Source organism: Amborella trichopoda, chromosome 11 (assembly GCF_054954075.1).
Source record: "Amborella trichopoda isolate Santa Cruz 75 chromosome 11, AtrichopodaSantaCruz75HAP2 v2.0, whole genome shotgun sequence".
Lineage (NCBI taxonomy): Eukaryota > Viridiplantae > Streptophyta > Magnoliopsida > Amborellales > Amborellaceae > Amborella > Amborella trichopoda.
Genome location: NC_142346.1, coordinates 33972629 through 34093209, shown reverse-complemented (window position 1 = coordinate 34093209; position 120581 = coordinate 33972629). Strand labels below are relative to the sequence as shown.

Genomic DNA, 120581 nt, shown 5'->3' with positions numbered 1-120581 from the left:
GGTCAAGATCTATGCAAAATCTGGGGTTCGAAAATCGCAGCTTTCTTTCACCATTATGGCGGTGAAAAACACTTTTTAGCCGTTTTGATCCATGAAAATGGATTACTTCTAAAAATCTATTTTCATTCAAATATAAATTTTTTTTCATATAGATCTCTAATTCCTCGTATTATTCAAGGTAGACATTCTTTCTGTTTTTTTTTTTACGCAGCATAAGTAGACCTTCCGTTTTTCTTTGATGCTGCATAAGTAGACCTTTAAAAATTTTACCTTACCCCGTATCTCTTATTTCCTTTTTTGGTTAACTTTTTTACTATAAAAATTACCCCCGCCAAATCTTTTCATATCATTTCAACCCAAAAAATTTTTAACTTCTTTTTCTCCTTCAACCCATTAAAAGAGTTTTTGAGTTAAAAGAATATTTATTGGGGCTGATTTTTATGGTAAAAAAGTCGGGTACGATCAAATCCTTAAAGATTTCCTTATGGTACTTAAAAGAAAAACGGAATGATGGTCTACCATGAAATAACATAAAAAATAAGGACTTGTCTGAATTTTTTCCTAAAATATATTTGGAGAAAAGTATTTTCTTTTACAAAATAAATTTTAGCGGTTTGGATGCTATATTAATGCATAATATTTTCATGTTTTTACTTTTTAATTTTTGTTAAATAGTTTTATTGTATTATTCATGATAATATTTTTTTAAAGGAAATTATTAAAAGGGGAAAGTATAGAATGAGAATATTTATCTTTACTACAAAGTGAAACATTAATCTTGACCATTGTATGTGAAATTGAGTGGCTGCAATTATTCCATTGACCAAGCTCAAACTTTAAAAGAATTTTTTTCGAACTTTGTGACATATCTAAGCTATCACACTTCACATCGGATGGTTGTAAATAATTATGACCACTTTGTATCAAAGGTAAATAGTTTCATTGTATACAATCCTTTATTAGAAATATACCTTAATTTTTGACAAATTAAAAAAAAAAAACTCTTAACTTTCATGAACCTCGTACACACCATTTTTTTTCAGTTTTGGTATTTAAAAATATTCGAGTTATATGCCGTATAACATGGTGTAGTCATTATGTCGTATACAATGGGGTAGTCATTATAGTACTTAAAGTACTATAACGTTAGGGCTTCATAATAATAAGGCTACTGTGAAGACTATTTTATGAAAAACATAAAAACCAGCGTTTTAAAAAACGTCGAGTGGAACCGGACTCGCCCGGTTCGACTCGAAAATCGTGAAAAGGGACCGGATTGTTAAAAAATCGGAAATCGTCCGGTTCTAGAGAGAACCGGACGATTCCGCACAGTGACTCGCCGATTCACTGTGCGGAATCGGCGAGTCCGTGAAGAACACAGGTTGCACAGTGTTCTTCACGGCATTCTTTGAAATTTGTCATTTTTTGATCATTTTTCTTGTTTTTTTGGCATGTGATCTGATTAGCAGGCTGTAAACAACTTTATTCAGCTTTTTCAAGGATTAAATGGTGGAAAAATTTGTTGTTTTTGGATCATGAAAAATTTGGTGTTTAGGGTTTCCGCCTTTTCTGAAAGTTTCATGCCAAATAGGGCATGAATCTTTCAAAATTTGTAGGCATTTTGATCTTAAAGCTGTGAATCAAAACCTTTTGTTACTAATTTGTGATAATCGTTGAGAAAAACTGAGTTTTTTGGAGATTGAAGGCTTCGGTTCACAAAATCAGGTAAGAAGTTTGGGTTTTTTTTTTTTTCCGCCATTTGATTTATTTCAAGGCATATTTTGAACATAATGAGTTCAATAATTAGGGTTTTTAATCTTTATTGTGTCTAGTATGATTTAAAATTTTCAATTTTACGTAATCTGGTCAATTACAGCAAGAAATTTGAGATGAACACTGAGATGTCTGCAGAACCAAAATTCCGCTGTTTTTTTTTTTTTTTTTTCCGCCTTTTGATTTTGTTTTCATGATATATTAGAAATAATGTGTTAAAAATTTAGGGTTTTGATTCCTTATATTGTTGTTTATCAGAAAATATACTCAATTGGATGTAATTTATTCACTTAGAGGTGAATTTTTGAGTTAAATCGCTTATGTAAAACGACCTTGTGAAGAACAGAATTTTTTTTTTTTTTTTTTTTTTGTAACCCATGATAGAATTTTTTGTAATCCATGATCGAATTTTTTGTAATCCATGATCGAAATGTTTGTTTTTTTTTCTTGTAATCCATGATCGAGTTTATTTTTTATTTTTTATTTTTGTAACCCATGGTAGAATTTTTTGTAATCCATGATCGAATCTTTTGTAATCCATGATCGAAATGTTTGTTTGTTTTTGTAATCCATGATCGAATTTTTTGTTTTTTGTTTTTTATGTAACCCATGATAGAGTTTTTTGTAATCCATGATTTAATTTTTTGTTATCCATGATGTAATTGTTTTTTTCTTTTTTTGTAATCCACGATCAAATTTTTGTTTTTTTTTGTTTTTGTTTTTTGTAATCCATGATCGAATTTTATGTAATCCATAATCGAATTTTTTGTAATCCATGATAGAATTTTCTGTAATCCATGATCGACTTTTTTGTAATCCATGATCGAAATGTTTGTTTTTTTTACTTGTAATCCATGATCGAATTTTTTTTTTTTTTTGTAACCCATGATTGAATTTTTTGTAATCCATGATCGAATTGTTTTTTTCTGTTCTTGTAATCCACAATCGAATTTTTTGTTTTTTTATGTTTTTTTTTTTTTTGTAATCCATGATCGAATTTTATGTAATCCATGATCGAATTTTATGTAATCCATGATTGAATTTTTTGTAATCCATGATCGAATTTTTTGTAATCCATGATCGAATTTTTTGTAATCCATGATCGAATTTTTTGTAATCCATGATCGAATTTTTAGTAATCCATGATTGAATTTTTTGAAAATTTGTGATTTTTTTTTTTAATCCATGATCGAATTTTTTTTTGTAATCCATGATCGAATTTTTAGAAAATTTGTGATATTTTTTTTTTAATCCATGATCGAACTTTTTGAAAATTTGTTAATTTTTTTTTTTAATCCATGATCGAATTTTTTGAAAATTTGCTGTACTTTTTTTTTTAATTTCTTTTTATCCATGATCGAATTTTTTGAAAAATGATGATTTTCCGAAAAGATGTGAAAATCGTGATAAAGTTTTGATTATCATGATGTATTAAACCCAATTTTTAATTTTTATTGTTTGAGTTTGCTGTAATTTTTTTTTTTTTTTCCATGATCGAATTTTTTGAAAAATGATGATTTTCCGAAAAGATGTGAAAATCGTGACAAGGTTTTAATTATCATGAGGTATTAAACCATATTTTAAATTTTTATTGTTAAATTTTTTGTTGAAAAAATTGTATGTTGATGGATTATTTATGCAAAAAAATGCATGTTATTATATTTTTAATACAAAACTGTATTTTTTTTATCTGTTGTTCATGGATTTTTTAGTTGGAATGACTGATGTTAGCCGGCTCTTTGAAGAATTGTTTTTATTATTAATTTTTTAATGCAAAAAATGTATGTTCTTGATAATTGAGTTGTAGCCATGTTTGGAGCTTGCATTTTCTATTATTCTAAATGTTTGTAATTGATATATACGAAAATATTATTGTCAAAAAAGGTATTTTGCAATAACAAATAACAACGAATATGACTACATGAACTACCACAACATATTATCACTACACATGATGATTATTTTTCTTTTTGAACTGTCAGGTTAATTTAAACTTTTTACATCTTAAAACAGTTGAATCATGTCAAGATCTACAGAAGACCCTGCATGGCAACATGGGGTCAGACTTAATCCCAACAAGAAAGACAAAATTATTTGTAATTACTGTCAAAGAGTGATAAGTAGTGGGGTGCATAGGTTCAAGCAACACTTGGCAGGGGTTAAGGGAGAAGTTTCTGCATGCACTAGTGTCCCTAGTAATGTAAAAAAACAGATGGTGGCAATTCTTAATACTAGCAAAGGTAAAAAAATTGTCAAACATAGGATGAATGAGGAGATAGATAGTTTATATACACCATCAAACAGGAATGATACAGAAGAGCAATATAATTATGACCTAGAAGAGCAATATAATAATGAGCTGGACATGGCCACAAGATTGAGTTTACATGAACAATATCAGAGCGAACGTGGGTTTAGAATGCCCGGTGGGTCTAGTTCAGACATGCATGGTGGGCCTAGCTCCGATATGCATGGTGGGCCTAGTTCAGATATGCATGGCGGGCCCAGCTCGAGCATGTATGGCGGGCCCAGCTTAAATATGTATGGAGGGGTTGGTGGCAATATGTATCAAGGAGAATCAGTTGTTGAAGAAATTGTTTCTAAGTTACCTAGGAGTGCCAGTATTGCAGGTCATGGTCGTAAAGACCCATTTCTCTCAAAGCCTAAGTCACAACAGATGACCCTAAAAGGCATGGTTAAAGGTACAAGAAACATGTTAGGGAGATATGTTGGTAAATAGTTCTACGATAAAGGGATTCCCTTTGATGCAGCCAATAGTCCATATTTTCCACCTATGATTAGTGCAATCCAGAGAGTCGGGCCCGGGGTAAAACCCCCGACGGCATATGAGCTCAGTGGGCCAATATTAGATGAAGAGGTAGAGGAAGTTAAAAAGTGGATTGAAGAATATAAACAGAGTTGGCCAAGGACAGGCATTACTCGCATGAGTGATGGTTGGTTGAATAAAGTTAGCAAAAAGGAGTTTTTAAACTTCTTGGCCTATTCCCCAAAAAGTACAGCTTTTTTGTTTAGCAAAGACGTATCAGGGACGAAGAAGGATGCAAACTTCTACGTATGACTATATGATCAGATAGTGGAGGAGGTGGGCGATAAGCATGTAGTCCAGTTTATTACGGACAATGCGCGTGCATGTGTTTCTGCAGGCAGCAAGTTGATGGATAAGATGAAGCATTTAGTATGGACCCCGTGTGCTGCACACAGCATCGATCTTATGTTAGAGGAAATCGGTGAGATCGAAATTGTGAAGGAGACTCTAGATGAAGCAAGGTTGGTGTCGAGATTTATATACAACCACTCTAAAATATTATTTCTGTTTAGAGAACACTCTAAGAAAAAAGAGATAATCAGGCCTGCCATAACCCGCTTTGCGACCGATTACTTAGCTGTGGACTCCATTCGACAATCTGAAGGTGCATTAAAGAGATTGTTTACTTGTGAAGAGTGGTTAAATGACCGTCTCTCGAAGTCCAGTACCGGTATAAAAGTGGACAACATAATCTTAAATAGGCTGTTATGGTCTCGATGGTCCAGTGTTGTAGAGGCCACTGCCCCTTTGGTCACGGTGTTAAGAATGGTGGATGCTGACAAGAAAGCTACCATGGGTATCCTTTATGAAGGTATTGAGAGGGCGAAATCAGCTATTGGGGAGAAGTGTAATTTTGCTAGCAAAGTGATCGAGATTATAGAAAAGAGGTGGAACACCAAATTTGGACATCCAATTCATTATGCTGGTAAATATATATTTATATCATTACAATGTTTCAGTTTAAATCATTTTTTTATGAAATTGTAAATGACATTTTTCTACCTATATATTATTTAGGTTACTACTTCAACCCAAAATTTTTCTATTTGACACCTGAACAACCCCACAAGATTATGGAAGGGATCAGATACATTATTGTAAGGTTGGAGAGAAGCCATCGAAACCAAGTAGCAGCAATACAAGAGGTATTATTTAATGTTTGGGTAAGAACTTCATTGAGTTGTTATATTTGTGAGGAATAATGCACTAAAACGTAATATATTTGTTTTAGCTTGCTATGTATAGGGATGCTATAGGATCCTTCGGAACTAGACTTGCCAGAAATTCTCGAACTATGATGGATCCAGGTTATCCCCTCGCTAATATTTTGTTTATTCATATATTTAATCTTATGAATTGTTTTTGCCCTTACAATGCTTTTTACATTTTAATCTAGTTGAATGGTGGGAGATATATGGTACTGATGCACCTCACTAAAAGAGGATAGCAATCAAGGTGCTCTCCCAGACATGTTCTGCTACTGGCTGTGAGCGCAACTGGAGTACGTTCCAATGGTTGCAAACTACTAGGAGGAATTGAGTCGCTTCTGAGAAGCTTCATAAACTAGTCTACGTTCATTATAATTTAAACCTCCGAGAGCGACAAATAAGAAGGAAGCTTGAAGACTATGGGCTGATAGACTTAGACACAATATTTGTCACAGACACAGCAGACCAATAAGTAGTAGAAGAGGAAGAGCCAGTGTTGCACAATAGAGCGTTCCTTGAGGCTATCGGTGATGAAGATATTGAAAAAAGTGATGAGCAGCATGAAAGAGGAAGCAGCCAGCCAATGTATCCACAATATGTCGGTGATATTGCACCTAATGAGGGAGAGTGGGAAGGGGGTCTAAGAGAAAATGAGAGAGATGATGATTCTGAGGCCACCCTATCCCAGCCATATTATTCACATATCGAGTCCCAACAGCAACAGTGTAGAGATGAGCACGACAGTGCAGGTGAGCATGAAGGATGGACAAGCTTCAGGGATTTTGGATTGGGAACACAACAAAACACTAACACTCAGGGATTTAGAAATAGTCAGACGCCCGCTAATATCGATGATTCGTTTTTAGATCGAATCAATGAATTGTCAAACGAATTCAATCAATGGCACCAGCATGACCAAGAAGAACAACAACGTCGTCTATCATTTTATTTTTAGATCGTATGTTACTAATTTTATGCTTTATTGTAGTCCATGTATATTGATATACTTATTCCATGATAATTCTATGTTTATCCTTTTGTGTGATGTAAATTAAATGCTGAATGGCGGTTCATGCAGGGAAAGAACATATCAATATTCGCATATTCATTCAAAAACATGAAAATTCTCAATGGAGTACCCTCATTTCTTATTGAATTCCTAAAAAACAATATTTATAATGAATTTTAATAATTTTTTCGGATTTTTTTGAAGCTTTATTCTGACCGATTCACCCGATTCCCGATCCGGATCGCCGATTCGCCGATCCGGATCGGTTTTTTGGGAGCCCGATCCCGGTCACCGATCCGTTTTTTAAACCGTTGATAAAAACAGAAAAAAAAAAAAAGTGTGGATGAGGTTTATGATACTCTAGGGTTTTTTTCCAATTAGGTAAAAATAAAAGTATATTTCTGATAATTTCTCTTTTTTATTAAATTTAAGATAGTATCTCTCTAAATATTTTGAGATAATTTCTCTATAAAAAAATTTGAAATAGTTTCTCTCTCTAAAATTTGAAGATATTTTCTCTACCTAAACTTAAAATTTGATATAGTTTCTTTCTCTAAAATTTTTTAGATAGTTTCTTTCTAAAATTTGAAATTTGAAATAGTTTCTCTCTTTAAAATTTTTAGGAAAATTGCGTAAATATCTATCATACTTTGCATTATTACGGATGTATTAAATAGTTTCTGTTATTACATATATATCCGTTTTTTACCTTTTATAACGTAATTTTTAAAAAAATACAACTTTACTCTTTTTCGGATGTTCAACATCCGAAAATAACCCGAAAGTTTAACGTTCACATTCCTATTATCGGTTGTTCGAAAATAGCTCGAAACCTTCTGAAATTTCTTTGTCATATTTTCGGATATTGAACATTCGAAAATGGTTTCGGATATTGGACATCCAAAAATGGTTTTGGATGTTGGACTCACATTTTCGGATGTTTGGATGCTCGGATGTTGAACATCCGAAAATGAGAATGTAAATGTTAAACTTTCAGGCTACTTTCGGATGTTGAACATCCGAAAAACCTTTCAATTCGGTTATTCAACACCCGAAAAAGGGTAAAGTTATCTTTTTTAAAAAATTACATTATAAAAGGTAAAAAACGGACAGACATGTAATAACGGAAACTATTTGGTATGTCCCTAATAACGTAAAAATATAACATATATGTATCTAATTTTCTCAAAATTTTAAGTACTTTCTCTCTCTAAAATTTGATATAGTTTGTCTCTCTAATATTTTAAGATATTTTTCTTTCTAAAACTTAAAATACGAGTTAGTTTCTCTTTCTAAAAAATTTGAGACTCTGTCTATAAAACTTAAAATTTGATATAGTTTCATTCTCTAAAAAATTCAAGTACGTTCTCTGTCTCTAAAACTTAAAATATGAGATAGCATATATCTTTAAAATTTTGATATAGTTTCTCTCTATAAAATTTTTGAGACATTTTCTCTCTCTAAATTTTTTAAGTACTTACTCTTTCTAAAACTTAAAATTTGAGATAGTTTATTTCTCTAAAAATTTTGATACGTTCTCTCTTTAAAAATTTTCGAGTACTTACTCTCTCTAAAAACTTAATTTTGAGATAGTTTCTCTATTTAAAATTTGATATTGTTTCTCTCTCTAAAATTTGATATAGTTTCTCTCTTTAAAATTTTAAGATACTTCATCTCTATAAAACTTAAAATTTGAGATAGTTTCTTTTTCTAAAATTTTTGAGATAATTTTTCTCTCTAAACTTAAAATTTGAGATTGCTTCTTTCTCTAAGAATTTTCGGGTACTTTATCTTTATAAAATTTAAAATTTGAAACAAGTTCTCTCTAAAAAAATTGAGATAGTTTCTCTCTCTAAAAATTTTCAAGTACTTTCTCTGTCAAAAACTTAAAATTTGAGATAGTTTTTCTTTGCAAAATTTTTGAGATAGTTTCTTTCTCTGAAATTTGATATAGTTTTTCTATCTAAAATTTTAAGTTATTTTCTTTCTAAAACTTAAAATTTGAAATAGTTTCTCTCTATAAAAACTTTGAGATAATTTTTCTTTCTAAAAAATTTCGATAATGTCCTTCTCTAAAATTAGAAATAGTTTCTCTATCCAAAATTTCAAGATATTTTCTCTTTCTAAAACGTAAAATTTGATATAGTTTATCTCCCTAATTCATGGGGGTGTTTTTGTGAAATTAAATATATTTTATAAAGTGGATGTCTCTATAACAGGGAAACCTAGCTGAAAATCATTTTTTTAGTTTTGGCTTGAAATGGAGAAAATATTTACGGGTAGAAATACATTTCTGTCTCAAAATTTGGATCCAAACACCAAAAATGTGCCATTTTCAATACATTTTTGAAAATGGATTTCCAAGTATCCAAACGCCCCTTTAAGATTTCAAGCCCTAAAAATAGTTATATGGTAATACATTATCTAAATGGTCTATTTCGCCTGAAGATAAATATTATGGATTATTTCGCCCTAAGATAAGTATTATGGATTTTTTTTAGCTTCAAAATTTAAAGTAGATGTTGCCCCGTCTATTTCGTCTTAAGATAAGTATTATGGATTTGCAACATCTATACTATTTTTTGAGCTTCAAAATTTATAGTCGATGTTAAAAATTGATTTTAGAGCCAACATGGGATCATCGATGCCGAGAGTGCGGGATGCCCAAAGTGCTTTTAGGACGAGGATTCAAGGTGAGGCATCACTTTATAGGGAAATGTTTCTATACTTCCCCTACTGCATAGAAGATCTATGCTTCCTCTACCACCTAGCCGTCCAATTTTGATCAAGTGAGCCACTCACTATTTGATCATAGATCTGACACTTCAAAGTATTTTATTTTAATATTTTTTACACAAATTGTATGAATATGAAATTTGTTACGATCATCTTCTCATTGGGGCATACCTTTAAAAAATATTAAAATAATTTTTCTATAAAAATATAATAACCAAAATACCCCTTGAAACTTTCAGAGGTATTTTGGTTATTTTATTTTATTGGGAATATTTTTTAGAAGTGCAAGTTTAATAGAGGATTGGACGACCAAAAATTGGTATCAAAATATTTTATAGAAAAAATTTAAAATAAAATGGTGTAGAGACGTACGTGATATTGTGATAGGGGACATCTTGGCCCTCCATTCAAAGGGGACAGTTGGATAAAGGGAAGTATATAAGTTTTATGTTGTAGGGAAAGCATAAGAAAACTTCCCCACTTTGCAAGTCTTTTAGAAACTGCACCCTATAATTTATTACTTGTAATTCCTTTCCTTTTGTTTTTTAAATCAACTCATAATCAAGTTGACTCGGAATGGGTGGGTGGGCGGATCGAGTTAGTTGTGCTCCGGGATCACCTAATGCCACCCATTTTCGAGATAGTTGTTTTTTTTATTGTATTTATTTTGACCTAGAAATTACACCTATTCATTTGATTGATTCAAAATTTGTCCAAGCAATTCGGGTCCAATTCCCACTTTTTAAGGGAAAAGTTTACATTTGATGCAAGGAGAAATAAAAATAAAAAATAAAAATAAAAGGTTGGGAGATTATACCATCTCTTTGGATTCGCAATGGAATCCACCTCAAGATTTTTCACATATCAAAACTCTTTCTTTATTCTCTAATTCACCATCTTTTTTCTAAATCAATAGTTACCTAGAAGAAATAAACCTAAACCTAACTTGCTCCTTCAGAAACCCTAATCAAATCCTACCTCCTCATTCTTTTTATAAAAAAAATGAACTTTTACTTTTATCTCTCAAATCTCTACAACTAAAAAAGAAAAAAATAACCCTAATTTTTTTTTAAATTCAATATAACCCCAAATCTAAATTTTAATCTTCTAAAAAATAATGAAATAAGAATAACAAAAGAATTAATTGTATCAACATTTGACCTGATCTATATATGAAGTATATGTGACCCTTGCTCTCAGCCGTCAGATCTGAGTAGATGGTTGGATTGGCTTGATCACAATGTCACAAATTGACTCGATCATCAAATATTGATTTGATCGCTTAGAGTGTTTTATTTTTAATCTTTATTCTATAAATCATTTTGCATTGAAATTTGGGGCACACATACATCTGATAGAGGCACCCATGATAAAAAATAATAAAAAATAGTAAAAAATAGTTCCTGAAAAATTATCATAATACCCCTGAAATTTTTAGGGCATTTTGATCATTTATTTTCAAGAAATATATATATATATATATATATATATAGTGCTAGATGTGTGCCTATAAAAAGATGGGACACCCCAAATTTCACTAAAAACCGTTTCATAGAAGAAAAATAAAAACTTAAAAATATGACATTGTGACATGAACAATCCTAGCCGTCCATTCGAATCGAATGACTGGGAAATGTTGTGAGTGTGGGTGGGATCACATAGAAAGCTTTCCATTTTTTAAGACCCTGTTCTTGCAATTAAGGAAATTTGATCTTTTCTTATAATTAAGGAAACATTGACCTTTATGTTTTATGTGATGTGGAAAACTGCTAGTGGATTCTCATTTATCTTTGTTTAGTTTGTAGGAACCAAACAAAAGACTTTGGGCTTTTCTTTATGTGGAGAAGATTCGAGATATATCAGCTTTTGATCTTTTTATAATAATACTTTGATTAGAAAAATACCTGCACTAATGATCTATCTTGATTCATTTGGAAGTGCTTGGAGATTAATTATTAAAAGACATGCAAACAATTTTAATAGAGCAAGGAACTTTGGCGTCGGTTTTTGTCCACGTGTTATGGCTAAAAGTGTTGCCAAATGATGTTAATGTTAACATTTACTTATTAATAATTGATTAAGTTAATATATCTCGGCCATGTCCCCTCGGAGTCAACTGAATAACTCGGCCCCTGATTAAAATGATTAAGGAACAATCTTTTTGTTAAAAATCTTAATTAAATGATTAAGAAATATATTTTTAAATCATTTATATGATTTTTGTGATGATTCGGGAAATTTTCTCTCAACATGCTCTAATTTTTGGGTTTTCATTTTTTTTGTTTTTTTTTTGAAGATTTAAGGTATAGCTCAAAATATTCAATAATCCATTACTTCTAATTAACTGTATTATCCATTTTACTTTTTCTAGATCTTTAATGATTTTAACAAATTCTTATATACATTTTTAAATTTTTTAACAGTTTTTTAAAGTCAAATCCTGTGTGAGCCATGACTTAGTCAATGGCTCAAGTGGAGTTTAATACTTGGATGCTCAGGTTGTTGGGACTTGAGCTTCCAAGGCCTAATCCTAACCTATTTGTAAAACCAAAGCAAATGAGAAATCTCATTTGCAATTAGTATGTTTGGTGTCATCAGGAGTCCTAATGATATTTCAGCTAATTTCTTTTCATGGGCGATCGGAATATGAAGAGTTTTATTTATTTATTTTAAGAAAAAGTTTATGATGTACTCTAAGAACCATTTATTTAAATGCAATCTTCTCCTAAAGGTCTGAGAGAGACGATTTAAAACAAATTTTAAGTCTTATATGCATTTTCCTCCTTGTCTCCATGATTTTACAATGCAAAAAATAGTGCAGATCTGATGGTTTGTAGCAAACTAAAATAGAAGGTTTAAAAACAAAAAAGTCTTAAATAATATACTTTTAATATTTGAATCCCATTTTTCAATAACCATGATTGGAATGATACAAATTACTAACTTGTAAATTTATAAGTTGAAAATTCATTTTTAAGATGAATTTTTAAAATGAGATCACATTTGAATAGATGCATCCAGAGTTTGAAAAATCAAACCAACCTCGAAAACCAGCCAAGTGTCAGGTCTAAGTAACCGATAAACCGGTCTGTTCAAGCGGTCTTAACCAAGGAGATCCTAGCCTGTCCAAAAAATGTTAAAAAACAATTTCAAAAAAATATGAAAAGTATATTTAAAGAATGATTAAACAAATTACATCCAAATAAATTTGAAGAGTAGTGAAATAAATGGATTTTGAATTTGTGTCTAAGGGTATTTTTTGAAATTTTCCAAAAAATAGATGGGAAAAATGTAAATATAAGTATTCATGGCCAAAATACCTTCTAATCTTTGCTAAAATGATAGGAAAACATTCAAAAACACATTACAAACAAATCCCTTATTTTTGGGTTTTGAGTTTTGGATTAAGTTTCTTAGTTAAGGAAAATGAGAGAGAGAGAAAGAGGTATTTCTTTAGCTTCGAAGTTTTGGGTTTTAGATTAAGGTTCTTAATCCATCAGTCTCCAAGATGATTTGCATCATCGCTACTAGTCATCAAATTATAAGATTAATTTTGTTTTTTTGGGTGTCGAGAGACTATCGTCATCTTTAGCTGTCAAATGTGAATCCGAAAACATTCAAAACTATGAATGGGCACTTTCCTTAATTAAATAATTCTTTGTCGTCAATTTGCAACGACAAGTTAACGGATTTGAACTTCTCTCAAGGGCTCCCTGTGTATAGGTCGAAAAGAAAATCGACAACAATGCAAAACAATATTTCGATTCTAGGCCCGCATAACAACCGTTTGTTATTCTCATGATTGTGTGGTTTATAGATTTGATCCTTTATCATTGGCTTCCAATCGGGAATAAACCGGTCTCTCATGCCTAAACCAACTAATTTAGCCTAAAGAGCTCTAGGGTTGGCAATGGACCCTGATCCAACCTGAGACCCGAGGGGTAGACCGAATCTGGGTCCTGGCATGTATCTAAAATTGAACCTGGTAGGACGGGTCTAGTCCAAGAATACTATTCAGGTCCTGGTCCCACACTATATTTTGAGTCCGGGTCCGGCCCGACTCGACCCGTTGCCGCCCCTTAAGGGCCGCCAGTTTTGACAATAGCTCTCGATCCACCAACTCCACCAACTACTACGCTATCACTAAGTCTCGTCTTCTTTCATCTTTTGAAAAGATGGTGTTTAATAGTCAAATAAAAAGTCATACTTGCATCTCAAATGGTCCCAATGCCTGAAATAAAACTTTTCAATTCCAAGTGGCAACTTACCTATATGATCTATTTTGATGGTTAGTTTTTTATTTATTTATTTTTATTATTATTATTTAATTATGTGAAATTGGGCCACACTTTGCAATCTCAATCTTCCATCCTCTAAAATGGCTGATAATCCCAACCTATTCCTTAGCATCCAAAGTGTGCATACTTTGAAGTAGAAATAAGAATCTTTGGAGAGAGATTTCCAAATCTGATGACCTCTACTATAAGGCATGTACTACTATGACTCTGCTGACTTGACTAAGGGGACAAGGCTAGTAAATGTGTGACTCCAAATGGCTACTAAGGGGACAAGGCTAGTAAATGTGTGACTCCAAATGACTAAGGGGACAAGGCTAGTAAATGTGTGACTCCAAGTGTGAGAGTTGAACTTGGTTTTGTCAGAGAACTAGCTTTTAGTGAGTCTAGCTTTTAGTACGTCTGTTTGTGTCATGAGACTTTAGTGAGTCTTCTCCGACCCTTCTAAATGGCCGAGTCAGCCACCTGGTGATCTGAATTGGTTTGTTGATTTTTGAGTCCGCTTGTTGATTTTTGGTCGATTTAAAACGACGGGAAAAAAATCCAAAAAATGTGGTTATTTAAATATGTGAAGACTTGTAATATGATGTGTATTTGAGCTAATTTTTAAAAACTTCTGGAAACTAAAATCTTTTTGTATGAGTCTGAAATATGAATACATCACTTTCATTCCCTAATCCATAATGGTGTACATAACAACAATGAGCTCCATAGGAGCAGTCAAATATAGAAAAGTATAAATAAATACACCGAATTATACAATGAAAAGCTAATAAGACAAATGATGTGGCTCTAAGCCATCCTTGAAACCACAATCTCGATCATTCCCACCCTGGGTATATCCAAATTGTTCGATTAATGAGGTTGTACGTTGGGAATTTTGATATCCCCCCAACCCATGATCTTGACCATCATCATCGTCATCCTTGTAGTATCTATTTTGATTGAGGAAGGAGTTCATTAGTTGGGGAACAATATACCTTCTTGTTGAGCTCACCCGTTCGAGCCTTTATTTTTTTTCTTGCTTGTTGCTTGCTCTATTTTTTTCGTACTTTATTTGCCAAAAAATCACTTTCGGGTTTAGAGCTTCCGTGCACAACACCAACATCTCTTACACTAAGAACCCATTGCTATTCCACCTGTCGTGCTCTCCCTCGTCTTGTTGCTTCGGCTCAATCTCAAGCAGCCCTTTGTCACCATCATCATATATATTAATGGCAACAGATTCATCGTCATCATCATTATCTCATCTCCTCCTACATCTACCTCTATATCTCCTTGTACATTTCCTGCCCGAACTCCTCAAATAACCTCTTACTCATCAACTTCCACCAACTAATCCTTTGCTTGAACTTCCATAAATACAAGATCTAGATTGATTGGTTCATAGTCTACAACTTCCCTCCTTAGTTGCTGCTTCTGGAGAAAATAGGACCTCATGCATGAAATGCTCAGTAAATTGTCCCACTTCAGTGACCTCATACATGAAATGCTCACTAAGCTCATATGTAGTGGAGGAGGGCTTGACTCTGGGCCCTGCCCTGCATTAGTAATAGTAAGATCAACTGCACGTAGTATCGCTAGTGATTGCGTTGAAGGGGATCATAACACTGCAAAATCACTTTGCTATAGCCTCAAGCATGCACTTTCTTATTATTTTGTTGAAGTTCATCTTGATGATCATGTTCTGATGTGAATACCTATAAAGGTATATGTCAATTGGACCTTAAGATAGGTGTGAGGGTTGGTGGATTGAGTGGGCAAAGGAGGTCCACCCTGACCCCTGTGATGCTTAACCTCCTTACAACCTCAAGTTTGGCCTCAAAATCCTCTTCCTCTTTCCACCCTCCCCTTGAATGGCTGCATAGAATGGTTTCTCAATCTCCTCAACCGTCTATTTCCTAATGTTTTTGTCCTTATTGGATTTAATAGGTGCCAAAATTTGTTCCTTCACAGTTTGTGGCACCTTAGGACATGCTATAGCCTCACTCACCCTCGACTCCTAAAAAATTGATGAAAAATAAAGAAAAAAGAGGTGTAATAATGATATCAGAAAAAAATACCATAGAGAAAAATAGAAAAATATAAAATGCAATATAAATAAACTTGGAAAATAACAAAACCTCCTTAAAACTGTGAAAATTTTGTGAAGAATAAGAATGAACAAGGTAACTAATAATGATAAAAAAAAAACTATAATTAGAAAAATCCATGCTGAAATAGAAAAATATTTTCTCAATTTTACATAGGATAAAAACGTATTTTTTAAAATAAAAGTTGAAATCGAATGGAAATGCATGACCTAGCTATTGATCAGCAAATAACAACTAGGTCTGGCTAAAATAAGGTCTACATTCATCTGAATCTACATTATTTTGAAAAAATTGAGACACTCGAAAAATTTTTTTTTTAAAAAATAACAAAAATGAACTATACACAAAGCAAAGGTGGAATGAGCAGATTGAATCTAAGACTGATATGAGTGAAATACTTAACGATCTATTGGACTAAAATCTCAAATTTGAGAGATCAGGGTGGAAATATGTCAAACCCCAATTTCTGGATTTTTCATTTTTAAAAAATGTGGTTTTTTTTTTTTTATTATTCAAAAGAGAAAAAAATAGCTTATGATCTTGTAGGTCTTAGAAAAACGAGTACATCTTATAAATTTGGAGCTGAAATGGTCCAAAATAAGCTAATGGTTGATAAAAAGGTGATTCTTCAACCTTTTTGTAGTAAAAGGGCCACATGTTGGACTAGGGCAAATTTTCAGAAATTCATTAAAACTCAGGAATGGTAGAGTCCAATATTGAAGTCGCCCAGTTCACTACATTGAAGTTACGATTTAGGATGAATTGGGGTGAGCCTCATGTTCCTGAGCGGCTTATTTGGTTAGCGCTTGACGATTTGCAACGCTATGTCCTAAGCTCAATTCTTACCAAAATAATTTCATGGCTTAGTTTTTATCACCGCCCATCTTCAGACTACATTAAACGGCGGTAAACCCATTGGTCATGATTCACATTACTGTATGTAGCATGCTATATTTTCCTTTTCCTTTAAAAAACTCTGTTGCATCGAAAAAACTGTTATTACATGTACTCAGAGCTTGTAGGCATGACACTGGGCATAAGGGAGCTTGTAGATGATTGCACAGGAAGCTGGCATATGTTTCCCACGACACCTAAAGAATCCATGTAAAAGTCCATGTCAGGTAAAGAGGCATTAGGTTGGAGCATGGCCAAAGCCATAGCAGACACTGTGTCTGCAAGACATTGTTCAACCAAAAAAATAAAATTGGACAACACCTGAAGGAAATTCATAACTTTATGTCTCAGCATATTTTAAGGATCAGGAATTCGAATAACCGAATAGAAACATCAAGCTTCAACATAAGCAAACTTAAGGGACTTAGAAGATATACATAAGCAGGGTTTGAAATATTGAAGTGGGGGACATTCTTTCTAGCCGGTTAACCACATGATCATGGTGAGTTTTTGATATTTAAATTTTTGTTTTCACATCTAAGAGGGTCTTAGAGACTGAACATAAAAAACACTTGTTCAAACTAGCACTGGTTGGGTGGGTTTTTTTAGGGGTAGGTGCCACGGGCCGGTTGGTTTTTTTGGTTTTTTTTTGGGGCGAATCAGATTCTAAGAAACATTGGCACTAACTAATTCCCCCACTCTCTTTCCCTCTCTCTGTCGCTCATTTATTTTTTAATTGTACATACAATGGTCTCACTGGAGAAACGCCTGAGTTGGACCAAGTGAATTGGAAACGATCCCATAGCAATCATGTTAATTTTTAAACCCATAAAGTCAGTGTGGGTACGTATAAACCAATCTATAAACTATGCAGAGTATATTTTGATGTAGTGTGCCACTATATGGTGGCCACTTTTAAGACATTGTGGTGGAGGCACCTTACAAAGGCACAAATATTCTCACAAAAAGTAAAAAGAAGCAACAAGTGTGTGGTACCCTTATGTAAATGAAGGATGACCTTGTGAAGTGGATGTGCACCATTGATGGATACTAGACTGGAGGTAAATTTCAGGTTGGAATAAGAATATCTTTGTTGTGGCAAATCTATTACCATAGGCTGAATGAATGGCCACAAACTAGAGACCAAAATTACAAGAAAACCCATCATGGTACAATCTAGCTTTATTCATATGCTCTTTTTTCTTTTCTTTGAACATTATCTTGATCCGTATGCTCTTGGTAATGGTGAAAATGTTCAGAAATCGCCCTTGGGTTCGATTAGTTACTTTCCGATGATTATGTCGCGAGTTCGAGTCCGGCTAACTACCCAAAAATATGAAATGTAAATAAAACAATGAAAATTGCCAAATTTGTCTGATAGATCATGCATCCTTATACAACACTTGGCATTCCAATATACTGTTTGGAATAACTCAAACCACTCCCCAAACTACAAAAAAATAGACCATGGCATGCTGGAATATACTGTTTGGAATAACTAGGGCCACTCCCCAAACTACAAAAAAATCGACCAAGGTTGCAGTCAAATGAACAAAATGTTCATGTTTTTCTTGTATTTCTACTGCTCTATTCAGCACGATAATACTAAGCTCGAAACTGTTGTGTTCATTACAATCCTAAATTCCTAATTCACGGTATGAATTATGTTCTCAATCGTATTGCATTCGTAGAAGAAACTTTTTCCAAAGCGCCAAATATTCATGACTCTTCACTTGGAATTTATGCCCAATATGCTGAAAGCTTCTTACACAATTTGAAGTTCTACTACTGTTTAATTCTATTGTTATTGCTTTGCTAAAACAACATCAAATGGTTGAGCTCACTCGATCGAGCCCTCTTGCAAAACTATAGATGTATGTAGTGGAACCCAGATACGAGACAAAATACATCAAAATGCACGTGTGCGTATGAGTGAAAATAAAAAAACAATAATAAATATATACTGAGATTAAATTTACGTAGTTCACCTTTTCAAGATACGACCACAGGAAAAAGAGATCAAATCCACTAATAAAAATAATAGTTACAATTTTTTTTTCAAAAAACAAACTCTCTTAAATTCTCTTACTTCTTCTTGACTCTCTCTCTCTCTATGTTTGCACTTCTATGAGGTTCATCTCTCTTTCAAAGGTTTTTCTTTTTTTTCTCTTAGTTTCTCTCTCCTAATTTTTCTCTATCTAAGAGGAACTAAAACCCACAAGAGCTCTTCTCTTTCTCTTTCTAACAAGTTTCTCTCTCTCCTTCTTCTTCTTTCTAAAAGGAGGGATCACTTTCTCTTAAAGTATATTGCATCTAAGAGGCTTCACTCTCTTCTTCTTTTTCTAAAGAACGCTTATTTTTCTCAGTTTACTGTGACAGGGAGAGAGACACACTAAGCAAAAAGAACACCAATGAGAGGAACTCACAAGATGAGGCATGCCACACTAACTTCATCCCATCTCACAAATAAATGGTCTTATTGTATTACATTTTCTTTTCTAAAAGCTGAACAACATTTAGCCTGGGATTCATTCAAGTGATACTTCTACCATCACAATAGTAATTGTGTCCCAAGTTAATCTTTGCATTTGATAATTTGGATGGGATGCAACTGTAAGGAGCCTTCTTTTGCTTGGTAAAAAGGCAAGGGATACATGCCTGCCTTAGTTGAAATGTGAAGACAATCCATCCCATCCATTGTTGTTGTTTAGATTTAACATTTAACAGCAGTTACTTATCAGTACGGCGATTTCATAATGTTCGTCTGTTTTTTAGTGTTATTGCTATTCATGTTCAATGAAAACTGCAAAGAAGCTCTGTGTTTCAAGAAAGCATAAGGAACAGTGCATTGAATATGCTATACTTGCAAAAGAGACGAGGATTCAAGTATCACTTGTAGTACAAATACTGTCCTCAGATCAATTAAAAGCATGGCATCAGTTTTAACCTCTTCCCCAAAATGCAAGGCAGATAGCGGCCTAACCCCTCTCTCTCTCTCTCTCTCTCTCTCTGCAACCCACAAATGGCATTTACTTGATAAGCCACACATGCACACAGTGAAGGTCCCCTGATCACAGTAATGTAATGTAACTAAAAGAGTTTAAGATATTCAATTTTGGAAAGCCAAAGGCACTTGCTTCCAATGGGAAAAATAGTTTACCCCAAATAGGTTGCCAAATTATCAGATAATCAGTTCCCCTGCTTTATTAGGGATAATGAACCAATAGCGAGGCACAAGGACCAAGTAAAAAACACTTAAATAAGTGAGAGACATGACAAACTCAAAACACGTCCAAAAATTTCAAATCAGAGGAAAAAAATAATAATAATGAATTCATTCTTGAGTAATTGTCGTATTCATGTTTCTTCAAAGCTCCTCAAACTGGAAAAAAGGCAAGAAGAGGAAAGATAAATCCTCATTTATGTGGAGGAAAAAAGGAACTCCAGGAGCTGATGGACTTGAGAATCAGAAAACATTTTCAGTGATGGCCCTTAGCTTCTGCCTTCGTTTGTGACTTAGATTTTGACTGAAAATCAAAACGTAAAACCAATCAATAAACCATTATCCAGAAAAACCAAAACAAGACCAGGTTGCATTTTATGAAAATTGATTCAACAGCATGACAGTAGCTATGTTATTGAGAAAATAAACAAAGGATAATACCCAAAAAAGTAAACAGATGTACAAACATGTATGTATAAGCTAGCTACTGCCATGTGCTTCTCATTAATATGCACTAATAAAATTTGTTGAGAGACAAATGAACAAAAAAACACGCAAATTTACAGAAAAAGATCAGAGACAACAATATTTGAAATGTCATCATGAATCCATTCTAGAAGAAAAGCTTTGCTTGTTCCCCAACAGGAGAGAGGGTGGTTTGAGTATGAAGACTTGACAAGAATGGTAGCCATTTTGTGGGTGAGTGGGATGATTAGCCTTGCAATTCACAAGAAACTGAAAACAAGAAAGCAGCAGAAATATGTTATAGGAGAGGTTATCCAATTTTATGGGAATTCAAGCTTTTGATTTTGTTAGAGGTGTATGGGAGTGGACAGCTATTTAAAAGTTAGATCTTACGGAAGAAACATGTCTGGAAATTAAGTATTTATACGAGGAAAGGAATCTCATCAAAGTCAGTCCTAATTTTTAGAACATTTATACAGGGCAAGGATTTGGATGGCCCAAGGGCATACACTGTAGAAACAGGATGAGGGGTAAAACACCTAAATAAAGGGGTTTGTTTAACACCAACTCTCAAATCATCTTTAGTCATCTCTAAGATCAATCTGAAAAATCTAAGAAAATGATTTGGAGCTAAGGAAATGTTTCAAATCAAACCCCACTCCAAAAATGACTCTCCGACAATGATCTAGAATTCATGGAACCCAAAATCATTTTTATTTTTTATTTTTGGAAATTTATCACAAAGTGAAGGATTAATGTTGAAACATTTCAGATCCTAAACACCCACTACTCCACCCCCTTCCCACCCAAAATTTCTACTGTATTGGCTATTGGGCTTAGAAAATTTGTTTCCACATATGTATTGATGTGCCTATTTGATTGCATGCGAGAACATATAGAGCTAAAGAAATTTATAAGAACAAATTTCTACGATGTTAGTTCAAAACCCCAAAACTCCTAAGAGAACCCATCCAGGAGGATTCGTTTGACCTCAAATTTTGTAGCTGACCCATATATTGTCAATATTAGGTTCTCCAGTTTAAGGGGCAAAAAATATGTTAGATTGAGGAATTGGGGGGGTTTTGACCACAAATTTTGCTGAAGTAATGAGCATCATCACCAGATGTATTTTTTTACCTCAAAATGGAAGGTCAGGATCACAAAATTTTCTCTCCCCTAAAAATATATTTTCTATATTTTTTTTGTTTTCCTTCTTTTTTGTGTGTGTTTTGATGAGATTGTTCATCGGGTTCTGTGAGTGAAAATGCAAAACTTGGGGTCAAAGAAATCGACAAGATAAATTTTTTTAAGAGCTTTTAGGTGGGGAGTTAAATCTTGTAGAAATTAGCTCATTCCTATATGTGTGTGTGTGTGTGTGCACGTGGGCGCATGTGTGTGCATGTGTGCCTCTGTGTGGGGAAAAATGTTAGGTTAGAAGCCAGCTGCCACATCTATCTCATGAATCCTAAAGATGTCAACCTTATACTATAGAAGCAGGGTGCACCTTAAAAAACCAACTAGAAAAGCGTGTTTGAACATTTGAAAACCCATCTTGACTTCGAGATGTACAGATATGAGAAAGAAAGGATTTCAAAACATAATAGTGCATCTTGTAGCTTATCCAGATCGCCTATTTTTAAAATTACCAAGTGCTTATATGCTCGATCTGCACCAGGTTTGGAGCTTTAAATTTCATATTTAGCAGTTAAAATAGAATTTTAGGCTACGATGTGGCTTAGAGGTGTGCCTAACTTTGATTTTAAGGGTGAGACGCTATATAAACCACACACACACACACACACACATACACACTTCTATGATTGCACATCAATGCAAAATCTATAGTTCATTTATAGTCAAAGGTATAACTATTCTTCATAGTTGAATAGTATGGAAACTCCCTTATAAGGCCAACATAATACACAAATGATTCATGCTTTAATATTGATTTCTGAAGAAGTAATTTCATAGATTATGAATCACAAGGGGTTGATCTAATAGCATAAAGCCCTCATTTATTCAACTTCTGCAGATTAATGTGCTGACAATTAATACACATTCCCGTAAATTAGAGCTATAGCTTTGTCCGCTTTCTCAAGGAAGCAAATCTGATCAAGTATTTTAACTTCTATCTTTCAGAAGTATAATAATTATGAACCCCATATACAACTCTAACTTCAATCAAGTGTATTGGCCCTATCCAATACTGGTCTAAATGTTGATGGCCCATCAACCGAAATTGGAGGACATAGTGAAAACCTTTTCTTTGTCAACAATCTCAGACATTTATTGAAGATGAGAATTGTTCAAATCATGCGCAGAGCAATTATTCCCATTCTAAATTTGAATCCTTCTAGAAAATGTTGGTGAGTGATAGTTTGACATACTAGACTTCTAAGTTTGATATATTCATTGCAAAATTTCTTTTATTTTCTTGTATGGAGAACCCCAAATTACTACTAGTATTACTTTCCTCTTCTTCTTCATCGTCATGATCTTCTTTTTCCTCTTCTTCTTCTTTTTTATTATTATGGGATTGTCGACAAAGAGACCTTTTATCTTTTGTACATGGAGGTCACAATCATTCTTGTCCTTTAAATTTCAAAATGGGTGGTTGTAAGAGTGTCATTGGATAAACATAAAATTAAAAAAAAAGCTGACTCCGTGACTCACCCCAAGCCATCCAATTTGACATCTAATGAGTGAGAATGATTGTGGCCTCCATGTACAAACGATAAATGGTCTCTTTGTAGACAATCCCTATTATTATAACGTTATGTTTTTCTTATTATGATGAGCATTAGAAATATTGGTGCTATGATCAGTCTATGATCACACTCTCATCTCCCACCATATAAACTTCCAAAAAACTTTCCAATCTTCAGACACCCTATACTCCAAAAACACCAACCCAAGCCTCCCATACGTCCTTTGCCTGACTTCTCTTGGGAATAGGGAATAACTCTGAATCTTTCACTTGTTCCATCAGTTGTAATGCAGCTGCAGAAGACATGACTCAAGAAACAAAATCCAGGTTGGTGCCAAATCATCCATGTATGTCACCACTTATATGTCCTTCCCTCCCCCCCTCATTGTCCTCTCTGTTTTTTGTTCTGGAATGTTAACTTGGGACCTGATAGGAATAAGACTCTAGATATCATGGCGTGGCACTGACCACCCTGACCACCATTGCCTGAGTCCATTCCCGTCTCAACAACTTATATATTCCTCTTCTTGATTAGCATGCCATACTGTGCCCACCCAGCAAGTCACAGTTGCTCGTTCAAACTAGCTACTCAAGTTCACCACAAATTGCTGAATGCAAATTTACTAACCCCATCTCATAATCTGGACAAATGATAGAGAGCACATTGTAAAAGGATTGCTCACGAAAAAAGTGAAGGGAAAAAGGACATGAACTGGAATTGTGTTTATCTAAAAAGGCACAAAATATCCACCGTTGGCTACCATTAGATATAAAGGACCAAATTCATACCAGAGGCTCTTTTTTTTTTTTTTTTGGTGCTCAAGGTCTTCTCAATAATGCAAACCGAAACATTTGAGTCTAAGTTGAGATTTTGCTGTATGTCACCATATCTTCATGAAATGGATGTTAATGACAACTAGTTCATGGTGATCTCAAAAAAGAATAGATACTCCTACCTTTTCCTTTCCACTTTAACAATTGGATACTACATATCACTCAAAAATTTTCTTTGTATCATTTTATTTTATTTAAATGTCAACTAAGGACTTGGCTGAGCCCATTCCCATCACTCATAATTTGTTCCAGTGACACATTCTGCAGATTATCACATGCTTGGTTAGATGAACATAGATCATCTGGAAATCGAAGATGAAAATCTTCTTTACTACAAGGACTTGTATATAGCTATTGAGGGGGCAGAACATAAGCTTGAAGGTAATTCAGATGAAGAGTGGAAAAGGCTGGATAGAAAAGCAATTGGGACTATTTGACAATGGTTGGGTGAAGTTGATTTCCACCACGTGAGACATTGGACAAGTCATTGCAGAAGAAGTTACATGATATGTATGGGAGAAAATTTGTCAGACAATGAATTTTTGATACCAAAGTTGGTGAATTTCAGGTTTAGGGATGGAGGATCCATCACAGAGCATTTAATGTGATGTAAAGCACTGTCAACTAGATGATGAGCTACAAGCAATGTTGTTGCTTAATTCAGCCTCGGATGGCTAGGAGATTTTTGGGGATCTCCTTAAGTGACTTAGCTCTAGAAGGGAAAGTGACCATGATTCAGATCACAAATAGCTTGCTGAATAAAGATCCTTTGACTCATCCACCTCACAAGCTCTTGTTACAGATTAAGGAGGGTCCAAGAATCAAGACCAAAGTAACCGACCTCAGTAAAAAGAAAGATTGAAGTCCAGGAAGGGGATTACATGCTTTCATTGTAGCAAGAATGGGAACATGACGAAAGAGTGCTAAAAACTCAAAAGGGAATAGAAAGAGGACAATGACAAGAATGGTGGCAAGGAAAACCCTGCAGTAGTTGTTGAAAGTGATGCTGGCATGTTGGAGTGGTCGGCAACTGCGGTGACGATTCCATAAGTGTTGGATCGACCTCACGCAACTCTAATTGGGTTGTAGATACTGAAGAACCACATTCTTCCTAGCATCAAGAATAATCTTTGACCACATGCGACAAGCAAGCTCTTCAAGTGCCTCCGTTCAAATATTTGGGAAAGTATACCTCAAATGCTTTCAAAAGCTACTATGTTAAGCACGACATAAGGCACAAGAAGATAGTTTCATGCACTCTTAGCATAATGGTGTAGGAGAAAGAATGAATCCCACAAATATGGAAAGAGTCACAAACATGTTATCCACTGGAAGTTGCCAAAGCCGTACCAAGGTGAAGTTGTCCTCACCATATGGTTGATAAATAGATCCTATCATTTCCTCTGGACGGTGATATCCCAGATCGAGTTTGGACCAAAAAAGGTATTCTTACCCACACTTGAAGGTGTTCGGGGCCAAGCCAAAGTTCCAAGTTGGATGAGAGGGAGCATTACGTGCATCTTCTTGGGGCATCCAGATGAAGAGTTCAGCTATGAGCTATAGGACCTTGAAAACAAGAAGTTGATTAGAAGTAAAGATGTGGTCTTCCAATGAGACCTAGCCATCGAATACTAGAAGAAGCCAAAGAAGCCACAATATTTCAATGATGTTCTCCATGACACTATTACAGTCCTTCCTATTGTGGCACACCATAGTGCAAGAAGAAGAAGATGACTCACACGGGATTGTTGTTCTAGTGTCAGGTGATTGGGAGCAAGGGGAGAAAATTGTTCGAGAAGAGCCACTTGGTCTGCCCATCGCCTAGGCTGGCTAAGGGGGCCTGTGCCCATCGCCTAGGTCTGGGTGCCTGCCTAGGGACCCTACGTGTCCGCCTAGTACCCCCACCTAGGTGGGGGCCCAGGGGACCGCACCCACCTAAGTGCAAAAGTACCTATCAGGTGAGGTATTTTTGTTTTTTGGATTATAAAAAATGTATGCATATGCTAATTTTTTACAAAATCGGGACCTAAAACAAGATTACTGGAGACCCCTTCCCAAGGCACCCTCCTAGGCGCTGGGCGGCCTAGACCTCCGGAGAGCCTAGGCGCAGCCCGAATTTTTTTTGGAACATTAAGAGGCACTTGCAGTTGAATTGAGCCCTCAAACAAGTTCCCTACATCAAACTATGTCCTACTTACCGATGGAGGTGAAACAAAAAGCTAACAAGATGCTTAAGCCAATAAACACAAAGAGGAATGGGGAAAAACTATGCAAGAGGAGATGGATTCCTTGTATAAGATCCACACCTATGACGTACGTATTTGGGTTGAAGGTTGAATAAAAGAGATCGTAACCAAGGTATAACGCAAGGCGTGTTGTGGAAAGTCTCAGGCAAAAACAGGCATTGATTTTTTTTCTTGATAATAAAAAAACATGCATCAATTTTGATGAGAAAATTTCTCCTATAGTGAAGATGTCTTCCACCTATGGGGTCTTGGGCTTGGCTGCAAGCACGAATGTAGAAGTTGAGAAATTAGTTGTCAAAATTGCCTTTCTCCATTGTGATTTGGAGGAAGAAATATATATGGAGCAGCCAGAAGGATTCAAAATAAAAGGCACATAGCACATGATTTGGAGCTACATAAGAGCATATATGGGTAGAAATAGGCCCCAAGGCAATGGTACAAGAAGTTCCTTCCTTCATGCGGGATAATGGATAAAACGTTTTTGAAGGTCATTACAGTATCCTTTTACTTTACATTGATGTCATGTAGATTGTTGTAAATGATATTGACAAAATTGACAAGTTCAGTCATCTAATTTGAAGGACTTAGTACAAGAACAACAAATCTTGGGCATAAAGATCTCTTATGATAGGAGGGTCGGGAAGCTATGACCATCACAAGAAAGATACATCGAGAAAGTGACTAAATAAAAGGTTCAATTTGGACAAAGGAAACCTATCAGTTGCCCCCTTAATGATCACTTTAAGCAAAGTGCCACAAGAAGGCCTTCAAATGAGGAGAAAAAAGAAATAGAGAGAAATCCCTATGCATGAGGTTGGACATTGCTGGTGCAGTTGGTCTGGTAAGCAAAAAACATTGCCAATCCAAGCAAGGAGCATTGGCAGCAGAGGAGCGGATCCTAAGATATCTCAAGGGATCATACAAAGCGTGTTTGAGCTTTGGAGGACAAAAACTTGTGCTAAAAGGTCACACAGATGCACGAATGGCTTAAGATGTTAATTCCAAAAAAATCAACCTCGGGATACATATTCACTTTTGCAGGGGGGAGCCATATCATGGGAATCGAAGTTGCAGAACTGTGCAGTCTGTTAACTTCAGAGCCCGACTACAATGCAGTCAGAGAAGCTAGCAAGGAGATGCTGTGGATGAAAAGATTCCTCCAAGAGTTAGGCTTGAAACATAACAAGTATATTACACACTATGCGAGTCAAAGTACAGTCCACTTGAGCAAGAATGCAAGCTTCCATTACAGGACAAAGCACATTGTCGTGCATTACCAGTGGATTCAGGATGTCCTAGAAAATAAGTTACTACAGCTTGAGAAGATCTATATTGACAAGCATGCATCAAATATGACGAGAAAGACGCTAAGGATGAGCAAGAGCTGTGTAAAAGCACGGTTAGAATGGGTGCCATATGAGAACTGAGGTAATCTGCTACTCAAGAGACAAGAGGGAGAGATTTTTGAGGTTCCTTTCTCATGAGGAGATAGGACCCCAGCCATTCCAATAAAGATAAGGACATCGGACCCCCACAATATTATGTTAATGAGGTGGGACATAAATTGGAACCACAGATTTTGGGGTTGATAACCTAGTGTATAGATAAGATAATGGACAAGTCAATGCTATCCTAATCAAAGTAGAGAAACCAAGAGAGTAGAGAGCCTCTTGAAGAGAGAGAGAGAGAGAGAGAGAGAGAGAGAGACACCTAGATTGAGACCCAAGAGGAGATTGAATAGACTCTTACAGAGAGCTCCAAATTGCCTGTATCTCTCCTCACACTTAGATCCTTGGTTAAGAGAGAAAGGAGAAGAAATTGGATGTTTAGGAGATTAGGCATTTGTTTTGGTCAAGCATAGTACCATTAGATTTACATAGAGGATTTGACTATCTCTCTCCCTTGGACATAGTCCATAAGGGCGAACCACATTAAATTTCGTGTATTCGGTTATGGGTTTCTTGTTTTTATTGTGTTTATTGTTTCCACTTCTTCATAGACACACACATACATATATGTTGGGGAAAATGGTTAGTCCACGCCTAGAGTGCTCCCGAAGTGTTTCATACTCAGTCACAAAGGCAAACAAAATCCACTTTAGAGATTCTGTATTATAGTGAGAGGGCGTTTGGAGCCCAACAAAACTACTAATATCCCCATAAGAGATAAATGTGAACCTTATCCAATCTATAGATTACTAGCAAGTTGTACACCTCTGCATGACTTGATCAAATATCACCATGCCATCCATAAATATGAACTGGTTCATTCCACTCCCCTGGAGTCCATCCCGATCACAGCTTATCAATTAGCCAGTACTAAACGAGGCTACATTTGTCGCGCTTGGTCACTCACTTTCTACAAGAACCAAACATAAAATATGGTTAACTTGGATGTGATGCTCTAACTCAAAAGATTGTGTGGGTTGCTCACTCTTTAATTGTGACAATATAAGAACGATTTCTAAGACAATTCCAGCCTTTTACAAGTACAAAGAGTCCACTCTAGAGAAGTTAGTTGTCGATAACACCGGTCCTCATGACCTTTTCCTGAGCCAAACATTGCAAAATTATTCGCTTAGCCTCATATCGTTGGCTACATAAGATTGTCCAAAAATTTGAACCTCCCTGTAACTTGAGTTTACAGTTCTATTCTTTTAACATACTTTTCTTAGCATTTGAAGAGATTTTTGAGCATTTATCCATCTTTAAGGGCACTTACACTACACCATTTATATCTGTTATTACATATTATGGGCTTTTCAGTTCATTAAGGAGAACCATTATATTCTTTTATTGCTAAATTATCACCATATTCTTCAAAACACGTTCAAAACAAAATTGAGAACAAAAAAAAATTCACCAACTTATTACATTGAGAAGTCGATCAAGAAAAAATAAGATATCACATCTAGCAATCATGAGAATTCAGAATGGATTCTTTGTCAAATGACGCAGTTCCCAAGCATATGTACAACCAGTAAAATTGCTACATATAGTATTGAAAAATATCAGCATGATGGGGGACCAAATAAAAGAGCTAAACAAATCAATCTAAAATTTTAAAATCAAAGAGTATAGAAATTGAAAAACATCGAACAAAGCTTGAATTAAAAGCACAAGCAATGAATAGCAATAAAAGGTAGGAAACCAAAAAAGAATGAATTTTAATCTATGGTTGCAGTGAAATCACAAGAAAGAGAATTATAAACTTGACGAGGCTGTGTAGATTCATCTGAGTCTTATTTTCGCTTTTTGGAATGACAGGATTCAGCACTAGCATGTCATTGACTCAGATGAGCCTCAGGACCAATGTTTGAAACAATCCCACCCCCCCCCCCCCCCCCCCCTTCCCTCGGAAAAAAAAAAATTCCACTTTCTATAGTTAGCTTGATCTATCCTATTTATTTTTTGATATTTAATTTGAAAATTTTGGGGAGTACTATTTAGGAAGAATGATATTGGGATTTGGGAGAAGTAATATTTCTTCTGCAAGTAATATTTATCCTACTAATATATTTACTTTTCATTTTAAAAAGGAAATAAGATGATTTGCATCATAATGCTTGAAAAAGGAAACATTCCTGTCTTCAGAAGGACAACAAAGATTTTGCATAGTAATGCTGAAAAATGAATGAAGAAGATCATAACTCAAGGATCATAAAGTTTCTTCTAGAACTTGTTTAAGAAGAATCATATGGGCAGGCGTGAATTCTTTTTCATAAAATACTTTTCCGGAGTAATTTTCCCAAGCATGTGAACTTTTATCAAGTTCTTGGAAACAATTGCATTCAATGGATCTCATGAGAAACAAATCTTTTAAGATTGATCTACCTTATCTCCATTACTATGGACCAAAAGCCTATCTGAGTGTACAGAAAGCACTTGTAGGTATGCTGATATACCTGAATAGTCCTCAAAGGAGATGGGTATTCTTTTATATTTGTAACTAAAGTTGAATAGGTCTTCCACAAATCAATACCCCGAACAAATAATTGGAATGTAGTAGATTGAATGTGAGAATAGGCTCAACAAAATCCTTTATGGCTAGAAGTCCATCAATGAAAAAATATACCCCATATAGCAATATAGCACAAAAATATTGAATTTTGGCCAGAATCGGATTGAACAATCATCAAAACCATATGACACTGCCAAAACAAAATAGATCTGAATTATATACACAACCAAAAAAAATTGGTGGATTTCCAACAATCTGCAATTCTTTTACATATAAAACGATCTACATATTAAAAAAATTTGATGGATAAAAAGTTCAGTAACTCAAGAAAGAAGTTGTATGGATTGTCTGATGTCCAAGCTACATCTAATTGTTCAATTCCCAAGTTTCATTCAAAAGTGGATGGACAAGGAAGATTATTTCTAGCAATATGTGTGAATAATTTAGTAAGATGAAACTCATGTATTCCCCTAAAGTCATGCCACAAAAGTAACACAGTGGAAGAAACTGTATACTAGTCAAATCAACATTAAATTATAGAAACAGAAATTTCGAACGCATCTTGAGTTTTTCATTTATAAAACTTGCTATTGTCGAAACAGGTTGACTTCTGACATTTCCAGAAGCTTTCCAGCATGCGCTTTCTATTAACCAACAAAATCAACGCCCCATAAACCTCAATGAGATTAATCTATCTAAAATCAGTTTAGCGTTCATCAAGTCCTGAATAGGTTAACAAGGAGCAGAAGGAGAAGAAGAAACGCCGAAAAGTACACCACAATCTTCACAATTTACCACAATTAAACTTCAAGAGTTCAACCCCAAAATCTAGTTAGTCCAGAACATTAGGCAACAAACATTCAAAAAATACACAGAAACCAGAATAAGAACCACACCAAGACAACAATCAAATCAAATAAGAATACATATCAGAAGCATAACACAGAGGTCCTTTTCCTACCATCATTTCCAAAGAAGCACACCCACCATTCTCATAAACAAAACAATAGAAAATCCAAAGTAAAAGCAGGGGAACAAAATAGAGAATTGTGGTAAAAGAAAGGGGATTACCTTGAGATAAGAGAGCTTAAGGCTTCCATAAACCAGCCCAACAGTGAAGACTGAGAAACGAGCTGCCTGAAAACCCAAAATAGCATTCAAATGCGATCAGATCCCACATAGTCCACAAAAGAAGAGAAGCCGAATAAAAGTTGAGAGCGAGAATGCCTAATAGAGAAATTTTTTCTAAAAGAAAAAAAGAAGAAGAAGAAAACCCTTATAGAGTGAGGCCAAAAGGGTCACAAAAGAGATGGTTAGAGAGAGGAAATGGATGGTAATGCGATAAAAGCCAGAAAATTGAAGCCAAATTGCTTAAAGAATAGCAGATTAGAGAGAGAAAGTAGATGGTAAAGAAACGCAAAACCAGAGAGAGATAGAGAGGTGCAGTACCAGGGCGAGAGTGCTGGTGCCAGAGTAAGGGCCTGGAAGTGCCATGGTTTATGGGTCGCTCCTCTCTTTCACGATCGGCGCTAAATATAACGCCTGTTTCTTCAGATCTTATACGCAATGCGAAAAGTTTCAAAGGCACCCTACTCAATACGTGACCTTGGATCTCAACCGTTAGATCTGAGCATATGGTAGAGATGGCTTGAGTCATAATATCATAGCTCTTAAAAATCTTGATTGGACGGTTTATAATTTTTATGATTAATTTTTATTCTATAATTGTTTTAAAATCAAAATGTAGGACAGAGGACTGACAAGAGCACACGTGATAAAAAATTAAAAATAATATTTTTATAAAAAAATACCAAAATACCTATAAAAATTTTAGAGGTATTTTAATCCTTCATTTTTATGAGAAATATTTTTTTTTTTTCAAGTTCACCCTACTATAAGTTTATAATGGGACGTCCAAAATTTTATCCAAAATTATTTTATAAAAAAATGAAAAATAAAATAGTATTTGACGTGATATTGTTGTATGAATGATCATCGTGTTTCGGTTCAAATCGAACGGCTAAGTAATGGACGTTGGGTCCCCGTATTTGATGCGAGATTGGGAGCAACGCATCAAAGTCTTTGTTACTCACCAGTGTATAATGTGCTCCCGTGGGAGCACACTGTATACTTACTCACTCGAGCAAAAGACTTCTCAAGATTTTTTTTTTTGCCCTTTTTTGATCATTCTTCTGGAGGTTTTATTTCCATCCGAAGATACACTTCTGGATCACGACACAAGCATTGCAAGAAGAAGAAAAAAAAATGAGGTTTTGGATTTTGAGTTGATAAATGGTTAGGGCCAGTTTAAGTGATAATTAATTTAGGATGCAATTTCTATAGGGCCTAGGCTTATTGAAACAAAGTAAAACCTCACCTTGACTCCTCATATGGAAAGCACTTTGGATATAAAAAATCTTCGTGGTGGCTCTAAAATTAATTTCCAACATTGCCTATGAAATTTGAAGATTAGAAAGTGGTACATATCTGTGAACACTTATTTTTAGGGTGAAATGAATGCTTTAGATAATATGCTATAATATGTATTATTTTTAGAGCTTGAAATCCTATTGTTTTTTCACAATCATAATGGTCAAGGTTGAGATGATCGATTTGAATGTTTTCTAACCCTAGAACTGCAATTTTCAGTGGGTGAGGTGAGGCTTTACTTATTTTGATAGGCCTGCAGCCCTATCAAAAACATTTTCCTTAATTTTGATCTAGAATATATTATCTTATATGGAATATATGCTCTGGGTAAGAATACTTCATTAGTTATTTAGTATGTATCTTATATTTTATATAATATTATTTCAAGGGTATGGTTTCTATAAGGTTACAACATTAAACAATCCAATTCAGGCACACGTCCAAATTTTATCATAACATATAATTTTGGTGTTAAAATTTCTTAGGATCATTTGAAAATCTATTTTGGTATCTAATTATAAAATTTAAACTCCAAAAATGGTTAAAATCAAGTAAATCTATAAACATATGAAAATCTTGAAAATGAATGTTCTAGATAATGTGTTGCAAGATGCACTATTTATAGGACTCAAAATCTTTTTTTTATATACTCATACATCTCCATGTTGAGATGATCAATTAGAGGGTTTTTCATTATTAAAAGAACATTTTCCAATGGATTTTTGAGGTGTATCTTTATTTCTACATTTTAAGGTTGCAATCTTGTATAAACTTTCCCCTTATTTAAATATTTAACTTTTCACATGATTTCCTATTATTTTTTACCAAGGAAATGTGATGTTCAACAAGTTATTATGAATAAAGTAGTAACAACTTTTCATAAAGATAAACTTATATGTAAAAGTGCATATAAATTAATATTGTATTGCTTTATGATGGATACAATCAAACAACTAACTTGTTATCAAGGATCAACTTTATTGAAACAATGAATTATTAGTAACAAAAAATGCATCCAAATAGCCATTCATATCTCCAAACACTTATTATCTAATTATCCAAATATTGGATGATCTTTTGTTAAACTAAGGACATTAGTTATTCTGGTACATGCATATGAGATTTTATTTCGGTTCTAGGTTGGTCCTTGTGCTAGCTGCTAAGGAGGTTATCTACTAAAATGGGGTCTTAAAAGTATTCCTAAATTGGGTTTTACTGATGGAGTGAATGGATGATAGAAGTATATGTTCATGTAGTTGTACTAAGTTTTTAAAATGGGAAAGGTTTTTATATTTCCCCGACAGCATAAAAGATCTATGCTTCCTCTATCATCCAGCCGTCCAATTTTGATCAAGATAGTCATTCACCTTTTGATCTTGATCTTAAAGTTTTTTTAGTTTTTTTATACAAATTGTATAAATATGAAATTTTGTACAAGCCATATTCTCGCACCTATTAAAAATATTAAATTTTTTTTTTTGATAAAATATAGTGACCAAAATACCCCTTAAATCTTTCAAGGGTGTTTTGGTACTTTTATTTTATTGAAAATATTATTTTTATATTTTTCACTTGTGCTAGTTTGGTGTCAAAATAGTTTATAAAAAAAATTAAAAATAAAATAGTGTAGAGAGGTGACATTGTGATTGGGGCAATATTAGCCCTCCATTCAGAATGGACGGTTGGATAAGGGGAAGTATATAAGTTTTATGTTGTAGGGGAAGCATAGAAAGCTTGCCCTTTTAAAATTACAAAATCGAGAGTTTCCACTCTAGATCAGATGATAGGCACTACTAAAGAAGTCAGATATGCACAATTAGGTAGGTGCTTAATTCTTTAGGTGGCCAGTCTAATGACCCGTGTGTGCTTGGTTCTAAGAATGATGTTTGGAGGATACCAAACTCTTTAGAATGACCTTACAAAACCATATTTTCAAAAAAAATAGAAAAAATATTTTAAGTTTTTTTGGATAATTCAGTAGGGAAGATAGGCCCCTATATTTTTTTCAAATAGATTAGGAGTCACCATTTTGAAAGTGTTTGTGGGAATGAAAACCACAATGTGATAGCTAGGTATGTGGATATTACCACTACGACGCAGCCCCTTTCCCAAAATATTTCGCATTACTCATACTCTTTTACGCATGAGTTTGAAATTAAAATTTGATTAGACTTGATTGAAATTTGATTACTTAAGTCTAAAACTAAAGAAGATCAAAAGATGCCCATATTCTCAATCAACATTCTGGATCATCAATTCAACGTTACCAGAAACAAAAAGTCACAAATCACAGTTCACAACTTACATAACCAACAAAACCCACAAGTCTAACTATCTATAAAAACAAATACATCAAATATAATATATTTAAATTGGCAATTGAGATTAATCATAACTACCAACAAGGTTTACATGTTGACTAACACCAATAGATCCATCCAATTGATGATGCCATTCCATCATCATCACAGTCTCCTCACCCATCCACATATTCTCATCCTTCCTTGGTCTCTTTTAAATATATTTCCTCCTCCTCATCCTCCTCCCTGGATATCTTGTGGCTCTCACAAGGCTTAATTGGCTTCCAATTGTTCCTCAAACTTAGGTCCAAGTCAATTCCTCTCCAAAAAATAGAGGATCATCTCCAGTATCAATTAACCACTTGCATATATCATCCATATGTTGACAGTAATGATCAAATACATCCTGAACCAGACAATGTTTGTTAAATTTCTAATTAAATTGAAAAAAAAAATGAGATATTTCAATCTTTTTTTACTAAATCATACTTCTCTTCTATGTATTTATCTGTGGGTCAAGCATGGTGCATGATTAGAACTAGAAAAATAAAAAAATTGTTGGGTTTATGTGGCCTTTAAAGGCCTTATGAGTGTGTATTGAAATATTTTTATTATAATAAAACATAAACTCAATGGGAGTGTGGTCCCTCGAGAACCATATCCTTATGGAATATGTGATATGATCATGCTATTTTTATAAAATGCATGATATCTATTTTATCTAAATATATTGATGGAAAATGGTTTAAGGAAAGGGGGATAATGGTTCATGCACCTTCCATAATGTTGATGACCCATCTATAGAATGAATGGCTCAGATCTCTCACCCCACAAGTCACCTTGATTAATGGTACATATTCAATCTTATGAAAGAGGCAAACTATGGAAAACTCTAGGAAGCCTTAAACTTAAATATTCACTATAAATAGGGGTGATATTCCGTACATCTCTCTCTCCCATAACCTTTCTCTCACCTCTCTCTCTCCTAGAGGGGCACGCCCCACTCTCTCTCCTCTGAGTTTCTCTCTCTAACCCTCTCTATCCTAAAGTTTCAAAGGAGGGGCCACGCCCCAACTTTAGCTACTACTCTTTTTCTCCCTAGACCTAAAAAGAAACTAAGGGTTCTAGAAATTAGAGGGAAGCCTAAGTTATTTTTGGAGGTTTGGGTTTTGTGAAGAATTAAGGGTGGTTACATAGGTTGGCTGAAATCAGCTTTCCCGATTTGAGATTGAAGCTAGACCGCAAATCCCGCACTATTAGATGTGATGTCTCGGTGTGGGGTGTAAGAAGCCCGGTTGAGGTAATCACCGGCATCTTTATCTTATACTTACTTGTTCTTTGTTGTATCAATGACATCAAGTAGTTGAGATTTATTTTATTGATGTGTTATTTATTTTGAAATTTCTATGGTTTGTAATAATGCCATCTATGAGTTATCTTGTTGCCAAAAATAAAAAGAGTTATTATTATTATTAAAAAAAAAAGTTTGTATTTTTTCAGCAAAAGATCACATAGGTCTTTCTTTCAAAAATATAATAAAATTATGAATTAAAAGGATAATTATTAAATAGGTTAAGCAGTTACCATCCCAAAAGAAACTAAAGTTGCGTTCACAACTAGATGAATTGTATGTCAAGCTCAATATGTGTGTAGCCAGCCTTTGCAAGTGACGAGCACTTTGCCCGTGATTGATCCATCATAAACCTCCATTATTATATTACATAAAAATAAATATAATAGTATGTAACTATATTTAAAAATCAAAATAAATCTTCGAAGTTAGAGCTAGAAGTAATTATTTAAATCACATATTCAGAATGAAGTAGTAATTTTTAAAATTACAGGGAAAGAGTGCTTTCCTCTTCCTTATTGTAAATTTTGTGCCATTGATAATATATACTTATTTTGCTCCCTTGGCACTTGGTCTTGTTTCTCAATGATAGGAATGAGTCTTGTGAAGCACTTAATGATTGCCAAAATAAAACATCCACGGTATCAATATGAGGAATATTATAGAAACAAGCAGGAGTGAGATAATACCCTGCTAAGGGAAGGAGCCTCTCTAACTTTTGAGTTCCATTCTAACTTTTGAGTTCCATTTTACTGCAACAATATTCAAAATAGGAGAATTATGCTGTTTGTTATATCCAAAATTCTTCCCGATTTCCTCCTTGGCAACCTCCATTGCATGGTAAATATGACACATCCGGATCCATCTCACCCTCCAAATTGTGCAAAACCTTGACTAAAAGTACGACGGCATTGGGAGCTTGGACGACCCCCATTCCAAAACTTTGGTCACAAAACCATGTTAACCATTCTCTTCCCACTTATTCGATGTCAACTCTTTGCCCACTTGTAGTGAACCCATGCTTGAGCTATAAACATAGCCTAGAGTTTATCTTTTAGGGTTAAAATAAGCTGCAAAGACATAAAAAGAGGTGGCAAATCCAGTTACCTTGGGTCTCACTAGTCCTTGTTATTTGTGAAGCTCACCATAAAGATATGGTTATACATAAGTACCTTGTTGTCTCTTGCTTTCTTATGAGTTGAGGCAACTACTTTCATCTTTCTAATTGCCTCAAGAATGAGGCCATAAAAATTTCAACTTCCTCATCTCCAGCATTACAGTAGCTGCCATATTTTTTACAGCCCCTTCTTGAGCATATACTTCTTGCTCTTCTCTTTCTCCCCAAATATCAACAGGATCTAGTGAGATCATCGATTTTTTTTTTTTAGGTTGTTTCTTTTCTTCTTTTGGACCCTTTGCAAATGGTCCAACATCTCTCTCACATGGGACTTCCCTCTAATGTTGGCTAAACGTTTCTTCAATCTATTAATACTTATATTGCAATGTGCCGTACAAAATTTGTAGCCCAACGCCATTTTCATCATTTGAATTTGGGCATGGTATATGTTTTAACCCCAAATCAAGTTGTTTATTAGAACTAGAAGACATCTTCATCTACTGCAATTGTGAAAACTAGAATGAAAACTTTATTTAAAAAATTCACTATTGTTGAATATCAAGAAGATAATATGAAATATTTATTAATGTAAAAGTTAAAAGTATTGACCTAAAACTAAAAAGATTACTATTTACTTATATAGTGTTTAATAATTGGGTGTGGTTTGTATAGAGCCTAGACTCTAAACAATCCAATTCGAGCTTACCTTTAAATAGTGTCGAGAAATGTGGTTTCAATATTGGAAATCTTTGTTAGCTTTAAAATATATTTTCATCTTTATTTATAAAGTTTAAAGCTTCGAAAATAGTGTGGATCGAAAGATCTATGAAAACTTAAAAATCTTCAAAATTGATGGTCCAAAAATGCGATACAAAATACACTATTTTCAAATTTTGAAATCTATTTTTTTTTCTCATATCCAATCATCTTGATGTCGAGATGATCAATTTGAGGATATTTGGTCATCAACACAACCTCTTCTAGTAAAAGTTTTGAGGTAAGCTCGAATTTGATTGTTTAGAGCATCAGCTCCATATAAATTCATCTCTTTATAATTAGTCTAGGATGAAACACTAAAGTAAATATTGAAATTTGAAGCGCTAAAGTTACCCAACTTAGATAAAAATTTCAAAATAAAAGAGATCCAGTATAAAAAAATTATAAAATGATAACCCACTTATTCAAATAATTAAAAAAGTCACCAACGCTTAAAAATGGGGATCCCTCTCCGGCATTTCCTAATCATAACTTGCTTGCCTTTGTCTTGAGGTATTTTGAGATTCTTATGATGAAGAGAAGGATTTCCAAGAAAAAATGCCATTGTTGTTTTCTACCCTTACACTAACAACAGTAGAAGAGAGAAAGTGCTATAATCCAATATGATGGAAAGCTTTAACAGTAGAATATTATGCTTCAAGACGAACCCAAAATTCTATATCCGAAGAAATCTTCAGAAGTAGCTTTTCACCCAGGGAGCATCATAGGTACTATTACACGGTTCACTTCTTAGTAGAAGATACATCTACCGAAGAAGATGACCAAATCCACTAGTCACTATATGATATCTTGAATGCAGGTTCTTTATAAAATTTCCCTCCTCAACAAAAAATACAAAAAAAAAAAAAAAAAAAAAAAAAAAAGGAAATATTTTCACCCACTGTTTTACCTTTAAAGGAATCCAAATTTTCTCCTCTCTACAAAAACATAGCCCTATGCTTATCATAGTGGATTTGCATACCCAGTAAAAAAAAAAGATTCTTTTTTTTTTATTTGTTAACAAGTAACTTCATTAGACAGAGGAACATAGCTCCATAATGACAATAGAAAAATAAAGAGGACGAAATAGAAAAATACATACAATATTCCCCACTTCTAGGGAGGATCCAAATGGCTCACAACACAACATTAACCCCTACCTCTAAGGCTCCTAACTGTCTAAGACCCCAACTAAACCCACAAAACACTTCTAAGACCTGCACCATTTGACATCAATTACCCACCCAAACTTCTCACTTAGATACCCCATATGCGCCTTCCCCATTACAATGACCTCAAGGGCCTGGGTTGGGTCGGTGTAAAGCCTATGTTGAAATGGCACCCAAATGAATAACAAGAGAAGCATGGTAGAATACAGGAGGATACGGAGACATACAACCAATGATCGGATTAGAGATTGGTCAAAGGAAAAACATGAGAGAAAGAGAAAAAATGGGAGATAGTCGAGGGACAAGCTAACGTGAAGAGAAGAGGGAACAAAGAAAGAGGGAGAGAAAGACACCAGCTCTAGCTTCTCCTAAGGACTTGCATATGACCACTACTGAATTTGAAGCCCCACAAAAGAGAACATGAAAAACAATGACTTCCATAAAGCTGCCTTATGGGCCAAGTCTCTTCTTATGTGCTAACCTAAATAATCAAATACAAGGATCCGCGAGTCCTCCAAAGGATCCCTAGAGGCTAGAGGACCAATATAGGATACAGACACTCAAAAAGAAAGGAAAAACTCATTTTAGGCATTAAACTCAACGGCTAAAAATCAAGAAGAGATCATCGGCCTAGAAGAGGTGGTGTGTGGAAGGGGTAAAAATGAAGAGATGAAAAAGAAGAAGAGGAGGGGGTATGGGTGGGAATATCCCCCTACAAAACATAATGCCTTTCTGGGAGAAAAATAAGGATTGAACAAGGGGAAAAGATAAGGAAGAGGGGTGTTCTAGGAAAGAGTAAGAGAGAGAGATGGAAGAAAAGGGGTAGAAGAGGACAAGGAAAAAGGAAACACATATAGTAGAAAAAAAAAAAAAAAAACCAGGACAAGGTTTAGAGAGAGGGAGAGAGAGAGAGAAAGTGATTGAGAAATGAGAAAGAGGAATGAAAATAGCATAGAGATAAAGAGAAACATATGGTTGTTGACCGCAGCTTGTTCATTCTTCATTTAAATAAGAAAGCTGATAATAAAATTTCAACTTATTATAGTTATGTTGATTGTGTAATGGTTGTTGATGCTTGTACTTGGCATCTTAGACTTGACTACATAAGAAAAGATAAAATAAATAGATTAATAAAGAAATATCTTATTCCAAATATAAACGATGTCGAATTTCCAACCTATCAGCTCTGCTTATCGGAAAAAATGGCTAAAAAATCATTCAATAAAGGGGAGAGAGCTAATGAGTTATTGAATATAGTCCACTCAGACATTTATGGGCCCTTCAACGTTAAAACTCATAGAAGGATGTCATACTTCATCACTTTTATTGATGATTTTTCTAGATTTGGATATGTTTATCTAATCCACTATAAATCAGAAGCTTTAGAAAATTTAAAATATATAAAAAAGAAGTAGAAAATCAATTGAGTATAAACATCAAAGTTCTTAAAACTAACAGGGGAGGTGAGTACACATCTGAAACTTTCAATACTTATTTCCAAGAATATGGTATTAAAAGACATATCACTATACCTTATACGCCACAACAAAATGGAATAGCTGTAAGACGTAAGAGAACCCTCTTAGAAATGACTAGATCCATGATGACTCATGTTAATCTGCCTAAGACCTTTTGGAGAGAAGGAATAAACACATCTAGACTTAAGTGGTCAAAAGAGGTCTAGAGCTCCTCCATCATACCTTGATGATTTCTATGTCTGTATGAGTGGGAAATCATAGATTTGAGCGCATATCCAAGACAAAGGAGGCTAGATTTGAAGCAAAAACCTCAGATCTAAGACAAAAAGAGATGCTTGATCAAGGCCAAGAGAAGAGGACAAGGAATAAAATTGAGATGGGAGGCTTGGGTTTCACTGGAAAAAGGAAGAACAGGAGGTGATGGTGTGCTTGCTGGATGGACTCGGATGAATTATTCAGACTTGTCTTGTGGGTGACGCCAAGTAGCCCCAAGATGTATGTACTATTTAGGGTACATAAAAAATTTAAACAAATTTGGTGAGTACTTTTTGCCGTGATCTCCTTTTTATATATTTTTAAATTTTTTAAAAACTTATTTGGATTTTTTAAGGTTGATTATTTTACTTTTATTATATTTATTTTATTTTTTATTTTTCTAGGGCACTTTTGCCTTGTGCATGACTTGACGAGTCACTTTGACTCCCCAAGTAACTCACCTTGGCCAAAGGCTGAGTAACTTGGCTGAGGTGAGTCCCATAACATTCAATTGATGTAAACTCCCATACAACTATCCCTCTAACCTAAATCACATGTAAAGGAGATGGAGAAATACATCTCATTGCAAATAAAACACTTTCATATGAATAGAAAATTAAAGTCACCATGAGGATATTGCTTGTAAGTGATAATATTTTTATTTATAACATTCTCCCTTTCTCATTTTTTTCTACATTTATCACTATATCATATAAGATAACTTAAGGTAGCTCCAATAGGAGATAAAATGAGGGAATGTAGAATTGGGTGGTCTGGTTATATACAACATCAACCTAGAACAACAATAGTTAGGAGATTGAGTTCAAGTGGAAAACTCTAATAGAATATGGATAGAAGTAATGAGAAAAGATATGGTGATTTATAGTCTGACTAAAGGTATGACCCTTGATAGAGTAGAATTATATAACTGATTTGTATAGCCAAACTCAAGTAGTTGAGATAAGGCTCGGGATGATGATGATTTACTACTACATATCAATACTTCGGTATGGGAATGATAATCGAGCATATAACAATAATAACTTATATATGTCTTTATTTTTGTAAAACTTGATTTTTCATGAGTAGAAGTCTCCTTCCCATCTCACCCTTCAAAATGCAATAGGTATGACAATAAACGGATGTATTGTCCATTAACAAGATATAAACATCCCCCACATAGAGACAACCATATATTTCTCCTGCAAAAATTGAGAAAATATCATTAAACAAAAAATTCTACCAATAAAAATATTTCCCCTCTAGTTTCAAGAAAGAAAATTATTTCTGGAGTTTATTTGAAACTTAAAAATCAAAATTTTAGGTAATTGTAGACAAGGTTAGGGACAAAGATACTTTAAAAAGCTTATAGAAATTTTGATTCATAAAAATATATAGAAATATATTTTATTTTCCTTAAAACATTTTCCAAGTCTTCAACACTTCTTTCTATTATATGTATTCCATTATATTTAGATCTTTTGAGAAAAAATGAAATTAAAAAAAGAACCTAACTAAACTCTTGTTCCTTGGAAGGAGAGATGGCTAAGCTTGCATAGCTCAATGAGAACATGCTTGTTATTGCAAACTTATGGTTGTGGGAATATAGCTCAATTGCCTAACAAGAAAAAAAGGGAAATTTGTTGCTATAGACCTAATATGAGGCCAAGTACTTCACATTGTGTGTGCTACTTATATCATTTTGCATGTGAGTTGTGCTCCTTGTGTTGATAAAAAAGACTCAAGTACAATTGTAGCTTTATTTTGCTTTCAGTTAGGCTACCTCAAGTATTTTCCTAATTTAAGCTTATCAAGAATATGGGGAGGTACACCTACACTCCACCAAATTCATCAAAACAATAGCAGCAATAGTATCTTCCTATCTACCTTCTCCACTACCTTGAAAATGTTTTTTTGTTTTCGGGTAGATCAATAGGGAATATAGGCCCCTACCTGTTTTGGAATTGACCAAAAAGTGTCAATGTTTTTAAAGTGTTAGTGAAAATGGAGGTCATGATGTTTAACTAGGGCTCAGGTGGAATTGCCACTAGAAACCAACCCCATTCTCAATAATTTAAGTGTTTTGTTGACTGCTAATTAATTTTTAAGAAATTGTAGCAATTCCCATGGTTGAACCTTAACTAACTAGTTATTACGGTATTAGTTCTTGGTCTTTAGTTTATTCTTGGTGTCTCTCGTCAAATTTGGTGAGAAAGAGGTTACCTTTATTTTATTTTCACTACTTTGGTGGTAGGATTTGAATTTGGTACATAGTATAGCAATTGTTAATACCTTAATGAGCTAAAGATTATTTAAGCCAAATCCTCAAAAGCATATGGGTAGGTCGGCTTTGTTGGGTTTTGGACAAATTTTGTGGCTTTGAATCCTTGACCTGCCTCACAAAAACTAGGTCCGCGAGCGGTTAGCTCCCTGGTTCGAGTTATGTTCCTAACCAGTCAGACATAGAGATGCAAAGTTCAACATATGTAAACAGGAAATGCCACCATAGTACATGTACTATTCTGTTTCCATATTACATGTAGTCCTTCATTGATAACAAACCTTGGAGATGAGCTCACCGTCCCTTCAACAAACGAAACATCTCATTGGTAGTATTGAGGTAGATAGTGAAAATATGTGGCACACAAACGGTAAAGTCCATGTACTATTGGAACCTTAAATGAGATATACAATCGTGATTATCTACAAAGAACCATTTATCTTTTGTACATTAAAGTCATAATCATTTTCGTCTCTTAAATTTCAAAATGGGTAATTTTAATATTGTCATTGATAGATACACAGTTCCAAAAAAAAATTCTCGGATTTCGTAACTCACCCCAAAGCATCCAATTGACATCTAATGAGTGAATAATTGTGACCCCCATGTCCAAAAGATAAATGATCTATTTATAGACAATCCCAATCACTTAATAATGAAATTATGTGCTTCTTTTTAAAGTTTTCAAACTGCCCCTTATGTTCAAAACTCAAACTTGGTGGTTTTCATTTTTATTTTACTTTCTCTCTTTCAAAGAGGAAAAAAGAAAAAAAATATAATTGACACCATGGTGCATTGTAGTTTACAAATAATATATTAAACACCATCTTAACCATCAATCGTCAATAACGGACGATATGAACTCTTCCTCCACTCAATGACCGATTTGGTAGATAAACATTTATCTTCCATTTGTTAATTTACAGTATGTAAACTTCAATGCACCACAGTTCTCATTGTCTCTCTCTCTCTCTCATGTTCTTGATGCATACATTTTTTTGAGTCGAGAACTTGATTTACACAAGGGAGGCTCCAACATTCGACCTGTGTCCTTGCAATTGGAGTGTTTCATCACTGAAGCAACCGGCTTCTTAACTTCTTCTATGTCTCACTCATCAGACGCTCATCTACTCTTGTACTTATGGGATGTTTTCTCTTTTCGTATTCTGTTCTCGTCACAGATACTTAAGAAATTTTTACAATGGGGATTATATACTATGAAACCATTTATTTTTGATACAAGGAGTTCACAATTACTTATACAAACCATTTATCTTTGGCACAAGGAGTTCACAATTACTTATAGCCATCCGATTTGTAATCTGATAGCTTGGATGTGTCACAAAGTTCTAGAAAGTATCTTTTGAACTTTAAGCTTGTTCCATGGAATAAATGCATCCACCCAATTTTATATCCAATGGCCAAGTTTAATTGTGACCACCTGTACCAAAGGTAAATGGTCTCATTTTATATTTTCCCTTTATAGTAACCTTGTAATTATTTAAAGTATGTTAGATCCAGAAAATGCAGTGTATAGTGCATTTGGTGTAACATTTTGTGCACCCTCTAGAAAAAACAATTGATGCTTATTGTGTAGCACAACCAATAATACTTTTTCCTTTGTCTTAATTTTCCTACTTGACTGTCCATCCCTTGTATATGTAGGGCCAATCCTGCTCTCATAACTATTTATATCTTTGATGGTTCCCATCATTTGATCCCACTCATGTGCTTTTTCAACTACAATGAACAAAGTATTTGTGTTACTATCCCTTGAGTAGCAAGGCACAAAATGTAAAAATTCTTTTTTGAAATAATGGTAGTATTATTAGTAGTTAGGTAGCACCATTTGTAGCAGAACTGGAAGTAGCAGTAGTAGCTGTAGTAGCACTTATATTCAAGAGGAAATGAACAAACAGATTCAAAAGTCAGAGGAAACATACTAATAAACCAGACATTTATATGCAGGATAGGAAATACATTGAAATGGACTATGTTTCCTTGTGGTGCTCCATGGCTATTCACACATGGAGAAGCTAGAACATGATTTTGTGCATTCTTCTATTTACATGAGCTCCATCCAATTTATTTACCACAAGGCATCTTCCAACTACAAATGAACCCCATGGGTTGTGTGCTTGCTTAAGTGCAAAGCACTCTTCTAGCATGTGCACTGCTCATACTAATAATAGTGTTCTTTTGATAAATCCTTTAGGCGAATGCATCAGTGGGGCCCTCTTTTTACTCTCTCTAATGGCGAGGAGTCTCAGATGCTCTTAGTACTGTCTAGCCTGACTGATCTAAAACTTGGGGTAGCGCATTGCAGAGCAAGCATGTTTCTCTAACATGCTCATGGCTGATAACACGTCTCTCGCTCTGTCAGTGACACGTACTCTCTCTTAGAGGGCTAAAAACTCCCTCAACCTAGCTTAGCATCTCAAGGAAGAGATTAGGGCCAAGAAGTGCTCCTCTTTGCATGGTATAGTGATGCCCATATCATGTTCAAAGCCAAATTCCTCCTCTGCTCTTTGAAGCAAGCTTTGAAAGAGTGAAGTTTTTAAGTACGAGGTCGGTATGACAAAACGCCTTCTATTCTCACCTACATAAACTGCAAAGTGACCCTTTGGAACATCAGGAGCTGCTTGTGCAGTACTAAACCAATTCACAATTTGCTTCTTTACTGTTGCAAACTCACCCTTCTTCATACCCATCTTTCCTCGAGTTATATTCCGGAAAGAAAAGAGAAATCTCAAAGCTACAGTGAGAAACAGAGGACTGAGGTTTGAATTTTGGTTGAGAGAAACACTTGAGTGACGGCATACTTATACTGAAAAGGGCAGGTGGAAGTTCCCTTATGACATATTTTGATCCCATCTCTTGGAGAGAGAGGGGCATAACCACATGGGCTTCTTGTTTGGACATTGTCCTATGGTTTTTCTTGCACAAGACAGGATCACATGGAGAGTTAGGAGTTTGGTTCCATGCTCCACTTATGCAAAAGACCCACGGCAATTGAATGGTGGATGTGGAGTTTTCCTGTTTTCACCACGGTGCACATGCGAATGGTATAAAAGTGCTTCATGAATGACATGCACTTGGCTGTTCAGTCACTGTCACATGGTTTTTTTGGCTCGTCGGCTGCTAGTGAACAACCATTCGATGGACCCTACCTCATGTGCATCATTTTCCTGCATATCCACGACCTCATCATTACATTATAAATAAGCATGTGGTAAATGAGCTTTCATGAAGTTATGGGCCATCATCTCTTCTAAGGATATAACCTGCAGTGAGTTATGGTGACAATATTTAGTCCTATCTATGAAACTCAAAGGAATAGTGTTTGGCAGACAGCGCTAAAAATGGAGAAAAATCCTTCTTGAAAGATGAGTTGGCTGGATGGTGCATTTACAAAATAATATAAATTTGGATTAGTATCAATAACAATATTCAAAACCAAATATTAACTTGGAATTAATACTCTAGACTTTGCATTGATTCATGATCAAGTTCACTAATAAAACAATTAGGTGAATAACTAAAAGCACAGTGATGGCTCAATCAAATTATGTGGTCTCAGATTGCTGTCGATCCCCAGACCAGAAATAATCACATGGAGCCAATCAAATTATGTGGTCTCAGATTGCTGTCGATCCCCAGACCAGAAATCATCACATGGAGCTCTGTAGACCAGAAATAATCAAGATTAACAAAACTTCTATTCATGTAGTTTGCTTCCCTCTTCACGTTGCTGTTTTTCTATTCCAAAAGTAGATACTCAAGGTCCCTTAATTCAGACAAATACAGGGTACCTATGAGTCACTTTCTTAATGTCCCACCATACTACGATAGTGGTCCTTATAGATGGGGATCCCGCATTGTTGCAAATAATGAGGCCTTAGTACAAGCTGGGCAAAGGATGGAAGGTGAGTTAACTCTCAATGTATCTACCTTTTCCGACATCACAAGCAATGATGGCATTTCCACAATCCAAAGAGGAATTGAACAGTTGTAAGGATCCTCATTTTGGAGTTTCACGTGCTTTTGGAGTCACCGTGTCTATTTTACAGCTTCACATGCTGTTAGAGCCACAATCCATTGTTTAGGGTTATCGACAATCTTAAGTACTCTGATTTGTTTCCAATCTTTGTTAGAGCCATCAAGGCATTTACAAATTTACATAGGATTATGCATAAAATTAGAAAAGTTAAGTGTGGATTTCACATGTTTTCAGAGAATAGAAATGAATTTGTAGGTTTCTTCAAGTGTTCTCATGTAATTCCTTCAATGTCTGGATGTTGAGAAAAATATCAGATAAATTTTTTGATGTGCTTTATGGTCCCCTTCCAATGGAACTCAGGTACATAGTTCATCATCATTATAATCATCATCCGAGCCTTATTTTACTATTTGGGATCGGCTATAAGAATCATGTTCCACCATTCTGATCTATTAAGGGCCATACCTTCAGTAAAAAGCATACAGAAAATGCCCTAGCATGAGCATATAATATAGTTTTAGGATTCATAAAAAGATTGGACAAAGTTTTATGTTGGATGCCTACCTAATACAACCCTCCTCTACCCAGGCTTGGAACTGGCATAACGTGCTTGGGGCCGGCCAAGGTGGAGTTAGCTTAATTATATAGTTAAGGAGGCAAATTAGATGGCTAAATATGTTCATATTATAGTCTTCTCTTGTCTAACTGTTTTCGCTGAACTAGGCATCATTAATACCACCACTTATTGAAAATTGCAAACAAATGATCATTCTACAAGCATCCCTACCCATAAACTACTTTTATGGTAGATTAAACCAAAGAGATAGGGGGTTATGCTATCGCATCTAACAAGCTGTAGATGCCACCTGGTTACCTCAGAACTGTGCTCAAATTTAGCCATGGAAGCTTTCCTTCCATATTATGTTGGACTACCAACAAGAAAAATATCATAAAATATGCAAAAGGTCAAGTATTTTTCCTTTTATTTTGGAAAAGGGATTAATAATTCCTAGATTAGGGAAAGGTTACAAATTTAGGAAACCTAAACAAAATAAGACACCCCAATAGCCAATATATAATCTGAACCATTCCCATAAGACAAAAAAAATTTCATAGAAATCAAGAGACTTCCATAGGTAGCTCAACTATTGATGAATTGGAATATACTTGCAACATCTGGTGTAGCCTTGACCCCTTGTAGAATCACATACATAATATCCACTGGCTCCATGAAATGTTAAAAAAATTCCCTGAAAGAAAAAGTTGTTTAGGTGTCAATGTCATTTATGTAGGGATCTCGTGAACCCCTTAGCTTGTGGAACGAGGAATCCCAAATTCTAGGATTCCACCCAAGATCGTGTACATGATTGACTAAATGCAAAGTAAATAAATACAACTATAAATCAAGTGCGAGACATAAAGCAAACATAAAAACAACACATGATTTACATAGTTCACCCCGTAGGGTAACATTCATGGCCACAACAACTAGAAATCCATTATCACATTGAAGATTACAGTTTTGGGTTACAAGAGATAATACCTATCTCTAAACTTCGGTAAAAGACCATTGCTGATCTTCTCTTTTAAACCCACTCTCTAAACCGAGTAACACCGTAGATCAACATCATCTTTGCCACCACTACCGGAAAGATAACTTTAAGAGCAACCGAGAGACTTTCTCTCTCCAGAAGTGAAAGTTAACCAACCCAAAATTCATAAGAATACTGCCTCTCTCGTGGAGGTGGCCATGTCTCTCTCTCTTGGAGATCCATTTCTATATTGGAGATCTATTCCCATACTCCCCAAAGGGGTGACCCTCAAAAGATGGGTATTATGTCCTCCTTCACTCTCTTATAAAGATATCACTTTCTTGCTTCTCAAGAAAGTCAATTTTTTATTTTTCATAATACCCTAATCTTTAGAATAAAATATGGGTATGGTGATTTAGTTATTATCAAACCATTATTCACAAAATCGAACCGGAACGGTTAACCAGACATGGGTTTGAAAGCGGTTTAACCGGCCTAACTGGTAAACCAGCCGATTCAACTGCTTTAACCGGGCAAGTCTTGGGTGATAAAAAAAGTGTTAAAAAAAATACAAAAAATACAAAAACAAATCTACGAAAATATAAAAACTATATAAAGAATGATTCAAGCAAAACACATTCAAGTGAAGTTGAAAATTAATGAAAAAAAAGGATTTTAGCCCATTTTATATTTTCCATGGGCTATTTTTAAAACTTTCTAAAAAAGATGGGAAAATATAATAGTGAATTAATGACCAACACAATTTTTAATCTTTACCATACTATAAAAAATATTTAAAAATGCATCACAAATCAAATTCCTTATTTTTGAGAATTTATATATATTTTTTTGAAATTCTTTTTAAAAATACCGGTTGATCACCTTAACTACCCAAAACAGGAGCCGGTCACTGGCCGTTTCCGATTTAACTGAGAGATTAGCAGTTAGATCGGGCGATTTTGTGAACAATGCACCAAACCCAACAATCTATTCAGTTCAAAACTATTAAGATATGGATATCTCAGATTCATATTGACATACATCATTATGGATGTATGGATATATATTTCTTGATAAGGTTAGGTATCTAGAAGATAGAGATCCAGTTACTTGGTCATCAAGTTATCATACCATAGTTATCTCATGTAATTGTGTGATTGTCCTTTATATATAGAGGAACTTATTAATGTAAATATTTATTCAAAATAGCGAAGATGTAGCCTGTTGGGCTTTGGATTCATGGATATAAGGCTTCGGCCTGAATCACGTAAATGTTATGTTCTCTCTTCTTCTCTCTCCATTCTTCATTGTATGCTCCCTTGAATTTGAACATGGTATCAGCACATTCTTCTTGTTGACTTTGTGCCTTCGTCTTCTGCTCATGTGCCTGTGAGTGTGCCTCCTGCACCTGTCCCATCCCGGTTAGTTCATTTGTGCCTGCCACGAGAGCACCGATCACCCTACTAAAAAAAACCCCTTGCTCAATCTCATCTCGCTATGAGTCAAGGCAACCAGTCTGCTTTTCAATGGGCATACACATTCCAAGTTACAAAAGTGCAGAGAGGGAGATATAATTGGGTTGCTCTTTTATGAGAGAGAGAGTGTGGCTTGCACATGGAGAGAGAGATTTGTTTGGTTCATGTTGTGGGCTTCCAAATTCTCTGGTTTTTTCCTCGCATATATAATATCTCTGGTATCTTTTCGTATAAATTTGTTGAAACCGATGGCATTTTGGTCGCTTTCCGTATTTATCTATATTTGGAGAAAGAGCTCCACACTCTGCTTTCTCGCTTTATCGATCAATATATGTGCGCCATGGTATCGTTGGAAAAGTATTCGAAAACGAGAAAAACCCTCAGGGGAACAAGATCCATGGGCTTGAAGATTTGCATAAGTTTAGAGTTGTAGAGCTCAGGCGAGAGGCTGAGCGTTGCGATGTCTCCATGCGCATACTTGTCCTAAGCTCGGTGAGTTTGCAAGGAAGAGGCTTCGGAAAAATTTCCCAGCAAGCAGCGGCGAAGAGCTATGTAAGGATGAGATTTTCCCGGCAAATAAAGTTGCCGAAAAGTTGCTGCCTTTGTGTCGGTCTTTGAAGAATATATGATGTTCTGCACCATGTGCGCAGCGCAAAGTCCTGTCTTCCCCTTTGCAAACCTATCGCATCCTCCTTGTTGATCTTGGGAATAGGTCCCCCCAAGATCGCTTGCCATCACCATGGGCCTTGCAAAAGTTGGTGCTGCCCTGTGCGCTTTTCCCATAGCCATCGTACTTTTAGTGATATCTTTGAATGGAGAGAGAAACAACTTCTTTCATGCTTTATGTCATGACTCATGAGCTTATCCATTTCCATTTGTGGTGTGTTTTTTAGAGATAGAGAGAGATTGATTTGGGATTTTATGGTTAAAAAGAAGAAGAAGATATTTTGCAAGTTGGGTGTTTTTCTATTTTGCAAATTGGGAAGTTTCTTTAGCAACTTTTTGGTTTTAAGACTCCAATTCCAGTTTCACTTTAGTGATCGAATTTCTCGATCCTGGTTGATGATCAAGTTTTTTATTACTTGATTATGTATGATGAAGGAGTTTTCCATTGCTCCATTGTGTGTGATGATCGTCGAGTTTTTTGTTACTCGATCCCGGATATTCTAAAGAAGAAAGAAAGAAAGGTCATTTTCTTTTAGAGAGAGAAAACCTCTAGAAAGAAAAGAAGCCTCTGAGAGAGTAGATAAAAGTAGAGAGCCCAAGAAAGGTTGTTTCTTTGAAGATCATAGTAACTTGTGAAATTTACCACGGATTTGATTACTATATCTCTTGATAAGGTTAGGTATCTAGAAGATAGAGACCCAGTTACTTAGTCATCAAGTTATCATACCATATTTATCTCATGTAATTGTGTGATTGTCCTCTATATATAGAAGAATTTATTGATGTAAACATTTATCCAAAATAGCGAAAATGTAGCCTGTTGGGCTTTGGATCTGTAGACGTAAGGCTTCGGCTTGAACCACATAAATGTTATATTGTCTCTTCTTTTCTCTCCATTCTTCATTGTATGCTCCATCGAATTCTAACAAGAACTGAGTATGGGACCTTTGAAGTCCATTACGTTGCTTCTTTTGCAAGGGCTTAACAAAGTTGCCCATTTATTTGCCAATCAATAGCTAGATCATGGATTTTTTTCCCTCGATTTCAAAATTTATTTTTGAAAATTTGCACTTTTCCTTGAGAGAAAGGTCATTCATTATATTAGCATGAATTTTCTATAGGAAATTTTTTTATGTAATTGCGACACTCTAAACAATCAAATTAGGGCACACCTCAAAAATTTCACTAGAAGAGGTCGTTTTGATGCCCAAATTTTTTCAAATTGATCATCTCGACCTTAAGATGCATGGACATGAGAAAAAATGGATTTCAAGTTTTTGAAATATAGCAACTTGTAATGCATTTTTGGATCGTCGATTTTCAAGATTTTCAAGTTTACACAGACCTGCTCGAACTACACTATTTTTGATGCTTTAAATTTTATAATTAGAGATGAAAGCATATTTTAAGGCTATCACAAAAATTTTTAGTAATGAAACCACACTTCTTGACACTATTTGTAGGTGTGTTTTACTTTAATTGTTTAGAGCCTTGGCTTTATACAAACGGCACCGTTTCTACAATAGGTTTTTTTTACGTACATTTTCTTTTCCGATGTATTCTTGATCATTTACACATTTCTTACAATTTTTCAAAAACTATTTGACGATTTTCTGGTTTATTTACTTTACATTCAATATTTTTATATTTTTCCATAGCTTAAGTTTCTTTATCTTTTATTTTTAATTGGACTATGGTGTTTAATGTGAATCGTCACCCAAACTCATTTAGTTTGGATTGAAACGATGTTTTCCTTTAAAAAATGAAAACGTTTTTATAAGGGTGAGGCCCTAATCAATCAAATTAAGACTTATCCAAAAATTCATTAGAAGAGGTTATTTTGATGCTAAAAAATCCTCAAATCAATCATCTCAAACTCAATATGTATAGACATGAGAAAAATGAATTTCAAGTCTTAGAAATAGTGCATCTTGTAACACATTTTCTATACCATCAATTTTCAATATTTTCAAGTTTTCATAGATCTACTCAATGTACACTTTTTTTGAAGCTTTAAATTTTATAATTAGTGATAAAAATAAATTTTTAGGCCATCACTATTTGAAGATGTACTTCACTTTTGATTGTTTAGAGCCTCAATCTTATACAAACCACATCCTTAGAAAAAAGGATTTCCCCAATTCTCGGGGTATTGAAATGTTTTCTCATATTATTTTCAAAACAAATAATGTTTTTCTATCAAAAAGATGGAAATGAACAATTCTTTGACATTGTGAAGCTCTCCAGTTATTTTTCTTTTTTTTTGCCTGTGTATGCTCAGCCTTCCATGAGAGTTTAAAGGAGCATATCACAACCCAGAGATGACCCTAAATGGAAGAATGGATCAAAATACTTAAGGAAAGGGATAGATTAGGTGTATTTTGCTAACACAATGAGTTGAGTGGTTTAACTTTAACCATCACGTAGCGAGGGTGTGAGGTGAGGGTGTGACATATAGAAATGCGACGCGAGCTTTGAGGGAATGAATGCTGTTGTGACTTATGAAAACCATGAAGAAAAGGTTATCTTAGTAAAAGACTGACCTTAAGCATGCGGTTTGGACCTTAAGCATGTGGTTTGGGTCTAAAATGTGCGGTTTGGACCTTAAGCATGCGGTTTGGGTCCAAAACATGCGGTTTTGACCTTTTGCATGCGGTTTGAGGTTCATGCATTTCATCATTTTTCATGCTTCTAAAGAGATTGACTACCTATTCTATATAACCAGTGAGGAGGGACTTTGGGGGTTCGAAGGAAGAGGATGGGTTGTTTGAGGTCAAGCTCACCTTTGCAAGAAGGGCAAGTTATGTATTTCCAGAAGAGTAGTATGCGTTAAGAGGGCTATTTATCATTTCATTTTTGTATAGTCATTTATTCATTCTTTTTCTTTACCCTTTTATATCTTATTATAAATATATATATATGTTGTTGCGTAAATGAAATGAAGTTAAAGCGATTTGTATGAATTTGGGTTCTCTCTCCTCTCTAAAGCTCCCAATCTAGAGTTTTCAATTCTCACACGGTATAGAGCAGGTTGAAAGTTTCTGTCACTCTCTCCCAAAAGGCGTGATCTATAAGTCCATTCTCTCTCTCTTATTTGAGATGATCCTGTGAGTGCATTGCTTCATACTACCCGAGTCTATTGTCCCTCTAAATCTTTCAAGTTGCATTTAGAATCTAGTTAGTGGCTTCGTACACTTGTAGTGCTCTGTCTTATTTTCCCTCTCTAACTGAGATACCTCAAAATTCTAGTTAAGAGAATTTCTAAAACTTTAATTCTAAACTTGATGGACCACATAAACCCTAGACCCTAGTACACCTAAAACCTTGCTTAATTCTCTCAAAACCATTTGAAACATATCCCATATCGTAGAACATCCCGAGAGACTTTCAATGGTCCAAGAATCACCTGAATCGGACATATTGAGCCAAAGTTGGAAGTCTCAGAAAGCAAGAGAACAAGGTTACCAATTTGCCCCTGCCTGGACCCTGCACACCGTGCGACAAGTCGGCCCCACGAGGTGGCCCGACTCTCACAGACGTGCACAACACAGGCCACATCGTGCAGCGTGAGCCTCATGCGGCCCGAAGGGCTTGGGACGGTGGGGAGATTTCCATAATATTTTTACTTTGTCAATAAGTCGGTTGATTCTAGAAAGTAGAACTATTTTGATTGAATCTAAACCCGAACAGATCTAATTTCCACTATAATTCCATTTCAACCTATAAATGCCTCATCCAAAAATCTCAGAAAATACATTGAAATCCGTAGAAAATCATATGAAAATAGATTGAAAACACCTAAGGAAATTCATTAGGAAATTCCTAGAAATTACCTATAAATCCCATAAAATAGGATAAGCCTTTGGAACCCTAGGTCTAGATGAAAAAGCCTTAGATCTACCAATTTTCAACAAATAAGAGGCATCCAAAAGTGGATATGGTTGCACCAGAAGAGTGGTAAGTATTTTTTCCTCCTTTAATTTATTTTATTTTTCTTAAATTAGTTCATATTTCTCTACAATTTCTATTATTATTAGATTTTATAAAATTTTAGGAGAATTTTAATGTCATACAGATAAATTTTGAAGCTAACGCTGCTAGTAGACTAAAAAAAAAACCAGATTTGTATGGATCTGCAACGTTTTTTAGCCCATAATTTAAATGATCCCACTCTCTCTGTTTATTCAAAATTATAACTCGGCATGGTATTTTAGTTGATGACTCTTTGAAGTAGGCAAAAATCTGAGAACAAACACTAATCTTATACTTTAAGCTACCTTCTTTCTTTACAAGCCTCTTTCTCATAAGTTTCTCTCTCTCTTTCTCAATCTTCTTCTCTTCCTCTTTTTGTTTCTTTCCCACAAAGTATTTTCTCATCTACTAAATCTAGTGTTTTTTTTCTCATCTTGTCTCATTCTCCGCTAGGTAACATCTCACTCAACCTTTCATGTCTTTCTCTTCCTCTTGTAAAAGGTGCTTCCTAATGGTTACTAACTCTTTACTCTCTCTCATTCTTGACTTAAAAAAAAAAGTGTCCAGCAGTAGTTCGACTTCTTAAGTGTTGGAGACCTCATACAATACATATCAAAGAGAAATATTTGCCAATGTTATTCAACTCAAGACTAAATTAATCAACTTACAAAGAGGTTCCCAGTCAACGATTGAATATTTAAACAAGTTTAAGACCATATGTGGGCATTGTTGGATTTTTGTGGCCATTTAAAGACCTTATGAGAGCAAGTAATCAATTTTATTATAGTGGAACAATGAACTCCAATGGGAGTATGGTTCAAAGGGACTGAAGTTTGGTAATATTAATGCCGAGACTCAAACTAGACTTAATGAGCTTGGTTGTTTGTCTTCTAAAACCCTAAGATACCTGGGTATAGAGCACAACCGAAAAGGGTTAGCAGGGTTATACCTTGATGAGGTTGGAGAGATGCCTAGGGTAGTTTGCTAAGGACTGTGCAATCCTTGTGTGTGAATGGTAGGACTGAAGAGATAAGGGCAAAACACTCATAATAGACCATCACACGACATGTGTATATGATAGCCATATTGGGAAGCAAATACTATTGGAGGTGTTGCATATACATGTGCGAAAGATAGCCCCCATGCACTAATTGTGACATGTGTGCGTATGCATGTGTGATCTAAGCTCGCCCCTAAAGGGAACTTGTAGTCCATAGACTAGGATTATATTTCCATCACTTATTGGCTGGTTTTGGTTGCTGAATCATAAACCCTTGTGATGGATTGTGGGTTATAAAAACTATTAGGTCAGTTTGAGAAAGTGAATGTGATTTATTGAGTAGAGATGGAGTAACTTAGTATTTTCGCATTTTCTTTAATGAAGTTTGATTTGATTCCCATCAAATTACTTTTGAAATAATTAATTTGATAATACATAATTTTTTGATTATTAAAATAAAATTTTAAAAGTATCTAGATATTTTATTTTATGAAAACAAATTTATAAATAGGCTTAAATTGCATTTTCTTGCATTTAATAGGTTAGAGAGAAAAAAAAAAATACATGTTTTTTAAAAATCATTTCATTGTTTTTAAAATTACAAATACATATGGGCACCCATTATTCTCTATGGGCCCCACCTATAAAGATCATGTGGGGTGGTGTGTGGGGCCCATTAGTGCCCTTGAGTGGCACGTCCCACTTCTAGCACCCTTTCTTTCTATTTCAAAAAGCTTGTATCATGAGCTAATATGTGATTGAATCAAGATAGGAAACTTTTTTGAAAGTGGCTAACTGAATTTTGAAAAGAGGCATATGAAGACAATAAATGGAAATAAAAGAAAAGATTATTATATTTTTTATGTATTAAATATTTGATGGGATTAGGTTAAGAAAACTAAGGGATGTGCCTTCATATGATCATGATGGCTAATCTATAGATTGTAAAGTTAATATATCTCACCCCACAGGTTTTCTTTGATCAATGTTCTAGATCAAATCTCATAAAGATTGTTAAATCCTAGAAACCCTCAAGTTTATAAAAGGCCTCCAAGGGTTTTTTTTTTTTTTTTTACACACCATAAGTCACATCCATCTCTCTCTCTCTCCCCCCAAAAGTGGCATACCACTCACTCTCATCTATCTAGCCTCATCTCATCCTCTCTCCCATACTTAGAAAAATATTGAGAAAGAAAAGAGGGGGACACACCCCATACACTTTAGATTTGGAACCAATGCCCTAGCTTATTCCACTGCTCTCATATCTCTCAAGGGTTTCTAGCCGAGGCTTCCCATAGTTGTGAGATCTAAAAAAGACCTCGATTCTGTACGCCATCAAGGGAGGAGACATGGAGTGGGGTCTATTAAGTCCAATTGAAGAAATCTTTTGGCATCTACTTTTACTTTACTGCAGTTTATGTTTTTTATTCCCAAGTCAAAGATTATATAATTTTTGTTCTTGAAATAAAGAATTGTTAAAGGGGTAGCACATAAGAATTTAAATTTGTATTTTTATTTTATTTATTTGAATTTATATTGTAATCTTTGGATCTTTGTAAGTCCTCTAGCTGATTTAGAAAAAAAAAAATTTCAAACCAATCCGTGCTAGTTTATGTTGTTCACTTTCATTAGTATCGGAGCTAGATTTCTTGTTGTCACTATTTTATTTTGTTATTTTAGGTATTTATTGTTCTTGAGACAAGAATACATGACTGCAATAAGCTTCATTGCTGAAATTTTAAGGATCGAAATATTTGATGGCACAAACTATGCCTCATGGAAGTGCAAAATAAGCTATGTGCTTTATGAGGAGGCTTTACATATTATCCTTACCAAGACTCCACCATCTCAGCCTAGAGAAAATGCATCTCAGGCATGAGAGATGCATATGCCACTTGGAAGTGTAAAAAAATGCTCGCAAGGCATATCAGGCATATCCTACTCGGGGCCATGCATGACATGTATGCATTTGAGTATGAGCCAATAAAAACCACAAAAGGGATACATGAATGACTTGAGAAGTAATTTGCTGATCCTTTTCTTGCAAGGAATGGATTGGCCATGAAGAAGTATAGTGATCTAAAGATGGCCGAAGGTAGAAAGATAGCCGAACACATGTGCACCCTAGTTCGAGAATTGGAGGTAATCAAGATGTGTCTGGTGAACCCATGCAAGTGGTTCACATACTAAATACTCTCCCCAACTCTTTGGAGGTTTTTGTATCTTTCCTTACTACTAGGAAAACTGCTCCTAGGCTAGAGGAGCTCATCACTTTGCTTAACGTCAAGGAGGAGAGAAATAATAATACTTGCAATGCACAGGCACCTAAAGATGAAATGCACTCGGTAAATTCTAAAGCTTACTTCAAGGCAAATAAGGGGAAGGGGAGATTCAAAAATAAGAAAACGAGTAATGAAACGAAAAAAAGAGAGAGAGAAATAGAAAATAGTTATTAGGGAAAGAGAGATAAGAGGCAATGCTATGTATGCACAAAAGTTGGGCATATTGCTAAGAATTGTAGGTCCAATAGGAATCCTGAGGGAAATAGGGAATATGCTTGTATTGTGTTTGAAAGCATGTTAGCTGACCCTAAGGGCACAAATTGGTGTCTTGATTCGGGAGCTACATTCCACATGTCAAACAAAGATGGTTTTTGCAACTTTAAACTCATGGGGCCCAACGATTTATAGGTGAAACCCAAAAGGTCTATGTGTTTAGAATTGAAGACTATGTACCTGAAATGAAGAATGAGAAGACCGGGGTCTTAAAACAAACACTTTATGCTCCTGATATGAGGAAGTGTTTGGTTTCGATCTCAAAACTGACTTAGGTTGGATTTGTCACCTTCTTTGCAAATAAGGTGACAATAAAGAGCTACAGTGAAGTTGTTATGAATGTTCTTCTTAAAGACGGGTTTTATTCTATTGAAATAAAGGAAGAAGTTACTTATGTCTCATTTCCAACTCATGAGATTGATGCTTTCCTATGGCACATGTGATTAGGGCACACAAGTTACAAAAGAAGGGAGAGATTAAGACAAAAAAATGATATTTTGAAAAAATACAAAGGCGTTTTATCAAAAGTGTGTGAATCCTATGTACAAAGAAAAGTGATCAGGAAAAATTCCACCAGGGCACATAAAGCTTTTAATATTTTAGGAATCATCCATTGCAATATATGAGGTCCTATAAATGTGGCAACCAAAAGCGATAAAAGATATTTCATCATTATTATTGATGACCACTCGCGATAATGGCCATGTTGACCTTATGCAGTCAAAATCTGAAGCCTTAGAGCGTTTCAAAGAATATAATACCAAGGTAGAGAATCAAAAAAACCAAAAGATAAAAATCCTAATAGTCAATAAGGGCAGCGAGTGTCTCCTCATATCTCTTTGGGGACTTGTGCAAAGAGCATTCTATTATTCATGAATAAACCATACCTTATATAAACCAGCAAAATGGAGTTGTTAAGAGATGAAATAAGACCTTAGTAGAGATGGTGAGAAGTATGATGGGCCATGCAAATCTCTCCCTTGACTTTTGGGAGAAGCAATATTGGTGGCAGAATATATCTTGAACCGTGCGCTCATTAAGGCTACTCTTCATAAGATTTTCACTGGTCCTACTCCGTCCCTTGACCACTTAAGAGTGTGAGGCTGTTATGCCAATGTCCTAATCCCATACCAAAATAAGATCAAACTTGATTCCAAGACTAAATGCATCTTCATTAGTTATCCTAACCTAAGTAAAAGGTATCGATTCTACAACTTTAAAAACATGACAGTCATAGCAATTCTTAAGCAAGTTGATCACTATGAGATGGCTAGTGACAAGGTTGAGTCTTGAGAACCTGAACCAGAACTTAAGATGAATATACATGGAAAAACACAAAGAGGAAACCATTCAAACTGAAAACAAAATCAGTCACTAACGCATAAGCACTACCAACAAGGAGAGAGAAAGCAGAGAAAAAAAAAAGAAACTAAATAAATTAGACATCAAGAAAACCCATTAACCAAAAACTACAAGAAATACACCTAACGCATGCAAAATAAAGAAAAACCTAGAGATATGCAAAGTGGAAAGAACACAACTACCTTTAGCTGGTGAAAGAGAAGCGCATTACTCTGAAAATTTGAAGTTGCTCTTAGAGAAAATGAAAAAACCCCAAAGAAATTGACGGTGTGTTTTTAGAGAGAGAATGAGAGAATGAAAAATGATGGATAGAGTGTACGAGAGAGAGAGAGAGAACCCCAAACCTGTTATTTCTTTTCTTTCTCTCGATCTTCTCAACCAAAATTCACAAAATTTGTGTGAAAAAACCGTTGGAGCCCTCTACCATATTTGTAACACAATTTCTTCATTAAAAAACTGTGGTCAAAGAGATCTAGCATCAAAAGTTTTGGCAGTTTTTGAAAAAGGCTTGGAGTTTCAAGAAAACATATATTTTGTTTGCTTTTTTAAGATTCCATTACATTTCTTTCTGTAAAGAGTGCTATCTTCAATCTACAAAGGTTGCTATCTTCAATCTATAAAGGTAATGTATGATTTAAAATATCAGTTTTGTGTATTTTCAAATTTTTTGATCGTATGTTATTCTTCTAAAGAAATCAATATTTGCAAAAAAACAAAGTATATTTCAATTTTCTGCCATATTTCATCAGGGTTTTTGTTTTAGAGTGTTGTCTTCAATCTAGAACAGTTAATGCATGATTTAAAACAATATTCCAGTGTATTGTTGTAGGGTTTTTTTTCGTCTCCATTTACTTCTTTTTTAGGGGGGCCTCATGAGGACATCTCAGGACTTCCCAATCTGCCTCGCTGAAATGCATTTTGCGTGGTTCTGGAAGGGCACAATGACTTTCGTTAATTAATACAACTTTGTTCTTGGAGCGAGTAATTCTTGTAACAAGAGTACACAGAAAATGCCAGAATCACAATGGCCTGTAGCTCTACCTAATTCCAAGTTTCAAACCACCATGCCGAGAACCCCGATCCCCTAGCTTGTTGATTCCCTACTATGATGATACGGGTTGCACATCATGGAAGTCTAGAAGTAGCTTTACCTATAGAATGACTTTGGTAATCAATTCAATGGAGGGTTAAAATTATCAAGAATGCATTCATAGAGGATTATGGACTCTAGATATTCAGGTGTTGCTGAAACATTACATTAGTATATGCTTATTACTAAAAAATATAAGCACACATATATGTTTACGCACTCTAGTTTCACGTTTTACAACACTTCAAGATACTGCTGATCACTATTAGAAACAATAGAAGGGAAATTGATCCACCAACTTTTACATGTCCATCTAGAATTTCATTGGCAAAAGACAAGATGTCACAAGGTAGAGAGGCTGAGGTTTTGTCATATTAATCAAAACAACATATTTTTATCAAAATAAATAATTTTATCAAAAGATATTATTTTATTTAAAAAAATAGAAAAAGTTTTCTATATTCATAAAAAATAATAAATTTATTTACAAAATAAATTTTTTTTTGAAAAATCAATTTCTCAAAAACTTCTAAAATCGAGTAACATTTCAAGCAAAAAACGATCCTCAATATTAAGATAATCGAACAAATCAACACACAAGAATTGTAAAGGCTTCGATCACCCTTTAACAGAAAATCATAAAAAGTTATTTGGTATTTTTTTTAATTGAAAAAATCATGAAAAATTCAAATCTACGAAATCGAGCAAGAAAAAAAATTTATATAAAAAATTTTACTTAATAATAAATAAACATACATATTTTATGTGACAGATGAAGCCTTGACGATCAAAATATACAAATCAATTTGATAAAAAAACGACCAAAAAAATCAATCCAAAATCTGTCTTTTTGCATCGAACAAAGGTTATTCGAGCAGCAGCTTTTGGGGCCAAAATCAACCCCCAATATTTTGTTTTTTGAACAAATTGAAAGAGGTATATGTTAGATGATTCGATTAGGATTAAAAACCCTCAAATTTTAGCAAAACCCATATACTATTGAAGATGACATTGATGAAATGGTGGAAATTTCAAAAGGAGTGAAAATCTATCATTTCAATCCACAAAGTCTCGTGATTTTTCAATAAATAGTGTTTTACAGCTATAAAGCATGAAAAACGCAAAAACATGGCAAGAAAAAGAATAAAAAAAAGCTTGAAAAAATCAACATGTGAATTCCTGTATCAAATAACGACTGCAATTGAAAATAACGGGCGTTATTTTAATTGTACCGTTATTTATTCATAAAACCCGTTATATTCTCTAACCAATCGGGTTAGCATAAAAATTGGCTGGTTTGACCAAAACATGGCCGGTTCGACCCCTAACTAGTCGGTTTTGGGCCTGAAATTTCAAAACCAACTGGTTAGGGGTCGAACCGGCCATGTTTTGGGGGATCCCCAAAACCACCCCTAACTATACTCCGAACCCTAGCGGTTCCAAGCTAACCACCGGTTTTCCTAATAATGCTTCTCTTTATGTGAAGGCCTTGCCTCGTAATGTGGGAGACCATCCCTCTCTATCTAGAAGAAGTCATCTTTCCCATAGGGTGGCCCCACATAGGGCACAAATATTATTTTCGCTTTTATTCCATATATATCTAACATTATGCATCCTACAACAGATAGGAATCCTAAAGATGTCACGTATATCTTAAATCCTAAGAGATATAACCAAGAGTTCTAATTTAATTGGACTTCTAATTTCTTTTATCCACTTTTAACTCTATTGTGGTAGGATTTCTACAAGGTCGCAATTTAGCCTTGGATGCTCTGAAATGTTAATTGCCGTATGAAAAAAGGGTATTTGATGTTTTAAAAAGGCAATATAATTTAAAAACATGCCGAGACTCCAATTAAATGCTTTACCAGATGACAATACATTTGGGGCCAAATTCACCCATGCATTCCATATCATAGAAAACGTAGGTTTTTTCATATTATATATTGGGAACGGACTAGATCCAGGAGTTTAATCCCTTGTTACAATTTACATTGACCAAATAATGCTACCAACTACCCTTGATTATAGCCTTAAGACTTGTACATTCGTTTTAGACACAAGATGTACAAACATACAAAAGGAGATAACATCGGATGAGATATCAGCCTATGTAACTGATCTATAGCAGCGATACTAATCCTACATCCTTGTCGCTTTTAGAAAAAGGGCCTCAAGAGGGTTTCTCAGAGCACAAAATCGATTTCTTTCTCTTTTCTCCCACTCTATCTCAGTACTTGCTCAACCTATGAGATATATTCTCTCAAAAAGTACCTATCTCCGGGAAAAATATTTGAACCATGTTCTCATCGATTCACTTGGCTTTTATAACCTTCTTTAAATGATAACATTCAATCTTTATTTGATAACCACCAGATATCATCCCCATCGTTGATTTCTTGATGATGCTTATCCTCTTCCTCACCTTCATGTTGGATCATCATTTTGTTCTTATCTTCTACGTGAATTCGAATTTGTGAGTTGACCTTTTAATTCAAATGAACAGATTTCATGGATTTGAATTTAAAACCGTGGGTAAATCTCTTAACCCCAATCTTAATCACGCCCAAACTTTGAATTTGTATTTATCCAATGTGGTCGACCCTTAACCCATTCACGAATTCAAATTCATGCCTCTCTGGTGTGGCTAACCATCTCTCTTTTGAATTTTAAATATGCAATCTAGTGGATCAGTAGAGCTGTCTGATGAGAAAGACCTAAACATATCCTCCCTTTTTATAACTCGTTAGTTCACCTTTGTGTTCATCCCGTTGAATATATTTTCTTCTTCTTCGTATAACATTTCCAAACCTTTTAAGGGTGATCTGATAGAGGATCCAACGGTCCTATTTTTTGGGAAATTCCTCACATTAAAGGAGAAATTACTATATCAGTAGTCGAATATTATCATGCTTAGAACGCATGAGACATGGGGCCTTCAAGCTCCAACCGTTGAGCTATCCAAACTTCGACTAATACGAAACTTCAACAAAAATGGTTATAGCACTCCGATATGGTTTCCTGAGAGTCTCAATTTGTCCTGAAGGCATCGACCTTTGGGGTGTCAATTAGAGCATATCGAAACTGACAATGAATACGGACATGGGTTAAGCCAAGTCCAAATATTGTCCAAGTCATATCACCCTTAGACCTTAAGGCATGAAGCCTTAATATATATATTTTGAAATTCACCTCAATATATCATGACGAGGTTTCATTTAAGCTCCATCAGTCAAAACCCCATTATTTCAAACTACAATGGATCTTTTTAAATAGTCATATCACATCTAACCAGAACTCCTCCTGTAACTAGTGGAGAGACATGTTTGTGCTAGGGAATATAGCATTCCGGAGTTTCGTCTCTAATAGAAACATCTTCATGATCTTTTATCACCGATCGTAAGTCATAGTATATGTGCATAACCAGCAATGGATGTCAATATTAAGCCGTATCTGTTCCTCCACATATCATATGGATAGGCGTACATAGAACCTTAGGTGTATATGTATTTGCATTATATGGGGTATTTCATTAAGCCTCATATGAAGCTTGGCTGTCATAATGCATCTAGTCCTTGTATATGATTGAAAACACACCCAACAAACCTATCACACTTTCTAACAATACCAGTGGGTATGGTCTTGAACTTTCAAAGCCTTTATCAATTTGACGATTTAATTCTAATATGGAGATTTTTCAAGAGATTAAAATTCTAGGTAAAATATATTCATGAGTAGAGGATCTACATTTCTCTATCAAATAATTGAGGTGAGTTTTTGTCAGCATTTGTTTTAGAAGCAAAAATTTCCATCCCATATCTCACATATGCACAAAACACCTGGTGTCTAAGAAAGACACTATTGAGTCTTGGAATAACTTTAGGCCAATAGGCCTGCTTTGAGTACATACAAAATCGTGGTTAAGGTGCTGGCCACTTGCCTGATAGCACTTTTGAATCTGATTATTTCTAAATCCCATTGGAAATGCGTTAATACTGACAAATAGTGGATACTTTCATTTTCTCTCAGAAGTGTATGCACCCCATAGAGATCGAAAACAAGCCTCAAATTGTGTTAAAGAATGTTTTAAGAAAGGAATATTGTAGGGTAAACTAGGGTTATTTGTCTGAATAATGGGTTGTATGGCGTTTGGGCCATAATTGGCTCTACGGATCTTGTGTTGCTTATTGTTAGCCCATTCCTCTGTTCTCGAACTGGATTGCCTGGACCGACTATGACCACCAATTAGTGCCTTGGCATATCTGATCCAAAACAAAAATTGAGTTTCATTGAAACATATCAAAGCTAATGTTTGTCTGCTTTTGGCCTGTCGGATTGGCCAATTTTGACCTATCAAACTGAATAAACAAAATTGGGCTTTTTGATATGGAAAATTGTTTCATGCGGGCTAGGCCGAATTTCTACATGTGGTCCAAAAAGTGTAAAACATCCATCTTAAAGATAGATGCAAGTAGGTGCTCCATCTAAAAACAATGGAAACCAACGATCGAAATGTTTTCTTATTAGAATTATTATTTCTAGTTGTTAAAATTTATTTAATGATCTCCATGTTAGATATTACATGTCGTAAAAGTTAAGTCTTAAAATCCATCTCAAAAATAGATTTATTAAGAGGTCGGCATTTCTACATATGTGGGCTTGGCTACATAGAAACTAGATCCTTTTGATATATATATATATATATATAGGAAAAAGATGGGATTAGCCCACTAGCTCATATGAACATATGAGCCCAACGTCCCAGATTGAATCTGGGCCGATCTGAAGATCACGGATGTCCGACAGTGTTTGAATTTTAGTTTTTTTTCTACAAATTCAAATTATTTGAAATTTTAGACGTGTGCTCATTAAAAATAGATAAATCTTCAAAAATATCAAAAAAAATATTTTATAAGAAATACATTGACTAAAATACCCCCGAAATGCTTCGTGGGGTATTTTGATCATTTTTTTATCACAACTATTTTTTTTTATATTTTTATTAAGTACATCTTGATAAGAAGAACACACACCTAAAATTTTAAGTGATTTAAATCTGTAGAAAAATAAATAAAATTTAAGTACTACCAAACATCCGTGATTGTCAGATCGGCCCAGATTCAATCTGTGCCGTTTGGCTCATATATTCATATGTGTTAGTGGGCTAATCTCATCTTTTTCCATATATATATATATATATATATATATGGGAAATTATGGTGTAGGCCCATTAGCCTACAGCTACATCAAAGCTCAACAATCCAGATTTAATCTAGGTTGATCTGACGGTCACAAACTCATTTCATATTTTAATTTAAATTTTTTTCCATATATCAAAATTACATGAATTTTTAAGTATACATTCTTCTCATCAAGACGCAGCTAATAAAAATTTTAAAAATAATTTATAAAATAAAATTTGACTACTTTATATTTGGTCAGTTTATTTTACAAAAAATATTTTTTTGATATTTTTATTGGATTCTTCTACTTTTAACGAATGCATGTCCAAAATTTTAAGTGATTTGGATTTATAGAAAAAAAAACTAAAATTCAAACATGAAATTTGTGATCATTAATCTGGGCCGTTGAGCTCATATATAGTTGTAGGCTAGTGGGCAAATATATATATATATATATATATATATATATATATATATATATATATATATATATATATATATATATATATATATTCTACTTTTTATCTATTTCAACCTACAATCGAACTAGTTTCAAGTGGACAAGACTGCTCACTGATTTTTTGAGTGGGTAGATCTTGATAATAAATGTGTCTGCATTGACTAGACTACTCAAAGTCCAATCTATTTGACGTCATTTCTAAACTTAAATTCTAAAAGTCAGAGGTGGTGGGTTCCGTCAAATTCAGATATATAAAGAAATCAGCCTAAAAAAACTCTCTACAACTGAATCGTCTTAGGTTTGTGTAAAATCACAAATAAAGACAAAAAATAAAGGGGTAAGAAAGCACGATCGATTTAGAAGGAATTTTTAGACAAAGATGAATGAAAATGGAGAAGATAATAAAGAACTATAAAACAAAGGGAAGAAAGAACCTGGAAGTTGTGGCTGATGGAAACTTGAAAAGCCTAGAACCAAATGGTGAGAGGATGGTGGTCCCACTTGAGCGTTCGACACATTGACTGCCATCCACTCAATCGCCATGGGAGTTTGCACCTTAGGGCTTAGACATAGCACTCTTGGGAACGTTCTTACCAATGAATGTGTCGGGTTTGCTGCATAAGTTCTATCTTAACACCGATTTTAGGTTTAAAAATCCGAATGAAATAAAATGAATTGAATCCAAATTTAGCTCTATCTCAAAATTCCTTATCCTTTTTGCACCTAACGCTTCCTATGGATAAAAAATTTTAAAGTCGTAGAAAATTGGTTTTACTAAGAATTTGTTGGAAGATTTATGAAGGTTTCTAATTTCTCGATAACATTAAGAAAGGTTTTGTTGTTCCTAGATTGGAAGGCTTTAAGAAATGTTTTCTTATTCCTAAATTTCATTATTCCCCGTTGCACGATTGATATCTTGGATCAGTCCCTTAGATCATGGATTTAAATTTTAAAATGACGGGACAATGTCATCATTTCTAGGTCTAATCTAACTTTTTTGTTTTCGAAAATATTTTTAGAAAATGTTTTATAATAGGGAGTATATTGGTGCAATTATGATTTATGCAAAGAATTTAAAGTTTTTGAAATGACTAGACACATAAATTTCGAAATCATCCAACTAAGAATCACCCCGGCATTTAGAGTTTGAAAAATGAAAATTAAGAAGCAGAAATTAAAAAAATTGATATTAAGAATTTATAAATTAAGAAATTGGATTCAAGAAATTAAAAAGAAGTTTTTGAAGAATGGGAGATTTTTTTGAAAAATTACTCAATCAGCACTTTAAGTTTATTTAACGATGGTAAATATTTTAACATTATGAAGTGGTAGACATAAAATGGTATTTGCCATTGAGAGGCTTATTTTGAGAACTTTGAATTTGTTTTTTAAAATGTTTGAAAAGTTTTTATTTTGAAAATTTAGGCATGGGACCCATTTAGTGGACTTTTTTTAAGGAAAAAGTTTATATAAAGTTGCAACCTAAAAATGTAGAATCAAAGACGCACCTCGAAAATTTATCGGAAAAGGTTGTTTTAATGTTGAAAAACCAAATCATCTTGATATCAAGAAATATGAATACGAAAAAAAGAAAGATTTTGAGTCCCAAAAATAGTGCATCTTGCACCATAGTATCTAGACCATCCATTTCAAGATTTTCTTATGTTTAAATATCTACTTGGTTTTAACCATTTTTGGAGTTTAAAAGTTTATAATTATATATGAAAATAGATTTTCAGATAATGATAATAATTTTTTTATACAAAATTACATGTTATGATAAAATTTGGAGGTCACCATAATTAGATTGTTTAAGGTTGCAACCTTATAGAAACCACACCTTTTTTTGAATTTATTTTTTAAAATTTTATTTTTTCAATGATAATTTGCTATTCAAAATATGACTCCTACAAGCTAAATTTGGGAAAACAATTTTTCCGTACTATTTACTTTATGGCTGTGAGTTTTGAGTTAATTAATTTTCAAGAGCTAAGCTGACATTGGCTGAGACTTTCTGGACTGAAAATCATCAAGTAGCCCTTTGCCCTTCAAATCCTTAGCCCTCATGTCGCAGTCCAAAGAAAGGCTACTTATGGTTCTCAAACAAACTATTTCAAGGAAGACGCAAGAACTGCCCTTAGTGTTTGGGATCTCTTCCGATTTCAAATTTCGTTTCTCCTCTATCTGACCATGAATTTCAAATGGTCGAGGTCCTTCAGGTCTACTTGGAGATACCCTTAGTCATACACCCTCAAGCGCCTCTAGTTTGATCTGGCACCAGTCTGACTTAGAAAGAATGGGGAGAGAGAAAAAGGAGAAAGAGTAAGCGAATTCCTTATTTTATCACCTTGGGTTCTTTTCGGGTTTTCAGCCTAATGGCCTATTTTCTTTTTTCGTCACATTTTTTTTTTTTTTTTATCACAAGGGTTTTCATTATGGATTTTCAGCATGAAAGTATTTTTTTTTCCTTTTTTTATTTTTGGTGGTAGAAAATGAAGAAGAGGAAAAAGAAGGCAAAGCAGAAGAGTCAGTGGTGCTTTCTTTCTTTCGGCATGTCTCCCTAAGATCATGTAAAGGCTTCCTCATATTTCCTTGGGAATGCGATCATCTTTCTCGATCTTCAAGTGCCAGGGATGCCCTAATTTCAGTTATGCTCGAAAACCCTTGCAATTCAATTGGTGTTCGACATTTCTATGATGATGGTTGATGAGTTCCTTATGAACCCACTTTGAAATACTTCACTTGAACCTTAGACTCTTCAGACTCAGGATGACTTTTAGTTTCAAGGTCCTATACTTCACTTGAACCTTAGACTCTTCAGACTCAGGATTACTTTTAGTTTCAAGGTCCTTTGATCTGTCTTGCGGGTTGCAAAGTTCAAATAGCTTTTACCTTTTAAAAGAGTTATGTTAATCTACCCCAATGTATTTATTTTTTTAAGTATGTTTTAAGTACAATTGGGGTTTTAACAAAATTTATATTTTATTCTTAAAATTTAAGTTGCTCCATTGTAGGGGAGTCAAGGCCATAGTTAGCAAGTTGGGGACTAGGTATGCAAAGGATGCTGTTTAGCAGGTATCATTGCATTAACATGTTGATGACTCCATGACCTGGTGGTCCCCGGAAAGGTTTCTATACTTTCCCATACAACATAAAAGATCTATGCTTTCTCTACCATCTAGCCGTTCAAGTTTGATCAAGAGAGTCACTGTTTGATCTTAGATCCAACGTCTCAAAGTATTTTATTTTTAGTTTTTTTTATAACAATTTTATGAATATGAAATTTGGTATGTATCATCTTCTCATTGGGGCGCAGCTTTAAAAAATATTAAAACTAAATTTTTCAATAAAATATAATAACCAAAATACCACTTCAATCTTTCAAGGGTATTTTGATAATTTTATTTTATTGGAAATATTGTATTTATATTTTTCTCTAGTGTGAGTTTACTAGAGGATTAGACGTCCAAAAATTGGTGTCAAAATAGTTTGTAGAAAAAAAATAGAAATAAAATAGTGTAGAGACATGACATTGTGATTGTGGCAATCTTAGCCCTCCTTTCAGAATGGGCGATTGGATAAGGGGAAGTATATAAGTTTTATGTTGTAGGGAAAGCATAAAAAACTTGCCAAGTGATGGCTGTTGGTACTTGGACCAGCAATTCTCTAAGGATCCTTGATCTTGGTGAACTTCTGAATCTTTTAAATGACGAACTTTAGAAAAATGTGTCCTAACTTGGGCACTAATGCCGCAGGAGCATTAAGTCTAAGTGGGCATAAAGCCCTCACTTAGCTATTAAAAGGGATGGCTGATCATCATATTCCCCTCTTATGGTCCTCTATAGTAACAACCTCGGGCTGTTGTTCTTCTTTGGGAATTAATTCTGCATTGAGCTCATCCTCAGTGCTCAAGTCTTGAAGGTACTTTCGGATAAAGAAACATGCTAGTTTGATCACTGTAAGGCATGCCGAGTTCGCTGGCTGAGGCTACGACCTCACATACTTGTTGGACTCAAACGAATGCGGATTGTGCAATGGAAATCATATTTATATGACACAAAATACAGTAAAAATAATGCGTGTGTGTATGAGTAAAAATTGTACAATAAAGCAAATAAAATTAATAATAATTGTTGGGTGAGTGTGGCCATTAAGGGCCCTATGAGTGCTTGTAAAATGAAATGATATAGTGGAACATGAACTCAGTGAGAGTGTGGTCCCTCGTGGACCATACTAAGTAAACGATATTTGCTGATACCAGACTAAGTTTGACGAGCTAGGCCAGTTGGTAGGGAAAAACCTATGTTCCCTGGGAATAGAAAACTATCCGATAAGGGTTCTAATAGGTTATCCCTTGATGAGATCGGAGGATGCTTGGATTAGTAAGCCGAGGGACTGTGTGACCCTTGTGTGTGATGGTGGTTTTCAGAAACGGGGGCCAAAGCCTCATCCGCGAGTCATCACACGAAAAAGCGAACCACCATTTAAGGTGAAGCTTATGAATGTGCGAGACATATCCTTATGCGTCATAGGAGTTGTAGTCGCATCAGGTCTAGGTGACCTTGGTACGTCTCAAAGGGAGAGCCTGAAATCCACAAACTATGATTACGACCACTTGGCTCATCGACCAGACTTTGGTGACCCACTAATGAGCCCCTGCATGAACTGTGGATCATGAAAAATACTGGGTGGGTTTGATAAAGCAAGTATGGACTGTAGTCTTCAGTTGAAGGTGGAGTGCCCCAACGTTTATTTATTTAATTCTTAGACCATTTGGATCATTTTCCCATCTAATGAATTTAATTATATTTTTTTTAATTATATATGATTTTTAGAATTATTATTTGAATTTCCCTTGATCTCTGGATTTTTATTTATCAAATTTAGATTTATAAAAACATAAATATTGATTTTAGATTAATTTAAATATTCAAATTTGATTTTATAGATTTCTAAAAATCATAGAATTAATTTTAATAATTTTAATATTGCATGGGAGGCCCAATATGTTAATTGTCCCACCATTGCATGTGGGTGGGGCCCATGAAGTACCACCTAGGGTGGCACACCCCACCCTAATGAAACTTTTCTTGTGTTAGTTCAAGCTTTGGCTTGAAGAGAAAGCTTTGAAGTATTTTGAAAAGATTTTACGTTGAGGAAGCTTTCAAATGATTTTTGGAAAACATGATAAGGCTTGTGCATAATTTTGATAAGCATTATATTATGAAGGAAATTATTTTATTTAATTTCTATTGATGGGGAAATGGTTTAGGAATGGGGGATAAATGTTCTGGCACCTTCTATAATGTTGATGCCCATTTATGGAATGGATAACTCAAATCTCTCACCCCACAAGTCACCTAAGATCAATGGTCTATATTCAATCTCATAGGAAGATGCACATAAAGGAAAACCCTAAAAAACCCTAATCGTGTTCAAAGCCCATAAAAATGGATTACCTCTACCCAAAATCTTTACACATTATCTTTCTATCTCTCTGTCTTAAGAAAAATTTCTCTCTCTCTCTAATGACAGCCCAAAGGGACACACCGCACTATCTCATCTTTGAGATCTCTCTCTCTCACATTGTGAAAGAACTTAAATGGTTTAGGCTATTGAGAGTTGTCATCTCTCTCATGGTGTCTCTTATGATCTCTCATCTCTCATCTCTCATTGTTTTTTTTTTTTTTAGACGATAGGGTTATGGTAGAAAAAATAAGTATTTCTCTCAAACTAGGTTACTAAAGGGATTCACCTAAGGGTTTGAGATTTGTGATAAAGGAGTTCATAGTTCCATTAGAAGTTAAACCTAAACTTGCTTTCCCGGTTGAGATTGAAGGTTGATCGTTGGTCCCGCACCATTAGATAGAGGTGACTCGGTGTGGAGTATAATATGCCCGGTTGAGGTAATCTCCAGTAATCTCTTTTTGTTTTTTGCCATATTTAATTATATTGTCTTTATATTCCTAAGCATAAGAATTGTGGATATATTCTTTGTTTAAAAAAAATTGGTTTAGTGGCATCAAGGTCTTTAAGATCTTGGATTTGTTGATTTTATTTTCTTTGAAGGAAGAGTTATTGTAATAAGACTACTTGTAAGTGATCTTTTGCCGAAAGAAAAGAAAAAGAAAAGTAAAAGGGGGGTGAAAAGAAGAAAAATAAAATATGTTTCCCCCAGTAAGATCACATATAAGTCTTTCTTTCAATAACTTATTGGTATCGATGTTTTACGTGGTCCACCTTTTCAGGCTACATCTACGGGAGAAAGAGATAAGATCTACTACTAAAAATAATGGTTACAAAATTCTTCTAAGAAGTAATATTTATTGGGCTCACTGGCTTCTTCTAGAGAGTTTTCTCTCTAGGTTTTTTTTTCTCTTAAGTTCTTTATCTCTCATAGGCTTTCTGCATGTCTAGGTTTATCTCTCTCCTATTTTCTCTCTCTACAAGGCACAATGATAAACCCCATAAAAACTCTCTCTCTCTCTCTCTCTTATTGTTCTCTCTAAGAGAAGGCTTTCTGTATCTATATTTTTCATCTCCTCCCAGGCTTTCTATGACTCTCTGTGTAAGTGAAGAGGCATGCCCTGAAGAAGAGGATCATGTTTTTGGCAAAAGAGAGACACAATATCTCAACGTGGGGCCTTCTTTTAGGGAAAATTACAAAAAAACCCAAAATGAACTATATGCAACTTACCCCCACCCCTATTTTTTTCTCACACTTTTTTCCCGCAAATAACCTTTCCTCATAAACACCCCCCAAGGTAAAAAGTTCTTATTCTTTGGATGGAAATGCCCTTCCCATACAAACCAAATCAATTAGCAGATCCCAAGTAGAGTAGTGCCACAATGCCGGAGCACGGTGTTACATTGCCAAAGCGCTGTAGCTCTAGAGATGTCATTGCTGGAGCGAACTGTCGGAGCGTGTATTTTCACTACGGGAGCATATTCTCAAAATGCCGGAGCACTGTGGGTTAGACAAATGACTATCGGAGAACACACTAGGACTGCCGGAGCGTGCATTCAGAATGCTGGAGTGCGGTCCTCCATTGCCGGAGCGCTGTGGCTCCAAAGGCTTCATTGCTGGAGTGGACTATTGGAGAGTGTAGTAGAACTGCTAGAGCGTAGTTCTTAGTATGCCGGAGCGCACACATTGTGACTGTCGGAGTGCAGTCCTCCATTGCCGGAGCGCTATGGCTTCTGAGGCTAGAGCGGACTGTCAGAGTGTATAGTAGCACTGACGGAGCTAGTTATCGGTATGCCGGAGCACTGTGGGTCAGACAAAGCACTGCCAGAGCCTGCATTGTGACTGTTGGTACTTCCTGCGACTCGATGCGCTTCTTTTTAGGTCGTCCAGGGGGGCGTCTTAAGTGAGGTGTAAGTACTCTTATTTCATCTGGAGGAAGTTGTCCACGCATACGTCCAGATAGATCGATTAAGGTAATTGGCACAATAGGTTCGAAATATGTTTTATGAAACTTTGCAACCGTGAAATAGTTTTCATAATAGTCAACGGGATCCCTATTCATCCATTGAAGGCATTTACAAGCATGCTTGTACGGTAAGCTCGTTATTTGGCAACCCCGACATTCTCATTCTCGTGTAATTATATTTACCTTATAATTCATGTGATCACCCCTTACTTCAAACATTGCTCCACTTGATACAGTGACCCTAATGGAAAGGGATTATTTTATGATATTTCTCAGTTCGTTTTGCGTGTGCGGAGTAAGTGTTGTAGTTCAGGTTTCAGCTTCCAAGTTGTGGGTGGCCATTAGTTTCATGATTTTTCTTGTAATCAAGTCAACGCACTAGAAAATTAACATGTCTCGTGCTTCTAGGATCCACTTGTTATATGACTCAGCAACATTGGTTGTTACTTGATTATATTGTTTACCCCTGAAGAGTGATGTAACCCAACGGTCTGGCGATGCTTCCATGAACCACTTGAATGCGTCCTTAGAAAGTGACCTAATTTCACTCGTATTCTCAAAATACTCTTGCGGCCTGTATGCTCTACATGCTCTGACAAAGTATTTTACAATTGCCTTCTTAATATCATTAGATATGTCTTTTACTTCCTTCTTGAAATTCTCCGCAAAATGATGCTCACAGAAGGCATGATGGCCATTTTCAAAAACTTGACAGACATCAACTAGACTTTCTATCAGACAAAAAAGTGATTTCACGATTTGTCCCATTAACAATCTTTACTGATTCTATAAACCATAACCAGTTGTCGGTAGTTTTGGCATCCACAATAGCGAATGCAATAGGAAACATTTGTTTTTCCCCATCGAGTGAGTTGGCAGCAAGTAAAGTTCCAAGGTATCGTGCCTTCAATGATGTTCCATCGAGAAATAGAAGTGGACGACCTCCACTTTTGAAGCTACATATTGAGCCATAAAAGCTTAAAAACATTCGACGAAATCTGCCATTTTGTCATACTTGTCATGTCACATAACTACCAAGATTTGTCTCCATCATACGGTTTACATATGCGGGAAACTGGTTGTGTGCCTCCTCTTGTGAACTATGTATGTCTTTGATAACCGTTTCTTTCCCTCGCTAAGCCTTGCAATAGGGTATTTCTAGCTCATAATCTCGAGACATATCATTCATGATTTTTTTAGCCTTGTAATGCGTAGTGTCGGTTAATTTATCCTTGATTAGTGATACAATAAATTTTTGTGACGCTCTTCTCTGTACATCATTGCTTGTCCCAATATTACATAAGTGTTCTATTTTTCATGTTTTGATGCTAAAAACATTCGTCCTGCCAAACTTCGAAACATATATCTCCTATTTGCATCCATCACCTTTGCATTTCGCCCTTATGCGATACCCTTCATTTTTAACAAAACGGTATGTGAAATAGTGTGCTGTGGCAAATTTGCTAAGGGCTTCTCGGAAGTCATCTGTAGACTCAAATTGTTGCCCTATACCGGTAAGTGCATCCTCCCAAGAACTTGAATAAAGGATAAATATCCAAAGGTAGCAGATAACAATAAACCAGAAAATTTAGCAGGTTAAAGTATAAAAAACACAACAATAAAATTTAAAAATAAATGAACAATGCTACCTTACAATAAATCAATAACACGATGATTTGGACATAACATGTACAATAGAAAGAAATTTTCATTTCCAAATGGATGAAGATTTTAGGTTCCAACATTGACATGCCTCTGCATAATTCAGATTTCAAGGCCTCCATTTAAATAAAATTTGTAGATATATCAATCTGCAACTATAAAATAGCCCAGAAAATGTAAGTAATTTGACCTATATCATTTTGATGAATATGAAATGCTAGAACATATAATAACAGAAACACCAAACCCATTAAAAAATGCTTAGATTGGTGAACATGAACAAAAGGAGGTCAATCAAAATAATACATCAACATATGAGAGAAATAGAGAGTGTAACAAGAATTCGAAGCCCATAACATGCTGCAATTTCACATGTAGAATGCAGTAAAGCATATGGAGATAATAACTAATTGTACTCGACAAATCCCAACAAAAAAGAAGAAATTGAACAAAATCATGGAAATATCCATAGTGATAGGTAGATGTTTAGATAGAAAGTCCAAACTGAGCTACATTCATCATACAAGAAATCAAGAAATCATTCTGATTTTTTTTTTCTTTTTTGAAGATGTTGAGGTGATACTGATATGGGATTGTACAAAATAATAAGATCAAAAAAAAAACTCAAGAGAGAGAACGAGGAACAGTCATGTACCTGAAAGAGGCCAAACCCCACGCATTGGGCCTTTACAGAGAGCCTAGGGTTTCGTGGTCTCTTTTGTAGAGAGAGAGAGGGAGAGAGCTCGAGCCTTCTCTGTGTGGTAGAGACGTTAGCCCAAACTTCCTTTGAAGAGAGAGAGGGACAGAGCTTCAACCACGAGAGAGAGCGTGAGAGGTGGGAGCTCTGGCCAGAGAGAGACCGAGAAATGGAGAGGAAGCTCGGGCCGGAGAGAGAACGAGAGATGGAGAGCAAGCTCGAGCTGTTAGGTGAGAGAGCCAGAGAGAGACTCCAAAACGAGCTTTTTCCTAGTGTGGGTAAAAAAATAGGGGAAATAGGAGAGAGAAACTGGGTAAATAAAAAAGTGGAAAACAGGAGAGAGAAGGCCGTGTGAAAAGAAACGAGTGTATTTTAGTTTTATTTCATGTTACTTTTTGGGTTGGTGGGGTTTTTGCGAGGAAAGGTTATTTGGGGGAAAAAAGTGTGACAAAAAATTGTGGTGGGGGTAATAGATAATTCATTTTATGGTGTTTTTTGTAATTTTCCCTTTCTTTTATGTGGGCTTAGGTTTATTCATTCTCTCTCTAAGAGAGAGATGGATGAAATATTTGATCATCTATATTTCACATGAGGATTTCTCTTTTGAAAAACCCCCAACCTCCTCACCTGACGTTTATCTTTGCAAGTGGGATGAGATTTTGTTTTTAAAATACCTAATCATCTCACATGTTATTTAGAAATTTATAACAACTAAATAATTTGTTGGATGTGGTTTGCATAAGATTGCAATCTTAAACAATCCAATTAAGGCTCACCTCTAAATTTTATCATAAATTTAAGTTTGATATAAAAAAATTCTTAGGATGGCCTGAGAATCTATTTTCATCTCTAATTATAAAATTTTAAACTCTAAAAATGGTTCAAATCAAGTAGATCTATAAACACATGAAAATCTTAAAAATGGACAATCCTGGTAATGTGTTATAAGATACACTATTTCGTGGACTCAAAATCTTTTTTTTGTTTTTCATATTCAAACATCTCGATGTCGAGATGGTCAATTAGAGGGTTTTCCAACATTTCTTCAATTCTATATTTTAAAGTTGCAACCTCATTCAAACTTTTTTCTAATTTGTATTCCCAAATTTGCCTTTTTCGACTCAACATACTTAAACTCGAAGAACATCCCTATGACACTTTAGTATAGCTGAAGATGGTTTCTTAGGAACTCAACTCAAATGCATGATGGTGAAAATGCTACGAATGTTCAACAATGAACGAGCACTTCTCTCTCTCTCTCTCATGTTCCTAGTGCAAGGCATACTGGGCCACATGCTCAATGAGTGGGAGACTAGTTCGTCCTTTGGTGACGAGAGTGGCATGACCACATGGGATGGTTGTTTATGGTCTTGTTTTATGTCTTAGTGCATAAAGACATGATACATGGTCCATGAAGTTTAATTGTGCATGTCCTACGACTTACACAATATGTCCTCTTTCTACATATATTCATTAAAAAAAAAAAATGTCGGGCTTGTATTAGCTTTTAATGGAATTGTGCAACGCCGCGTGATTAACATTTTTTTTGTCCCTTCTTTATTTTGGTTTTTTGCATTAAATGAGAGTATAAAATAATTACCATTTTTTTCCTTTTTTTCCCTGTTGAATACGTGGGGATGAGGACCCCACCATAAAGAGGTGCAGCACAAGGACTTCCTCACATATCACCTAATTGTTGCAAGACTTTTAAATAGTTGGTTTTTATTTAGAATAAGTACACAATGAGACTATTTATCTTTGATATAAAGTCGTCACAATTAATTCTGAACATTAGATATGAAACTGGGTGGGTGCATTTATTTTATTAATCAAGCTCAAACTTCAAAAAGAGATAAATGTATCAAAAGAGGAATCTTGCTAAATAATAATGTCCACCCCATTATCTCCTCTTCTAGATAAAAGACCAAAATTCTATGGATGAGCGGATACACTAAAAGTAAAAGATGTAGGTTTGGATTATTTATTGGACTTCATTCACCTTTGAGCACATATACTATGCTCCTTCAGGAGGATAGTATGCTTCTACTCCTTTGGTCAGATGATCTACTTAGGAGAAGTTTTTCAATGTGAAAGTTTGGGAACCACCTTAGAATCACCAAATGATTATTTTCAAAGCAAATTTGAAATTTAATTTTTTTAATATTTAGATGTCCCTCCGCTAAAAATTGAACATTTTCTATTCATTCTTGATGCATTGATTTCTTAAGTAATTAGAGGGTGCAATAAGGAATTTTTTTTATTGAGGGTAATCTATGTATTAAGGAGGTTAATCTATGTATTAAACCCTTGGTGGGTCTTACCTGAAGGAGTAAATAGACTGTAAACTCCCGAGGGAGTAGAATATCTTTTGTCATACTATATAATATAATAAAGCCACACTTGAGAATGGAATAAGTGTGAGAAGAATAAAAGGAAACAAGATCTTTTGAGTGCATATAGGGTAATAACCTTTAAAGAGAGGAGTTTAGGACAACTATTTCTCTTTTCTATTTCCTTATCTCTCTTTCTTAATTTTTTAAAGTTTTTTTTACAAGAAATTTATAGGCTAAGAGTTGAATATCGTTTCAATTTCTCCTTCCACATTTTGATGAGAGCTTTTAGATTAGAGAGAGATTTTAGGAACTCTTTTAGATTAGAGATTTTAGGAGTTCCTTTAGAAATTTTTATAGGAAGAGACATCAGACATGGAGTAAAAGAGAGACTTTCCAAGTGGTTTCTCTATTTCTAAACCAATCATCCTTTGCATTGGGGGTTTCTCCTTATTGGAATACTTAGAAAGATAAACTTCCCATATGGTTTCTCTCTCTAAACCGTCATCTTTTATACTGGTTTAGGTGTAGTGGTTAGAGGCTGGAATGGGTCTTCTTTCTTCTTCTCGTTTCTTTATTTTATTTTATTTTTATTTTTTTCTTATCAAGACTATCATTCTTTATACTGGTTTGGGTGGAGCGGTTAGGGATTGGAATGAATTGTTTTTTTCTTATACATGACTGTGTGGAGCAGTTTCGGCTAATATGACTGAAATGGTTTTACTTCTCTAGGGCCCGAAATTGGTTCATGAAAAATTAAGGGGCATATAGTTGAGAGTGATTCTCTAAATGCTATATAATGGTGTAAGAAAGAACCTAGAGTCTCTTGACAGATACGTTATTACTTGTTGCACTTTGTGGATTTGGCCCATAGGATGGGTTCTTTTCAACATATTTATAGAGAAGATAATGATCTTGCGGATGCTTTTGCTAAAAAAGGGGCTTCTCTGGATTCTTTGGTTGTTGCGGATGAGGTAATTTTCATCTTGTAATTGTCGTAATATTTGATTTAATATAGTACTAAAATTATCGAATATTGTTAAAAAAAAAAGATTCATGTACAAGAGTATCTCCTTGTAAATAAGGGAAAGGTTTATATAGAGCCTACGCTCTAAACAATCAAATTAGAGCTTACCTCAAAACTTTCACTAGAAGAGGTTGTTTTGATGCTAAAATATCATCAAATTGATCATCTCGACATCAAGATGCATGAACATGAGAAAAAAATGGATTTCAAGTTTTGAAAATAATGCATCTTATAATGCATTTTTGGACCATCATTTTTTAAGATTTTCATAGATCTGCTCGATTTGCCTTAGTTTTGAAGCTTTAAATTTTTATACCTAAAGATGAAAATATAATTTAAGGCTATCACCAAACTTTCCAGTGTTAAAACCATACTTCTCGACACTATTTGAAGGTAGGCTCTAAGTTGATTGTTTAGAGCCTCGGCTCTATACAAACCGCACCCTATAAATAAACATTGAGTAAATTCAACTTGAAGATCGAAAGTGTGCTACTCTCAAAGTACTCTCAAAGTCCTGTACAGGTTACATTTCCCAATATCTTGCACATATTTTTTTTCCAAAATTAGGCATGTGGTTTGTTATAGTTCTTTTCCAAATTCAGGTAAGTGATTTTGTTGTACTTCCTTCTTTGTTTGCTTACTTTTGTGTACAAAAGCCAGAATTAATTTCATTTCTCTTCAAAAAGTAATATTTCTCTCTCTGTTCAAACAAAAGGAGGCTTTAAATTGCATTTATAACTATTTTTATTTTTAATTATTTCAAAACAACTATAAAATTTAATGAATACCAATTACAATGTCACATTTGCATTCTTAGTTACATTGCTTGATATGTGTTTTTTCTAATATGGTGATTTACAACTAAATTTTTCTCCAAGGATTTTGAAATGTCAAAAATAAATTATGCTATCTTTATTTTCTTAATTTTGGCTTATAATGGTTTTGAATTAAATTTACGACTAATTTCTCTATTTTTAAGAACTTTAAAAATTATAAAATTTTAAGTCATCATTTCACTGAATTTCATCATAAAATTTATATATGAGCAATTTCTTGATTTTCTACAATGAGTTATTACATACCTATTCATTCTACAAACCAATAAATAAGTACTTTAAATAAGAAAATAAGAGCTATTGTGCCATAATTAATAATTGTATACATTAGTATGCATGCGCTCAAATGTATTATATTGGCTACAATTTCAATTGTTTATGCATTACTGAAGTTCACGAGGAAATTAACTAATTATATAATTTTTTATTTTAATTGATTATATCTATCATGTTTGTTAATTATCTTTTTTATGTTCAGATTAATATTTTTATTAGCATTACATTTATTTGTTAGTTGCATGTAAATCTTTTTCTAGCTATTATATATTACACACGAGGAATACTCTCTCCATTTTTATGAATCGTGTACTATTTTTTCTCTTCGTTAATAAATCTCTCCTTACCTATAAGATTTCATCTTCTCTCCCTCTATTTTTGTACTATGTGTCTCATTTTTTCTCTTAGTAAATCTCTTCTCCCACCAGCATGATTTGCTCTATTCACTCTCTCCCTATTACACTTTTTTTAAAATATCTTTCTCATGTTTTGTACCACATGTAGCTTATTTCACCTCAGCCCCTACCATTTTTTCTTTCTATCTCCCTCTTATACCTTCCCCTCACCTACAAGATCATCTTCTCTCTCCCCTCTATTTTTGTGCTGCTTGTCTCAATTTTCTTCTTCCTTAATAAATTGCCCATACGATTTTCTCTATTCTCTCTCTCCCTATCATACAGTTTTTTTAAATATCTTCCCCATGTTTTGTACCACATGTCTCATCTTTCCTCTTTTCTAATAAATTACCGAGGACTTTTTCCCTTTTTTATCTCTCTTCCTCTTAGACCTTTATTTAAAAAATCTTTTACATCTTTTTAAATTCTCTCTTATTTATATCATCTACAATTACCCTTTCCACCATTTCTATCTCTCCCTCTTTCCTAAAATCTCTCTCCTATTTATTTTTCTAAAATATCTCATCTCTCCCTTATTGATATCATCATGGTTTCTCTCTATCGTTTCTATCTTTCTCTCAATCTTTAATAAAATCTCTCTCCCCAATTTATTTTCCTAAACTTTCTCCTCTCAAATTCTCTCTTTCAACCGTTTCTCTCACTCTCTCTAATTTTTTATCTTGCAGTAACTTCCAATAACGTATAATAAATAAACTCATTATTTCTCTCTCCCTATCACGTTAGCTATTTTTTACATACTCCTTTTTTTTATTCTCTAACTTATACTACTTGCTATTAATTGCAATTAATGTCTCTATGGAATAACTCCCATCTTAATTCTCAGCAAAAGCATTTCCGGTATTTCACCCATCTACTTCTCCTTTAAATCTCTCTCTCAATCTCTCCTTCCTAAAAATATCTTTTAAGAAAAACTTATTCCATCCTCTCTTACCATAAACCCTCGAGCCTTACCCGAAAAGCCTATCACACCCCACCTAATCTCTCTCTCAAGTTTATTTCCTTACTGATCTCTCACAAGGCGTTTTTAGCTCTAAAATATTTTCTTAAAAGAAAAGTAAAAATTAAAATGTCTGTCTCTATCTCTGTGTAGTATAGTTTTCACATTATAATATGAATTTTATACATATAGAAAATACGAATAAAAAAACTAAGGATTTAGATTCTTGAATGATTAATTATTTTATTATCAACATGAATATAGTAATAAAATAGTAGTATATTTTTCAAATTGTAATATGATTTTTTTACATGTAGAAAATAAGTGGTTTGAGCTCTCTCTCACAGGTCGTGAAACTCAATTAGATTGAAAAAACTAAGGATTTAGATTCTTGAATAGTTCAAATTTTTTTTATTATAAATTTGAACATACTAATAAAATAATACTTATTATTAATAATATTGTTATTTTATTTTTACTATTTTTTATTTTGATTGCCTATAAGTTATTTATTTATGTTATTGTCTCTTCTAGCTTCTCTTGCAATTTTCCAATTGTATTATGCATCTATAATGAAATGATATTTTAATTTTAATTTTATAAGTTATGTTTATCGTATTAGGTGAAACATAGGGACCTTAAATGCTAATCGAGAAAAAGATATTTTCCCTTCTTGATTCTTATGTTAGATTATATCAATTTTGTTTCTATCTCAATTTAACCATTTATAATTTGAACTGTATTTTGTTATATTTTATTGTTTTATGAATATTTTAACATTATAATAGTTTTTTGATGACTATAATAACTTTCTATTGCTATTTTCTAGGTGTATTATTGCCTCTTTTGAACTCTTTATTATGAAACAAAATTAAAAGGCAAAATTGAGATAGAAACAAAGTTGATTTATCACTTAACATAAGAATCAAAAAGAAAAATAATCTTTTTTTTTTAGTATTCAAGATCAATGGACCTTACCTTATAAGATAATAATAATAATAATAATAATAATAATAATAATAATAATAATAATAATAATAATAATAATAATAATAATAATAATAATAATAATAATAATTTAATATTAATAATTTAATATTAATATTAATATTAATAATAGAAACAAAATAAAATAGTAATTTTGTTTCTATCTCATTTTTTGGCTGGTGCGTATTTTAACTGCAATTTTTATGTTTTAATAGGTTTTATGACTATTTTAACTTACATTAGTTTTTTATTGACTATACTATATTATTTTTAATGTGATTAAGTGTATATGAAATTTAATTCTTTGTTTTTTGAGATACTTGAATATCTTTTATTTTTTAATTATAAATTTTGAATTATTAAAAATTATTCAAAAGTGATATATTGTGATCACATCTCCTCTAAATTTTTCTTATTAGTTTTCATTTGCACTATGTCCCTCTTGACTCTTCTATTTAAAATAATATTGAAAATCTTTTGGTGGCATTTAGTCTTTTTTTATGACAAATATTATATCTGAATTATTTCCTTTGTTCATACTTTTAAAATAAATTTTATACTACTTAAGTTAATGCAATAGGAAAAATACAAGTTATTGAAAACAATCATCCCTCATTAATAAGCATGCATTTTTTATTAAACATAATTTATGTCTTTCACATTCAAGTCATTATTTTCTTTGCACAACAAAAAACCCAACCCAATAAAAAATATACATATTTTTATTTATGGTAATTTATCCTTCTCACTCAAGTTAGTATTTTTCATGTCCATTTTTAATGGGAAACATATGGGTTTAAGAAAGAAATAAGTGTTAATCTCACCTCTCACACCTAAATCTCTCAGTCACTCTTTCTTTCCTTATCTATTGGCCGTCTCTTTTCCTTAATTCTCTGTCCCCTCTCTTATTCTTGATCAATATATATAAATTGTTGTTACTCTTTTCTTTATAATAAGGTTTTAATGCTTCTTGAGTATGCCTTAAGGGACTAATATATTAGATATAGATATTAATAGGATCTAATGTCTTAAACTAATATATTGGATATTAGCATTAGTAAGACCCTGTATAAATTTATTTATTAGTTTTATTTATTTATTTTAAATTGTTTATTTAAGTCATCTTCATTATTTTAATTGTATGTTAAATGGATCCATGTTAATTAATAATATATTAAAAATAATTTTTACTATCTCATTTATTATTAATTAATAAAATATTCAATTGTAAAGGTAAATGCATTAAATTCTCTCTCTCTAATAAATCATATTTATTAAAAAAATTAATGATAAATATATTTCAATGATTAATATTAAATATCACGTACAACGCAGAGAAACACATTGTACACTTAGTCCATTATGTAAAGGGTGCAGTTTGCATGCGGACGCATCTGTAGGTTTAGAGGTAAGGTGCACCTTCAAATTTTATCATGATATATAGATTTGATGTAAAATGTTCTTAGGATTATCTCAAAATCTATTTTTATATCTAATTTAAAATTTTAAATTTCAAAAATGGTTAAAATCAAGTAGATCTACTTGAAAATGGACGGTGTAGATAATATGTTGTAAAATGCACTATTTTTTAGACTTAAAATCTTTTTATTTTTCATAGTCATACATCTCGATGTCGAGATGATCAATCAAAGGGTTTTTCAACGTTAAAACTACCTTTTCAGATGGATTTTTAGGAGCATCCGTAGTTCTACATTATAAGGTAGGTTGATGATGAACCTGGTAAGGGAGTATTAGAGGAGGGGGAATTCGTCCCGGATGGTCTTCTTCAAGACCATGAAGTTTCTTCGGAGGAGGCTTCTCTTACTTCTGAATTGGCATTGGTAGAGATGGAGGCTTCTAGTCCATTATCTGTCATTCATCAAGAAGAGAGACCTTTGCTATTGTGCTTCTCTTCCTTTGCTCGTACTCAGGCGGAAGTTCCGTCCTCTCCTCCATCTCAGGCCTTCCCGCCTGCTCCTGTGAAGACGGCTGACCTGAGTCAGAGGCTTCTGCACAAGATTATTCTTCTGTGGCTGCTATTCTCAATGCCCCTTCCAAGGAGGCTGCGCTGGTCTTTTCTTTAATCATCGATAGTGGAATGGACTTCAATCTCCCCATTAGTGTAGTCTTTAAGGAGATTATCGAAAAAAAGAAGAAGCTTAATGAAAAAATTCCTTTGCAGAAGACTTGTGTTGCTGATGCCTCGAAGATAGATGGTTATAGCTCTGAAAATGATGGGGGTGGTGGTATGCGAATACTGGCTGCTGCTGGTATAGCTAAGGCCAAAGGCAAAGCGGTGGCTCAAGGTACCAGAACTTCGGTAAGGTTGCAGGCTCGTGGGGAGTCTAGACCTATTCGAGCAGGAAGGGGGATAGTCATTGCAGATTCGCAAATGGTGGAAGTTAGTTATGGGCGCACTATGAACGATGACAAGGACTCGGAGGATAGTTCGGTTCCTGCGAACACCTTCCCTCACCCTATCTAGGACGGGCCAGGTTCGTCTTTTGCTAATCCTTTGCCATGAATATAATTTCTTGGAACGTGCATGGTTTGGGTGATCCAAAACGCAAAAAAGATGTTCCTTTTTTAGTTTCTCATTACAAGCCTATGATCCTCATTTTGCAGGAAACCAAACTTCCTAAGCCCATTGTGGTGAGTGCCTAGGAAGTTTGGGGTCCGGGTGCTGTTGACTTCTTGGGTATAGACTTTGTGGGGTCCTCTGATGGTCTTTGGATTTTGTGGGACCCTCTGTGTGTGCAGTCTTTTTGTTCTGTTTTTTGAGATAATTTTCTTATGGTTGGTTTTGTTGGTCCTGATTCTGCTTTTCGTTGGGGTTTATTAAATGTTTATGGACCACAGGCTTGGCGTCAAAAGCAAGTTTTTATCAGTGATATGTCTGCTCGTATTTCTTCTTTTGATTTTCCACTTTGTTTGGGAGGGGATTTTAATTTTCTAGATGGCCGGATGAAAGTTCTAATGGCGGTGCTATTGCTTCGGCTATGCATCTTTTTAATTCTTTTATTGAGACAAATGCTCTGGTGGACTTTCTTATTTCTGGTGCATCTTATACTTGGTCTAATGGGAGTTTGTCTTGTTTATCGATGTCTAAACTTGATTGATTTTTGGTCTCAGGCAAGGTTTGAAAACTCGGCGGGTCGAACCGTACTCTCCCAGTTCGACTTGGGAATCGGCAGACCCCGTGTCGTTTCCATTACAATACCGAGAATCACCCGTGTCTAAAGAGAACCGGGTGATTCCCAATAGTGAATCGCCGAGTCACTGTTGAGACTCGTCCAAGAACACGGGCTGCACAGTGTTTTTCACGATTTTCATGGTTTTTTTTTCATTTTCTTATCAGTTTTCATCTTTTTTAGCTTTATAATCGAATCTTGCAGGCTTTATTTTAAAATTTTCAGCCATTTCAGTCAATAAAAGGTAGTAAAAATCATCAATTTTGATAAAAAAAATTGGATATGTGAAGAACCCTAAAAACGTTTTAGGGTTCCACCATTTCTTTGATTTCAAGTAAAAGAGGCCATCATTTTTTGTAAAATCTAAGTGTGATTGATTGTAAGAGTATTGTTCAGAAGTTTCTGTTTATAATTTGTGAGTATTTTGCACGAATACATATCAAATTTGAATTTGAAGCCACGAGTGCACGAAAAACAGGTAAGAACTGCGTTTTTTTTTTTTTTTATTCACTCAATATTTTACAAATAATATGTTAAATTTATAGGCTTTTGATTCGTTATAGTGTTGTTTATCATCACATGTATTCAATTTGAATTTATTTCTTCAATTTGAGTTTGATTTTTGAGAAAAAAGACTGATGTCTGTGAAGAAAAAATGGATTGCATTTTTTTTTTTTTTTCCCCCATTTTATCAATTTCATTCAATATTTTGCAAATGCTATGTTAAATTTATAGGGTTTTGATTGTTATAGTGTTTTTTATCATCACATGTATTCAATTTGATTTTATTTATTCAATTTGAGCTTGATTTTTTAAAAAAAAGACTGATGTCTGTGAAGAAAAAATGGACTGCGGTTTTTTTTTTTCCCTCCATTCTATCAATTTTACTCAATATTTTACAAAGAATGTGTTAAATTTGTAGGGTTTTGATTCGTTATAGTGTTGTTTATCATCACATGTATTCAATTTGATTTGATTTATTCAATTTGAGTTTAATTTTTGAGATTGAATGACTGATGTCTGTGAAGAACTGCGTTTTTTATTTTTTTCCTCAATTCAATCGATTTTATTTAATATTTTGATAATAATGTGTTAATATTATAGGGTTTTGATTCCTTATAGTGTTGTTTATCAAAACATGTATTTAATTTGATGTAATTTATTTGATTTGAGGCGGATTTTTGAGTTGGAATGACTGATGTTAGATGGGTCTATGAAGAACTGCGTTTTCTTTTTTCTTAATTCATGATCAATTTTTTTGAAAAATTGTGATTTTCCAAAAAATGGTGACCAGTTTTTGATTATCATGAGGAAGTAAACAAAAGTTTTAATTTTTATTGTTAAATTTTTTGTTCAAAAAATTGCATGTTGATAGATTATTTATGAAAAAAAATACATGTTATTATATTTTTAATGCAAAAATGTATTTTTTAATTTGTTGTTAATACAAAAAAATACATTAACAAATACATGTTGTTAAACTTTATTATATTTTTAATGCAGTTTTGCATTAAAAATGTATTTTTAATTTTTTAAATTTTTTATGCAAAAAATACATATTGATAAATTGTATTATCATGATGAATTAAAGTGAATATCATTGTAAAAAAATCGTGGCATGTATGATAATTATATTATCTTATATTTTTCAATTTTATTATTAAATTTTTAATACAAAAAATGTATGTTCTTGATAATTGATATTAAATACATGCTTGGGGCTTGTATTTTTTATTATATTAACTTGCATATTTGTAATTGAGATGTATGACTATTTGTGATCATTTCAATTGAGTTGGGATTGTGCCCACTATATCATTGTAAATTTTATTGTGGCATTGTGAATGACTATATCACTGTAAATGTTTTTTGTATCAAATATACGTATAGTGGCATTATGGATGACTATATTATTGGAATTTTTTTCTTGATTCTAAGTGTGACTTATACAGACTTTTTGTTATCTATAATGTTGCATAAATATTTTTTTTTCTCAGTACGAACTAATTCATGTTTGTCGAAATGAAGATTTGTGACAAGTCCATATGTATTGGCATTGTGAATTACTATACCATTGTAAATATATTTTTTATTGATACTATATCAATGTAAATTTTTTGTTCTATTTGTAGTGGCTGATATAGGTTATTTTTATCTATAATGTTGCATAAATAAATTAATTTTCCCAGTAGGAACTAAAATATTTTTGTCAATAGAAATATTTTGCATTAACAACAAATATAACTTCATGAACCCCCTACATATTATCACTACACATGGTGATTATTTTTCATGTTGAACTGTCAGGTTAATTTTTACCTTTTTACATATTAAAATAGTTGAACTATGACAAGATCTGCGGAAGACCCTGCATGGCAACATGGGGTCAGACTTGATCCCAACAAAAAAGAGAAAATTATTTGTAATTACTGCCAAAGAATGATAAGTAGTGGGGTACATAGGTTCAAGCAACACTTGACAGGGGTTAAGGGAGATGTTTCTGCATGCAATAGTGTCCCTAATAATATAAGAAAGCAGATGACGACATTTCTCAAAGCTGCCAAAGGTAAAAAAATTGCAAAGTAGAGGATGGATGAGGAGATAGCTAGTTTATATACTCCATCAAACGAGAATGATCTAGAAGAGCAATATAATAATGACTTGGAGATGACCACAAGAATGAGTTTATAGAAAACATACCAGAGGTGACGCAGGTTTAGAATTCCTAGTGGTTATGACATGGGCATGCATGGCGGGCCTAGCTCAGACATACATGGCAGGCCCAGCTCGAGCATGTATGGTGGGCCCAACTCAAATATGTATGGAGGAGTTGGTCGCAATCTGTATCAAGAGGAATCAGACGTTGAAGAAATTGTTTCTAGCTTATCTAGGAGTGCCAGTATTGCAGGTCATGGTCGTATAGACCCATTTCTCTCAAAGCCTAAGTAAGAATAGATGACCCTCAAAGGCATGGTGAAAGGTACGAGAAACATGTTGGGCAGATATGTTGGTAAATAGTTCTACGATAAAGGGAACCCCTTTGATGCAGCCAATAGCCCATATTTTCCACCTATGGTCAATGCAATCCAGAGAGTCGGGCCCAGGGAAAAACCCCCGACGGCATATGAGCTCAGTGGGCCAATATTGGATGAAGAGGTGGAGGAAGTTAGAAAGTGGATTGAAGAATATAAACAGTGTTGGCTAAGAACAAGCATTACTCTCATGAGTGATGGTTGGTTGAATAAAGTTAACAAAAAGGAGTTTTTAAACTTCTTGGCCTATTCTCCAAAAGGTATAGCTTTTGTGTCTAGCAAAGACGTATCAAACACGAAGAAGGATATAAACTTCTACGTATGACTATATGATCAGATAGTGGAGAAGGTGGGAGATAAGCATGTAGTCCAGTTTATTACGGACAATGCACGTGCATTTGTTTTTGTGGGCAGCAAGTTGATGGATAAGAGGAAGCATCTAGTATGGACCCCGTGTGCTGCACACATCATCGATCTTATGTTAGAGGAGATCGGTGAGATCAAAATTGTAAAGGAGACTCTATAGGAAGCGAGGTTTGTGTCAAGATTTATATATAACCATTCTAAAATTTTATTTTTGTTCAGAGAACAGTCTAAGAAAAAAGAGATAATCAAGCCTGCCATAACCTGCTTTGCGACAGATTATTTGACTGTGGACTCCATTCGAGAATCTGAAGGTGCAATAAAGAGATTGTTTACTAGTGAAGAGTGGTTAAATGACTTCCTCTCGAAGTCCAGTACCGGGCTAAAAGTGGACGGCATAGTCTCAAATAGGAAGTTTTAGTCTGGATGTTCCAGTATCGTAGAGGCCACTGCCCCTTTGGTCACGGTGTTAAGAATGGTGGATGCTGACAAGAAAGCTACCATGGGCATTCTTTATGAAGGTATCGAGAGGGCCAAATCAGCGATTGGGGACAAATGCAGTTTTGGTAATAAAGTGATTGAGATTATAGAAAGAAGGTGGAACGCCAAATTTGGACGTCCAATTCATTATGCAGGTAAATATATATTTATATCATTAGAATGTTTCATTCTAAATTATTTTTTATGAAATTTTAAATGACATTTCTCTATCTATATATTTGCTAGGTTACTACTTCAACCCAAAATTTTTCTATTTGACACCTGAATTTTCCCCACAAGATTATGCAGAGGTCAGATACATTATTGTCAAGTTGGAGAGAAGCCATCGAAACCAGGTAGCAGCAATACAAGATGTATTATTTAATATTTGGGTAAGAACTTCATTGAGTTGTTATATTTGAGAGGAATAATGCACTAAAACGAAATATTTTGTTTTAGCTTGCTATGTATAAGGATGCTATAGGATCCTTCGAAACTAGACTTGTTAAGAATTCTCGAACTAAGATGGATCCAGGTTATCCTCTAACTAATATTTTGTTCATTCATATATTTAATTTTATGAATTGTTCTTGCCCTTACAATGTTTTTTGCATTTTAATCCACCTGAATGGTGGGAGATATATGGTAGTGATGCACCTGACCTAAAGAGGATAACAATCAAGGTGCTCTTGCAGACATGTTATGTTGCTGACTGTGAGCGAAACTGAAGTACGTTCCAATGGTTGCACACTACTAGGAGGAATCGACTAGTTTCGAAAAAGCTTCATAAACTAGTCTACGTTCATTACAACTTAAACCTCCGAGAGCAACAAATAAGAAGGAAGCTTGAAGACTATGGGTCGATAGACTTGGACTCAATATTTGTCACAGACACAGCAGAACAATGGGTAGTAGAAGAAGATGATCCAGTGTTGCACAAGAGAGCGTTCCTTGAGGCTATCGGTGCGGAAGATCTTGAAGAAGGTGATGAGCATCATGAAAGAAGAAGCAACCCGCTAACATATCCACAATTCGTCGGAGATGTCGGTGATATTACACCTAATGAGGGAGAGTGGGAAGGGGGTCTAAGGGAAAATGAGAGAGATGGTGATTCTGAGGCCACCCAATCCCAGCCAAATTATTCATATATCGAGTCTCAACAACAAGAGGGTAGGGATGAGCACGATAGTGTAGGTGAGCATGAAGGATGGACAAGCTTCGGGGATTTTGGATTAAGACCACAACAAAACACTAATACTCAGGGATTTGGGTATACTCAGGTGCCGCCTAATTTGGATGATTCGTTTTTAGAACTAGTCAATGAATTGTCACGCGAATTCAATCAATGGCACCAGTGTGACCAAGATGAAGAACGACGTCGTCTGTCATTTTATTTTTAGATCATATGCTATAAATTGTATGCTTTATTGTAGTCCATGTATGATGATATACTTAATCCATGATAATTCTATGTTTATCCTTGTATGTGATGTAAATTAAATGGTAAATAGTAGTTCATGTAGGGAAAGAACATATCAATATTTGCACATTCATGCAAACAAATGAAAATTCTTAATGGAGTACCCTCATTTCTTTTTTAATTCCTAAAAAACAACATTTATAATGAATTTTAATAATTTTTTCGGATTTTTTTTAATGTTTAATTCGATCGATTCAGCCGATTCTCGATCCGAATCGTCGATCCGGTTGGGTTTTTGAGATGCCCGATCCGGGTCATCGATCCGCTTTTTAAACCACTGGTCTTTGGTGATTGGTCCAATTTTTTCCCATTAGCTTCTATTAAGGTTTTACCCAAGCTATATTTCGACCATACACCAATCCTTCTGTGTACTAAAGTACGAACACAGGGCCCTAGGCCTTTTAGGCTGGAGGCTTGCTGGTTGGAAGATAAGAAAGTAGTGGATTTGATAAAAAATGCATGGGAGAATTGCTTTCCTTTTGGGTTTGTGGATTTCCAATCGCACAAAAAGCTCATTTGTGTTAAACACAAATTGATTTCATGGAAGATTGATAGTGGGTTCAATGTGAAAGGCAAAATTGAGGAGGCTCTAAATTTCATTTTGGAAGTGGATGCTAGAACCCAAAATTCAGGTGTTCTTTCGGAGGAGTTGGTGTTAGCTAGAAGCTCTAAATTAAATGAGCTTCATGATCTTTGTAGGATAGAAGATGTATACTGGAAGCAAAGATCTAGAGTCAAATGGCTGAAGGAAGGGGATTCAAATACAATTTTTTTTCATGCAATGGCTAATGTTCGGAGATGTTAGGATGATGTTTCTGGCATGGTCATTGATAGAACTGACCCAAATGATATGGATGGGATGTCAAATGCTATTATTGAACACTTTGAACTGACCCAAATGATATGGATGGGATGTCAAATGCTATTATTGAACACTTTAAGAAAGCCTTCACTACTGAGGCTGCTTCCACACCTCGTCTATCGAGAGTGGGTTTTAGCCGACTTACACCTCAATCTGTAGATATGTTGGAAAGACAAGTGACCTTAGAGGAGTTAAAAAAGGCAGTTTTTGGTCTCCCAGGGGATAAGGCACCTGGCCCTAATGATTTTCCCTTGCTTTTCTTTCACAAATTTTGGAATCTCATCTCAACAGAATTACTAACTATGGTACATGATTTTATGCGGATTGGAGTGCTTTTCAGAGGTGTGAATTAAACTTACATTGCTCTTATCCTAAAAAAATCGGTGATTGGTTGATTGGGAGATTTTAGGCCATTAGCCTTCTATCCTGTCTTTACAAAATCATTGCTAAAGTTTTAACTGAAAGACTTGTTGGTTTTACCAGAGATCATTAATGGGCCTCATGCTGCTTTCATCAAAGACAGAATGATTACTGATAGTGTTTTGATTGCTCAAGAGTGTATTCATTCGAGATCTGGTAGCAGTAAAGCTGGAATTGTAATTAAATTGGATAAAAAAAGCTTATGATAGGGTGGAGTAGAATATCTTGCTTGAAGTGATGAAGAATATGGGTTTGGTGAGAAGTGGAGAAATTGGATGTATGATTGTTTGTCTTCAGCCTATTTTTCAATTATTTACAAAGGCAGTCCTTCGGGTTTCTTTGGGGCATCGCATGGTCTTCGTCAAGGGGATCCTTTATCCCCCTTTCTCTATACAATTTATGCTGAGTGTTTTAGTAGGCTTCTTAGCAATGTAGAGGCCAAAGGCCACTTTTCAGGTTTTCAAATGCACAGAGATGAACCGTGCATTTCGCACTTACAATATGTTGATGATACCCTCTTATTTTGTGAAGCTAGTAGTGATCAAGTTGATAATATTAATACCTTTTTGCAATGTTGTGAAGTTGCATTAGGAGTAAAGGTTAATTTCAATAAGTCTTCAGTTATTGGGCTGCAAATTGATCAATTCCATATTTGGTATTTAGGCATGCCACTATCAGATGGATGCCTTCCTATGGAGGTATGAGATAAAATCATTCAAATGATTCAATTAAAACTGGATTTATGGAAATACAAATATCTTTCTTTGGGTGGAAGAATTACTTTGGTCAAGGCTTGCTTATCGAATTTGCCTATTTACCAAATGTCTTTATTTTTTATCCCTTCCCCCCCCCCGGGTGGTTAAAAAAATTGAGACTTTAATGCGCAACTTCCTTTCGGGGTCATTTGGTAGCTCTAAGAAGTTTCACCTTCTTAGATGGGATAGGGTGTGCAGTCCTATTAGAGATGGGGATCTGGGCTTAAGGAAAATATCCTTAGTCAATCAAGATTTATTGTGCAAATGGTGGTGGCGGAGCCTTAATTTCAAAAGTCATCTTTGAGATAAAGTTATTATTGCCTAATATGGCGAAAATAACTTTCATATGTGGGCTGGATCAAGGCAAGGCATAAGGGGGATATCGTTCTGTTGGAGGTCTATTAACTATTGTAAGCCACTACTACAGAGGGATATTAGATGGATTTTGGGGAATGGTCACAATATAGCCTTTTGGCATCATAAATAGATAGGGGATTCACCCCTGAGATATTTGTTCCCTTTGATCTTTGAGCGAATGGCCAATACAAATACTATGGTGTTAGACATCTTTGAAATTAGGGGTAATCGGGTACATTGGAGAATTGAGCTTTTTTAAAATCGAATCCCGGATTTGGTCTTTCAGGAGTTTGTCCAATTATTAGTCCGTCTCAAAGATGTATATATCCCACATAATGCCACAGATGAAGTTGTTTGGGAGCATGCTTCTGATGGTATGTTCTCGGTAAAATCCATGTATAAGTTGCTCTTTCATGATTGTTGGAGATGGTCTATGCCGGAAGTTGCAGCTGTCTGGAAATGGCCAGTGCCTCCCAAGGTTAAAGCATTTTTATGGTTGGCAGTATGAGACAAGATTCTCACTGTTGATAACCTCATCAAACGTGATAAAATTTGCCTAATATATGTTTATTGTGTAAAAGTGATGCTGAAACAGGAGCACATTTATTTTTACATTGCCCTTTTTCTCAAAACATTTGGCAATGGTTTTTCGCACGCTTGGGGGGTACATTGGTGATGCCTGCGTATATCAAGAGAATTATATCAAATTTAGCAGCATCTTGGTTGCCAAAACTGACATGATACTGTGGCAAATCTCGAGAGGATTAATCCTTTGGGAACTTTGGAAGGAGAGAAATAGAAGGGTATTTGATGGGTGCTCGTTACCTAAGGAGAGAATATTGGATAAAATCTTACATTCTATTTGGCTTTCTTGCTTAACTATTAAGGAAGGAAAAGACATTCTAGAGGTGAATGTGAGAAGGAATTTTGCTAATATTCTCCAATTAAAGCCTTTTTTTAGTAGGCCTTTGGGGAGATGGAGTCCACCATCTTTTGGAATGTTTAAACTCAATTTTGATGGGAGTTCCTTGGGAAATCCGGGTCCTGCGGGTTTTGCAGGGGGGGGTAAGAGATTGGAATGGCTCTGTGATTTTCTCCTATGGTGGTCCTTTGGGTGTCAATACTGCTAATTATGTGGAGATTAGGGCTCTTCTTTATGGTTTAAAGCTCTATTCTGCTAGGAATTTGGGGGTGCCTTGTGTGGTGGAAGGTGACTCTCTTAATATCATCAAATAATATACTTTGGAGCAAAAACCACCCTGGGTCTTATGATCCATTATTCTGGAGATTTTGGCATTACAAGGATGGTGTGTTACTATTTTTTACGTGTTTACCGTGAAGCTAATGTTTTAGCTTACTATCTTGCCAAAGGTGGGATATCTTTGGTTGAGACTATGGTTTCCGAATCTGTAATCTCTTTTAGTATGTGATCAGTAAAGCTTTGAACTTCCATTAAAAAAAAAAAAAAGGTCGCATCTTTATATAATCTTTTTCCTTAAGTAAAGGACCTTGTACGAGTATTTTATGAATCTAAAATTCAGGGATCCACCTTACAATCCCATAAGAAACCCCAATCACTAATAAGTCATAGTCCTTTATCATCTAAAAATTGATCTACTCAGTTTATCCTCTAATTCTCTACCACATAAATGACACAAGTACTAATATAAAACAAGTAAAAGATCAAATAAGTCCAAAACTACTTTTAGTATCTTTGAAGAATATAATACCATAAAGAAATGCAAAATCCTCCTAACTACATCATTCTTGTGGATTAAGAGATGCTCATCTTTGAGCTTAAAGAATTTAAGAATTTTCCTTCATTATCTAGTCCACTATGTTCCAACTTGAAATCTTTACTGCTTACTGATTGGACCTTAGATTATTGAGTTGAATCCAACAAAGTGCTAATATGCCAAATTTTTGTCAAAGAATTTTTTATCAACTTCTAGAGCTTGTTATGGTTTTTGTCAATGCTTGGATTAGATTTTGTCTTTATCTTTCTCCTATTCATATTCTTGTATCATAAGCATTGATATTCTGAGTGGTTCTTGTACTACTTGTTCCATTAATTTACTGATTCTTTCTTCTCGGTCTTTTTAAACTATCTAAAATATTTGATTAAACCTAAAAAATGGATCAGCAGATTGTTTTGATGGTATCATCCTGCATGGATCTCAAGGCCACCAAGCCATAAAAATAAATACTAAAAAATGGGTGTGGGAACCTTAGAAAGATTTTCAACAAAGGGAAATGTTTTTATGTGACCCCTACAACGTATAACTTATAGGCGATCCCACTTCTTAGCTGTTTAATCTAAATTTAACGGTTACGATTGTTTTATACCACACTGTCACGTTAAATATTGTTTTATTTTTGTTTACAAAATATTTTTGGACGAAATTTTGGGCATCCCATCATAAAATTAGGGCGAACCTAAAAAAAAAAAATTATGTAAAAATAAATAACCAAAATACCTTTACAATTTTCAGAGGTATTCTGTTAATTTTTCAACGTAAAAAATATGTTTTAAATATTTTTATCATGTGCGCCCTTGTTAGATCTGATGATTAAGTGTTAGCTTTCATCTGATGGCTCAATGTCACAAGCTAGCATTTCAATTTTTATCCGACAACTCATAGATCTAATTATCAGATCTTGCCCCAGGATCACATATACCATGCCATATATATGGGTGGGGTCACATAGAAAGTCCTCCTTTTTCACAAGACCCAAAAAAATTAATTCTTTTTTATTTTTTCCTTGTCCAGACGTGATATTTCTTTTTGTATTTTGAATTTTATAGTTAGGGACCATCATGAGGTTTCTGATACTAAACTACATCTCGAAGCATATTTTAGTGATACGTATTACTTTTATAGTATGAGGAGGGCATCTCAGACAAAGGTCGTTCTTAAATGTTTTACCCAAATACATTAAGTACATTACGTTGGGCCTGTCTCCACTTATTCTTCTTCAAATGCAATATCAGGAGTGCTCTTAATGGGAAATGTATAAGAAATAGTATAGGGCAGGCTATACTATGCTTGTATGCGAGTGAACTTTCCATTTGCTAGGAGGATTTGTTAGATATGGAATTTTCAGGACCACTTTAAGATCATGGCACGAGTAATTTCAAAAAAATATAAAAGAAGAGAAGATTTTGAGTTTTTAAATATTTAAATTTGATCTGATAAAAGGTTGATACTCTATATTCAATACTAGAGCATATATTTTTTGGAACATCTTTAGAATGAATTTTTTCTCTTAAGGCTGGTCCCTAGATTATGTTACACCTGAGCATCTTTAAAATGTTTGTTTGTTTTTTTTTTTTTTTTTTTTGATGCTGGTCCCTAGATTATGTTACACTCTCGAAATTAGAGATCAAAGTACTCCGCCTAAGGTTTTAGCTGAGAGAGCAATTGTATACGTTTGCATGTAGGAGCATATGGTCATATCGCAATGGCATATGATCATACACTTGTCAGACTTCGACAAGTCCAACAAGTGGTTATAATAGTAAATCCGAGCTTTGGCTGAAAAGTTATACCCCTCGGAAGTTCTAGTGCTCAAGGCAAAAATTGACTCTGTTAGGATATGTGAATAAGAACAGATAACCAGCATGGATGCGGAAAACAGTAGTCCTAGCTGTTTGTTTGCACATTTAAGTGCAGAAACGCATGTAATCTTGCTCTTGTCAAGACTATGACCAGAAATGCAGATAATGGTATTTTGGCTATAGAAGAGGGCTTGATGGCCAATTTCATCTTGATTTTTAATGTTGGACCAAATCATATCCAAACCTCTGAGTTTTCTCTCTCTTGCCCCATTGATGACATGACCTTGGTGATCAATGGTCTTGATCACCCTCATGAATGTGAAAAAGCTTAAGAAAAGACTATTTCAAGCTTGTTAAATTATATTTGGACCATTATTGTTTAATGTAGACTACTTTTAATATTTAAAATTTTATTTATTTTTGGTTGGTAGTTGAAATTGTTGACTAGTAAAATTATAATTCCAAGTTCCATCATAGACACGTTTTGAATAAGAACTCGACAAATTTTTTTCCTTTATTTCGAATAGTAAAGGATGCGCTTTCTTTGAGGCCTAGGCCTTTTGAAAGAAAAAAAAAAAGAAAGTAAAGCCTCAAAACCTAGTCTGGAAAATACTTTGTTTGCTAGCTGTTTGTTTGCACATTTAAGTGCAGAAACGCATGTAATCTTGCTCTTGTCAAGACTATGACCAGAAATGCAGATAATGGTATTTTGGCTATAGAAGAGGGCTTGATGGCCAATTTCATCTTGATTTTTAATGTTGGACCAAATCATATCCAAACCTCTGAGTTTTCTCTCTCTTGCCCCATTGATGACATGACCTTGGTGATCAATGGTCTTGATCACCCTCATGAATGTGAAAAAGCTTAAGAAAAGACTATTTCAAGCTTGTTAAATTATATTTGGACCATTATTGTTTAATGTAGACTACTTTTAATATTTAAAATTTTATTTATTTTTGGTTGGTAGTTGAAATTGTTGACTAGTAAAATTATAATTCCAAGTTCCATCATAGACACGTTTTGAATAAGAACTCGACAAATTTTTTTCCTTTATTTCGAATAGTAAAGGATGCGCTTTCTTTGAGGCCTAGGCCTTTTGAAAGAAAAAAAAAAAGAAAGTAAAGCCTCAAAACCTAGTCTGGAAAATACTTTGTTTGCTAGCTGTTTGTTTGCACATTTAAGTGCAGAAACGCATGTAATCTTGCTCTTGTCAAGACTATGACCAGAAATGCAGATAATGGTATTTTGGCTATAGAAGAGGGCTTGATGGCCAATTTCATCTTGATTTTTAATGTTGGACCAAATCATATCCAAACCTCTGAGTTTTCTCTCTCTTGCCCCATTGATGACATGACCTTGGTGATCAATGGTCTTGATCACCCTCATGAATGTGAAAAAGCTTAAGAAAAGACTATTTCAAGCTTGTTAAATTATATTTGGACCATTATTGTTTAATGTAGACTACTTTTAATATTTAAAATTTTATTTATTTTTGGTTGGTAGTTGAAATTGTTGACTAGTAAAATTATAATTCCAAGTTCCATCATAGACACGTTTTGAATAAGAACTCGACAAATTTTTTTCCTTTATTTCGAATAGTAAAGGATGCGCTTTCTTTGAGGCCTAGGCCTTTTGAAAGAAAAAAAAAAAGAAAGTAAAGCCTCAAAACCTAGTCTGGAAAATACTTTGGGTATGAGAAATCTCTACGTCGACCACTAATTATAGAATTTGTAATTCAAAAAATGGTACAAATCTTGGTGATTCTTAAATACTTGACAATGGACGGTCTAGATAATGTGTTATGATATACGCCATTTGTTCAATGTTGAGATGATTGATTTGAAGGTTTTTTGACACTCAAACTGTAATTGTCTATAAGTTTTGTGGTGAGGCTTCACCTAAATTGATACGGCTGCATCCCTATAAAAACATTTTGCAATAATAAATTATTCTCTAACATCTATGTGCCTTTCCATCGCACGGGGTTCATTGCAAGTAAATTTGTTAGATTTGGAGCACCAATCTATCATATATCATGACAACAATGTGCAATTATAGGTCATCGCCATCAAATGAAGGGATGGCATTCAATCAAGTCCTTCACATCTGGTACAAGAAAGTTGCTGATCACACGTAGATAGTAGATAGTGAAATCCAACAGTTTCGGGTGTGCACAAAATTGAAGAAACATTATTTGGAAAATTTAAGCCCATGCAATGAAACACACAACTAAGCTCGTTTGATTTCACATTTAACAATTAAAAGTGATTATGATGACTTTGTACCAAACGTCAATGATCTTATTGTATATTTTCTCAAGCCCTCTCTTCCTTCCATCGCCATCGAACCTCTTGACAGGATGGTGATGAACATAATGTTGATATGCTCATATGGTCACCCCTTGAAGTCATGCCTTGTTAGTACTTTTAGTTTTGAGAAATATTAGATAGTATGTTAAAATAAGGGAAAATTATAGATATCCCTCAATTTGAACTTTCTTTACATCCTACCCGCAATACGTTTTTCTATTATACCTTGAACCACCTTAAACTCAAATACTATTTTTTTATTTATTTACCCCCAGTCAAATAGTTGAAGCATTTTGAAACCAAAATGCTTTTTTTCTCTCTCTGCCCTTTTTTTGTCTCGTTGGTTTTTTAGACATGTGACCCTCTTTTACTTTCTCTCTCTACCTCTCTCCACCTACCCTCCCTCACTCTCTTTCTCTCTCCACCCTTCTTAATTCTTTCTTTCTCTACCACTCACATACCCATAATACAGTTTGGCATGTTTTTGTGCAGACCGAAAAAAATCTATGGTCCAACACAGAAATGTGTTGGACTGCAAGCAAAATTTCGATCCGGCACAAAGACGTATTAGATGCGTTGAATTCCAATAACTTTCACATGCCCACAATGTGGTCCGACACATTTTTGTGCCGAATCGAATTTTTTTTGCCATCTGACACGTTTTTGTGTCGGACCACAAAAAAATTTTCAGTCAGGCACAAAAACGTGACAGATTGCATTATGCCAATGTGAGTGGTAGAGAGTGAAAGAATGAGGGAGGGTACAGAGAGAAAGAGAGATATAAAGAGAGTGAGGGAGGGTGGAGAGAGAAAGATAGAGAAAAACATTGAGGGAAGGTAGAGACAAATGGTGAGGAGCATAGAGAGAGAAAGAGTGAGGGAGAAAGAGAGATAAAGAGAGAAACGGGTGGAGAGAGAAAGAGAGAGGGTGGGTGAGAGAGAGTACTTTTGGTAACTAGAGAGAGAGAGAGTTTGAGAGAAAAATATAAAAAGCCTGTTGAAAAGGGAAAGAAAGAGAGAAAAAGGGAATTTTGGTCTCAAAATGCTTTGACTATTTGAATGGGGGATAAATACAAGGAAAAATAGTGTTGGGGTTTAAGGTATAAAATAAAAAGTAATAGGGGTAAGATGTGCAGAAAATTGAAATTGGGAGGGGGGGGGGTATCTATAATTTTCCCTTAAAATAATGTAAAATGTTATGTCATTTTTCTAGGTTTCAAATAATCTCGCAGTACTTCATTGAAGAAGAGAGACATGCTTTAGTAGAATTTGTATAGTAGCACTCTTATACTGTTAGTAAAAAAATTGATCGAGAGCGGATGAGACCAAGCCTGAGATCAGAGAGGGGAATGCTGTGAGGCTGGTGATTGCAGAGCCCATATTTTAATTAAGAACTACCCAATAGAGATGAGGGTCATTTTCTAGAGGATTTGTAATTTCCCGTGTATTTTTTATATCACCTCTCTAGCTTCCCACATTTATAGGGAGAAGATGGGGTCAATGTTCATCTTTCTCCAACAGGCCCCTGATAAAAAGTCTTATCTGATCTCAGGGATACTCATCCATATGAACGTTGGAAATGGGCTTTATAAAATAGTTATTACTCTTTTATGAATTGATAAATATAAATGAAACATGAGATTCCTCCTATAAAAGTAATGAAGCCCACAATTGTAAGCAAGGCCATGTGAGACCTCATGGCCACACGTATCAATATCTCTCACTTGGCCGTGACGGTTGAGTATAATAATAAGTCACATAAACACTCCCACTTTTGAGTATGACCTTTAAGACAATATCTTGTTATGAGATTTTTCTCCCGCTTTCGTAGACATGTCTCTCATAACAACTGTCCACCATGAGAATTGAAAACTGATTGACTTAAATATTTTTAAGTCCCATTAAGCTAGTGTGCTTAGAGAGTAGTTCAACATTTTGACCCTTTATTAACGAGTCAACGATCATATCTAATGAGCGCAAGTAACTAACAGTTACTTCATTTTTCTCAACTACATCCTGAATGTAGTGATATTGTACATCTATATGTCTTCATTTGAAGTTATTTGCTCTACTTTGAATTAATTTAATTATAGCTTGATTATCACAAAATAATTGGATCAGTTCATCAATTATTTGCAACTTTAAGTCATCTATGAAGCACTTTATGTAAGAGTTTACCTGACTACACACCCTTGTTGTTAGACCAAGAAACATCTGCCTCTCCAAAGAGGAAAACATGCCCTGAGGTAGACTTACTATCGTTCTTATCCCCAACAAAATCAGCATCTAAATATCCTATAACTTCAAGCTTATTTGCTTGAAAACATAATTTTATATGCTTTGTTATCTTAATATACCTTAAAATTCTTTTAACTGCTTTCCAATGAGCTATGCCTGGATTACTTTGATATCTATTAACAAGTTCTACGACATAGCTCAAATCTGGTCTTCTATATCTTATTGTATATACCAAGCTGCTAATAGCTTGTGCATAGGGAACGTTAGGCTTTTCTTGCCGTTCTTGTGGACAATCCTTCTTAGACAACTTTGCTCCTTTTTCAACAGGAGTAGACAATGGTTTACAGTTTCCATTTGAAATATTTCAAGAACAGAGACCACTTTTTATTTTCTATCTCTAGTTATTTTTATGCCTAAGACATAAGATGTTTCTCCCATATATTTTATCTCAAACCGAGAAGAAAGCCATGATTTAGTCTTATTAATCATTTCTAAGTCATTTCCAGCTAATAAGATATCACCTATATATAATAAGAGTATTGTGAATTTACTCCCACTCTTCAACATATACACACAATAGTCTAATCTATTTACTTCATATCCATATGTAGGATGACATCATGAAATGTTAAGTACCATTGTCTTGAAGATTGTTTTAAACTATATAAAAACATACACATAATGGTCTAATCTATTTATTTTATATACTTTATTTTCTTGGCCTTTACTTATAAAACCCTCAGGTTGCTTCATGTAGATGGTTTCTTTTAGTTCACCACTCAAGAATGCAATATTTATATTCATTTGGTAATGTTCTAGGTCCTAATATGCAACGATTGTCAAAATTATTCTAATGGATATAAACCTTACAACTGGGGAATATGTATCGACATAATCAGCTCCATTTTTTTGGGTAAAACCCTTTATTACTAACCTAGCTTTAAATTTATCAATTGATCCATTAGATTTTAACTTCTTTTTAAGTACCCATTTTGAACCTATAGGTTTCTTATCTGATGGTAAATCACATAGATCCCAAACTTTATTTTTCTCAATAGAATCTAATTCTTCTCTCATGGCATTAAGTTATTCTTGAGATTCTTGTGACTTCATCACATCATTGAAGTCAAAAGGGTTACGGATTTCATTTAAGTTAATAAGATTGTCTATCTCCTCACTCATAGAGACATATAAATCATCAAGGTATGATGGATGGGCTCTAGACCTTTTTTTACCACTTAACATTGGGTGTGTGGGTATTCAACATCATCATGTTGATTAAGGTTATCCATATCCACTGGAGGTAGTGGTTCTAAGTCATAAATGATATTACGTAGATTATCATTATCAACTACAGGTAGGTTTTCTTCAATAAAAATCTTCGAGAAACTCAGCATCTCTACTTTCAATGAGTCCCTTATCTTTATGATAAAATCGATATCCCTTTGAACCTTCAGGGTATCATATAAGATTACAAACTAAAGTTTTTTTTTTTAACTTATTTCTATGCTGATATGAAATTAAGACATGTACAGTCAACCCCCACTTCTTTAAGTTGGTTAAATTAGGTTTTCTACCTATTCACAATTCATAAGGAGTAGAATATATTGCCTTAGTTGGAATCCTATTAAGAATATACATGGACGTGCTTATTGCTTCTCCCCAAAAGGTCGTGGGTAGGCTAACATGAGTCAACATGGATCTAGTCATTTTTAAGAGGGTCTTATTACACCTTTCAACTATTCCATTTTGCTGTAGTGTATAAGGCATAGTGATATGACTTTTAATACTATATTCTTGGCAATAAGTATTGAAAGCTTTGGATGTGCATTCACCTCTTCTATCAGTTCTAAGAACTTTCCAATTAGTTTTCTACTTCCTTTTTATATATTTTCAATTTTTGTAAGGCTTCTAATTTATGGTGGATTAGATAAATATATCCAAACATAAAAAAATCATCAATGAAATTTATAAAGTATGACATCTCCTTATGAGTTTTAATATCGAGGAGCCCACAATGTTTACGTGGACTACATTTAATAAATCATTAGCTCTCTCCCCTTTATTAAATGATTTTTGAGTCATTTTTCCTAACAAGAAGTTGTTCTACATTATTTGAATTTAAAATAAGACCTTTCTTTACTAATCTATTTATTATGGTTTTTCCTTTGTGGCCAAGCCTAAGATGTCAAGTATATGCATCAACAACCATTATACATTCAATATACCAGAATAAGCGAAAATTTTCTTACCATCTTTCTCATTTACATGAAGAACGAACAAGTTATGGTCATCAAGCAAGTGTCCCCAAGCATAATTTATCCACGCTCTCTGATTGATACTTTAAATGATCGGAAGCAGACTTTAAAGCCGTTTCTAATGAGCAAGGAGACATATATAATATTTTGCCTCATACAATGGAAAAAATATACATCAGTTAATACAAAGTCTATTGCCCCTACATACAACTTACAAGTTCCTACGCCTAATACATCAGAATAAGTGTTGTTCCCCATGTAGATGTGTTTCTCCCCAGCTTTTATTTCTTTGAAGTCTTCGAATAGGCTTTTTGAGCTTCTAACACGACGATTAGCATCTGAGTCTACCCGCCATCCTTTGATGTCGTGGTCTGCCAACAGGCACTCAAACACTACACAAACAACTTCACGCATCTTCCTTTTATTCCACTATTCTTTGGATTTTGTGGATTTATATTATGTGGGTATAAATTCTTGAAGTGACCTGATTGACCACTTAAGAAGTATTTTGGCGGTCATTGTTGAGTTTCTTGGTTGTATGGCTTTGTTTATCTATTTTGGAACCTATTGTTCCTCTTATTAAACTTCCCTTGAAATTTCTGGTTGTTAGGCTTGGGTTTGTTAGATTTGGGAGGTCCTTGAGCAAGCATGAACTCACTCCTTTTATCTTTATTCATGTGTTCTTACTCTAAGACTAGTTGCATATATAGATCCCTAATGTAAGAGATTTGGCATTCAACCTAAGTGCAATTGTTATCATCCTCCATGAAGGTGGAAGGCTATTTAAGATTGTGGAAACTTGCATGAGCTCGGAGACTTCATTATCAACAATGGCTAAGTCCTTAGTCATAACGAGCATCTTGTTTATATGTTCTACTACATTATCATACTTATTCATTTTAAATAACTTATATTACTCTAATAGCAATTAGATGTGTGTTTCAGAGGTTGAGTCATGTTTTATTTTCATTACATCCAACATTTTATTAGATGTTTCATGATGTTTGAAAACCTCAATAAGGTCATCTTGCATAAAAGTTAATATTGATGTTTTTGTCTCGAGGTTATCTTTTAAAAAAATTTCTAACTTTTTCTTTTCTTCTTCAGTTGGTTTATCACTGATTGCTGGTGGATCATATTTTAGTACATATATGATCCTATCTTGAATGAGGAGATTTTCATTGGTTCCATTCAATTTTTCAACTCTAAAAAGTTCAACCATTACAATTCTACTAGCCATTTGTTAAGTTATGTGTGAGGAACCTAATACTTTCTAAGTTCTAAAGAAGCTAAATAAGCGACCAAAAATATTTATTATGTGGTCAATACATATACAGAGAAAGCTGCAATTATTTCATAAACAATATCAGTTATTAAGTGATGCATTAAAAAATTATGAAATAGGCAATTTTTCAAGCTATAAATAAGCACTACAATTATCAAAGATAATATAAAATTCCCCCTTATATTATTTATTTAGGGTGCATGAGCAATATCAACAGTATAAACGAGCAATCTCTGTAAGAGTATTACCAAATATATTCCAATGTCAAGAAAGCATGAGTCTTTATATTAAAAGTAGTAATGCAACTAAAATTGGGCTTCTGTCAAATTAAGTAGAAAAACAGAGAAGTAAATAGATGGTAGAATAAAATTAGTACCCGCCAAATTGTCCACCAAAAAAATAATCCAATAATATTTTTAGGAATATTTTTGGGTTTTTGGTGAGAAAAAAAATGAGAGAGAGAGAGAGAGAGAGAAAGAGAGGAGCAACCCCCAATACTTGGACGATTAGAGAAGAAAGTTTTTTGATGACCACAAGGAAAAAAAATAATGGCAAACCGCCTGCCCTTATTCTCTTATTGTCATTATCTTCTCCCCTTTTATCATGAAATCATAATAGTTTACACAAGGAAAGATAACGTGAAGCTATAATAAGAGAGATCTGAGTAATGTGGGGCTATATATATATATATATATATATATGAGTAATGATCCTCTAGGACCCTTCCCCACCCATGTGTATAAGGCTCCAAAGGATCACCATTAAAGTTGAAACGAATATCTAGAAAAGTTATCACATGGGTGTGAGACTTGACTTTTCTATAGATCAATGCAAAATTTAATGATGATCCTTTGGGGTCCTGTACACATGGGCGGGAGAGGGTCCTATAAGATCATTTATATATATATATATATATATATATATATATATATATATATATATATATATATATATATATATATATATATATATATATATATATATATATATGGAAAAAGTTGGGATTAGCCCACTAGCTCACATGACCATATGAGCCCAATGGCCCAAATTGAATCTGGGCCTATCTAATGATCACGGATGCCCGTTAATGCTTAAATTTTATTATTTTTTCTACAAATCCAAATCGCTTGAAATTTTAGGTTTGTTTTTATAAAAAATATGTATGTGCATGTGCTCAAACACATAGAATGAGAAAGGCATGCTAGGAGTGGATGCAGTAGCGTGCATAGAATGTGCAATTTTGTCTTTGGGACACACGAAAACAACAAGAAAGTCTAAAAAAATTGCTTCAAGAAGATATTTGCCCAATAACCACATTTTCTAGATAGATATCAAATGCACATGACAGAGACTAATCCTCAACTACCCCAATTCCATTGAGCTAGAACAATGAGAGATCAGATCTCATAGAGTTCAAGTCTTGTTCTCAACCCATAAGAAGATATTTCCATGACAACCATGTTTTCTAGATAGATCTAAAAAATACATAACCAAGACTAATCTTGAAGAATGAGCTGGGACATTGGTAGTAGTACCAACGAGCTTTATGATGAAGTCGTGGACTCCATTCTCACCAAATAGTAGAGGCCCAAATCCCCAGTAACTTACCCTCTTTTGGGAAGGGCCTAGGGGGCGTGGTGGTAGCACCCTGCATTCTAGTCACCACATTGTGGTTTTCATTCCTATCACTAATACTACCTCACTAACACTTTCAAAAATCTAACTCCTAATCTATTTGAAAAACTGGGTAGGGGTCTGTTTTGCCCACGGAATTATCCAAAAAAAAGAAAACCTAAAACACCCATATTCCATTGAGCTTTTAAGGAACAACGGTAGATTAAATCTCATAGAGTTCAACTCCCGTTCTCAACCATGACCAAGAAGATATTTCCAGGACAACCATGTTTTCTAGATGGATCTCAAAAAGTACATGACAAGACCAATCCTCACCCGAATTCATTGCTCCACGTGCCCCACATAAAAGTAAAGCCTACAGTAATGGGCAAGACCATCATATATCATAATTTTGCGAACAAATAACTTAAATTGCAGAAATAAAGTGTACCTCAAAACCATATTAGAAAACCATATTAGAAAAGGTTATTTTGATAGTGAAAAAATATCTAATTGATCATCTCAACATCAAAAGATGTGGATATGTAAAAAAAAAAAGATTTTAAATCCCAAAAATAGTAAGTCTTGCAATCTATTATCTTAACCATCCACCTTCAAGATTTTCATCCATTTATAGATCTATTCTATTTGAGCCATTTTTACAGTTTAAAATTTTCATAATTATAAATTCTTCGCCATCCTATAAATTTTCAACACGAATTTTCATCTTATAACAAATTTTGAAAATGCGCATTACAAACTTATGCAAACCTCAGCCAAACATAAACCACCCATCTGATAATGTCAGGTACAAGAAAACCACAGAACAATAGCCCTCGAGAAAAATTCCCACAGGATCAGGTTTGACTCTCCAATCCCTCTGTATAAAAAGGCCATCACCCTGGTGTTTCTCTCACCTCAAACCACTCTTATCTCTTTTCTCTTTTCTCTTCAAGTTCTCTTTTTGTATTTCATCTCTGACTCTTTCAGCATTAAAATACAGTCTAGTGAAAGTAGAAGCCATGGCAAGAAGGATGGTGGAGTTTGTTCTCATGAAGAAGCACATATCTAAGTCGCCTATGGCTCAAATCCAGGGGACTTCTGATGTTCCTCAAGGCCACTTCGCCATCTATGTCGGTGAGAATCGAAGACGGTTTGTTATCCCGACTTCTTACTTGAAGATCTCTCTCTTCCAAAGCTTGTTGCAAGGCGCAGAGGAGGAGTTTGGGTTTCACCATGGGATGGGGATCACCCTGCCATGCAAAGAGGAGCACTTCTTGTCTCTCTTGTCATCCTCGAAACACTCACCAAGAGAGAGACAGCATTGAAATTAGAGTGAGTACTGAGAAGCATCTGCCTCACCAATTCTTTGAATTTTGAAATCTCTATAAAAAGCACAGAATGTAGAAAGGTTATCGATGTAATCCTTTAAAGGCTATTTATTATTCTTCCATCTCTCTCTAGGAGTGTGTATATCTTGTGCGTGTTGTTTGGAGGACTGTAGTAACCTAGCTAGCTTTTACAGAGACCATATGGTCATGGAAATAAACTTCAGAAATGAAGAGTGAATCCTCTTCCTTTTCTAATGTCGAGGCTTCATTTTAGAATTTGTAAAAACTTTGAAAGAAAGAGAGAGAACTTTGAATGAGTGCGATTTGGCTGAAACCTTACTTGTAGAAGAAAGATATGTAATATTCCGCCTCTATTTTAGTTTGACGGTATCGATTAGACACATCTTTTAAGATATTTTTAAAAAATAACACGTCTTTTAAAATAGTGTCGAATCTACAATGTACAAATAAAATGGACGGTCTAGATTAGAGCAGCCTTACTTATGATACTGCAACCTTGTATAAACTTTTTCCTTTAAAAAACCTCTGATTTCATATACTCATTTACTATACATCTTGATGATATTTCATGACTTTCACCAAAAGGCCAAAGATAAAAATTGGAACCTTGGAAATGATTTACCTTAAAAAAAAAAGGTGAAAGAACATCGCAATTCTCTTATCACACAACCTCAGTTCAATCAATTCTTAAAATGCTCGCATCCTCCATAGGTTTTCCAAACGTCTTAAAAACTTATAGTGGACTAGTTCCTTTGATTATTTTGGAGATGATTTGATCTGATCCTTAGTTTAGACATTGGGTTACATTAGGAAACCTTTCTTAAAGTTAGTATTGGGCTATTTTTAATTTTAGAGAAAATATCATGGGTCAAACCTTCGAAAAATTATTAAAGCACTTTAATCAATTAATCTATCAACAAAGTAGCTATTTTAATATAGGATGGCGTTTCTATAAGGCGTAGGTTTTATGGAAACAAAATAAAAGCCTCACCTCAAATTCTCGTCCAAAAAGTTCTTTCGGCAACGAAATCTCTATGATCGCTCTGAGATCAATTTCCAATACCGACAATAAAATTTGAAACTAAAAAAATGGTGCAGATTTTCCCGATTTATGAACATTTTTTTTTAGGCTGAAATGGACTATCCCGATAATATGTTACAGTATATACTATTTATAGAGCTTAAAATTCTAATTTTTTTTCACAGCCATAACATTTAAGACGAGCTTACCGATTTAAAAGTTTTTCCAATACTTGAATCGCAATTTTGGACGAGTTATAAAATGAGGATTTACGTATTTTTGATCGGGTGACAGCCCTGTCAAACCATTTTCCTTTAATATATGGTCATTTCATTGATACATCTCATCTATTTTATTAAGTAAACCCTAATTGCCTTGACTTGGATTTAGAATAGTGAATAAGTAGTAATTTGACCAACTTAAGTCGCCCAAGAAAATTGATGTAAATACCTTTTCTAACTCCATATTCCAAACACTGAGCATGTTTTTGTTAAAAAATCTCTTGTTCTAGGTTTCAAAATATGGAACAAGCAAGGGAATTTATGTGATTTGGTTTGACTAATTTTTGCATGAGCAAACTGGCAAAATTAACAGCCAATTGTTCTGCATTTGGAACTTGGAACAAGTGCTCTTTCTTTACTAAATTTAGATTCGAGAACGAGCTGTGACACTTTTGTAATTTGGCCCCACTAGTAAATTTTTTTTTATATATATCCTGCTGTTTCAAGATTTCAATACCAGAATAATGCCACTTTGGCGACATTTCACGAAATAGTTGGGTATGCAGTTGAATGAAATAACCACATTAAAGTAGCCACTTTACAAATAAGTTAGTTCATCTGCACATCGTAATGATCTTTTGAGGTGATTTGAATTCATTAAATCAAAGTTTGGCACTCTAAGTTTCGAGAATATTGTTAAACAAAAATTTCATTAAAGCAATGGGCAATGATGAATCAAGGAGAGGAGCAAACATCTCTCCCTCTGTAAATGGAGATCTTGACAAGGCAGAAACAAGGGGGCAGCAACCAACTCTCTCTCTAAACTAGCCAGAAAAACTGTCTGCAACCTGCCAGATTTTGACGAGACAACCGGAAATTGAACGGCATATTCTTTCTCTAGAAAAGAAAATGAACCGAAATCTTGCTCTGATACCATGCTAAAAAATCTATTAATGGGCTTTAAGCCCCAAGATCGATGAAAAATCTATTAATGGGCCTTAAGCCCCAAGATCGATGAATTCTTTTTAACAAATGTGCATATCCACAGTCAAAGATTGCTTTTGTGGAGCAGATTCTCAATGACATTCTATTTATAGCATACTTGCACAAGAGTGGCACTATCACATGGATCTTTGGCACAAAAGACTCACAGTCAGGCATAGAATTATTGAGGTGAAATAGGCAGCACTTCAATGTTCCTAAAATGTGCCTTTTCCGTTAGAACATGTACCTCCAAATTGTGAAGTTATAGGTGTTATTTGAGAATTGGATCCATGGGGACCTACTTCACGTGAACATCATTGATCAATACTTAATTGTGCTTTAATTTTGCCTCAGGACCCATCCCTCTAAGCACATGACCAGCTTTGAAAAGTTAAAAGTACATTGAGGGTGGCAACTGGAGGCAACTGGAACCTCAAACCATTATTGTAGATTTCCAATTATGAAATTAGGAAGGTAGAAAATTGAGTACCCAGTAATGAAAAATACTATGTTTGGTTAACCACTCTAGAATTCTTGGGATTTTGGAAATCTATATTTAGTTTAAGCTGAAATTTTGCAAAAGATTATGTTAGGGTACTCATACATATGAATATTTGCTTAAGGTACTCAATATTTTTGGACACTTTACCCTTACCCCATCATGTAGTAATGTCTTTATCTAGGGCTATTTTAGGCAATTAATCAAAAGTAAAGTAGAAATTTTTGATAGAAAAAATAAGCATTTATTAATTATAGTGGATGATGGCATCATCCACATGTGTTGTGCCATCACCTACATGGAACGATGATGGTGGCTTAACCACTAGTAAAATACGACCAATTTCTTAAAGAAATATCCCTCTGAATGACCTAAAAGGCCCTTGCTAAAAAAAATCTATATTACAAAATAAGAAGTAATGAGGGTCCAAAAATATTGAGTACCTTAAAGAAATATTCGTATTTATGAATATTGTAACCTAACCCTTTTGTAAATTAGAAGATCAGAATATTAGCTGATTTCAATCATTCATTGATGTTCTTGTTAAGAAGGCACAATTTGTTAAATGAATGAGATTTCGAAATCAACTTAATGAAAATTGAAAGAATGCCTCGTAATAAATAAACAGATTTCCACCAACATAAAGAACTAGTACCCTAGAAACATTACAAAAGAAGGAGAAATACACATAAAGACCCAGAATAGCCAAAACATTAGCGTCAATACTCAAGCTAAACATATTTCTAACTTCAAAAATGTCTAATTTCACAAAAGCATTACAAAAAATAATCAAGAATACTTACAAAGCAACAGAGAAGAACACCATTTTAATGAGTCAACACTCGTATCTAGGAACAAGGAAATCCAAGATTCACTATCAACAAAGAATTGTGCTTGCTTCACAAAGAAATCCAAAATTCACTGGCATAGAATTATTCTTTTGATAGGGGTGGCCCTTGAAATGCTTGAAACTCTCATATCCGAGGAAATGATAGAGTTACCCGTGAACAAAAAGGCCAGAGGAAGATGAAAAGGATGATGATCCTAATTATGATAAATACCACACAATGCTTGGTCATATGACCAAAGATTGCCATACTACTAAGGACATCATCCAAAGGCTGATAAACAGGAGAAGATTGAAGTTGGGCCCAATTCCCCAGGCAATGCATAATGAGTTATGAGCCACAACTCCCTAAGGCATAAATTTTCTAAATGCTTAGATCTGACAATTAAAAAATTGGATGGGTTTTATTCAGTTCTTGGACATTATTTTTCAAGGCAGATGTGGAGTGTGCATAAGATTCTCTCTTTTAGGTTAATCAATAGGTTGAGGATGTATTATTCCCAAAACTTAAGATCCTCGAAATACTCCTAGACAAAATTTTGCCGACAGATCTAACATGTGATATGCCCTTAAGTGACTAACTTATCTTTTGGCAATAAAGTAAAAGAAGCATTGATCACGTTTGGAAGAAAACTTGGTGAGCCAAGACGTTTGAATTCCTTGTGGTTGACAAAGGATGGAATTCGCAATGGACCTTGGTGTGCCAACAGGCATTTAGAGAGAGAGGCTTAATCTAGACTTAATGGGGTTGTTGGACTTCTGCAATGGATAAATCATTTCAAAATGTAAAACTTTAGGAGCTTGGAGCGCTTTTTTCTCTTTTGAAGGATTTACAGCAAAAAATTTAAAGGGAAACGTTTATATAAGGTTGCAAACTTAAAATATCGATTTAAAGATACATCTCAAAACTCCATCAGAAAAGGTCGTTTTAATGTTGAAAAACTATCTAATTGAACATCGATATATATATATATATATATATATATATATATATATATATATATATATATATATATATATATATATATATATATATATATATATATGGAAAAGTTTATATAGAGCCGAAGCTCTAAACAATCAAATTAGAGCCTATCTCAAAAATTTCACTAGATGAGGTTGTTTCATGCCCAAATACCCTCAAATTGATCATCTCGACATCAAGATGCATGAAAATGAGAAAAAAATGAATTTCAAGTTTTGAAAATAATGTATTTTGTAATGCATTTTTGGACCGTCAATTTTTCAATATTTTCAAGTTTTCATAAATCTGTTGATCTACATTATTTTTGAATCTTTAATCTTTATAAGTAAAGATAAAAATATATTTTAAGGCTGTCACAAATATTTCCAGTATTGAAACCACATTTCTTGACACTATTTGAAAGGAGGCTCTAATTTGATTTTTCAGCCTAGGCTCTATACAAACCGCACCCATATATATATATATATATATATATATATATATATATATGTACATATATATACATATATATGAGTAATGACACTGCGAGACCCTCTCACACCCATGTGAGTAGGACTCCAAAGGATCACCATTAAATTTTGATATAAATCTCTAGAAAAGTTATCACATGGGTGTGGGACTTGGGTGAATGGGTTTATTGCTAACTTTTCTAAAGATCTGTGTCAAAATTTAATGGTGATCCTTTGGGGTTCTACTCACATGGGTGTGGAAGGGTCTCATAGTATAATTACTATATGTATATATATATATATATATATATATATATATATATATATATATATATATATATATGGAAAACGATGGGAAAACGATGGGATTAACCCACTAGCTCATATGAACATATGAGCCCAACGTCCCAAATTGATTCTGGACCGATCTGACGATCACAGATGTCTGCTAGTGTTTGAATTTTAGTTTTTTTAATACAAATCCAAATCACTTAAAATTTTAAACATGTATTTATAAAAAATAGGTGAAAAAAATTAAAAATCGTCAGATCGGCCCAGATTGAATCTGAGCCGTTGGGCTCATATGTTCATATGAGCTAGTGGGCTAATCTCATCTCTTCCCTATATATATATATATATATATATTATATATATATATATATATATATATATATATATATATATATATATATATATATATATATATATATATAAAGAGTCAACCCAACACCTATAGGCAAAAATGAACAGTGATTTTGCCTATGCTCATCACTATCCAAAGTTCATCTCACGATCACGATTGTCTGGTATTATTTCAATTTTTGTTTTTTTTCTATGAGTCAGAATCATCTAAAATTTGGAGTGTGTGTACATCTTAGTGAAACGCACTTAATAAAAAATATGAAATTTTTTTTTGTAAAATATAAATTTGCCAAAATAACTATGTAAACTTGTATGGGTATTTTGGTCAATTTATATTTTGTGAATTATTTGTTTTATATTTTTATTAGATTCTCTTATTTTTTATAAACACACAATCCGAATTTCGGATCATTCTAATTTATCAAAAATAAAAATGAAAAATGAAACACTACCGGACAACTGTGACCGTGCGAAGAAGTTTGAACGGTGATGAGGGTAGGAGAAATCACTGTTCATTTTCATCTATAGCTGAAATCACTGTTCATTTTTGCCATATATATGGAAAACTCTTCCCAACGCCTATAGGCGAAAATGAATAGTGACTTCACCTACCCTCATCACTATCCAAACTTCATCACATGGTCAAAGTTGTCCGATAGTATTTCAATTTTTATTTTATTTTTTGAAATTTGGAGTGTGTGTATATTTTAGTGAGACGCACTTAATAAAAATATGAAAAAAATAATTCGCAAACTATAAATTGACCAAAATATCCCCTAAAATTTACGGGAGTATTTTGGTCTATTTATATTCTATGAATTTTTATTTTTATATTTTTATTATGTGCGTCTCACTAAGATGTACACATGATCCAAATTTTAGATCATTCCAATTATTAAAATAAAAATTAAAATTGAAACATTACCAGACAACTGTGACCACGCGATGAAGTTTGGATGATGATGAGAGTAGACAAAATCACTGTTCATTTTCACCTATAGGCGTTTTGTAATACCTTCATATATATATATATATATATATATATATAACCAATCTCAAGTAGTAGCATTTCAAACTATTCTCTGGTTTTATGCCATAAGAAGGGTTTAGGTTATTGCAAAGATAATATCGAGCTAATGTATTTGGGTCATTAGCCATGTGAATATCTTCAATTATTATGTTTTCAATGAGATTTGACGGTAGGTTTTTTAGGTATGGAGGATTGTAAGAATAATGGTATTTGTGGAGATGCTGGAGGTTGACTTGAATATGTAGGATAAACTGGACTATTTGGGTTGCTTGGAGAGTATGGTGTCAAATTTCTAATTGGTGATGGTGATGAACTGGCTAGAACTAAATCCAATGTCATATCCATTGGCATTTTGCCTCGATTATTATTATTGGGATTCATATTCATATTTTTATTATACAAAATTAGTGCTAAAGAGAGTTCTTCAGGGTCAGATTGATCTATCCCGCCCCCTACAAAAATTCACGGGTAAGAAAATCAAGTAGATGATTAGAACTGCCATGTAAATGTTCAATAGTGAAATCAAAGGCAGAGAGAATAGCTTGCCACCTAGCAAATATCTGTTTAGAAACCAAATTTTGCACATCTTTAACAAGAATATCTTTAGCTGCTTTGCAATCAGTACGAATTAGGAAAGTAGTATTCAGAATATTACTTTGGAATTTCGTAACACAATGAACTATGGTTAGAATTTCTTTTTTAACTGTAGAGTAATTTTGTTGAGTAGGATTCCATGCTTTAGATGTATATCTTACTAACTGTTCTGTGAAATGTATTCGTTGTTTGAGAATTCTTCGTAATCCTATTTCTGAAGCATCACATTCAATTATTTTAAAAGCATCTGGATCAGGTAGGGAAAGACAGGGTAATTCTTTAGATTTGAGTTTAAGTTTGTTGACTGCTTCAGTACGAATGTTAGTCCACTTGGGAGGATTCTTTTTGAGTCTATCATATAAAGGTTTTGCATCTATTGCTAAATTTTTATAAAAATCTACTACATAATTAAGACATCCTAAAAATCTTTGCAATTCTTTTTTATATAGTATAATATCTGGGAACTTATCAGCAAATTTTATGGATCTATCTATTGGTATGATTTTTCCTTGGGCTATATTGTGTCCTAAAAATCTAATTTTTGTTTGGAATATACTCATCTTTTGTGTAGAGACCACTAACCCTGCATGTTTAACTGCATTTATAAAAACATTGATATGTTTTATATGTTGTGGTATATTTTCAGAGAAAATTAAGACATCATCAATATAAACTATCATAAATTTTAAATAAGGATTAAAAACATCATTCATGATTCTTTGGAATTCTGATAGAGCATTTTTTAGTCCAAAGGGCATGATATTCCATTCATATTGTCCAAAAGGGACATTAAAAGCTGTTTTATATCTATCTTCTTCTTTTATCTAAATTTGCCAATAACTAGATTTTAGATCAAATTTTGAAAAGATATAAGCATTTAGTAATGTATCTAATAAATCTTTTTTATTAGGTATAGGATACCGAATCCATTGAAGTGCTTTATTTAATGGTTTATAATCTATTACAAATCTTGGTACTCCTCTTTCTTGTTCTACATTTTTATTGACATAAAAAACAGCACAACTCCAAGGAGAAGTACTTGGTCAATTAATCCTTTCATTAATTATCCATCTATTTCTGGTTTGCAAAATTCTAGTGATTTTGTATTCATTTGTATAGGTCTTGCCTTTGTTGGTATTTTGGATTCATGAAAAGTAGATTCATATGGTAGACTTCCTATATGCTTTTTTCTTTCTCAAAAAACATTGGGTAATTCACTACATATATCTTTTTCTATTTGTTTAGTTATAGTTTTTATTTGCTCTTCTGCTTTAGTTGTTTGTAATTTTTCTTCTAGTGTTTTATATTTAATGTCTTCTTTGAGAGAATAAACAAAATTTTCCTTTTGTTTAATAATATCTTTTACTCTATTGATTTCTTTTAATTTTCGTTTATCTACAAATTCAAATAGTATTGTTTCTCCTGCTATAGTTGTTTCTAGTCCCTTATTAATAATTGTGATTGGATATAACAATGTAAGAAAATGAACACCAAGAATTACGGCTTGACTTAGTCCTTTTACCATTATAAAGGGAGTAGTGAAACAATGTCCATTATTGCATAGAGTAGCATTGGATAATTTATACTTCATAAATAATCTACTTCCATCAGCAGTATTCAAGATTTGTATTGTTTTATCAAAATATTTTGTGGGTACTAATCCTTCATTGATTCAACTTAAATCTGTTCCGGAATCTACTAATGCTAAAGATTGAAAAGTATAATCATTATTAATTATAATTTTGACTAATATAAACCATTTTTAAGTAATAATTTTATTTATTAAATTTACACTTGTAGTATTTAAGTCTTCTATTTTTGTTCTTGAGGATTTAGGTTTTTCTGTTTGGCTTATTAATTGTTCAAATTCTATTTCATCAGTATCAGTTATATTTCCTGAGACTTCATTTTATAAATCTAATACTTTAATTCTATCTTTCAATTGTTGTATTTCTGATTTTACTTCATTTATTTTCTTTTTAAATTCTATTATTGTTGGTTCTTTTTTAACTATATCTTTCTTATTTATTCTTTTAATTATTTCAGCAAAATTATATTCATCAGGAGTTTTTATCAAAGGTGCAGGTTTATTTTTTGTTTTAGTAAAATTAATAAATTGAGTTATAGTTTCTCTTTTTTCTTCAGGGTCTGTGATCTTTTCTATTAGATCTAATATAAGAGTATCTTCTTTAGATAGCATATTGCAAGAGCATTCTTGCATTTCTTTATCAAACTCTTCAGTACTATTCCATATAAGATTTCATCTTCTATATTTCCTATTAATGAATTATCACTAGATCTTTCTGAAGTACTTATTTCAGAACTATCTTCATGATATATTTGTATAATACCATATATTTTATGTCTAATAGTCTCATCCAATATTAATGAATCTATTTTCTTTTTAACTTTGCAATTACTTTTATAATGACCAACTTTTCCACACTTATAACAAACAGATAGTTTTTTCTTACCTTTTTTATATTTTTGTTTTGGTGAAATCGTTTCATAAATTTTTCTCTTTTATTTTTCTTATATGGCTTTCTTTCTTTTTTATATTTTTTCTTCTTATAACTTTTATCTTTAGAATTTTCAATATTATAACCGAATTGTTCACAGAAGTCTCCTAGCTCTTTTCTACCAGTCATTTTTTGTTTATCTAATTGTTCTTTGAGTTTCATATCTGTGCATAAGGCTAATCCTTCTGCACATATCTCAGCAGATAATTCTCCCCTATAGTATAAGCAGAATATGGTATGATACCTCCATGTTTATTTTTTAATCTATTTTTTACTTTTTCAGCAAATAAGTATGGTAAACCAGCTATGAATTTTTCCTTTCAATGATCTAATTAGCTATCTTCCCTAGTTAATAATCTTGAGAAAAATACATCTTTATACTATTTATAATGTGATAGGGTTGGACATTTTAAATTAGATAATAAATCTTCAATTCTTGCTTCGAGTAGGGCGGTACTCCCCACAAAATGAAGAGTGATGATATAAATAAGAGTATTAACGGCATCACTTTCAGAATATAATATATCTTGATTTTGTTCATTTTTAACAATCCATTGCCTAGTAGTAGTTAATATTTGATTTTTTGTATTTTCAGGGAAGTGAAAATCCCACCAACCACGAAGCCAGCCAGTAAATCCACAGACTATAGCTTTGGCAACTTCCTGATCATGATTGCCTACCATTTTACAGGCAGAGGGATACATAGTCATAAGTTTCATGGTATCAAGTATTTGATGTTCAGACATGCCATCTATAATCCAATTAACTATGGTTCTTCCTGAATAGGAGGTTGTATGAGATATGAGGTCTTCTTCAAACTGGATATATATAGGAGTTGGTCGTGGGTGATATGGTCAAGCTGTAGCAAGTTTCCAATTTCTTCCATAAGATATTCTTTGGATAGTTTGATTATCATTACTTTCAGTAAAGGCTATTTCCATATTTTTTATTGAATCTTCAATTATGGGTTCTTCAACCTCTAGCGTTAATGTTTCACATTCTTTAATTATTACCTTGCTTTTGCCTTTTACATCTAGTTCTTTGATATCAAGTTTAGCTAGTTTAGATATTAGTTGATCCATTAGGGTTTTATTATTGTCACCTATATGAAATTTTTCTTTGTTTAATGTAGGAGGTGGTTTAAATAATACAGATTATCTATCAGATGAAAATAAAGAAATAAGAAACTGGTATCTTAAAAGATTTGAACCAAGATTATTAGAACTATTTCATAAAAAATATAATAAATTCCCGAAACAAGAAAAACAAAATAAAGGATTTTTTATATGGTTAAGAAAAATATTAGAAGAAAGAAATATTCCAATTCCTAACTTTGAAATACATACTTTAGAAAGTCAATATAGTACATACAATACATTAGAAGGAACTAAAATTACTAGTATACATCCCCCCGAAAGAAGTCTAATTATAAAAGGAAAAGAAACAGATAATGCACCTACTTTAGAAACAAAAGCTACCCCATATAAAATGACTACTGGAGAAATAGTCATTAGAACAGAATTAATTCCTCATATAATAGAACAAAATAATTACAACAACTTATGTATGCAATCCATTGAAAAACAAACCCTAAGAATATATATATATATATATATATATATATATATAGGAAAAAGCTAACAATAGAAGACCAGCTATAATGAATAGTAATATATGAGGAATGGGAGCCGTCAGATCTTCATCATGTTGTTCAGAATGCATATCACTGTTTTAATTTTAATTCTTTTTTATAAATCGGATCATAATGAAATTTTAGACATGTGTACTAAAAAATAGGGCGCACAAATAATATATATATATATATATATATATATATATATATATATATATATATATATATATATATATATATATATATATATATAATATTTTCCAAAATATAAAATGATCGAAATACCTCTGAAAAATGAAG

General features: G+C 34.0%; 2 protein-coding genes and 2 long non-coding RNA genes across 5 annotated transcripts; 1 reads left to right on the top strand and 3 right to left on the bottom strand.

Annotated features, from left to right (window-relative positions):
• Nucleotides 1–19948: 19948 nt before the first annotated feature.
• Nucleotides 19949–31801, bottom strand: LOC105420846 (uncharacterized). Its single transcript, XR_966748.3, has 3 exons — nucleotides 31720–31801; nucleotides 31342–31407; nucleotides 19949–20362 (listed from the first exon to the last, which is right to left on the bottom strand). It is a non-coding gene; the product is annotated as an uncharacterized LOC105420846 (long non-coding RNA).
• A 13473-nt stretch (nucleotides 31802–45274) lies between these two features.
• On the bottom strand, nucleotides 45275–46278 carry LOC110007506 (auxin-responsive protein SAUR50). Its single transcript, XM_020668892.2, has one exon. It carries the CDS (start codon nucleotides 46116–46118, stop codon nucleotides 45837–45839), a length of 282 nt encoding a protein of 93 aa, XP_020524551.1. The 5' UTR covers nucleotides 46119–46278; the 3' UTR covers nucleotides 45275–45836.
• A 2140-nt stretch (nucleotides 46279–48418) lies between these two features.
• Nucleotides 48419–76716, bottom strand: LOC148779870 (uncharacterized). Of its 2 annotated transcripts, XR_016044671.1 has the most exons (3): nucleotides 76453–76716; nucleotides 59541–59726; nucleotides 48419–48657 (listed from the first exon to the last, which is right to left on the bottom strand). It is a non-coding gene; the product is annotated as an uncharacterized LOC148779870 (long non-coding RNA). The 2 variants fall into 2 exon arrangements; XR_016044670.1 differs by lacking the exon at nucleotides 48419–48657 and having other exon boundaries at nucleotides 57562–59726.
• Nucleotides 76717–79487: 2771 nt separating this feature from the next.
• On the top strand, nucleotides 79488–100023 carry LOC148779869 (uncharacterized). Its single transcript, XM_088852186.1, has 3 exons — nucleotides 79488–79798; nucleotides 85486–85798; nucleotides 99861–100023. Exons 1-2 carry the CDS (start codon nucleotides 79700–79702, stop codon nucleotides 85786–85788), a joined length of 402 nt encoding a protein of 133 aa, XP_088708312.1. The 5' UTR covers nucleotides 79488–79699; the 3' UTR covers nucleotides 85789–85798; nucleotides 99861–100023.
• Nucleotides 100024–120581: the final 20558 nt, after the last annotated feature.

What these genes read in the sequence shown, in the direction of transcription:
- LOC110007506 (XM_020668892.2), bottom strand. Translation starts at nt 46,118, where the DNA reads ATGGGTATGAAGAAGGGTGAGTTTGCAACAGTAAAGAAGCAAATTGTG.
- LOC148779869 (XM_088852186.1), top strand. Translation starts at nt 79,700, where the DNA reads ATGGGTTCTTTTCAACATATTTATAGAGAAGATAATGATCTTGCGGAT. An exon ending in CTTTGGTTGTTGCGGATGAG is followed by an intron (nt 79,799 to 85,485) that starts GTAATTTTCATC and finishes ATTCCTTTGCAG; the next exon opens with AAGACTTGTGTTGCTGATGC.